Below are 144,179 nucleotides of genomic sequence, written 5' to 3'. Positions count from 1 at the left end.
GAACACGTCTATTTTCAGGAGTTCTCGGAACTGGTGTGTGTAATGCAAGCAGCCTTCTGTGGTTATAGTAATTGCATAAATGCCGCCGAAACGCGACTTGCGCGTAAGCATGCAGTAGTGTCTGGTTAGTGCTGTATATGAACCGTGCGTGTTTCGTTAGCATCGCTGTGTGTGTGTGTGTGTGTGTGTGTGTGTGTGTGTGTGTGTGGTTGTCATGTGTAATGAAATACGAAATGAAAGGGACAGGCGCAGAATTCGGATCCAAACACATTAAGAAAGAATTCAGGACAAAGAATTGAGAGTGAATCAATTGCTGTAGCAGCTTGACAACGGCGAACTGTTCGGGCGTACGGTGAGCGCTCTGGTAGGAGGATACCAACTATAGCGCATGAAATGACAACAATCAAGTAATTTTAATTGGTACATAGGGCAATATATCATATTTTTGCTCTCTATTTGACTTCAAGAAGTGATGAACCACCCCTGAAGTAGACATTGCTTACTGCACCAGGCGGTACAACGTCCACTCTGCGCAAAGTGGAAGATTCCTTTGGACAGGTCTGAGACAAAAAGGAGCAGGTAACGACCACCTGAGGAAAAATAGTGCCTCTGCTCGCAGCAATAAAGGAGAGACGGCGGCAGCAACAACTGTTCTGGGGCAGGGCTGGCTTTGCTGCGCCTTGTCTACAAGAGCATCAGCTGCTGTTAACAGGCGCGCCTTGCGATGCAAATGTGCTCCGAGGAACAGGTGTGCGTAACGCGGCGCGCGCTCCGCCGTGCTAAGCTGCCTCGCAGCCTTCCTGGCCGCTCTAGAACTCGCCGCTGCATTCCAGCGACGATCAGTCCAGAGCTTGAGCACACAAGGAACGGCACCTTAGGACTGTCAATGGAACGTGGATTTTCCTACCTTTTCGTATCTCTACGAAAATCAAGGAGGCTCTCTGTCTCATTGTTTCCATGTTTACTGTTTGCTATATTTGTGCATTCAAAGCAACTTTCTGTAGATTGATTGATGTTGTCTTCTTAACAGCCTCGATAAATTACGAGCCTTGTTTTGGAAACAGTGTGTCGCGCGAGGTCGCGCAATTGTTAAAAACGCCCATCCAGTCGTATGGACGGACCATGGTTAAAATCCTAGTACACCCACCCAAAATCAGATTTTTCTAGCTATCATACCTTGCATAAAGTAGATTTAATTGAAAATCTACAAGACCGATATTTTTCCCAATCACTGCCTAACCTAGAATATACCATACCTGCTACGATCTTGTTATCGACGGGACATTATATCTTAAACTTAGTAAATCTGAGCGACAAATGCCATTTAGGACAAGCACATGTACCGATGATGCCGAATAAATTTCTCTACCATGTTCTTGTTGTTGACTTCGGTCTGAGGCCGGATTTCGTCCAGCTATTTCATTTCTGCGTAACTATTGAAACCTACGTCCATTTCAGCCTGCTTGCTGTAGTGAACCTTTGATCTCCTTCCACAATTTTTGCTCAGATTACTTCCCTCCATTACGAAACTCGAATCCTCAGAATGTGTCCTGTCAAGGATTCTTTTCTTTTAGTCAATTTATGCAATAAATTTCTTTTCTTCCGAATTATATTCAGTACCTTTTCATTAGTTATTGGATGTGTTTATCCAATCATTAGCAATCCTCTGTCGCACTATGTTTCAAAAGATTCTATTCTCTTCTTGTTTGAAAACATGTCATTCTACTCTCACTTTCGTAGAGGAGTACACTCCATACAGGTACCTTCTGAAAATACTTCAATTTATACTCTATAATCACTTTTATTCTGCTTCAGCCATCGTCATATAATCTACTACTCCCAAAGAGAAAAACCCATCTGCTACTATTGAAGTCTGATTTCCTAATGTAATACCGAGCCAGTGCGGTTCTGGGCGCTACAGTCTGGAGCCGAGCGACCGCTACGGTAGCAGGTTCGAATCCTGCCTAGAGCATGGATATGTGTGATGTCCTTAGGTTAGTTAGGTTTAATAAGTTCTAAGTTATAGGCGACTGATGATCTCAGAAGTTAAGTCGCATAGTGTGAAACGTCCCTTTAGAAAAATTATGCAATACTGTGCTTAACTGACATACAACATTTTTTAGCGCAACGCAATCTGACTTTCAATAATCAATACAAAACAATGGCCCTGACTAACATTAACCTATACCTTTCACAAATCACTTACCTCACAAAAATCTTCATTACTCAAGATACTGCAATACAGCGAGCGCCACTACTGCCAGCTAAATAAAAGATTCGAACTACTGAAGCCGCTAACTACTGATAGGCATAGTTAGCAAATGAAAGATTTTGATGGAGAACGAACAATGTATTTACCTTACTAGTGTTCAAAAGTCGTAATGTACACTCCTGGAAATTGAAATAAGAACACCGTGAATTCATTGTCCCAGGAAGGGGAAACTTTATTGACACATTCCTGGGGTCAGATACATCACATGATCACACTGACAGAACCACAGGCACATAGAAACAGGCAACAGAGCATGCACAATGTCGGCACTAGTACAGTGTATATCCACCTTTCGTAGCAATGCAGGCTGCTATTCTCCCATGGAGACGATCGTAGAGATGCTGGATGTAGTCCTGTGGAACGGATTCCCATGCCATTTCCACCTGGCGCCTCAGTTGGACCAGCGTTCGTGCTGGACGTGCAGACCGCGTGAGACGACGCTTCATCCAGTCCCAAACATGCTCAATGGGGGACAGATCCGAAGATCTAGCTGGCCAGGGTAGTTGACTTACACCTTCTAGAGCTCGTTGGGTGGCACGGGATACATGCGGACGTACATTGTCCTGTTGGAACAGCAAGTTCCCTTGCCGGTCTAGGAATGGTAGAACGATGGGTTCGATGACGGTTTGGATGTACCGTGCACTATTCAGTGTCCCCTCGACAATCACCAGAGGTGTACGGCCAGTGTAAGAGATGGCTCCCCACACCATGATGCCGGGTGTTGGCCATGTGTGCGTCAGTCGTAAGCAGTCCTGATTGTGGCGCTCACCTGCACGGCGCCAAACACGCATACGACCCTCATTGGCACCAAGGCAGAAGCGACTCTCATCGCTGAAGACGACACGTCTCCATTCGTCCCTCCATTCACGCCGGTCGCGACACCACTGGAGGAGGGCTGCACGATGTTGGGGCGTGAGCGGAAGACGGCCTGACGGTGTGCGGGACCGTAGCCCAGCTTCATGGAGACGGTTGCGAATGGTCCTCGCCGATACCCCAGGAGCAACAGTGTCCCTAATTTGTTGGGAAGTGGCGGTGCGGTCCCCTACGGCACTGTGTAGGATCCTACGGTCTTGGCGTGCATCCGTGCGTCGCTGCGGTCCGGTCCCAGGTCGACGGGCACGTGCACCTTCCGCCGACCACTGGCGACAACATCGATGTATTGTGGAGACCTCACGCCCCACGTGTTGAGCAATTCGGCGGTACGTCCACCTGGCCTCCCGCATGCCCACTATACGCCGTCGCTCAAAGTCCGTGAACTGCACATACCGTTCACGTCCACGCTGTCGCGGCATGCTACCACTGTTAAAGACTGCGATGGAGCTCCGTATGCCACGGCAAACTGGCTGACACTGACGGCGGCGGTGCACAAATGCTGCGCAGCTAGCGCCATTCGACAGCCAACACCGCGGTTCCTGGTGTGTCCGCTGTGCCGTGCATGTGATCATTGCTTGTACAGCCCTCTCGCAGTGTCCGGAGCAAGTATGGTGGGTCTGACACACCGGTGTCAATGTGTTCTTTTTTCCATTTCCAGGAGTGTATATAGCAGTTCATGACATCCAGTCTTACAAATTTCCAAACTCCGCCTTCTGTCTCCCCACATCCACCACTGCTGGCGACTCACCTCCAACTGCGCAATGCTATGCGCTGTTAACATCCAGCTGCCCAACACTACAATGGCGAGTAGTACAACAATGCCAACCAGCCACTGACTGCACACAGCACAGCCAGTGATTTTCATACAGAGCACTACTTGGCGTTAGCAATATAAAAAACCTAAACAGCCTACTTACATAGCCCCCATACTCCCCACAAAAAATTTTACAAATTGTTTTGGGCACTGGCCAATACACATTTGAAAAAAATTTTCATAATTATAATTACAATAACAAAGAAATCAAATGCACGCACTTATTGATACAATGTTGGTCAAGAGCTAAAATTTTCTCACAGTCCATAAAGACAGTCCTGATCATTCATCACAGTAAAATAGCAATGTTTTCTCAAAGTCTGAGCAGTAAAAGAAAATGCAGATGGAAGTAGTGGATTTCCATGCAGTCTTGAAGCAGTGTTGTCCTTCCAATGGAAAGACAGTGCTGACTCTTGACATGCAGACAGGTAGTGGGTCCCAACAGAGCAAACCCACAGCAGAGTCAGTCAAAGTCTTGAAGATTATTGGTAGGTGGTCATCACAGAGCAGACCCACTGCGGTCCTGGTAGAGATTCTGCTATTGGTGGGCCACCAGAGGTGCAGACCCACTGCAGTCCTTGTAGAAATAATGGAATTGGTAGGTCATCAAAGGTGCTCACCAACTTTAGTTCTTGTAGAGATGGCTAGCAGCCATCCGTTGGGACTGTGCAGGTGCACAATCACCATCGAAGAGTCATGCAGACAATATCGCAAGTCCATGAACCACCGCTTGTGCACTCACAAAGTTTTTTTCTAATTGTCCTTAGAACCAGCAATGCTGTTAACCAGTCCCTTGCTGAATTAGTAACACACGTGTAAATACAATCAGTCCCTACTCCTCACATATTCTCCATATACTATGACCAACAGAAACGTGTGCAGTGAAATGTAACTTACAGGTTACTTAATTTGATGTACTGGTTTCAATTACAATTTTATAACATAAGAATACAATAACAAAGGTACAAAATACATCATTATAAACATAATAATACAGATAACATTTGTAGTAATAGTGGCTTTACAAAAGAATAGAAATAAACATATATATCAGAGTTACAGGAATTATGACAAGTACATACATAAAGATGAGAATAACTTTTGAAACATCACCTTCACACATGAGCATTAAAACAAAACAGAATCAATAACGTCTAACATCTTTACAAAGTAATTAACATATTATTAATGGAAATTATATCTGAGGATAACAGTATTCCTCATCATAGTTCATGCAACTGAGTTTTAGAAAAATTCTACAACATATGTTTTATCAGATAAACATATAAAGACAGGAAGAACATAAATACACAAGGATTTCTAAACACATAGTGGGATAACACAAGGAAAGGACAGGGTTTGTTTTACTGTAGTATTTTGCAAACAAATCTTTCTTTACTTCTCGGAGATCTCCCTTCATTCTGTATTATTTCCAAAAGGTCCTATCTATACCTGCTTTCTATACTTTTTTCGTACTTCTCAATGCATTTATTCCTCATCAACTCAATCTCTTATATAGTCTATCCCCTCTTAAGCTAATTAAATCTACTGAGCTCAGATGCTAAACTAATGGACGAGGCAATGCAGCAGCACAAAACAATTAACACAAACAGTAATGACAAAAAATGGAAATTGTCAAAGCAAGCAGCAGCAAATGCAATAACTTATATCTAGACATGACAAAGCTCAAGCAGAAAACGTATTACAGTAAAAATGGCCATGTTTAATAGCTGTATCACTTCTTAACACTAAAGTGATGCATCAGAAGAACTTACTCTGCAAGAAAGTTACCATGTCGTTAAAAAAATTAACTATACAATTCCTGTGAGAGGAAATGTCTATTTGTGTTCCTCCTTTTTTACGAAAGTACATCATAAAATTATTCCTTACTGGGTCTGTAGACAGAAAATAGTTATATTAGTACATGTATTAAAATTTATTTTAACCAAATAGCATCTACAAAGGCAAAAAAATTCTCTCATCTAGAAATACAATGGATGTAAAATGTTTCTCATCCTTTCGTTAGACATTTTAGTAAATATCATAAAATAAGAGCTCCACAGAATAATCATACGTTCTCAAGTTTGAGCGTGTCATATTTGTGATGCTTTCGATAAAGGAATGACAATAGCGAGGATAATGGCCTCTTTTTCTTTTTTCACCTGTGCCTCTGAAAGGCACACACTAATGGCTTGTTTCCAAGTGGCTGTCGCACAGCTGGGTGCCCACGACTCATTACGTGCAGGTGGTCACTTAACTTTCTTACCGAAATATTTACGACACCGGTTTCCGCTACAGTGGCAGTTTCATGTAAAAAATTTCACAGGTCAAAAATTTGCGTTACAAATCTGTAGAAACAAAATCCTATTGATATAACAGTGTCCAAAAAATTGTCGTCGGCATTGTAATACATTCACGCATTTACATACATTTCATAACTATTAAAGTAAGATTCATGGTTTCTGACAACCGTTTTCGCAAGCCAGAGTCCCTAACCACTACTCATTATTCCTTACCTTAGTCGTCGACACTTCTTCAATATTTCATCATAACAGATACGTTGTTGTTGTTGCAGTCTTCAGTCCTGAGACTGGTTTAATGCAGCTCTCCATGCTACTCTATCCCGTGCAAGGTTCTTCATCTCTCAGTACCTACTGCAACCTACATCCTTCTGAATCTGCTTAGTGTATTCATTTCTTGGTCTCCCTCTACGATTTTTACCCTCCACGCTGCCCTCCAATACTAAATTGGTGATCCCTTGATGCCTCAGAACATGTCCTACCAACCGATCCCTTCTTCTGGTCAAGTTGTGCACAATCTTCTCTTCTCCCCGATCCTATTCAATACGTCCTCATTAGTTATGTGATCTACCCATCTAATCTTCAGCATTATTCTGTAGCACCACATTTCGAAAGCTTCTATTCTCTTCTTGTCCAAACTAGTTATTGTCCATGTTTCACTTCCATACATGGCTACACTCCATACAAATACTTTCAGAAATGACTTCCTGACACTTAAATCTATACTCGACGTTAACAAATTTCTCTTCTTCAGAAACGCTTTCCTTGCCATTGCCAGTCTCCATTTTACATCCTCTCTACTTCGACCATCGTCAGTTATTCTGCTACCCAAATAGGAAAATTCCTTCACTACTCTAAGTGTCTCATTTCCTAATCTAATTCCCTCAGCAATACCTGACTTAATTCGACTACATTCCATTATCCTCGTTTTGCTTTTGTTGATGTTCATCTTATATCCTCCTTTCAAGACACTATCCATTCCGTTCAACTGCTCTTCCAAGTCCTTTGCTGTCTCTGACAGAATTACGATGTCATCGGCGAACCTCAAAGTTTTTATTTCTTCTCCATGGATTTTAATACCTACTCCGAATCTTTCTTTTTTTTCCTTCACTGCTTGCTCAATATAAAGATTGAATAACATCGGGGAGAGACTACAACCCTGTCTCACTCCCTTCCCAACCACTGCTTCCCTTTCATATCCCTCGACTCTTATAACTGCCATCTAGTTTCTGTACAAATTATAAATAGCCTTTCTCTCCCTGTATTTTATCCCTGCCACCTTCAGAATTTGAAAGAAGGTATTCCAGTCAACATTGTAATAAGCTTTCTCTAAGTCTACAAAAAGACGTAGCATAATCAAATAACTGATATAGCATCAGCTTATTGACTATAAACATACCGCAACAGCATAATACACATAGTCATCGTAATAATAACATCATAACACCTCAGTCAAATTCTCAAAATCGTCGTAGCTTCCTCCAATAATTTCAAAACCTAAAAAAATTCTCTGCTCATGTCAAAAGTGTCATCTACCTCAAACGTACTTTAAAAATCATGATGTCATACCAAATACGTCATTCCAAACTCTCATAGTATCTCAATGGTTCCGAAAAAGTATGAACAGTTCACAAAGTACAGACAAAATACTATTTCATAAGTGTGAAGTTATCCACCTGCATAATTGCGTAAACATGTGTCACTGACGTAGTAAAAATATGTTTGTTTCTCTGTCCAATAATCAGATAGCTGTGTAATTCTATGTTAGAGAAATATGGTACCGATGTGTAAAATTGTATGAGCAAATACCATATTAGCCACAGCTCCTTGTGCTTGCCAAACACATGATACACAAAGTAAGCGTGTACCCCCCTGAGGATTAATGTAATTATACCCTCAGGTGTTACAGATTACAGCAATGGAATGAAATGTATTATGGAAAACTTTCATTGTAATTGAAAAATCTTGAAAAGTAAATGTTTCAAGTACAAAATTAATCACTCAAATGTGTGTGCTGTGGCGCTAAATGTGCGTCTTTCTGTAAGATAATTCTGTGAACATAAGTGAAATGCTTAGCGTATAAATATCTTATTTATTACACTTATTGCCGGGATGAAGAAAGTACTGTTCTGTAACGTATTGTTGTGCTACGGAAAAGGCTATCTCATTGTCTCATTGCAGCTATACCACAAACGTTACTACTAAAACATGTTTTCCTTTCCAGATGAATTCAGAAAAACTGTGCAGATATAAAACAGAAACACCGCAAAAGCAACATTGTAAATTGTCGCTCATTAGTAGCGTCGTGATAAAATCGTGTAACTGTCAAAGAAACCAAATACTAAGTCATCTTTATTGTCACAAAAACTACTTGAAATAAGGAATGTCTTTTCAAGTAAATTAAAATGTTGCATTAAAATCTCATTAGCAATAGATGTTCTAAGTATGTAAGCCTTATAGTGGTTAGTAATCGTGCAACTATCAAGCAAGAATGTACACACACAGTAACACTGTGTCCTCTGTTCACTATCACAATACAGTGGTAATTACTGTCTAAATATGTTCTGTGGGTTCTAGACAGGATAGTCAACTTCAAAACATTGTTGCATGATAACAGTTTCAAAGTGTAACAAAGCATACTAGTAGGGTGAAGTGATACGTCGTATGGCAAAGACAAAGTGAAAAAGCAGATTATCTCTCAATAAACGGTTTTACATGTGAAATGTGGTGCAATCATTTACCCTTTCTAGAGCGCAGAGTTTCAACTTCCAAGTAATTATCATGTTGTATACGTCGGCACGGAATGCTAAAATTTTTTTCTCAAGGTTAGCGTCTATGTTATTTTTCGCTGAGCCAGCCGGCGCACGTGGCTGTCTGCGGTGCAAGTCATTGTCTGTATCTTTGTTGGCGCACGCCCTTATTGGGATTACGATACCTAACTTCTACAAATTCACCTTGACGAGAAGTCCCTGCCTTGTTTGAAGCTCGCAAGTTCTGATGGAATTCAGGTCTGTCGTTTTGGCGGTAGTTTACATAGTTTCTTGTTTGTCGGTCATGTGGTGGAGAATTCCTCCAGGAAATGTAACTGCGTGGGGGACCGTTGCGTCTCAAGTTATTCTGTCTCCCTTGATAATAATTATTTTGGTTCCCATATAGTGCACTTACCTCACAAAAATCTTAGTTACTCAAGCTACTGCAATACAGCGAGCGCCACTACTGCCAGCTAAATAAAAGATTCGAATTACTGAAGGCACTAACTACTGATAGGCATAGTTAGCAAATGAAAGATTTTGATAGAGAACAAACAATGTATTTACCTCAATAGTGTTCAAAAGTCATAATGTATGTAGCAGTTCATGACATCCAGTCTTACAAATTTCAAAACTCCGCCATTTCTCTCCCAACATCCACCACTGCTGGCGGCTCACCTCCAACTGCGCAACGCTATGCGCAGTTAACAGCCAACTGCGCAACACTAAAATGGAGAGTATTACAACAATGCCAATCAGCCACTGACCGCACACAGTACAGCCAGTGGTTTTCATACACAGCGCTACGTGGCGTTACCAATATGAAAAACCTAAACAACCTACTTACAAGTGCTCAGTGCCATTTGAGCCATTTTGTAATACCAACAGTACCAATTTGTTTAATTCGAGTTAACTGAGTTAAATGTACTTTAAATGTCTTGCTGTTTATTTCATAACCTCTTTCAAGGAGTTATCAACTCTGTTCAACTGCTCTTCCTAGTCGGTAGATGTTTCCTACAGAAAAAGTAGTTTTGTCCCTGAACTTTAATTCCTTATAGAAATTTCTCGTTCGCTTCTGGCTTTCGCAGTGCACAAATTGAATATCATCGGAGACAGTTTACATCCTGTCTCATTCCCTTCTCGACAGATGTTTCCCTTTCATGTCTTTCGACTCATGGTTACAGTCTGATCTATGTACAAGTTGCATATAGTTTTTCGTATACTGTTCTTTATCCCTGATAGCTTGACAATTTCAAACAGTTTATCCAGTCAACAGTGTCACAAGCTTTCTCTAAATCTACAGATGCTATAAACGTAGGTTTCCCTTTCTACAGTCTAAACAGCCTACTTACATATCCCCCATGCTCCCCACAAAAAATTTTACAAATTGTTTTGGGTAGTGGCCAATACAGATTTGAAAAAACTTTTCATACTTACAATAACAAAGATATCATGCACATACTTATTTATGCACTGTTGGTCAAAAGCAAAAATTGTTCTCAGAAATACAGTCCTGAACAGTCATCACAATAGTAATTACATTGCACAAAGCCTGATCAGTAAAAGAAAATGCACACGGAAGCAGTGGATTTCCACGCACTCTTGAAGAAGCAGTGTTGTCCTTCCAACGGAAATACAGTGCTGACTCTTCACATGCAGACAGGTAATGGGCCACAACAAAGCAAACCTATAGCAGAGTCAGTCGAAGTTTTGAAGAATACTGGTAGGTAGGTCATCACAGCGCTGACCCACTGTAGTCCTGGTATAGTATTGGTGGGCCACCAGAGGTGCAGACCCACTGCAGTCCTTGCAGAAATAATGGTGCAGCTCATTGTCGTGCAGTAGCGTTCTCGCTTCCCGCGCCCGGGTTCCCGGGTTCGATTCCCGGCGGGGTCAGGGATTTTCTCTGCCTTTTGATGACCAGGTGTTGTGTGCTGTCCTTAGGTTAGTTATTTTTAAGTAGTTGTAAGTTCTAGGGTACTGATGACCACAGATGTTAAGTCCCATAGTGCTCAGAGCAATTTGAACCAAATAATGGTATTGGTGGGCCATCAAAGGTGTAGACCCACTGTATTTCTTGTAGAAATAATGGTATTGGTGGGCCGTCAAAGGTGTAGACCAACGGTAGTCTTTGTAGAGATGGCCAGCAGCCATCTGTTGTGACTGTGCAGGTGCACAATCACCATGGAAGATTCTTGCAGATAATATAACAAGTCCATCAACCGCCACTTGTGAAATCACAAAACTTTTTTGAATGTCCTTAGAACGAGCAATGCTCATAACCAATTCCTTGCTGAATTATCAACACACGTGCGAGCACTAACAGTCCCTTTTTTTACATATTGTGCATATGCTATGACCAAAAGAAATGTGTGCAGTGAAATGAAAATACTTAATCTGAAGAACAGTGGTCTGTACAATTACAAATTTACGACATGAGAATGCAATTACAAAAGTACAAAATACATCATTAAAGAACATAACAATACAGATAACATTTGTAGGAATACAGGATTTACAAAAGAACAGAAATAAACAACTACATCGGTGTTACAGGAAGTATGACGTAAGTAAATAAATAAAACAATAATAATAGTTTTCGAAACATTAATTTCACACATGAGCATTAAAACAGAACAGAATAAGTAATGTCTAAACATCTTTACAAAGTAAATAACACATGTATATTTATAATATGTATAAATGAAAATTATATTTGAGGGTAGCAGTATACCTCATCACAGTGAATGTAGCTTAGAAAATTTCTACAACATAACTCTTATCAGACGCTCTGTTCACATCCAAATGCTCAACGCTACAATAGCAAATACTCCAACAACACAAATCAGCCACAGACTGCACACAGCACAGTCAGTGATTTTCATACAGAGCGCTACGTGGCGTTACCAACATAAAAACCTAAACAGTCTACTACAACACGAAACATCATTGGTATGGCTTTCGGAGCCGAAGGCTGACTCTTGCGTCCTTGATGAGTGCAATACACAAAGCTGGACGTCTTGCCTGGGCGCCTCGATACCGATACTGGACTGCTGATGACTGGAAATACACTCCTGGAAATTGAAATAAGAACACCATGAATTCATTGTCCCAGGAAGGGGAAACTTTATTGACACATTCCTGGGGTCAGATACATCACATGATCACACTGACAGAACCACAGGCACATAGACAAAGGCAACAGAGCATGCACAATGTCGGCACTAGTACAGTGTATATCCACCTTTCGTAGCAATGCAGGCTGCTATTCTCCCATGGAGACGATCGTAGAGATGCTGGATGTAGTCCTGTGGAACGGCTTGCCATGCCATTTCCACCTGGCGCCTCAGTTGGACCAGCGTTCGTGCTGAACGTGCAGACCGCGTGAGATGACGCTTCATCCAGTCCCAAACATGCTCAATGGGGGACAGATCCGGAGATCTTGCTGGCCAGGGTAGTTGACTTACACCTTCTAGAGCACGTTGGGTGGCACGGGATACATGCGGACGTGCATTGTCCTGTTGGAACAGCAAGTTCCCTTGCCGGTCTAGGAATGGTAGAACGATGGGTTCGATGACGGTTTGGATGTACCGTGCACTATTCAGTGTCCCCTCGACGATCACCAGAGGTGTACGGCCAGTGTAGGAGATCGCTCCCCACACCATGATGCCGGGTGTCGGCCCTATGTGCCTCGGTCGTATGCAGTCCTGATTGTGGCGCTCACCTGCACGGCGCCAAACACGCATACGACCATCATTGGCACCAAGGCAGAAGCGACTCTCATCGCTGAAGACGACACGTGTCCATTCGTCCCTCCATTCTCGCCTGTCGCGACATCACTGGAGGCGGGCTGCAGGATGTTGGGGCGTGAGCGGAAGACGGCCTAACAGTATGCGGGACCGTAGCCCAGCTTCATGGAGACGGTTGCGAATGGTCCCGCCGATACCCCAGGAGCAAGTGTCCCTAATTTGCTGGGAAGTGGCGGTGCGGTCCCCTACGGCACTGCGTAGGATCCTACGGTCTTGGCGTGCATCCGTGCGTCGCTGCGGTCCGGTCCCAGGTCGACGGGCACGTGCACCTTCCGCCGACCACTGGCGACAACATCGATGTACTGTGGAGACCTCACGCCCCACGTGTTGAGCAATTTGGCGGTACGTCCACCCGGCCTCCCGCATGCCCACTATACGCCCTCGCTCATAGTCCGTGAACTGCACATACGGTTCACGTCCACGCTGTCGCGGCATGCTACCAGTGTTAAAGACTGCGATGGAGCTCCGTATGCCACGGCAAACTGGCTGACACTGACGGCGGCGGTGCACAAATGCTGCGCAGCTAGCGCCATTCGACAGCCAACACCGCGGTTCCTGGTGTGTCCGCTGTTCCGTGCGTGTGATCAATGCTTGTACAGCACTCTCGCAGTTTCCGGAGCAAGTATGGTGGGTCTGACACACCGGTGTCAATGTGTTCTTTTTTCCGTTTCCAGGAGTGTATGTTGCCTGGTCGGACGAGTCTCGTTTCAAATTATATCGAGCGAATGGACGTGTACGGGTATGGAGACATCATCATGAATCCATGGATCCTGCATATCAGCAGGGGACTATTGAAGTTTTTGGAGGCTCCGTAATGGTGTGAGGCGTGCGCAGCTGGAGTGATATGGGATCCCTGATACGTCTAGATACGACTCTGACAGGTGAGATGTACGAAAGCATTGTACCTTATCACGTGCATCGATTCATGTCCATTGTGAATTCTGGTGGAATTCGGCAATTCCAGCAGGAGAATGAGACTGTCCATTCATGTCCGTTGTGCATTTCGACGTACTTTGGCAATTCTAGCAGGAAAATAAGACACCTCACACGTCCCGAAATGCTACAGAGTGGCTCCAGGAGCACGCTTCTGAGTTTAAACACTTCCGCTGGTCATCTAATTCCTCAGACATGAATATTATTGAGCATATCTGGGATGCCTTGCAACGTGCTACTCAAAAGAGATCACCATCCCCTCGAAATCTTAAGGATTTATGGACAGCCCTGCAGCATTCATGGTGTCAATCCCTCTAGCTCTACTCCAGACTAAGTCGAGTCCACGCCACTTCGTGTTCCGGAACTTCTGCGTCCGCGCGACGGCCCTGCACAATATTAGGCAGGTGTACCAGTTTCTTTGGCTTTTCAATATTATATATACGACTGCAATGTAGCTTAGGGTGCTGAATAACCAGAGAAGACAGCCTGTGGCCTGTTCTCTGAGATTGGCTGTTTTTTAGAGTTATTCTATGATTTTCACTGCTTTGTGAAGGGTGTTACGCATGCTACGTTGCCTTACACGATCATAGTGGTGAATCCTAGTGTGAGGAAACGTTCAAGCTTCCACAAGGACTTACTTGTAATGGAAAACGCCATCTTGCAGAAAATTACTACTATCTTCTTGATGAAATGGATAACGATCGGCAAAAAAGTGGGTAAGAAATCTTCTAATGACACCTACAATCACTATGAGCGGCGGTAACAAAAACAGGCATTTCAAAGTCATCCCATCGTCCTACAGCACTTCCAGTTATTGATAATTTCAAACGTCAAATGTTAGTAAAAATTCCGAGAAAAATATAAGACATTCTTGATTTTAGTCTTGAATATGATAGAGGGCTTTCCAAAAGCAAATTCTTACCAGCTGCTGCAATAAGAAATAAAAACTTACGTTACAAGAAATTTTTAAGAAATTATTTTTCTTTAACCCACAGGAAAAACAGAACCACTGACATATTTGGACTGAAAATAATATGTGAACCTTCTCAATGTTTATAGATCAGTGTGATATATATTTTATAGCGGAAACATACTAGTATCCCGAGAAAAAGAATAAAATATCGTATATGGTGTGAAACTGACCCAGCTCTGTAACGACAGATGTCGTCGCTGATGACTTTGTGCTCTGTTGGAGCTTGTAGAAAGTTCCAGCGAGAAACTATGAAATTAATATTGGTAATACCTGAGACATAATTAGTGTACCGTGTCACATATGAACACATTTTATTTACGAGAGAGTCCGTGTGCGAGAGCACGCGAGCGATTGTACGTCACCTCCAGGATTTTAGTTCTAACGGTTGCCAAGAATTTTTAACTTCCAGCTCTTACTAACTCTTCCTCACTGCACAGATCACCCAAACCGCCGCTACACGCTGTACAAAAGTAAGTGCAGGTATTTCAGGCCAATATTTCCGTTGAAGTCGAGCAAAATAACATTTTTGTGTGCGGTTTTGTGAAAACAAATGTTTTATCGAAGTATACCACAAGACTATTGTCCTCAGAATCCAGTTCGTCCGTTTTGCACAAAACTTCATTCTTGCTGTCTCTATGTCTCTGAATTCCATTAAAAATTTCCCAATCAGAAACCAAATGAATGGGGAAGATAAAGAACGGAGGTTTCTGAGCCAGAGTAATTAAATTTTTACGGAGATCGCTCCGTACTTTTCCCGCCGTTGTGTACTGCTCTTTCTCGCAGTATCGAAGTACAGTTCCAAAATAGTCAGATTCCGTTTACTTCTGTTTTCATTTAGATCCTTTTCTTGAAGAATCGAAACACTTCCTCACAACTAGAGAGTCCACAAATGTTACTGCACTAGTAGCAGGGTATACAGCCGATTCGGAAATACCACAAGGCTTTGTTATGAACTTCAGTGATTTTTATATTATTTCTTGCTTCTTCACTTTTGAAGCCTCTTCTCTACAGCTCCAGTTGGCTGGAAGCCTTAGCATTGAACGGTGTAAAGTATGGAACACTGCGCAGACGGTCGGTCAATGCGATTTAAGCAACGTGCAGTCATTGACTTCATGACAGGTGTCACTCCAAAGGAGATTCATCAGATAATGAAAGCAGATTATGGTGATTGTATTGATGAGAGTGCTGTGCGTCGTTGGGCGAGTAAGTGTAACGATGTTGAGGTGGGTACATCTCACTTGCGTGACAGAGAAAGATTTTGGAGTCCTGTGACAACAACCAGAAAGTTTCACAAGCAAAATGCTGACAGATTGATTCAGGACGATCGTCATATCACTCGTAGAGAAATTACAAGTACAATGGGCATTTCACAAGAACGTGTGCGTCAAATTATTGCTTTGTTTGGCTATTGGAAGATCTGTGCACGACGGATACCCAGGATGCTGACTCCTGAAATGAAAGCTCACAGGCTTGAAATTTGCCAGGAACTCCTCTCGCGTTACGAGAATGAAGGTGACGCCTTTCTCCATTCAATTGTGACAGGCGACGAAACGTGGGTACACCATTTCGACCTGGAGACGAAACGTCATCCTATGGAATATCGACACGAAGATTCGCCCCAGACAAAGGAATTCAAGACGCAGCCCTCAGCTGGAAAAATCATGGCCACAGTGTTATGGGACGCAGATGGTGTTATCCATGTTGATTTCCTTGATCGTGGAACAACAATAAATTCAGAGCGTTTCATCACAATGCTGCGAACTCTGAAACGACGGCTAACAAGGGTCCCAAACGAAAAGGGAAACGTTTTCCTGCTGCATGACAATGCCAAACCACACATTTCACGTGCCACCACAGCAGACACTGAATCTCACCACCGTACGGCATCTTCCATATAGTCCAGATTTAGCACAGTCTGACTTCCATCTGTTCCCGGTAGTGAAAGACGATCTGCTGGGACATCATTATGCTTCTGATCAAGACGTTGACAGAACTGTGAAACTGTGGTTCCGGAAACAGAGTGTCGACTTCTTCCGCGACGGCTTCAGAAAACTTGTTTATCGTTGGCAGTAATGTATCCAATTGGCTGGTGATTATGTGGAAAAGTGAATATTGGTAACTGAAGATCACGTTCTAAGGATTATTTTTGTATTTGATTTATTAAAATACTCCCATCCAAACCCAATTAACGAAGGTGAAGGCATTACTTTTCATTCAACCTTCATGGATCGTTTTCTAATGTTCTTTCGTCCTTTAAGCACACCAACCGCAACAGCACTAGACGCAGACCCTTGTTCTTACGTCTCATTCACTGCTAAACGCACGTCAGGGCATCGTTCCTCTGAAGACTGAAACCACACGTGAACATACGATTTCGCACGGAAACGTAGAACCTTGGGCTGTCGCTGACATACTGCACCGTGAAGTGTACATGCGGCAAAATGATTCGAGTTGGGCGAATCAAAGCGTTAGAGTCGGCAGACAACTTCAGTTGTCTAGCTTCGTGACGGACCCTTTAGACAATTAGTGTCTCACTTCAGTCCCTAAACACAGAAAAATGGTAATAAAATATAATCACCCATTAAGGAATAATATTGCCTTAATTACCCTGATCATTCCTTTATTGATTAAATTCAGTCACTCATAAAGAGTGTAGCATCAGAATGTAACTTCACCAGAGCCGCACGAAAGTGCGTTAGGATTCTTGCTTCTCATGTTGTATGTGAATGACCTAGCAGGCAGTACTGATAATGAACTCAATTTTTTTTGCTGACGGTTTAGTTGTCTATAACTGCCATAAAAGCTGGACAAATACTAAGTGCAAGATTGATAAGATATAAAAGTTGGTCTAGATGTTGGCAACTTATTTTAGATGTTCATAAATAAGTATTTCGTAAGGAAACATAAACAGTATCCCTGTCATTAAATTGTCAATAAATCACAATTGGAATCACTGAACGCTTACAAAAACCTCGGTACAACGAAAAACCAGTCCAAGTTGCAAATTTTTACTTTTTATTCATTCGATCACTATTTTCGGGCTGTATGCACCGGAGATGCCCATTGCACATTTTTGACTTATTCGAAAATGTCATTCTTGACTTTATGATGATGATTTGAAAATGGATCTCGACACTAAACTAGTCATTGAATGAATAAAAAGCAATAAATTTGCAACTTGGACTGGTTTTTCGTTCTAATTACTAACATAAGTTTATAATCGAAGTTACGCAACATGCTGGAAGTTTGTAAATACCTAGGTCTAACAAAATAATAAGCAGCCAGTTGCACAAAATAAATTTAGTGGCCTTCTTATGAAGTCCGTCCAGAAAAATACACCAAAAGTAAGTAGAAGTGAGATAAGCATATTAATACAAGTACGGTTGCTGAGGATGGATAAAAACCTAAATACCTAGGCAACTATTTTAGCTAAAGGACGCATCGCCTGCAGAGGACACAGTGACCATTGTACTTAGTGTACAAATAAACCGCCATCAGACGAATATTATTTAATGTATTTCACTTACTTCACTCATTAGATGAAAACATAATGAGGTATTCACTAACCTAGTGTCGACACATTGACCCGCTCCACATAGTGAACCAGTATAATTCGTTGAATATACTGCTACACGTCTCTCATAGCAGTGGTTGGAAGAAAGTACTTTTCATTTTAATGCATGTCTTTAGCTGTAATAACCTCTTTATAAACTTATTTCTTTTAGCTTGATGATACTTTGGATTTTATGCTAATTTGTAATTTCCTCTTTCTCAGTATTACGACAACTTCAAAGGTCTGCAGTAGGTTTCTAGTGCAGAATGTATGGCTCTCTGGAGTCCACACAAAGAATCATACGTCTTTTAATTTTCGTTCAAACCTAGCGAGGTGGGGAGTAGCCAGCACCCTCAACTCGTATTCGGGAGAACGGCCTTTCAAATCACCGAGCAGCCAGCCAAATTTAGGGTGTTCCGAGATTTCCCTAAATCGCTTCATACAAATTCCGGGACGTTTGTCTTCCTTAACCGCCTTTCCGAAATCCCAGTTTGTGCTCCGTCTCTATTGAACTCAGGAAATGTATTCGTAATTTCGAATATGAACCACCATCACCTGTATATTGAAAACTTGTGCTGGACTGGGCCTCGAACCCGGACTTCACGCTCTACGCGAGCTGTCACCTTGACCACTTCGGCTATTCGTGTACGAATCACAGCCAGACCCAAATAACGATAAGTCGTTGTTCATGTGTCACAACTTGAATTCGTACGTTATGTATATTTCCGTCCGGGAAGAACGTATCTGTTGCGAGACATGCAATCATGTCGAAAGGGAAGTTGCACTGTACTTCTTCATATCGCAGGCACTGCTATATCGTTGTTGACATTAAACTCTTATCTTCTTTCCTCCTTGCATTCAAAGCACTACAGTTGCAAGATATTGTAAACAATTGTGTAACTTGGTGAAACGTGGGTATGCAAATACTCATCCACAAACTACAAAGTTTGTTCTCCAATACGACTATCACATCCGACAAATAGATGGTTTGTGAAAACTAATTCTTAACAAGCAGTCCTAGACCACAGAACACCTAACCCATAGAAGAGGTCACGAGACACGTCAGTTTCCCGATCACCTGAATTTCTATAGCTCTCATTTTCTTGTTGAAAGTTTTTGTTCTGTTTTACTAAGCTTATTTTTCGGTACCCTATGGCTACTATGGCTACTATCGCCATACTATGATGAGAAGCTTCTCTTCCACTAGCAGCTGATTTTCGTCATTGATAGCAGTTGATGATGTCTCGATCGCTGCTTGTTTTTAAAGCTGTTTCCCATTCTGGCGACTTCTCCATCCAACAGTGGTGACTGTTGTTGTCAGTGATGTACCTTGTGTCCTTTTACAGAAGTCATTGCCCGAGTTCTAAATAAAAGAAAAATTGTTTTGCTCGAAACTTACAGCCGGCCGATGTGGCCGAGCGGTTCTAGGCGCTTCAGTCTGGAGCAGCGCGACCACTACGCTCGCAGGTTCGAATCCTGCCTCGGCCATCGATGTGTGTGATGTCCTTAGGTTAGTTAGGTTTAAGTAGTCCTAAGTCCTAGAGGACTGATAAACTCAGATGTTGAGTCCCATAGTGCTCAGAGCCATTTGAAGCATTTTTTTTCGAAACTCACAGCTTAGTTGCAAGGAATAAGACAAATTGTGAAACACTTGTCCGCGGAAATATCAGTCGAATGGAATGTGTGATGTGCGATAAAAATCTGTTTATAAAGAAGTTGTGACTACTTTTCTTCAGTTAAAATTTCAGGGTTTATGGTCACGAACGGAATATAAAACTTTTCACTAAGTAACGTCTCATCTGCAGGAGACAGTTCCTGAGAGAAATCAGCAAACTCTGAAGATGTCTCCCGCAGAAGCGGACGAAACGTCAGTGAGTAGTTTTGTTATTAGTCCATGACCTTTCAGACAGGAAGTATAACAGAAATAAACGCCAGCCGTAAAAGCCAATATTGTCTCGTGACTGCACTTTCATTGATAAGAGTGCTGTCCTATTAGAAAGTGACTGCTTTCCTGCTTTGTTCTACCTAATAAACATTCTTAAGTGTGACATCCTTCATCGGTGTCGGATGATTACACCTAAGAGCTTTACCCTTCAACAGTTCCAAAAGTTTTTAATTCTTTTAAAGTAAAATTGAGATCCAGTACGGCTTACAGCACGCAGTGTAGGCGCCTGTTGGTGACGTGGTTGAGGGTATGTGAATCCGAGGCCAGAGTGAGTGTTGCCCACGCCACCTGCCACGCCCCCCTGCTCTCCCCCCCCCCCTCCCACCTCACTGCACCCTCCGCCCTCCTGGAAACCCACCCCAGCTGGCTAATGGACTCGTCCGGCTCTGCATGGCCCTGCGAGCGTCCGCTCAAACGCAGCCACCCCCGAGGCCTCCATTAACTCTCTTAATGGCGACACATTAAAACTTCTCAAGTGCTTCCGTCTGCGTCGCTTCGCAGAGCTGTGCGAGCGGATGGAAATTGGAGGTAACGCTGGAGAGCTCTATCGTTGAAACTGCATCAGTCCCTGCAGGACAAGTTTTTTTCTTCTTTTCTATATTTTCTACGGGAATGGACAACCTATGTTCACATGCCCATAGCAGAATTTTAATAAACTACCGCTTCTCCGTTTTAGGCAGTCCTGTAATTTATATTCAGTACAGCGTCTGCATAATCTCAGTTACCAGTCTCTGACAACTAACCTCGTCCTCGCTGATAAGGACTGAAGACTCTGGGTGCTAGGTTGCAGTTTCATGAAGAAGCACATAAGGAAAGCAGACTTCGCCTGGGCACAATACAAAAAATTTCATCGCATATCGTTTCCCCACGCATTCATAGAATTAATTCCGCATAAAAATCGGTCCTTAAGTTGGAAGTATATAGCAGTTCAAATGCACACTATTGTCTACGAAATAATACACAAAATGAATAAATTTACAAAACTAAACAACGAGCCAATCTCATTGTCATTTCACCATTCTGTTGGATAATGTGTTTGTTCTGCTTTACACATAATACCCTGTAGCTAGAGCATACTTTACAAAGCAGTCGCCAAGTAGATCAAGTTTCACTTTGTTGATTGGTTGATTTTGGGGAGGGAGATCAAACAGTGATGTCATCAGTCCCATCGGATTAGTGAACGATGGGAAGGAAGTCTTCTTTCACTTTGTCATAGCGCGTGTAGTGAAAAGTGTTTCATGATTGCCAAATATATTTTCACTCTGTTTCTTAACTGCTGATCTAATGGGAAGAGAAATTTGCAAATAGCAGGAAACTACGGCACATACATGAAAGTCATTAAAGATTTAGTTAATTACAAAAATATCTTTAGGCCATGACAAACGCTTAATGCTGTGTATATTTGTTTACCTACGGCTTACGGTTTTTCATGAAGGTGTCGCGGTTATTGAGTCTCCTTCCGCTAGCGGCAGTTACCTAACAGCAGCGATAGTTGCAAGATCAAGTGAATGATTGTTATGTCTCTCGTGATCATAAAAGGAAGGAGTTACAAGAACCCATCACCTCTCAAACACTCAAAAGCAAAGAAAGCTACTTTACTACATTATGTGTGTTAATAAATTAAAAAGTGAGTAGATATTCAGATTACAAATTTAACAGATTTCATTTGCCGTGCAGCATGAAGTATTTTCCGCATTCTGGAAGAAAAGAGAGTCACTTCCAGAAGTATACATCGGTGTGCCCCTAGATTTGAATTTAGTGCATTTTCGTTAAATCTAAATGCATTAATATCACCTTAAATATTTCTTTAGAGACGTAATTTAAGTTAGCATAATTCCACTATGAAGACAATGTTGACAGTACACAGTGGTAATCCAAAGTGACCTTAGTTTTCTACCATCGGGTGCACTTTTGTCTCAATGTCACTTTTTTACAAACCAGAAAATTATCTAAATACGGAAACATATCCTTATCAGATAGGAGGTGTGTGTCTTTTGTCTTAATTTCCATCTCTCTTCTCCCTAATTCATCTCATATACCTTTAATTCCCATGACTTACTTATAGCACGATTCGATGAAATCACGAACATCTTTAACTTTTGTGCTCCTGTCGTCTTCAGTTGAGTATAGTGTTACGATATGTTGATAATTTTAGCTTTGGATCTTGTGGATCAAGATGCACGAAATCTGCCACTTAAGATACATTGCAAAGAATAAAGACGAAACGCGTATGGCACAAAAAAATGTTTCATTCAGCTGTAATTTGATGATCCCAAAGCTAAAGTTACGAACCTACCGTAGTATTGGTCCTAACCTACTGGTATTCCAAAGGCCCTGACACGGTCTTTCCATCTCTTTGATGTCTTCTCTCTCACTGAAATTACAGAAATTTCCACAATTAAGAAGAAGAAGAAGAAGAAGAAGAAGAAGATGTGTGTGTGTGTGTGTGTGTGTGTGTGTGTGAGAGAGAGAGAGAGAGAGAGAGAGAGAGAGAGAGAGAGAGAGAGAATGGCAAATAGAGTAATAAAAAAGTGGATCTTGGACCTCATCTAATGAACACTTACATAAGAAACTTCCTGGCAGATTAAAACTGTGTGCCCGACCGAGACTCGAACTCGGGACTTTTGCCCGCGAAAGGCAAAGGTCCCGAGTTCGAGTCTCGGTCGGGCACACAGTTTTAATCTGCCAGGAAGTTTCATATCAGCGCACACTCCGCTGCAGAGTGAAAATCTCATTCTGAACACTTACATATTTTCCTTCATGTTAAGTGTAGTATAGATATATTATGGCTACTTCTTGTTACCTACCGAGCGATGTGGCGCAGTGGTTAGCACACTGGACTCGCGTTCGGGAGGACGATGGTTCAATCCCGTCTCCGGCCATCCTGATTTAGGTTTTCCGTGATTTCCCTAAATCGCTTCAAGCAAATGACGGGATGGTTCCTTTGAAAGGGTACGGCCGATTTCCTTCCCCATCCTTCCCTCACCCGAGCTTGCGCTCCGTCTCTAATGACCTCGTTGTCGACGGGACGTTAAACACTAAGATCCTCCTCCTCCTATTGTTACTTAAGAACATAGTAACTTTCTCCTTGAATGGTACTCAATCCTTGCTGTAACTGGCAGTCATTTCTAATACGACGGTCTAATCGATCACCCTTTTTCCTCATATCAGGTCCAACATGCTCACTTTCTTCAGTGTCCGTGACGATAAAGATGGAAAAATCTCGTAGAGGTACTTTAACCTCTCTTCATTTTTGGGGAAAGTAATTTAAGAGGAATCTTCTCAGAGCTATGGTTTTCTTGGGCAGACGTTCTTCGTTCCATGCCTTAAAGATTTTTATTGCTGTCCATATTAGTCTGAACCGATGCTGATACCTTTCACTCCTACTCCATTCAATGTTTACACGACTAATTAAAACAGTGTTTGAAATATGCATAACTAAAGTCGCTAAATGGGTTTCTGAAACACAGAATATTAAATATAAGTAAATGGGTCTGACATTGGTTTTTCGTTATACTATTAGAATGCAGCACGCTAAAAGACACAATAAAAATACACGTTCATTAAAAACGCTTCTTCGCAGTTACTTAAATCCTGTGTCGAAAATTGGATACTTTTAATAATCAGCTATAGGTCAGTAAACAAGATGACGTTTGGACCTCAAGACAAAATAAATTAGTCGAAACCTACAATGACTCAGTTAAATCCTGAAATGATGGAACTTATAATGTAGGGAAGAACTTCTAGATTTAGAATGCTATTCAACGATATCTAATGTCAGAGATTATTTTCAAAAGAAGGAGTACTTAAGAACCTATTGCCCCGTAAATATACTAAATCACTGCAGTAGTATCATTTCACGTCAGTTTGAAAGGGTGTAGGTAACAGGTATCCAGCATACACCACTCCACGCGCCACATTTTTCAACCTTTACATTGTTCCCGGACTTATTGAGACTGCTATGGGATATCGTAGCCTCATACTATAGAAAAAGTGGAGGTAGTGGCGAGATTAAATGCCTGATCATCAGACAGAGCATCCTTCTGAATAGTCGGTTTGAGATTTACTCATTCTTTTACGGTTTTTAAAACAATTGCTTTGGATTTGTCGCATGTCCAGTTGATCTTTGTTAATGTTCAGCATTCCCTTCCCTTTCGCCATAAGCATCTTCCACACCTTTCACGGCTATTGTGCAGCTAACACCACAGAAATCCTTTTTTTCTTTTTAAACATGTGCCAACCACAGATTTTATTCACACTATTATCGGTTTCAACTCTACAATTATCATCATACCCAGTGCTGCAGCTAACAGGATCTCCTATCACAGGCTCCAGCTCCGCCACACAGGTCATTGCGAGCTTTATAGATTGATTTTTGAAGTACAGCACCTGGTCAATTTATTACCTGTAGGGGGAGTTATTACACTCGTGGAGTATGCGGAAGGATTCCTTCGAGATTGTATAGAGCCTATAAAGAATGGAAATAGTCAGCGACACACTTTCATTTTTTGTGTACAGCATGAAACATACAATAAAGCGATCTCCCAATCGAATACATTTTCCACACGACACAAACTTTTTAATTTACGTTCAGACAGGTTTCTATTCAAATGTGAAAAATATGTAATGAAGAGTGATTTCAGATAGAAGATTTTAGCAATAAAAATTGATCACATATTTTCCAATTTTTTACAACATCCGTAATTATTATTACTATTACCATCAGTAATTTTAGTTAACAGTTATCATATTTATAACGTCCGTTATCGGAATGGTCAATTAAACATAAAATTGTCTTTGCTACTGTTGGTCAATTTCAAACAATATCTTCGAATAGCTAAAAATGGCATTTTCAGTTGTTTATAGAAGATTTTTGTAGATGTCTTTATATTTGTGTAACTAAAAAACAGCACTGGTTTCTTCGCCTTTTTGGCGTGATTTCAGTACTTCATGGATGAGTTTTGTAAGCGTTCTTGAGAAGATAAGATGCTAACCGATGTGATGTAGAGGTGGATATGTTTACTGGAAAGCATTTTGTATTACAAGATTATGACGGGTTCTTCGAAACGAATCATTAAAACTTGGAAATAATGAGGATTAAAAATTTCGCTACGGTTAACTAATAATGGCAATGCACATCCGGAATTACGATCCTGCATTTATTTATTTATTGTTCAGGTAATACAGTTTATAAAAGATGTAACGTCTTTAAGTTATGAAATATAATTTTAAGAGGTGTTTACATGCATCTCTGGCTTCTGCTGTCTTTTGCCAGTTGAAGCCCGCAACGTTCCTGGCTTCCTTATCCCAGCGATCCCGTGGTCTCCCTAGAAGTCTTCGTTTTTCTCCGCGACTCCACTGGATTTATCCTCTGTTTCTGCTTTCTAAACATTAACTTCGAGAAAACTATAAGAAAGAGAAGAAAAAGTATAAACATTTTTTAAATCTTTTGTGAGTGAATATGTCACAGGACTTTAATTCACTAATCTTTCAGTTATTAAGATGTTGAAAATTATTGACGCAGACCACATCGCTATACACCTGTGAGGTTTGCTGAATATTTTGTAGATATATGTTGTACCAATTTTCAACAAGGAAGGTCAGCAAACTTAGTTGTAAGAAGAGGAAATATTGGCATAAGAATGCAACATTTGTTAATGGTACATGTTTGAACAAAGCTGATGAAATCCACACACACAGATATGTACCTGGAAGCAGGAATTGGTGTCAATGTCCGTAGATGGGTGCTGTTCTTAGGATATTTGTACATAGCTAGCACATCATCGCTGGTAAGGACCGTCTACATTACGAACTCGCACATCTACACAGAATATTTGAAGATAGTGACTATCCACCAAATGAAACGTAAAAGAACAAACTGAAGGCCAGGTTGGCCGAGCGCTTCTAGGCGCTACAGTCTGGAACCGCGCAACCGCTACGGTCTAGGTTCAAATCCTGCCTCGGGCATGGATGTGTGTGATGTCCTTAGGTTAGTTAGTTTTAAATAGTTCGACGTTCTAGGGGACTGATGACGTCAGAAGTTAAGTCCCATAGTGCTCAGAGCCATTTGAACCATTTGAACAAACTAATATTTAATGCCGCAGTTTAAAAGGCTATAGACAAATGGTTTCAGTTCGGGTTCTTACTATTGAATAACGTGAGTTTGTCTTCCAAAATCGGTCGGATCCTAATCACATATAAAATGAAAGTGAGATTTCCCTTGTCACTTAAGGTGCCCATTCTAATTACTTCCATGAAAGATGACCTGTTGCTTTGTTGTCCCGTATGTATGAGATCCTAAGTGATCGAACAAACGACATGAAATATTCAAGAAAGGTACGTCTAACATGTAAGCAAGACCTTCCTACTTCGGCCTGTCAAATCACCGGCGTACAAATACCTCACTAACAGTGGCACGAGTCACTCCGTGGTTACACCGTCGTCCTAGGATTCGGTTACCAGGAAAATCCGTCTGGCGGAACATTCAATCTCGATGGTAGCTTCAGTTTGGAAATCTGGCGCTTGCAGGAGTCAGCACTGGAATACAGTCCCCGTTGATGTGTTCTAATTGTTATAACCATAAAGTATCAACAATGGTGTCCGTAATGCGGTAAGTGCGCACAGCACGAAACCGTGAAACTGAAGCAGCATTTCCTCAGCTCTTGGTTTCTGTTGCTGCAGGCGTCACGTAGTGGTCCACGAGTTTACGCGAAGCTATACCATCAGTCTTACGGTAGCTCAGAAGATGTCTGAAAGTCTTGCTGCCGAAGAGTCGGAAGAAGATGAGGCATGGTGACGGCTTCATCTATCAAGTTATTTTTATACTTTCGTCTATAGATTTATTCGTATATCTCGGGACTGCGCTACACAATATTGACAGTCTGACTGCCGTCAGTGGACAGCTAATGATCGAGAGGAAAAAGAACTTTCACGTTGGGCAGTCACAAAGAACTTAAAAAATTAATCTTCCTGAGAAGACTAGCTGATCGTCTTTGCTCAAATCGTAGATCTGAAACAACAAATTCTCTGTTACAAATTCTGATAAAATCGACTTATCGTTCTACAGACGAATAACATCCTTCTCTTCAGTGAAGAAATGAAAAAGATAATTTTTTCAGGAGAAGGTGGAAATCTTGGAATGCATATCCAAGGTGTCACATTGTGCTTACTTAAAGATTGTAAATCTCTCTAATTTTACATTCGTGATCTCCGCGGGAGGTATAAGTAGGGGGAAGCAGTATATTCGATACCTCATCCAGAAACGCACCCTCTCGAAACCTGGCGAGCAAGCTACACCGCGATGCAGAACGCCTCTCTTGCAGAGTCTGCCACTTGAGTTTGCTAAACATCTCCGTAACGCTATCACGGTTACCAAATAACCCTGTGACGAAACGCGCCGCTCGTCTCTGGATCTTCTCTATGTCCTCCGGCAACCCGATGTGGTACGGATCCCACACTGATGAGCAATACTCAAGTATAGTTCGAACGAGTGTATTGTAAGCCACCTCCTTTGTTGATGGACTACATTTTCTAAGGAGTCTCCCAATGAATCTCAACCTGGTACCCGCCTTACCAACAATTAATTTTATATGATCATTCCACTTCAGATCGTTCCGCACGCATACTCCCAGATATTTAACAGAAGTAACTGCTACCAGTGTTTTTTCCGCTATCATACTATCATATAATAAAGGATCCATCTTTCTATGTATTCGCAATACATTACATTTGTCTATGTTAAGGGTCAGTTGCCACTCCCTACACCAAGTGCCTATCCGCTGCAGATCTTCCTGCATTTCGCTACAATTTTCTAACGCTGCAACTTCTCTGTATACTATAGCATCATCCTCGAAAAGCCGCATGAGACTTCCGACACTATCTACTATGACATTTATATATATCGTAAGAAGCAATGGTCCCATAACACTCCCCTGTGGCACGCCAGAGGTTACTTTAACGTCTGTAGACGTCTCTACATTGATAACAACATGCTGTGTTCTGTTTGCTAAAAACTCTTCAATCCAGCCACACAGCTGGCCTGATATTCCGTAGGCTCTTACTTTGTTTATCAGGTGACAGGGCGGAATGTATCGAACGCCTTCCGGAAGTCTAGGAAAATAGCATCTACCTGGGAGCCTGTATCTAATAATTTCTGGGTCTCATGAACAAATAAAGCGAGTTGGGTCTCACACGATCACTGTTTCCGGAATCCATGTTGATTCCTACAGAGTAGATTCTCGGTTTCCAAAAACGACATGATACTCGAGCAAAAAAATGTTCCAAAATTCTACAACAGATCGACGTCAGAGATATAGGTCTATAGTTTTGCGCATGTGCTCGACGACCCTTTTTGAAGACTGGGTCTACCTGTGCTCTTTTCCAATCATTTGGAATCTTCCGTTCCTCTAGAGACTTGCGGTACACGGCTGTTAGAAGGGGGGCAAGTTCTTTCGCGTACTCTGTGTAGAATCAAATTAGTATCTCGTCAGGTCCAGTGGACTTTCCTCTGTTGAGTGATTTCAGTTGCTTTTCTATTCCTTGGACACTTATTTCGATGTAAGCCATTTTTTTCGTTTGTGCGAGGATTTAGAGAAGGAACTGCAGTGCGATCCTCCTCTGTGAAACAGCTTTGGAAAAAGGTGTTTAGTATTTCAGCTTTATGCGTGTCATCCTCTGTTTCAATGCCATCATCATCCCGGAGTGTCTGGATATGCTGTTTCGAGCCACTTACTGATTTAACGTAAGACCAGAACTTCCTAGGATTTTCTGCCAAGTCGGTACATAGAATTTTACTTTCGAATTCACTGAATGCTTCACGCATAGCCCTCCTTACGCTAACTTTGACATCGTTTAGGTTCTGTTTGTCTGAGAGGTTTTGGCTGCGTTTAAACTTGGAGTGAAGCTCTCTTTGCTTCCGCAGTAGCCGGCCGCGGTGGTCTCGCGGTTCTAGGCGCGCAGTCCGGAACCGTGCGACTGCTGCGGTCGGAGGTTCGAATCCTGCCTCCGGCATGGATGGGTGTGATGTCCTTAGGTTAGTTAGGTTTAAGTAGTTCCAAATTCTAGGGGACTGATAACTACAGCAGTTGAGTCCCATAGTGCCCAGAGCCATTTGTACCATTTGTACCTTCCGCAGTAGTTTCCTAACTTTGTTGTTGAACCAGGGTGGGTTTTTCCCGTCCCTCACAGTTTTACTCGGCACGTAACTTTCTATAACACATTTTACAATTGTGTGTTGGTGACTGGTTGTATAAACTGCTGCGTCTAGTTCATGTAAGGTACGTGTTGCTGATAGGCATATGTCACTGTTTGCTATCTCATTGGCCAATGCTTGTCTGACTTCCAAGCTAGTAGTACAGTTATGTACAAGTTTAGGTTACTGTGTTGTAGTGTGAACAGATATATGGAAAGAGTTTAGTTTGTGTGTCAATGAAGGTTAGGATAGTCTTAGCACTGCCTTCTGCTTTATTATGTTGCATGACACAAGAATGCCTAACTAGGTTGGCGACCGATATTAATTCGTAATATTACAACTAGCTTTTGTGCTTGGAGAACTTCTGTCCCTGACCCATTTGTTTCCTGTTGGGTATAGTCAACTGGAGTGTTTCGGAAACGAATCCCAGTCTGATTGTTCTGGTCCCATTGGGTTATTCACGGTCACAACTTCCTCGAAAGTTCCTCGCAGAGGTTTAACGTTACTATCGATTGCCGTTTGAGGTGGTCTGTGTTACCGTTACAAATCCCCAGTGTCTCTGGAGTTTAACGAACTATGAAACACCTATACTAATGCAGACTATGTCCTGCAAGATGTACCGTACCATTGACGACCTGCTGTCCGCAAGCTGTGATGCCGTAGTGGCTGCCAAATTCTCCACAGCCTATGCAGACCAAGTTCACGACCAGTCTTCAAAACCTTACTCTAGCCAGGAGATATCTCCGACCTTCCAAAGTTCACTTTTCACAATTATACACTGCGGTTCTCTTACTCGTGGAAGAATGAGTATTGTGGAGAAATGACTTAGACATACACTACGAAGTTGTTTCCACAATGAATCTTTCTCTCTGCAACGGAGTCTACGTTGATTTGAAACTGAGAAGGCGGGTCTTCATTCTCGAGTGGGTAGCACAGTCTCTGCAACGTTTCATCATGAGAGACAAGGCTTACGATTTCGTTTCTCGATTCGTCACAGCGTTAATTTGTCAGGAAGTTTAAAAACAAATCCAAGCTCCGATGCAGACCGAAAATTCATTTTGTAAACCGAAAATGAATTCTTCTGATGTCTACATCTACATCTACATCCATGCTCCGCAAGCCACCTGACGGTGTGTGGCGGAGGGTACTTAGAGTACCTCTAATGGTTCCCCCTCCTATTCCAGTCTCGTATTGCTCGTGCAAAGAAAGATTGTCAGTATGCCTCTGTGTGGGCTCTATTCTCTCAGATTTTATTCTCATGGTCTCTTCGCGAGATATACGTAGGGGGGAGCAATATACTGCTCGACTCCCCGGCGAAGGTATGTTCTTGAAACTTCAACAAAAGCCCGTACCGAGCTTCTGAGCGTCTCTCTTGCCGAGTCTTCCACTGGAGTTTATCTATCATCTCCGTAACGCTTTCGAAATTACTAAATGATCTTGTAACGAAGAGAGCTGCTCTGCGTTGGATCTTCTCTATCTCTTCTATCACCCATATCTGGTACAGATCCCACATCGGTGAGCAGTATTCAAGCAATGGGTGGACAAGTGTATTTTAACCTACTTCCTTTGTTTTCGGATTGCATTTACTTATGATTGTTCCAATGAATCTCAGTCTGGCATCTGCTTTACCGACGATTAATTTTATACAGTCATTCCATTTTAAATCACTGCTAATGCCTACTTCTAGATAATTTATGGAATGAACTACTGCCAATTGCTGACCTGCTATATTGTAGCTAAATGATAAAGGATCTTTCTTTCTGTGTATTCGCAGCACATTACACTTGTCCATTTGAGATTCAATTGCCATTCCCTTCACCATGCGTCAATTCGTTACAGATCCTCCTGCATTTCGGTACAATTTTCCATTATTACAACCTCTCGACATACTACAGCATCATCCGCAAAAAGCCTCAGTGAACTTCCGATGTCAGCCACAAGGTCATTTATATATATTCTGAGTAGCACCGGTCCTACGACACTCCCCTGCGGCACACCTGAAATCACTCTTACTTCGGAAGATTTCTCTCCATTGAGAATGACATGCTGCGTTATGTTACCTAGGAACTCTTCAATCCAATCACACAATTGGTCTGATAATCCATATTCTCTAACATTGTTCATTAAACGCCTTGCGGAAGCCAAGAAACACGGCGTCTACCTGGGAACCCGTGTTTGTGGCCCTCTGAATCTTGTATACGAATAGCGCGAGCTGGGTTTCACACGACCGTCTTTTTCGAAACCCATTCTGATTCCTACAGAGTAGATTTCTAGTCTCCAGAAGAGTCATTACACTCGAACGTAATACTTGTTCCAATATTCTACAAGTGATCGACGTTAGAGATATAGGTCTATAGTTCTGCACATCTGTTCCACGTCGCTTCTTGAAAACGGGGATAACCTGTGCCCTTTTTCAATCCTTGTGAACGCCACGCTCTTCTAGAGACCTACGTTACACCGCTGCAAGCAGTGGGGCAAGTTCCTCCGCGTACTCTGTGTAAAATGGAACTGGTGTCCTATGAGGTCCAGTTGCCTTTCCTCTTTTGAACGATTTTAATTGTTTTTCTATCCAGTTGTCATTTATTTCGATAGCTACCATTTTTAATCTGTGTGACAATCTAGAGAAGCAACTACAGAGCAGTCTTCCTCTGTGAAACAGCTTTGGAGAAAGACATTTTGTATTTCGGCCTTTAGTCTGTCATCCTGTGTTTCAGTACCATTTTGGTCGCAGAGTGTCTGGACATTTTGTTTTGATCCACCTACCACTTTGACATAAGACCAAAATTTGTTAGGATTTTCTGCCAAGTCAGTACACAGAACTTAACTTTCGAATTCATTGAACGCCTCTCGCATAGCCCTCCTCTCACTTCATTTCACTTCGCGTAATTTTTGTTTGTCTGCAAGGCTTTGGCTATGTTTATGTTTATGTTTGCTGCGAAGTTCCCTTTGCTTCCGCCGCAGTTTTCTAACTCGGTTGTTGTACCACGGTGGCTCTTTTCCATCTCTTACGATCTTGGAACTTCCTGGCAGATTAAAACTGTGTCCCCGACCGAGACTCGAGCTCGGGACCCTTGCCTTTCACGGGCAAGTGCTCTACCATCTGAGCTACCGCAGCACGACTCGCGCCCGGTCCTCGCAGCTTTACTTATGCCAGTATCTCGTCTCCTACCTTCCAAACTTTACAGAAGCTCTCCTGCGAACCTTGCAGAAATAGCAGTCCTGAAAGAAAGGATACTGCGGAGACATGGCTTAGCCAGAGCCTGGGGGATGTTTCCAGAATGAGATTCTCACTCTGCAGCGGAGTGTGCGCTGATATGAAAAGAGTCTTGGTCGGGCACAAAGTTTTAATCTGCAAGGAAGTTTCATATCTGCGCACACTCCGCTGCAGAGTGAGAATCTCATTCTCGTACGATCTTGCTTGGCACATATCTAAATGATGACTAACTGAAACCCTCAGCTGCCGACAGGTGTTGTTGATATACCTCGATGTGGACAGCTGAAAAGTGTGCTCCGACCGGGACTCGAACCCGGGATCTCCTGGTTCGAGACCCGGTCGGGGCACACATTTTCAGCTGTCCACATCGAGGTAATATCAACAACACCTGTCGGCAGCTGAGGGTTTCAGTTAGTCATTATTTATTCCAGGGGAAAGCTGCATGGTCATCACCAGTATTCTGTTCTTTCGAGAACGGTTACTGTCTTCATATATACATACTCATCTAATGAATATTGTACGATGGATTTGAACTTTGTCCACTGATGCTTAACGCTATCTGTATTTGAGACAAAACTTTTGTGTTGAGCCGTCAAGTACACTGCTTTTTGTCAGTTTTGCTAAACAGAAAAATCTTCCTACCCTTTTTAATATTTCGATTTACGGCTGAAGTCATCGATGCGGTAACCGCTTTATGATCGCTGATTCCCTGTTCTGCGTTAACTGTTTCAAATAGTTCTGGCCTGTTTGTCACTAGTAGCTCTAATATGTTATCGCCACGTGTCAGTTCTCTGTTTAACTGCTCAAGGTGGTTTTCAGATAATGCACTTAAAGAATTTCACTGGATTCTTTGTCCCTGCCACCCGTTATAAACGTTTGAGTCTCCCAGACTATATATGGCAAATTAAAATCTCCACCCAGAACCATAACATGGTCGTAGGATGTGAGAATCGTAGCAGAGCAGTAGCGCTCAGTGCAGCCTCGAAGTCTGTCTTACATTTGCCCTAATTCCGAGCCTGAGGCAGCCAGTGCCGAGTGGAACAGAGGCGCGCCATCGAAGCGGGCTTGCGAACGCCTCTGGCGCCGATACAAGGCAGCCTGAACACACGGCGACGCTGTCAGCCGGCAGCCTCGATCCGCCGCTGATAAATTGCTTCGCCGCCGCTATTGGCGCTCCGGTAGCCCTGTTTGTGCGCTACTAATGAGGTTCGACAGCCGCAAAGGCGGCACGGGACTGCGCTGACGGAATGAGCAAGTTCCGGATTCTGCGGCTCGGATGCGGGAACTTCCCACACTAAGACAGCAGCTGCTACGTGTGCTGCAGCTGGCACAGAGACGTCGCGCAGCTCGGGGTTGACAACACTTAACCCCTCAAACGTGCCCCACAGCAGTTGACTTCTCTGCATTACTCGTATTTGTAATGAGTACATTCACCGCAATTTATCAGTCACAGTAGGATTATTTGTTGAAACACAGCGTTTGGCTGAGGTAACATTATGGCACTTGTGGGAAATAGGAAAGTGTGGAGGTTATAACATTTGCTCACATCAGTTAATAAGATTTTCCGGCGTCGAAAATTTATTTATTTAAGGATCCGCAAACGTCTGTCATGTCTGTAGGCTTCGTTGTTACAAGCGTGACCGTCGGACGGTAGTAGCGCTAACAGTGGAAAAATTACTCATTTTTGAAAACTTTGTTTTGTCTCGTATTTTCTAGGCATTAGATGATATTCGAGATATCTCTTGTTTCATGTGTTTTCTGAGCATTTGTGTTGATTTTGTCTTCAGAATATCCAGTGAGAAGGACCAACGTTTGGAGAAAATAATTTATGCAATCCCTGATGAGTCTGCAGATGATGAAAACGAAATAGATTACGAATCATCTGAAAGTAGTAATAATTCTAGAGTTTAAGTGGAGAGGATTTGCTGTATAAATTTATCATATTATTTTCCCAGATTGAGTCGTTATGAAGCACTCTCCTGCAGATGAATTAAGACATCAATTAGAGCATGTGACTACAATGAGTGTAATGTTAGACTACGTATCTCCCCCGTTTCCATTATATGACACTGCATTCCATTATGACCGCTATATTTTTGATTGATCTTGTGTTTTGTGTTTTTCTTTGTGTTTACACTGAAGACGTATGCGGGAAAACAGCCTATCCCTCAACTGTAAACATTTAGGTATAAATGATGCCATCTGTCGGTGGGTACAGGAACTATCAAAATTGACATTGGTTTCACCCTTAAGTGATACTTATGGGTGAGACAAATGTCAGTTTTGATATTTCCCGTAGCCAGCGACAATAACAATAGTTATCAGTTTTTACATTTCAGGGTTAGCCCGTATTTAAAAACATATCTTCAATTGGCGGTGAAAGAAATTCAAGCTGAATGTTTCCGTGTTTACTTACACATCTAAATTCATGAACTCTTTTTCAGTGTTTTCTGCGATGATTGCATTCAATTGACGCTTCATCAGTGTACACAGATTAAACACTAGTAACATCTAAGTATGTGTATGTTCTATAGAAAGTTCAATAAACCTGAAAACGCTCTGCAGTTCCAACAACACATTTCTGCACATGAGTTATAGCTTATAGAACACCACGTATCTTAGCCAGTCCACAGATAATCGCAGGTAACTACGAGAACAACGTCGGAAGTCCTAAAATTGCGACTGACAGTGCATGACAAGTAGCCCTTTGGCTATTTGGTGTTTATTGTGTGGGACGATGTCTTCAGGCTGATGATGGGATAGATGTTGTGGGGAAAAAGTCGTAAGGCGGTGGCACGAATTGCTGAAACTGATAGTAGAAGGGTTAATAATAAATGTCAGTGAGAGTTTGATATTATGCCCCTTTCATCTTTGTATTTGTACTCCAGTGAAAATATCAGTTACCCGACCACTATAGCATTTCAATCAGCTTCCTGTGCCAAATGTTGGAAAACGCGGTGACGTCACAGTAAACAGGTACGGTGGTCACTAATGGAAACCCATCGCATTGTGAATGATTTCAAGATAGTTGTGCATATACTGTCAAGTGGTGCAATGTGTTCTCGTTAATGATCAAAGTAGAAACTTTCGGTAGTCCCCCCTCATTGCCAGGTGCCATATTATTGTGGTCGATTAATGCACAACACTGCAAATGATAACTATATGCTCTGTGGGTCTTGTGAGGAAATAAACTTATTCCAGTCATTCACTTTACTTGTGTTAAGTACTGCTCAGAGAAGTCTTGGTTTTGATCATTGAAGTATGCCCCAGCCAAAGATGGTGTATTACAGACGTTTTCGCTGTTGTGAAGGCACTTTCCCGGAAACGAAGATAATTAGCGTAACAAGTGGAGTAAGTTGAATATACATTCCATTACTTGATATAGAAATACTTCTGTAATAGAGGCAGGCGACCATTCTAATTTGCCACAACTCTGAGACGTAGAAAGGTCTTCATCAATTCTTTATTAAGTGTTACGCGTTTCAAAATTTCATCATCAGACTGAAGCTGTGGAGGGAAGTGTAGAAGAAATTCTAAGTAGAACAAAAGCAAAACTGGTGATTTTCATATGTTAATTCTTTATTATTAATTTAAATATTCCAATTTATATATATATATATATATATATATATATATATATATATATATATATAGTTTTGCATCACCACGGTTCCCTGAACTCCTGAAGATAGACGTTGACTGTGGATATTATATCATTATATCACGGCCACCTTAATAGTGTTCAAAAGTCATTATATATATATATATATATATATAGCCTTTTGAACATTATTAAGGTAAATACATTGTTTGGTCTCCATCAAAATCTTTCATTTGCTAACTATATGCCTATCAATAGTTATTGCCTTTAGTGGTTAGAATCTTTTATTTAGCGGGCAGTTTTGGCGCTCGCTATATTGCAGTAGTTCGAGTAACGAAGATTTTTTGAGGTAAGTGATTCATGAAGGGTATAGGTTATTGTTAGTCAGGGCTATTCTTTAGTGAGGATTATTAAAAGTCAGATTGCGCTGCGCTAAAATATTGTTTGTCAGTTTAGAAATGACAGTATAAGCAAAGAGAAAACAGCCTCAGTACGTTCAGTTTCACTCTAGAGTTTGAAAATCAAGTAACGCAGAAGTTTTACCAGCACAGTTTTTCTTTACATTCAAAGGCGAAGTTTCAACTACACGCAGGATGTGGCTACTAAGTTCTGCGGCACGAAAAATTTCGAAGTGAGAGTTGTTTTCTGAAGTTTTATGGCAGCCGCTGCCAGGTAACTGAGGCCAGCTTGGACTGACATGATAGACAAAAGCCCACTGGACATCTCTGTCGCCATTTCACTGAACAATCTGGTTGGATGGGTTTGTGACAGAACCCATGGGCAAAGTGGATAGAACAGTGTAACCAAGAGTAAGGTAACACCTTAGAACTCTGAGCACTTGTCTGCTTTTTAAAACTCACATACTGCAAATAGGATTGTTCTAGCATCGATACAGAACCTCGCAGTGAGCCATAAGGAGCAGATGGAATGAGAAATTTGGAACAAATACACTTGTCTCACCCTTTATGATACTACATTAGAAGTGTAGCAGTAAGTGTTTAAACAATTGAGCCAAGAATACCAGGGTATACAATCATGAAATCATTCCGCCTGCAGCCTGAAGCAGAGACAATGGTGAACTGTTAAGGGGACATTGTATATCCTATGCCGCCAATGTTAAATTATCGAATTTTGTGAGCCATTATCACGGAAACTTTTAAAACACCTATTTACAATTTTCCATAATTATTGCATGCACCTTTCTAGATACATAGAACCAGAATTATTACTAAAATTGTATTATGGGGCATGGTATGTTTTATTGGTTCAAACACTCAATTTTTTGACTGAACAGCTCAGGATATTTTAATTATTCTCATTCGATAAGTGTTGAATCTCACACCTGGTATGGTGTGAAAATTTCATGTCTCTACCATCAGTACGTTTTCAGAAAATGGGTCATTTATTGCAAGAAATGTAGTCCAGAGATATTCTTCTACAGACTTACATTTCTGCGTCTTTTATGCACTAGAATTGCCCTGGCGGATAGTCTGTGTCTTCTTCATTGTCACAACATCCTAGTTCTTGCCTCCTCCCTTTCTTTCTTGCTTCTTTTGTGATTTGCTGAGCAGCTAACTCTGCTTCACGTACACCAAGCTCATCCAGTCCTCACAGTCGTTTAGCTTAGTTCTGTCCAAATCTTACCCCTAACTCCTGCAGAACCTTAAGTCTTTCATAGGTCCCACCATTAAAAGTTACTGAAGCATCAGACAGTGCTAACGTTAGAGTCATACGACAAACAAATACATTTTTAAGCATGCGGCACCTCACAACATTATTGAATGACTCATTTACAGTCTAGGTCTTCCCATGTAAACACTTCTTTAAGTAGCTCAGGATTTGCCAAATCTCTGTAAATAGGTTAGATTGCCTCCATTACTGCCAAAGGAAGAGAACGTTTATGTCTAAATTCATGCAGGGTGCCATAAAATTCACCTTGTCTATATTTACACCAAGTATTTGGTGGAGGTAGACACAAAGCATGACATGGCTTTTCATCGGTTGATATCCGATGAAAGAAAGTGCTCCACACAGCTCTTTTCATCTTCTTTAAATTGTCACAGTTATCTCTAACGGCCTTCTCATAATACTCCTGTAATTCATCAATTACTTTGTCTGTTACTCTTCCAGCACATTTTATCGTCGTGACATCAGACAGTTTTGTGTTACCCAGCTTGTTTTTTAGGTTACTGAGACGGGTATTCCAATCTTTTTCTTGACATATCCTACACACTCAAGTTTTTGTATAGGAACATCATATGGCTTACTGTTTTGTACTGAAATGAAAGCCTTTCTGTTCTCATCACCTAAGTACTTCACATATCTAACACATCTCTCCTCACGCGAACGCTGGAAAATGTTAGCTGCTCCTTTTGCCTCCATTCCTCCACTTGTGCAATCGTAATTTTTATACACTGCTGCTTATCAAGTAGTCTGTTCTTCTGTTCATTTTATTTGCGTATAAAAAGCGTTAGAAGTTATCTTACTGCAGAAATAGCTGATAGTCACACTACTTTCAACGAAAACTAGTATCAGAAACGAAGGTCTGATTTGTTTATTCGTAATGCCAACTTCTGAGACGTAGCAGTAGGCATAAAACAAAGCAATTTTCAGTGTCCTAGACTGTGTTTTTCCCACGATATGACTGCTCAACTGTGGCAGTATATGCGTAGCTGCGAAATTTGACAGTCACACGTCAACATTCAAAACATTATTTGAAGGTCTGACAACTGTCTGATTTTAATGTATTATGTGCCAAAATGTTCAGGAAAGTCCAAAGTACATCATGGAGTAGAAAACAGAAAATTTCAAATTTCACAGAGAAACCGTGACTAACAGTTATACGACGGCGATCTGCTGCCTGCCTGTCCACTGATCAACTTGCTAAGTTCCAACATGAGCTTCCTGACAACAGTGGTGTAGCAGCTGCTGAACTTGGAAAATTCATCGACGTGAGAAGTCTCTAACTTGTAGAGGACCTCTGCCAATGGAGTTAAAGCTGTCTACAATCCAGTCGAAGGAGGTGTGTCCTCACGACCTACTAGCCATCGGGCACTTTCCTGGTCGACTCCCGTTGGGTGATGAGTTCCGTCGCTTCTTGGTACCGAACGTCTAGTACCACGTACCTCACACAAGTGTAAGACTTGGGGAGCACAAGTAAGCGCACGGATGTGTAGCTGGCAAAACTTTGGAGGCTCTGCACTGCCCACGACCATTCTTTGGCAGGCTTGTAAGCCATGGCAGAAGCCGTCCGCCACCAACGGCAAAGGCGACATGGATGTCATTGGGGTATCTGTGCATTTCACAGCCAAATGGTCCAAATGGCTTTGAGCACTATGGGACTTAACTTCAGAGGTCATCAGCCCCTAGAACTTAGAACTACTGAAATCTAACTAACCCAAGGACATCACATACATCCATACCCGAGGCAGGATTCGAAACACCGACCGTAACGGTCACGCGGTACCAGCCTGAAGCGCCTAGAACCGCATATTTCACAGCCGGCTGCACTGGCACGTGTGCTACTGGGTGCCCTAGAGGTCGGCAATCACGCTGGACATTACTGCTGGAAATAAATGCAGTGAGCAACAGAACTGAAGAATCGTTATTTCGAATCCCTATAATTGTCTCCCATTGTGACGCAAGATCGAAGTTTGGTCAAATATGCCTACAGACTACCTCTGTAATGGACCAAAAGCGAGGTGCTCTGCAACATCAACTTCGCGTTCGACGACGCTTCGGACAGCAAAGCGTTGACATATGCGAAAAAAAGGGCAGAGGTTAGAAGTTGATGTGGCGTTTAAAGTGAGCTAATGACGCCCTATTGGCACTAAATTTCACCACAATTTTTCTCAACGCTGCCGTGGACCAGTTACGCCATCGGGAGGTCGCCAGAGCCCCTCTTACCCATATTTCACCCTACATTTGACGGCTCTCCGCTGGAGATCAGAACCGCTACGACCAGTGTTGAAATAAAAAATGATTGAAATGGCTCTGAGCACTATGAGACTCTACTGCTGTGGTTATCAATCCCCTAGAACTTAGAACTACTGAAACCTAACTAACCTAAGGACGTCACATACACCCATGCCTGAGGCAGGATTCGAACCTGCGACTGTAGCAACAGAGCGGCGACGGACTGGAGCGCCTAGAACCGCATGGCCACAGTGGCCGCCCTTGTTGAAATCACACTGTTTCCGTATGAGTCTCCTAATAAGATTGTAAGTAGGTTGTTTAGGTTTTTATATTGGTAACGATACGTAGCGCTCTGTATGAAAATCACTGGCTGTGCTGTGTGCAGTCTGTGGCTAGTTTACATTTTTGTCTGCCATTGTAGTATTGGGCAGTTTGATGTTAATAGCGCGTGGCGTTGCGCAGTTGGAGGTGAGCCGCCAGCAGTGGTGGATGTGGGGAGAGAAATGGCGGATTTTTGAAATTTTGTAAGACTGGATGCCATGAACTGCTATATACACTCCTGGAAATGTAAAAAAGAACACATTGACACCGGTGTGTCAGACCCACCATACTTGCTCCGGACACTGCGAGAGGGCTGTACAAGCAGTGATCACACGCATGGCACAGCGGACACACCAGGAACCGCGGTGTTGGCCGTCGAATGGCGCTAGCTGCGCAGCATTTGTGCACCGCCGCTGTCAGTGTCAGCCAGTTTACCGTGGCATACGGAGCTCCATCGCAGTCTTTAACACTGGTAGCTTGCCGCGTCAGCGTGGACGTGAACCGTATGTGCAGTTGACGGACTTTGAGCGAGGGCGTATAGTGGGCATGAGGGAGGGCGGATGGACGTACCGCCGAATTGCTCAACACGTGGGGCGTGAGGTCTCCACAGTACATCGATGTTGTCGCCAGTGGTCGGCGGAAGGTGCACGTGCCCGTCGACCTGGGACCGGACCGCAGCGACGCACGGATGCACGCCAAGACCGTAGGATCCTACGCAGTGCCGTAGGGGACCGCACCGCCACTTCCCAGCAAATTAGGGACACTGTTGCTCCTGGGGTATCGGCGAGGACCATTCGCAACCATCTCCATGAAGCTGGGCTACGGTCCCGCACACCGTTTGGCCGTCTTCCGCTCACGCCCCAACATCGTGCAGCCCGCCTCCAGTGGTGTCGCGACAGGCGTGAATGGAGGGACGAATGGAGACGTGTCGTCTTCAGCGATGAGAGTCGCTTCTGCCTTGGTGCCAATGATGGTCGTATGCGTGTTTGGCGCCGTGCAGGTGAGCGCCACAATCAGGACTGCATACGACCGAGGCACACAGGGCCAACACCCGGCATCATGGTGTGGGGAGCGATCTCCTACACTGGCCGTACACCTCTGGTGATTGTCGAGGGGACACTGAATAGTGCACGGTACATCCAAACCGTCATCGAACCCATCTTTCTACCATTCCTAGACCGGCAAGGGAACTTGCTGTTCCAACAGGACAGTGTACATCCGCATGTATCCCGTGCCACCCAACGTGCTCTAGAAGGTGTAAGTCAACTACCCTGGCCAGCAAGATCTCCGGATCTGTCCCCCATTGAGCATGTTTGTGACTGGATGAAGCGTCGTCTCACGCGGTCTGCACGTCCAGCACGAACGCTGGTCCAACTGAGGCGCCAGGTGGAAATGGCATGGCAAGCCGTTCCACAGGACTACATCCAGCATCTCTACGATCGTCTCCACGGGAGAATAGCAGCCTGCATTGCTGCGAAAGGTGGATATACACTGTACTAGTGCCGACATTGTGCATGCTCTGTTGCCTGTGTCTATGTGCCTGTGGTTCTGTCAGTGTGATCATGTGATGTATCTGACCCCAGGAATGTGTCAATAAAGTTTCCCCTACCTGGGACAATGAATTCACGGTGTTCTTATTTCAATTTCCAGGAGTGTATATTATGACTTTTGAACGCTAGTAAGGTAAATACGTTGTTTGTTCTCTATCAAAATCTTTCATTTGCTAACTAAACCTATGAGTAGTTAGTGTCTTCCGTAGTTTAAATATTTTATTTAGCTGGCGCTCGCTGTATCGCAGTAGATTTTTGGTGAGATAAGTGATTTGTGAAACGTATAGGTTACTGTTAGTCAGGGCCATTCTATTGTATGGAATTATTAAAGTCAGATTGCGTTGCGCTACAAATACTGTGTGTCAGTTTAAGCACAGTCATGTATAATTTTTCTAAGCGGACGTTTCATATGTCGACCCTTAGCCGAGGACACCTCACTGGAATCTTCTGATTTTTTCTTGTAGTTTGTGTAGTTAGTGCAGTCTTTGTTTATTGCTAGCGCGTAATTGTAGAGAGAATTTCCTTTGTAGTTGTAGTTTTTATTCCTGTACAGTAAAACAGTTGTGGCATGGAAGTAGATTTGCACCAAGTATTTCGCAGCTGCGCTTGCAATTAACTAGATATTATTTTCAATGCTATGTTAATGTGTTTTCTTATCTTTGCTCTTCAAATTGTGCTTTTCTGTGTATGGTGTGAAATATTGTGACAATAATGGCGTGTCAAAAACGTAATACTAGGCTCCAAAGTAAACTGATAAATGACAGTGAAGACGAAAGCAGTGTCTTAGCGCCACCGTGTAATGAATTAACTAATGTTCAAAGTAGTAATTTGGTAATTGTGTATAGGGAAATGGAGCGGGCTGCAAATACTGGTGTAGGCAGTGAAACAATTAGCGAACATGGAAGCGTTATCGATCAATCGGTCGACAACAGCTCTCCTCAGGATTCCGAAATGACAGGACACAATCTTGCAAATACTGTAGATGCAGGTTTTGCGTCCTCGCCGTTTTTTCAAATAAGTCAAGAAACATTTTCTGGTTTTCAGAATGCAAATATTGCCTATTGAAATGCATTGCCGAATAGCACTGAGCAACATGTTTCAGATACCAGTGCATTTTTATTACAATTAATGCAACAAATGGGACAAAAGTTTCAAAAGTTAGACACAATGGAACAAAATCAGAGACAAACACAACAAAAGCTACAAAAGTTAGACACAATGGAACACAATATTCAACGTTAGACACAATGGAACAAAATCTTCGGAAGTTAGACGCAATGGAACATCACCAGAGACAAACACAGCAACAGTTAGACGCAATGGAACAAAATCAAAAACAGTCACAGCAACAGCTTCAAAAGTTAGATGCCACGCTTGAACAAACAAATGAAGATTTAACTACTGAGTTACATAAAATCGAATCGAAATGTCAAAAAGTCTGTAATGACGTAAAAACACAAATTTGTGAGCATTTCCAACCTATTTTTTCGTGGCATGAAAATGCATTTCATAATCACGAAGCAGCCATAAAAGAACTGCAAACCATTGTTCATGAAAATCATGAGACCTTGTGGGCTAAAATTGACTTAGTTGCATCTACCGATTCGGTTACGCTACTTGCAAAAACTCAGGAAAACTTAAAGAATACAGTAGATACGATTTCAACGCAAATGGACACTCTGAAACTTGGTTCAGGAAAACACACTGAGGAAATAAGTACACTATCGGAGAAAGTAGCCGAACTCTCGAATCAGTTCTCTAACTTATCTGCAAAGGTAGATGATGATCTGAATGACACAAGACCTATAGCCATCACTGACACAGAAGAGTATGAACAAATTAAGAAATTCTAACAGAATTAGAATCAAATTAATAAGCAATACAAAAGAAAAATCCGTGAAGTACAAGATCAGTTGGCACAAGTAATAAAAAAATTTAATATTTCAGAGTACACGGGAAGAGGAACTTAGAAATACGGAAGACCCACAAAATAATAACAGAGGGCATTTCGGAAATTATGAAATAAATTGGCAAGGTGCACCTAATTTTGAGATGGAACCGCCGAAACGACGTAACAATGACCGATTTGCAACTCGCCGACACGATGATTTTGACTATAAACTGTTCATTACTACACGTACATTCAAAACATTTAAGAATTCTGGCGACGACATTCATCCATAAGCGTGGCTCCATCAATTCTCTCATTGTTTTCCTCCCAACTGGTCATTAGAGCACAGACTAGAATTTATGTGTGGCTACTTAAGAGATGAACCAGCTGAAAGAATGCGATCGGACATTCACGATTGCCACAGTGAAGGAGAATTTTATCATGCCTTCCTCTCAGCATATTGGTCTCAAGCTACACAAGACTGAGTAAAACATAGCATCATAATGATGAAACGTTTCGAAGAATCTGAATTTTCCAGTCTTGCCAAATATTTCGAAGACATGTTACATAAGAATCAATATCTTTCAAACCCATACAGCCCCTCAGAACTCATTCGCATTTGCTTAATCAAATTACCTGAACATTTACCACATATTATTTTGGCAGGACGTTACAAAGACGACATTGAAACTTTTCAGGGACTCTTACAAGAATTAGAAATTGACACTGACAATCGCGGAACGCGAAAACAGGAACACAACAATTACAGGTCACATCCGTCGCAATTCCGCTATGAAAGAAATAATAACTGGACACGTCAAGGCTATTCTCACAACACAAATCGTGACCAAAACAGACACCACCCGTATGATAACCGTTGGCAGAGTAGTAATAATTACAGGGAAAGATCACATCTCCGCAGTAGTGACTATCACAGAGACAATCAGAGAAACAGACAATATGGGAACCAAAATATTTATTATCAAGGGAGACAGAATAACTTTAGACGTAACTGTCCAGCGCCCAGGTACGATTCCGAGAGAAATTCTCCACCACGTGACCGACATGAAAGAAACTACGGAATCTACCGACATGATGACAGACGATATGATCGTAACGACAGACCTGAATTCCATCAGAACTGGCGAGCTTCAAATAGATCAGGGCCTTCTCGTCAAAGTGAATTTGTAGAAGTTAGGTCTCCTAATCCCAATAACGACACGCGCCAACAAAGAGACAGACAATCACTCGCACCGTAGGCAGCCGCGTGCTCCGGCTGGCTCAGAGAAAAATAACATAGACGCTAACCTTGAGAAAAATTTTAGCATTCTTTCCCGATGTACCATTTACCACATGATAATTCCGTTGAAGCTGGAGCTCTGCATAGTAGGAAGAGTAAAGGATTGCACCACATTTCACATGTAAAACCGTTTATTGAAAGATAATCTGCTTTCTCACTTTGTCTTTGCCATAAAACTTTTCGCTTCACGTTACTAGTATGCTTTGTCAGACTTAGAAACTGTTAACATGCAACAATGTTTTTATGTTCACTATCCAGTCTAGAACCTAGGGAACATATTTAGACAGTATTTACGAGTGCATTGTTATAGTGAACAGATCACACAGTGTTATTGTGAGTGTACATTCTTGCTTGTTAGTTGCACGATTACGTTACGACTATAAAATTTACATACTTAGAACATATACTGGTACTGTAATGAGATTCTAATGCAAACATTTTGGTTTACTTGAAAAAAAACATTCTGGATTTAAAGTACTTCCTGAGAGATACCAGATGACACAGTGGTTAATTTATGTGACAGCTACACGATTTTATCACGACGCTACTAATGAGTGATGTAATTTATATTATTGCTTTTTCACTGCATCTGTTTTAGATCTGCACAGTTTTTCTGAATTATTCTGGAAAGTAAAACATATTTTAGTAGTTACTTTTGTGGTATAGCTACAATGGGACAGCCTTTTCCGTAGCACAACAATACGTTACAGCACAGTACTTTCTTCATCACGGCAATAAGCGTAATAACTAAGATATCTATACACAAAGCTTCGGTAGCTCAGTTGGTAGAGCACTTGCCCGCGAAAGGCAAAGGTCCCGAGTTCGAGTCTCGGTCGGGCACACAGTTTTAATCTGCCAGTAAGTTTCATATCAGCGCACACTCCGCTGCAGAGTGAAAATCTCATTCTGGAACCATCTCTCAGGCTGTGGCTAAGCCATGTCTCCGCAATATCCTTTCTTTCAGGAGTGCTAGTTCTGCATGGTTCGCAGGAGAGCTTCTGTAAAGTTTGGAAGGTAGGAGACGGATACTGACAGAAGTAAAGCTGTGAATACCGGGCGTGAATCGTGCTTCGGTAGCTCAGTTGGTAGAGCACTTGCCCGCGAAAGGCAAAGGTTCCGAGTTCGAGTCTCGGTCGGGCACACAGTTTTAATCTGCCAGTAAGTTTCATATCAGCGCACACTCCGCTGCAGAGTGAAAATCTCATTCTGGAAACATCCCCCAGGCTGTGGCTAAGCCATGTCTCCGCAATATCCTTTCTTTCAGGAGTGCTAGTTCTGCATGGTTCGCAGGAGAGCTTCTGTAAAGTTTGGAAGGTAGGAGACGGATACTGGCAGAAGTAAAGCTGTGGGTACCGATTGTGAATCGTGCTTCGGTAGCTCAGTTGGTAGAGCACTTGCCCGCGAAAGGCAAAGGTCCCGAGTTCGACTCTCGGTCGGGCACACGGTTTTAATCTGCCAGTAAGTTTCATATCAGTGCACACTCCGCTGCAGAGTGAAAATCTCATTCTGGCATTTCACTTTTGTTTATCATGAGGGAAGTGCATTGACTTCTGCACAACTTAGCTTTCGGAGGACGATAACTACGACACTTTCACAGAGATTATCTTACAACAAGACGCATAGTTTAGCGCTACAGTACACGTATTTGAGTGATTAATTTTGTACTTAAAACATTTATTTTTAAAGATTTTTGAATTTCAATGATACAAAAGTTTTCCTTGATACATTTCATTCCATTGCTGTAATCTGTAACACCTGAGGGTATAATTGCATTAATCCTCAGGGGCGTACACACTTACTTTGTGTACCATGTGTTCAGCAAACACAAGGAGCCCTAGCTAATATGGTATTTGCTTAGACAACTTTACACATCGGTACCATATTTCTCTGCCACATAAATTACACAGCTATCTGATTATTCAACTGAGAGAGACAAAATTTTTTTTACTACTTCAGTGACACATTTTTACATTATTACTCAGTTGGATAACTTCACACTTATGAAATTGTATTTTGTCTTTACTTTGTGAACTCTTCATATTTTTTTCAGAAGCTGATGCTATATGAGGAATTTGATTATGTTACGTATTTATTATGATGAAATATTGAAGAAGTGTCTACGAATATGTATATGTGTAATAAGGTAAGGAATACTGAGTAGTGGTTAGGGACTCAGATTTGTGAAAACGGATGTTGGAGACCTAGAATCGTACTTTAAGAGTTATGAAATGTGTGTAAATGCGTGAATGTATCACAATGGTGGCGAAAATTTTTTGGGCTCTGTTATATTTACAGGATTTTGTTTCTACACATTTGTAACGCAAAGTCTCGACCTGTGAAATTTTTATGAGACTGTCACTGTAGTGCATACTGGTGTCGTAAATATTTCGGTAAGAAAGTTAAGTGACCACCTTCACATAAAGCGTCGTGGGCACCCAGCTGCACAACAGTCGCCTGGAAAAAAGCCTTAAGTGTGTGCCTTTAAAAGGCACAGGTGGAGCAAAACGGAGGCCATTATCCTCGCTGTTGACATTTCTTTGTAGAAAGCATCGCAAAAATGACACGCTCAAACTTGAAAACATATGATTACATTGGTGAGCTCGTAATTTATGATATTTACGAAAATGCCTAAAGAAATGATGAGAAACATTTTATATCTATTGTCTTTCTAGTTGACAGATTGCTCATTTTGTTTAATATCTACTTTCTAACTGCACTGCAGCACTGGTTAAAATAAAATTTAATATATGTACTAATATAGATATTTTATGCCTACAGATCCAGTAAAAAAAATTATTTTATGATCTACTTCTAAGAAAATGAGGGAACATAAATAGACATTTCCTTTCACAGGAATGGCATAAATAAGTAAGAGTAAGTTCTCGTGATGCATCACCCTAGTGTAAGATGTGTCATAGGTAGTAAACATGGCCATTTTTACTGTAACTTTTTTTCTCCTTGAGCTTTGTCATGTTTAGGTATAAGTTACTACATTTTCTGCTGCTGTTTGCCAGGCATAATGTTACTGAATTCCACTTTGTATTACTCTGTTAAGCCAGGCAGGTTTATTTTCTTGTTTGCTGTGCATTGCCTTTATTAGTTGTAATATTGCAATTGCTTTGCTAATTTATGCTGCTTGCTTTGGCAATTTGCATTTTTGTCATTGCTGTTTGTATTAATTGTTTTGTGCTGCTGCATTGCCTTGTCCTTTAATTTAGATTAGAGATTAGGTTAGATTAGAATAATACTTGTTCCATAGATCATGAATACGACACTTCATAATGATGTGGAACATGTCAGGTTAATAAAAGATGTTTGTAAAAGATATTGCATTACACGAAATATTGCATGGCACAAATGTTTAAGCTAGTATTTTTCCTTCTCCACCCTTAATTTATATCTAAAAGTTCAGCCAGTGAGTAGAAGGAGATGTCATCTAGAAAATCTTTTAATTTATTTTTAAATGTTGGTTGACGATCTGTCAGGCTTTTGATGCTGTTTGGTAGGTCACCAAACACTTTTGTCGCAGAATAATTTACCACTTTCTGTGCCAAAGCCAGATTTAACCCTACATAGTGAAGATCATCCTTACTCCTGGTGTTATAGCTATGCACACTGCTATTACTTTTGAACTGGGTAGTATTATTAACAACAAATTTCATAAGTGAATATATATATATATATATATATATATATATATATATATATATATATTGTGAGGTTACTGTGAGGATCCCTACATCCTTAAATAGATGTCTGCAGGATGACCATCGGTGGGCTCCATCAATTATTCTGATTACACCTTTTTTGAGCAATGAATTATTTTCTACTCAACGATGAATTACTCCAGAATATGATGCCATACGAAAGCAGTGAATGAAAGAAGGCATAGTAAGCTAATTTACTGAGATTCTTGTCACCAAAATTTGCAATAACCCTAATAGCATACATAGCTGAACTCAGACGTTTCAGCAGACCATCAATGTGTTGGTTCCAGTTTAACCTCTCATCAATGGCCACACCAAAAATTTTGGAAAATTCTACCTTAGCCACAAACTTCTGTTCAAAGTCCATATTTATTACTGGAGTTGTGCTATTTACTGCATGGAACTGTATATACTGTGTTTTATCAAAATTTAAAGAGAGTCCGTTTGCTGAGAACCACTTAATAATTTTTTGAAAAACATCATTTACAATTACATCACTTAGTTCTTGGTTTTTGGATGTTATTACTATACTTGTATCGTCAGCAAAAAGAACTAACTTTGCATCTTCATCAATGTGGAATGGTAAGTCATTAATGTATATCAAGAACAGTAAATGACCTAAGACCGAACCCTGTGGGACCCCGTACTTGATAGCCCCCCAGTTTGAGGAATCAGCTGTTGTTTTAACATTACATGAATCACTTATTTCAACTTTCTGCATTCTTCCAGTTAAGTATGAATTAAACCATTTGTGCACTGCCCCCCTCAAACCATAATGATTTAGCTTATCTAAAAGAATTCCATGATTTACACAATCAAAGGCCTTTGAGAGATCACAAAAAATACCAATGGGTGATGTCCGGTTATTCAGAGCATTTAATATTTGATCAGTGATATCGTATATAGCATTTTCTGTTGAAAAGCCTTTCTGAAAACCAAACTGACATTTTGTTGGTACTTTATTTTTTCAAATAATGGAGGCTACTCTAGAATACATTACTTTCTCAAAATTTTTTGATAGAGCTGTCAGAAGAGAGATTGGGCGATAGTTGTTGCCATCCGTCATATCCCCCTTTTTATGCAATGGTTTTACAATGGCCTATTTCAGTCTGTCGGGGAAAACACCCTGCTCCAAAGAGCTATTACATATAATGCTGAGAATCCTACTTATCTGTGGGGAACAAGCTTTAAGTATCTTGCTGGAAATGGCATCAATTCTGTAAGAGCTTTTACATTTCAGTGAGTTTATTATTTTACTGATTTCAGAGGGAGAGGTTGGTGGAAATACAGTTGTTTCAAACTGCACAGGTATGGCCTCTTCTATTAGAAGCCTTGCTTCTTCTAGTGAAGATCTGGATCCTATTTTCTCCACAACCTTTAAAAACGATTATTGAAAATATTTTCAATTTCTGATTGTTTGTTAGTACACTTGTCATTCAGTTTTATAGCACCAAAGTCTTCCTGTGCTCTTGGTTGCCCTGTTTCCCTTTCAATAATATTCCAAATTGCTTTAATTTTGTTATCAGAGTTACTGATCTCAGAAATGATACACATGCTTCTGGACTTTTTAATAACTTTTCTTAGTACCGCACAATAGTTTTTATAATATTGAACAATTTTGGGGTCAGTACTCCCTCTTGCTGTGAGATACAGTTCTCTTTTACAATTGCAAGATATTCTTATTCCTTTAGTTAGCCAAGGTTTTTTATATGTTTCCTTGGAATATGTTTAACTATTTTCTTGGGAAAACAAATTTCAAATACCCTTAAAAATGTATCGTGAAATAAGTTATATTTCAAGTTTGCATCAGGTTCCTTATACACTTTATCCCAATCTAGCTGCTTTAGGCTTTCCCTAAAGTTTGCATTTTTATATTGTTAATTGAATGCACTACTTTGAAATTCTGATTTGATATACTGCATGGAGCTATGTCATGTACTGTAACTAACTGTGCACCATGATCTGAAAGACCATTCTCAACAAGATAAGCATTTATGTTCTTAAATTTATCTTGGTCTATAAAAAAGTTATCTATCAGTGTCCTGCTGTTCTTTGTTATTCGAGTGGGAAAATCAATGACAGAGCTCAAATTGAAAGAAATGACTAATACTACAAGGTCATTCTTCCTATTACACTCTTTCAGGGAATCAACATTGAAATCCCCACAAATGATACTATGCTTCCCCCTGTCTGACAGATAGCACAACAAAGCATCCAAGTTTTCTAGAAATAGCTGGAAATTCCCCGAGGGGGACCTATACACTATTACAATTATGAAAGTGCCATCATTTAGTTTTAGTTCAGTAGCACATGCTTCCGTATGTTGCTCTACACAAAATTTTTTAGTTTATAAATTTTTTACACCATGGAAGCTTCTGACATATATGGCAATTCCTCCTCTCATCATATTATCTCTACCTACATGTGCAGCTAATTTGTACCCATTGATGCTAACCTTTTGCATATCAGTGACAATGTGATGCTCAGACAGGCATAGTACATCTATTACATTCTCAGTTTCTATATCTTCTAAACAAAGCAGAAGCTCATCAATGTTATTCTTCAATCCCCCAATATTTTGATGAAATATACTAACATTATTTTTCACTTTACTTTTGTGAGTATCTTGAACTTTTTTAACATCTTTAGTACTTGCCTGGCTGAGTTTCCCACTGGACACTGATCTTACACTAAAAAAGAGTTTCCATCATGAGATGTAGTTCCTCCCCCCTTTAAATTTCCTGCTATCAGCCCAGCCAGTTTACCCTTCCCCTTCTTCTTGAGGTGTACGCCATGTCTTGTATAGTCCCACTTACTGAGTGAATCAACAGGAATCACACCAATGGTGGACCCTGCACCAGATCCAAGTAGCCGTTCCAACTTCAAATTAACTCTCCTGACAGAAGAGCTCAAATGAGGCTGGTCGTGGCGCTCCAGAACCAATACAACACAACACTGGTATGACTCGATGCTGATGAAATATTTGCCAGGTCACACTCTATGCTGTACCCCGGATCTCTGTCAATACTGTTGCCCGGCCCACCCACAATAACCACAGTATCTTCCTTAGTAAAGCCTCTACATGGTGAACCTAACTCCTCTGTAAGCTGCCTCAGTCCAGGACTAGGTTTGAAAAAACTTTTGACCTGATAATCTGACCCTAATTCCTCCTGCAGAAGTTGGCCCACACCCCTAGCATGCGAACTACCTAGCAACAAGACTTTCTTTCTCTTTGAAGACTTCCCTACCATCTTATTCAATTTGCTGCTGAAAGCTTGTTGAGTCCTGTCTACATCTACTTCTGTGAGAGGCTCATCAGTTTCTGGCTGAGGCAACAGGTCAAACCTATTTTATACATTAAAAACAAAGCTGTCAGAAGAATTTCTTGGCCTGTTCCTTATGCCTGTTGACACTTCCCAACCCTGTTTATCCTTCTCCCCCCTTAACCTTCCCAGTTCTCGCCTAGCCTCATCTAACTCAGCCTGAAGGGCATAAATTTTCCCCTCCTGTTCCACAATCTTTCTATCTCTACTGCATAGCCTACAGAACCACTGATGAGTCTCGCTCACTTTCCCAATTGCCACGCCACTACAATCGGCCCAATGTAAAATAGTTACTACATCCATCACACCGAACCCCGGAGCCAACGATTCTACGGCACGTCAGGCACTTTACACTGATGGTACAAATCGATTTTAGTGACAGAAAGACGATTAAGTTACCGGAAAACAGTGAAAATACGTGTATTGAAAATTAGTCCTACTCGCGACAATGTAAACAATGGTTCAATAGTTTGTTACTGGAAATTACTTAAGAGATGACAATACTCTACAGATATAAAGGGGGAGCAAACGTATTTAGCACACTAAACTATCAGTAAATGCACAGTAAATGCACTTAAAATTGCGGTATGAAGTTTAATCTGAAAGTTCAAAAGTTCGGCCTGGCCGCGAAATGTAAACAAAAAGGAACTTACCGTGATTACTGTAAAAATACGTGAGTAAGACAAATACTTTTAATGGTACGCTTGAAGAGCACTATAATTAACGTAATAAATTAGTTTAAAGTGTTAGAGACAGTTTATTACTACTTAAATTACTTATCTTGTACGGAAGCTGTGACTGAAACGTCCGTATAGCAGGCGTAGGGGTATATATCTGAGCTCAGTAGATTTAAGTTTTCTTAAGAGGGGGTAGACTATATAATAGAATGTGTTCTGATGAACTGGAAGAAATACATTGAAAAGTTATACAAAAAAAGTATAGAAAGCAGGTATAGATAGGACTTTTTGGAAATAATGAAGATCTCCAAGAAGTAAAGAAAGTTTTGTTAGCAAAATGCTGCAGTAAAACAAACCCTCTTCTTTCCTTGTGTTGTCCCACTATGTGTTTGTGTACCCTTGGGTATTTGTGTTCTTCCTGTCTTTATTTGTTTATCTGATGAGAGTTACATTATAGAATTTTTCAAATACTATGTTATTCTCTTTGTAAAGATATTTATACATTGATTATTCTGTTTTGTTTTAATGCTCATGTGTGAAGTTGATGTTTCAAAAGTTATTCTGATCTTTTATGTAAGTACTTATGCCATAATTCTTGTAACACTGATGCACATGTTTATTTCTATTCTTTTGTAAAGCTCCTATTACTACAAATGTTATCTGTATTGTTATGTCCTTTAATAATGTATTTTTTACCTATGTTATTGTATTCTTATGTTATAAAATTGTAATTGACATCAGTTCATCAAATTAAGCAACTTGTAATTTCCATTTCACTGCACACGTTTCTGTTGGTCAAAGTATATGGACAATATGTGAGAAGTAGGGATGGAAAGTGTTTGCACGTGTGTTAACAATTCAGCAAGGGACTGGATAACAGCATTGCTGGTTCAAAAGACAATAAAAAAAATATTGTGTGTGCACAAGTGGTGGTTTATGTACTTGCTGTATTCTCTGCAAGACTCTTCGTTGGTGATTGTGCACCTGCACAGTCGCAACAGATGGCTGCTGGCCATCTCTATAAGGACTACAGTGGGTCTGCATGTTTGATATCCCACCAACACCATTATTTCGACAAGGACTACAGTGGGTCTGCACCTCTGGTGGCCCACCAATACCGTAATCTCTACCAGCACTACATTTGGTCTGCTCTGTGATGGCCTACCTACCAATATTCTTCAAAACTTCGACTGACTCTGCTGTGGGCTAGCTCTGTTGTGGCCCATTACCTGTGTGCATGTCAGGAGTCAGCAATGTCTTTCTGTTGGAAGGACAACACTACTTCTTCAAGATGGCATGGAAATCCACTACTTCCATGTGCATGCACTTTTACTAAGACTTTGAGGAAAAAGAAACACTGTAATTTTACTGTGATTGAATGATCAGGTCTGTCTTCATGGACTGTGAGAAAATTTTATCTTTTGACCAACATTGTATCAAAAAGTATGTTCATTTGATTTCTTTGTTATTGTAATTATGATTATGAAAAAAGTTTTCAAATCTATATTTGCCACTGCCCAAAACAATTTGTAAATTTTTTTTTGGGGAGCACGGGGGCTATGTAAGTAGGCTTTAGGTTTTTATATTGGTAACACCATGTAGTGCTCTGTATGAAAATAATTGGTTGGGCTGTGGGCAGCTTGCATTGTTGTCCGCCATTGTAGTGTTGGGTAGTTGGCTGTTAACAGCGCGTATCGTTGCGCAGTTGGAGGTGAGCCGCTAGCAATGGTAGATGTTGGGAGAGAAATGGCGGAATTTTGAAATTTATAAAACTGAATGTCATGAACTGCTGTATATGTTATGACTTCTGAACACTAGTAAGGTAAATACATTGTTTGTTCTCTATCAATATCTTTCATTTACTAACTACACCTATCAGTAGTTAGTGCCTTTTGTAGTTTGAATTTTTTGTTTAGCTGGCAGTAGTGGCGCTCGCTGTATTGCAGTAGTTCGAGTAGCGAAGGTTTTTGGTGAGGTAAGTGATGTGTGAAACGTATAGGTTAATGTTAGTCAGGGTCATTCTATTGTATGGAATTTCGAAAGTCAGTTTGCATTGCGCTAAAAATACTGTGTGTCAGTTTAAGCACAGTCATGTATAATTTTTCTAAGGGGACATTTCAAGACGTTTCATATTTCTGCTAAGAATCGACATGAAAAGGCCTCAGGGTGGGATGGGGGAGTGACATAAATGAAACTACCTCTTCTCTTGGGACACTGATTCCAACGCGGTGGGAAACCGTTTACAGTGCGATGGGCGAGAGAAACACGCTCTTGCCAACCTTCGTTGTTGCTGACGTCTCTATGACACTTTATCCCTTCTCTATGGATATCGAGGGCTACCAACCCCACTGAACCTGATCTTATCCTTTTGGAAAACAGTTCGACCACAATTTTTGCTCTGGTGCACCGGGTGGGACTACTAGGGACCGTTCAAAACGATTCAAAGAAATCTGAAAGTGATTCGAAACAGCACAGAGTTAATTGCTTCTTTTAATGTTCATGTTTATTCCCTACTGTGGAGTGATCAGGGAAGGGTGCGACACTGACAAATGCATTAGTTAAACGGCAAAAGGTACACCAGTTTGGAAGTAAGCTCGGTAGCGCCCCCTGCACCAGACACACACACACATCTATTGAGAATTTTGTAAATGAGTCTTTACTTAGAAAAACTTCTTTGTAGTAGCTGTAGGCCCCTAAGGGAACTCAACTTGCACTGTAGATGTATCAAGAGGTTCCTTACCTGCAGGTACCTATCACTATATCTAAGGTTTTCTCTGTAAAGGCACATTTATAAACTTATCAGTAAATGAGTGTGGGTGTCACTGGGGTTACTGCCGAATTTGGGGTTGCTGCAGGGACCTTTTACTATTTTATTCATGAATAGAAAATCCGCGAAATCGTGCAATGTGGAACTCGTATGGGGGGGGGGGGGGGGGGACAGCTTGTAGTACCAGAAGCACTCTACACGACACACAATCACATGGCTTGCGGAGACATAGCAGCAGATTTATTTTCCAGGGAGTACAGTATCGAAATAAATTTTTTTACATATTAGCATAATTTTTTCTAGCCTGTAACTGATGTACTGAAAGTAACTGAATGAAAATCAGTTTAAATTAAATTTCTATCGACATCACTTAGAGATTTACAAATGTTAAAAGTTTCAGGAGTGGATGCAATATGCTGTACGTAATTGTCTGTGTTCAGATGGATACTCTGGTGACAGAATGTCCATTTAAGTGAGGTGTTCAAACGAGTGCCCATTTTTCTGAATGCACAACTCACTGTGAGCTAAAACGACCTGTGAGCCTACTAAGTAACGAAATTCTGTCTAAGAAGTAAATGTACCGGTATTTATATGTGTGGATAGGAGCTCGCATAGGAATTTCGTATTATGAAACAGTAAACCTGGCGATCAAGGAAGCTGCTACGTGCGTAACGTACCTCGATATCCAAATATGTTTCAATGACTTGTTACAGCAAGTGATATTGGGAGTCAAATCCCAATCATAAGTAAATAAAGGAAAATACTGTCCTTAAATTCTGCATACTTCGCACACCTCGGTTTCATAACATAGCAGTACACTACAGTGCTGATTCTACATCACTCGGCTGGGATTCAACCATTTCCGCCTACATTATCATTTTTGTCACTTACAACAAAGGAACTGAGACACTAGTCTTTGCAACAATTCAAACGACGGAGATAGTAATTATTACGGCGAAAAGTCAGCCCTGGCACGCTGGTCGGAAATGACAGGGGAGAGAAGGCTATGAGAAGAGGACAGCCAATCGCACGCAGACCGATGTCCCTCCAGGACGACAACGCGACTGCAACGCCCCCTCTGTGAAGAGGACATAAGCGCCGCGCCTGACTGGTGCAGCCCACTTCGACAGCAGCTTCAATGTCAGCCAGTTCGTTAGTCATCTCTATGTCACACAGACTTGTTGTTGTCTATTCTGAAGAAGATTGATTCATTTGTATGTCGCCCTTTGCTTGCGACACATCTATCAAAGTAATTGTATCCTGTCTTATTGTAATAAAACTCATTAATACGAGTTGTTTGATTGTTTGTGTAGTGAACAGAGTATGTAGGATTCCTAGAAACAACATCAATCGTTTGGTATTTGCTTCTTCTAAGTGCCAGCATCGTAGAGAACAATTTCTCGCAGAACTGATGACTATTTGCAATCAGCATTACTCGTCAATTACTGCAGAGTAATAAAGAGTTCTTATGCAAGATTTATTTTCAATAGCAGTTTAGTCTAGTCTAGTCACCAGTATGCGAATTTACGTCCGAGTAATTCTGAGGTAGATGCCTATACATGAGGATAGTATGCGGTTAGGGTTTAAGGTTCGTCTTAATGATTCCAGGTAACTCCCATGTTGTCTTCCGCGATTCGTATTCCATAGAGCAGAGATTTTTTTCACGTCTTGTGGTGTGAATGTTATATGCTGCAGCAACCCCTTTCACCCCACACTCTTCTCCACGCTGCAGAGTTAATTGTGGTACAGCATTGCATTTCTGTGTCTCTAGAGCTGGTCTTCAGTCTTCGCAACTCACTGCTAATTATCAACATGTAATCAAATATATACAGAAATTTCGTCACATCATACATATTTACAGGCAACAGCACTTTGTCGTACAAGTCTGGCCCTGTGACTACTGCTCTTTACTAATAGGCTATCCGCTACTGAAGCTTAGAGTTACATGTTCGACCATAACAGGCAGTCACAAAACGATAGAAAAACGTGCTAAAATTGACCTATTTAACTGCCTTTGTTGGTCTTTCAGTGTAAGTAGACAGAACTTAGATATTATTAATTCCTTTACAGTCTGATTTGATATGCAGATAACTTGTATAGTCTGGCACTTATTCTTCAAATGGCACAGATATATTTTTTTTAATTACGTGAGCTGTTTACAGCTTCGTCATTACTTTCAGTCTTCAGTCACATGCCGCTTTCATACGTACGCTAGACCGCCACCTGCGCAGTTTGTTAGCTTCCTCTGCTGGTTCCATTTCTCTTGAAGAGGTCTTTACCAGCGGTAACATAGTTGCTGGAGGGACTATTCGAGCACGAGAGCCTTCACTGTTTGAGTCTTATCGTAAATGAATTTCAAGCCCAAATTCAAAACTACCTATAAATTTCGTCACTAGACAGTAACAGAACGCCGACGTCAGCAAAACGAAGGAGGTTAAGAAATGTGTTATTAACATGTAGTAATTCTAATTTTCTATGGTTTAAGATCTTGAAAACTTACTTTGAGGTCGCTGAGAAAGGTTTGGATGGTATATAGTCTTTCTTCTCGCTTAACATTTGTAATTATCTCAAGTACAACTAAATAAAAGAAAGGCAGTGAAATTAAGAGCGTCTGCATACTCTTCAAAACGTTACTAAAATACTCGTCTGCCGTTACAGTCGTACTCACCGCTAATGTAAAAGTACAATTAGGTATTCTGTATCATCTGAATATTTTAGGAAGCAGTTTGTAGAGTTGTTTCTCAAGAGTCTAGCACTCCATGATCCCCCAGAGCGTTCCTGATTTTCCTTATCTCGGTAGTGTAGACAGGCACCGACACGCGATGTCTCTACTCACTCTTACGCCTTACCTGTCTTCACATAACCTCCAGTTGTCCATTGCCCACATTTATATAGTGATTACTCTCTGAAAATATGTACCTGGGTTACACTAGTTACCTTCTGGAAGAAGTGAAGTAATAACACTAATAAGGGGTGTAGCTGCATTTTGACATCATATACACTATATTTATCATTGTAACACACAGTTAGCTTAGCTCAGGTACTTGTTGTCGGCAAGCGGTGTTCCAGTGGACACCGTTTTGTGCCAAGTATTACTGAACGAAATGTTCGTACGTGCTCTACTCCTCAAGATATATGAAAGGGCATGTACACGTACCCTGTAAACTTACTCGTTCCACATCATTTCGTTAAAAGAATGTTTCAAATTGTCTGTGGAAAATGTAACGAACGATTACCGTAATGAACTGTAAACTTTATAATTTGCGGTGTCATTTAACTTCTTGTTACAGTAGAAAGTGAATTCCTTAATGGGTTCAGATTCCGATCGTGTAATTCAGAGTGACAGGTAGTATCAACTGTCCCACTCCGTTCGAATTCAATGTGACAGGTAGTATCAACTGTCCCACTCCGTTCGAACAGGCCTTGGAAGGCCCAACGATACCGACCGGCCGCCGTGTCATCCTCAGCCCACAGGCGTCACTGGATGCGGATATGGAGGGGCATGTGGTCAGCACACCGCTCTCCCGCCCGTACGTCAGTTTACGAGACCTGAACCGCTACTTCTGTAAGAAGTAGCTCCTTAGTTTGCCTCACAAGGGCTGAGTGCACCCCGCTTGCCAACAGCGCTCGGCAGACCGGATGGTCACCCATCCAGTGCTAGCCAAGCCCGAGACCGCTTAAAGTCGGTGATCTGACGGGAAATGGTGTTACCACTGCGGCATGACCGTTGTCAGTATCAACTGTAATAATTAAGTATTTGTAAAGTATTACCTGATATTAAATATTATTAGAAAGAACGATTAATTACGTAAAGGATACTGCTAATGAATGCTAATACAAAACAACTGTTCTTTGCTATAATGTTAGAGTACACTTAGTAACTATTAGTTCCATTTACTGTGTTTTTTATATGCTATTGCATGTGTACTTCCAATATGCGGTATTGCATATGAGAATACTGAAACATCACCATGAGATTTTCAGTCTTGAACTGTGTAATTCGCCTTAGGTGAAAATTGATATTTGGTCAAAAGGAGAATAATACGTCTCCACTGTCTCTTCACAACTGCAATTTCTTCTTTCCACCAGCGAAGAAGGAGCTGTCAGTTAGTTACTTCAGTTGTCTCTTCTTGCTTAAAGTTTTTGGGACGAAATTTCAGTGTAAGTGTTCTGCAAAGAATAAGGGATATTTTAAAAGACGGGGGTACTGTACCTCTCTAAGTCAATATCATAACATGGTAACGAAATCAATTTTTTACTATATTTAGTACGGCATCTAGTGGACCAGTCGGTGAGTTTTTGTGAGAAGAATTAGTGGGCTTGGTCGCGATTTGAATAGCCGCTATTTTCGTTATCTCATTAATATAAGTATCGTTTGTATTCATTACATAGCACATGTCTAGTAGATCTTAACTAAGTCCGATCTGTCAGCGCTAACAGATACTGATGCTCTTATAATTTTGGAAATTTACTGTCGTAAAATTTTCAACCTAATCAGTTAATTCTAAAAGAAATATTTTGTATTCTCTTTTTTTATGACGTTGATAGACAGATATTCAAAACAGTGGTATCATTGTGGAAAGCTCAGTACAGTTTTCTCTCTCACCGATGTAATCTCAAACCACGATTCACTATTGAACCGGTCCGATATTAGACACTGTGTAAGGTAAGGGACTTTTCATAATTCCTTCTTTGCTCAGATCACATACATGCAACTTTACAATGTGTACTGTAATGTGAGCTCAGGTAGTCACCACAATGAAGAAATTGTTATTATTACGATCGGGTTTCCAAGCGGAAAGTGAAATCATTACGTATCTCGATATGTCACTCATATTCTCCAGCAAAATTGTATATTTTAGTGGGTATTCGATTATTAAACATTTCATGCCATGACATGTATTTAGCAGCGCGGAATGGCCGCACGGTTAGAGGCGCAATGTCACTGACTGCACGGCCACTCCAGTCGGAGGTTCGAGTCCTCCGTCTGGTGTGTTGTTCTTAGCATAGGTTAGTTTAAGTAGTGTGTAGGTCTAGGGACAGATATTCTCAGCAGTTTGCTCCCTTAGAAATTCACTCACTTTTGGCATTTTGAGAGCGGTATTTACAAACTTGTTACAAATTCCATATCAAACGATGTAGCCGAAACATAGCCCACCCGCTTGGCAAGTTGTTCTTTGTGAAATTACGTGACCTATCAATGTTATTGTTATCAAAAAATCTTTATTATGTACAGAATAACAGGTATTTTTTAAATTCCTTTTCAGATAAGAGTTCCGCTTTCGTTATATGTCAGTTGCTAAATATGTATATTCAATACTAACATGAAAATCCTTAGTAACTGACAGCAATGTACGAGTTTAAACACTATGGTAAAATTTACAATCCACCGGCTTCTCTAGAAACATCGTAACTTGTTTAGGTAGATTGTCAACAATTTAGCTACTGTGCAAGACTATAAAGAGAAGGGTAAAATTTACAAGCCACCGGCCACTCTAGAAACGTCCTAACTTGGTTAGGTAGATTGTCAACAATTTAGCTACTGTGCAAGACTATAAAGAGAAGGCATCTTAAATGTGATGTACACAGACAAAGATGCAGAAAACAGATAAGAAACTCTTTTGTCTGTTACAAACTGTGGTTCGTTCACACTACATTTAAATTTCTCGTTTTCTGTCCTTTCTTTCGCATTAACTAATTTGCCTCTAAAGGCATCGTGCACCGAGACTTGCCTAATCCCTTAAGCGAGGAATGAGATAGGGAATGTTAGTTGGTTAGTTGGTAACAACACACCTCGAAGTACTGTACATTCACGTTCTCCGCTAGAGAGGACATATGGCAGACAGTGTATGTATGTGTTAGATAAGCAGACACTGGAGTTAATGGGGATTACAGAGGCAAAAGAGAAGATATTTGGTTGCTCCGATTGATAGCAACAATAGTTGATTCATTTGACTTATAGTAAGGAAACATGTTAACACATACATTATCTTACTTAGTCTTAGGATTTTATGTCACATATTAAAAGAAATAATTGCTTTATGATCAGTGTGCTCCTGAAACATACGCCAGTTACGTGACTGAAGTTACACATGCGACTGTTAAACGATGTAAATTACGGCCGAGATGGAGGACATGAAGATTTACGACACGTAAGAGGTGAAGTGGAAGGAGCGAAAGGTCAAAACAAACTGAAACAAATGGGTCGTTGAGAAGGAGGCAGTGAAGACGTGGCGTAAAATTGGCGTAGCGTCCCAGATTTATGGACAGGATAAACGGGACGTATAGAACACTTTTATGATCGCGGGAGTGCATTAAGGATGATAAAGCGGTCTGGAGAAGAAACCGCGATTTCCAGTGTCGTATATGGCCGCCTGGCAGTCGAAACAGTTTTATTTTAATTCAGAAAGGAAAGAAAGACATCCTTGTGGTGGAAATTCCGTATTATTCGATCGCTTTTACTGTATGATTCAGTGATATCGTTGTGACTGAATAATTTTAGAAATTTTGGAGAAATGCTGTTCTGTGTGTCGATAAACCGAGGTTACTCACCAAGTTTCCCGACTTTCACCATTGGAGTGTAGGAAACAAGCCAAGTATCTGAGCATTCCTGAGAAATAAGGCTTTCTTTGATTCTCTAAATAATTTCTCCCCTGTCTCCATTATCAAATTCTGGTGCTGGTTTTCAACAGAACGTTCCAACAGCAAACTGCGGAAATTGCGGTTTTGTGGAGTTACATACACAACTAAGTATATATTCTCCTCAAGCTGTTCATCATCATCATTCGTGACAGTGTCTAGATAAGACTGGGTAAAAAAATTGGACTCAAAATTTGGGACACTACGTGCGCTGATGACTGTGCAGTGGAACGCCCACAAGCCAAACATAATCATCATCATCCAACATACTGTGCGTGGTGGAGGGTACCCTGCGCCAGTACTAATCGTTTCCTTTCGTATTCCACTCTCAGACAGAGCAACGTTAAAACGACTGTCTATCGGCCTCAGTATGAGCCCTAATTTATGTTGGTGGAGGAAGGATCATTCTGCAAAAACTTTAAATATTGATTCCCTAAATTTTATCAATAGTGTTCGTTGAAGAGAACGCCGCCATTTTTAGTCCCCGAAGCACCCCTGTAACACTTGCGTGTTGAAATCCACCGGTAAGAAATCTTGCAGCCCGCCTCTGAAGCTCTTCGAGCCATCTATTAATCCGACCTGATAAGGTCTAACAGCATTCAACAATAGGTCGCACTAACTCCCTACTTGTGACCTTCTCTATAGATGAATCACGCTTTCCTAACATTCTCCCAATAAACCTAAGTCAGCCTCTCGCCTTCCCTACCACATTTCTTTCTGAAAACAAGAACGGCTTTTGATAGTTACAAAAAATCATTATAAAACAAAGCAGACTCCTAAGTGTACGTCTTGAAAAAAAAAGTGAAAATCTTTATCTTATGACGATGATAATCAGATTTTAGTAGTGAGTATGTTCTACCCATACACGGACGATTTCTGCCACCCTGCGAGGCATGCTCTGGATGAGACCATCAAGTTTACCTTGGGAGTATGATATCCCACTATTTTATGGCAGGTTCTCTGAAGTCTTGATGATTGTTGTGTGCAATGGCAACCTTCAATAGGTCCGAAGCATTTTCAATTGCATTCATGGCTGGGAATTGTACTGGCCAATACACTCGGTTATTGTTGCACCTTTGAAGAGACCGGGACAGTGCTAGGGTACGGTTTGACCTTGGATTCTCATCGACTAGGATGAAGTTGTCAACGACTTCACGTCTCTAGGGCCTTACAAACCTTTGTAGGACATTTTGGAGGTATCGAGGACTAGTCAAGTTGCCATAGATGGGAATTAGAGGGGTCCTCTGTCCTATCATTATTACCGCCCAGAACGTTACACTACTTGCGAACGGATAGACTTCCTGAACGTATCGATGATTCTGGTGTCATCTATAGCTTCTCCAGACCCTGAAACGTGTCATGTCCGGTCGGAAACTAATCCTGATCTCCTCAACAAACATGATATTACTCTATTCTGCAATGGTCCAGTGTTGATGAGCAAAAGCCCAGGTCCATCGATAACATCGGTTCCATTAGTTCAGTGCAAAACCTCTCATTGATGTTCTAGAATACCCTGATGCAATCTTCTTCGCACTGTTTGTCTGAGACACGAATCCCTGTTGCTCGGGAGTAGCCATTTTCAATATTTCTGGCGGTTGATGTTGGGCGCCTGTGAGCCAACTCTTGGAGGAAACGATACTGCACTGATGTTGTCAAACGACCATGTGTTGTCATACGAGGATGACCACTGTGAGGTCTGTCGTTCTCGTTGACCTTGTCTCTGTACTTGCTGCACACCTTAGACACATCACTTTGAGATCCACGTCACCGATAGGCAACATCTCTCTGTGTATGAGACGCTGAAAGCAAAGGCACTAGGATGACTCCATGAGTGTGGGATACTTCTACGTGGATTGTAACTGCAGTGCTGCATACAAACTGAATGAAGCTGTTGTTGGTACTAGACTGCTCGCTGTGTACCTCAGTGACTGCGGTATGTTTACATGACTGGAAAACGGCCACAAAGCATGCCAGTAATAAGCACCATCCAGCACTTTGGCTGTAACAGGATAATGCATAAAGTTCCCCGGCGAGTGAGACCTCTTGTATCGTGGTGTTCCAAATTGCTGTTGAACAGAGTATATAGAAAATAATAGAGGTCCTGTCACACTTCACTGGGGCTCTCCTCACTATACCTTTGTTTCTGATGAACACTTGAAACCTTGTCGTCTCCTCTATATCTCTTTTGTGTTATGCAACCTTCCCTTCTACAATAACCTATGAAACCTTCCCTTAGGATTTCTATCTCTTACTTAATAATAACAAATGAAATCTTCCCTTTGAAATTTATTCTCCTTCTCAATCTTCGCATACAAATTTAGTTGCTGCTTATTAAAAGTGATTTTCTGATTATTTCGACGAACCATAGAATGAGTCGTCGTCGTGGCCCTTAGTCGTTACGTGCAATAACGCAAAACTGTTCCTTACCTTTTTTACTGTTACTGGATCGCCATCTGACTGCTACATCGAACTGCGACATGAATACACTTACTCTGTTTTACTATACTCTATCGCTTGTTAGTGGGCTGTCATAACAAATGGCTGTATTTATTACCAATGCTGACGTTATTCTTTAATATCAAAGCTGACGTTATTCTTTAATTAATTTGACTGAACTTACGTAATTCACACTTAAACTTTTCCATGACAACAACAACATTTCGCCAAGTTTTACGTTGATGGTTTTTGGGATGGATTATGATCAGTAATGCAATATTGCTGGAAACAATTAATTTTATTCTGAATAAATCATTTTACGAATGTTCAATTGGGGCTTACTTTTTGCAATAATCTTACAACTAGCGTTGCGCAAACATAAGTTCAGTAGTCTTGAGTTTCTAAAAAAAAAATTCAATAATATTAGTTCCTCTTATGATAATAGTTATCTGATGTCTCTGTACATCCGTTTAAAATCTCCTGTAGATCATAGCCGGTCGCTGGCAGGCACACCGCTCCTCTCAACCTCTCGCTTCAGGCCTGCTATCGACTAGCGGTCTCTCCCACCAACAATGCTTTCTGGTGCAGACAATCCCTGCTACCATAACAAAGTGTATGAATGCGCCGTCTTTCCCTCTTTTGTCTTAAACTTTATCCATACGCGGTCTCTCCCGCCCGTTTTAAACTTATATCAATATGCGGTCTCTCCTGCCAACAGTACTTTGGTGCAGACATTCCCTGCTACCAATTATTTCCAACATTATTCCTACTTAATCCTATTAATAAAATATAAACATCTTTCATACGAGGGTCAGTCAAAAAGTAATGCCTCCTATTTTTTTTTTCTACGTTTAATTGTCAGGAAATTTAAATGCAATTACATAGGTTGAAAACCACAACATTGAGGATCATTTTGTCATTTTTCAATGTAATCTCCGCCCATCTCTACAGTTTTGGTCCATCTTTGAACAAGGGCACGGTAAAAATCACAGCTCTGCTTCCTAAGCCATTGACGCACGGATGTTTTGACGGCCTCCTCATCTTCAAAATGAATCCCACGATGAGCTTCTTTTAGTGGCCCGAACAGATGGAAGTCTGATGGTGCCAGGTCAGGGCTGTATGGGGGATGAGGCAAAACTTCCCATCCAATTTTGACAATCTCGTCAGAGGTGTGACGACTGGTGTGTGGTCTTGCATTGTCATGCAAAAGAAGAACATCTGCCATTGATTTTGTTGGGCGAAGTCGCTGAAGACGTGCTTCAAGTTTTTTGAGGGTTGTGACGTATTGAACAGAATTTATTGTGCATCCCTGCTCCAAAAAATCAACCAGAATCACACCCTCTGTATCCCAGAAAACTGTTGCCATAACTTTCCCTGCCGATCGCACAGTTTTGAATTTTTGCTTCCTCGGCGAGCTTCTGTGACGCCACTCCATTGACTGCCTCTTTGATTCGGGTTCAAAAAAATGCACCCATGTTTCGTCCCCGGTCACAATTTTTTTCAGAAACTCATCTCCCTCCAAACGGAAGCGCTGCAAGTGTTGGGAGGCTATTGTTTTCCTTGCCTCTTTATTCTGATCGGTTAACATTCTTGGAACCCACCGTGCACAAACTTTTGAGTACCCCAATTGTTTAATAATCGTGATCACACTGCCTTTACTAAGAGAAATAATGCGACACACTTCATCTGCAGTCACCCGACGGTCACCACGAATGATGTCATCAACTTGCTGAATGTTGTGTGGAGTCACTGCACTCACCGGCCTGCCGCTCCGCTTTTCGTCAGTCAACGGTGTTTGCCCTTCAGCTTCCTTACAACGACGAACCCATCGTCTAACAGTGCTGACATCCACTGTCACAACACCATACACCTTCTTCAGTCTTTCATGAATGTGTATGGGCGTTTCACCTTCTGCATTCAAGAATTCAATCACACAACGCTGTCTCAAACGAACATCGATGTCGGCCATCTTACAAACTTCTGCTGTGCTGCCACCTGTTGACACAGAAAGTTACTACTGCAGTGGATTGCAGAAGAAGGTTTGAGGAATGGCGCCAAATTCAAATTTTTCACTTAACTTAATTTTTTTAAGTAGAAAAAAAATGGGAGGCATTACTTTTTGACCGACCCTCGTACATTGTGGTTTGACAACAGACAATAGAAATATACAAGTCTTACACACTCGCCGTCGAGGGTAACATACCGGCTTCTGTTACATAAGAAGTATTCGAGCCACTCATATACCTGGGAACCTCCTCCGTATGCTCGTACCTTCGTTAACATTCTGCCATAGGGTACCGTTGTGGCGATACCTGTAAGACACCGCTAGCCCACGCCTCTCGCGGTGTGCGTTTAACCCCATTTAAATGACGCGCCAAGCGCGCGCCCAGCGGCTGTACGATTAATTAAATAATCGGCGTGCTAATCAGAGTTGAAATCTCTGGTCCAGAGGGACGTGAATAGGCTGAGGTCCAGAGAGAGAGAGAGTAGAGTCAGTCGAGTCTAGTTCAGTCTTAAGAGTCAGTCGAGCTAGAAAGTGTCTTGTGAAACGATCATTCTGTGGATAATATTAGTGTGATGATTTCTTTTATATGTGTTGTGTTGTCTTCTTCGATGAGTAAAAAAAAAATATAGGTAAAATAAATTTTTGTGATGTCCATCAATAAGTTCATTCCAGTAAAAATAGAACCACTTCCCTTCACCTTTATTCACCCTTTTTTCTTTCTTTCCTTTCAACAAAACAAAAACAAAAAATTACCAGCCTCCCCTTTTTTTTTTTTTTTTTTTTTTTTTTTTAATTCCGGACATCACACCGGCGACCGTTTACAGGACGCCAATCTTCGGATTTTACTGGAATGAACTTAACAAGGGCAAATTAAAGTAAAATCATATGTGTAGTAATATTTATTGTTTGTACATTAGCTAAAAAACTGTAATTTTCTCTTTCATGCCCAATATGAAAACGAGAGCTAACGTTGTTTCAAGATTAACAAGATTTCTGCAAGCTTCAACGCAGCGCGGTGAGTAGTGCAAAAGCATTTGTTCTGCTATGCCATTGTCCAGCGTTCGCCTCCCGCCTATGCTAACTTTCATTCCCATTTCCCATGCCTTTCCCTAAACAAGAATCATACCCTTTGTCAATGGAATTTCTATTATTGTAACATTGAAATTCAAGAGTAAGATATGCAGAAGTCATTGTTATGAGTCAATCCTGTTTGTTACGTCATGTCACCACTTTCAGATTAGCTACGCGAATACGGTTACAACCACAATAATAATTCAGACATTTTTGGAAATTCTATCAAGTAATAGTTATTACCGTCTAACTATTTAAATTTTATTTATCTTTTGTACTTTGCAAGCCATCGCCATTCTGGGTGTACTATTTGTATATTTCACGTTTGTTAATTATTGGCAAAAATGGAACAACAGCAACAGCAAACTGATAACGGTGATGCTACTGTATCATCAGCATCCCCTTTCCTAGGCTTTTCCAGCCCAGAATCTATGGAATTTACTGCAGGTGTATCACATCAAATAATACTAAGTAACGAAAGTAATTCATCAGGTGACACACCCAATAATCCTGACCCTATGGAAAACGATAGTAGACGTGTCCAACTAGGGATTTCCCACTCCGATCATAATTTTCACAACTCTAGTGAAAGGAACAATGATCCAAACATTGATCCGAATCAGTACGGAATTTTAATACAACTTCTTACGCGAAGTATGGATAGCATCCTTAATGAAAGGTTTGATAAACTAGATACTAGAGTTGATAAACAGGAGCAGAGTACAAAATCGATCAATTGTCTTCTGAGGTAACATCTACTCTGGAAAAACAGGCTAACCAAATCTCAGAACTTAATTCAAAAACGACACAATTGACCGAAAGTTCCTTTGTTAAATATCAAACAGTGACAAATTCCGAAATGCAGTCATGTAAAACCAAGTTGGATCAGGTCACGAAAGCTCAGGCTCAGGTCAATGATCTTGTTCAGAATTTCGTGCAAAATCAAACCACCTCACAAAATAAAATTTCGATGGATATCGAAGGTATTACTCAACAAGTTAGCGTAGTATGCTTACAACAATTAGAAATGAAAGAAAATATTTCCCATTTGGAGGAAAAAACAGACTCGCTTTCTTTAGAGTGTAATGCAAACATTGCAGAAAAATTAGTGCACGAATGTGGTATTTGCAACAAGCTCATTGAGCAAAGGGTAGAAACCGCTACAAAAGAGATTTTACACCAGGCCATGTCGCAGGTGCAAACCGAGACCAACACTTTAAAAAACCAAATTTCTCAGTTATTAACTCCCGATTCTAACGTAGTTACTGTTCCGCCTACAACCCCACTCACAACGAGTTCACCGCCTAATTTCACTGTGCAGTTTGTTCCACAGTCTAACAGCGAATCACTTGCGAGCCAAAAACATCAAACAGAGCCGCTCTCAGCGATCGCACAAAACAGTAATTCTCAACCACCCTTGTGCCATGAAGTTTCACCAGGGAACAATAGTTCAGGCCCTATAGTGCCTGCCGGTATTATGGACGGTAACATGATTAAACATGCCTATTTTCCAACGTTCAGTTCCGATGATACCCAAGCGGTGCACCCGATTGTTTTTATTAGGTCTTTTGACGGAATGTTTCCGCACAACTGGTCAGATGCGGAAAAGATTTTTTTTGTAAGTAATCTGTTGAGGGGGCGAGCATCCAGATGGGGAGCTGAAATAAAAAGGCAAAATTTAACTTTCAAGCAATTTGAAGAGGCTTTTCTGCAGGAATTCTGGTCAGAACATGAGCAAAAACAACTTCGACGTGAAATTCACAATCCCGAACCATACAACCCTCGTAAAGAAACTTTGCGTCAATATTTTGAAAGATACCTGGACAAAACACTTTATTGGTCAAAACCGGCCGATCTTGCCGATGTGATTAACACCTTAAAAAGTCATTTACCCCTGCATTACCGGACACAATTAATTGGTGTTCCGGAAACTAACATCAAGAAATTTCTAGATTATTTGAATGAAGTAGACCTTGTGTTTAGAGGAGATTCAGGGAACACTCCACATATTTATAATGCTAATTCCAACTCTCGCCAAAACAATTGCCATAATTTCAATCAAAATAACAACAGCGGTAACATGTGGAATGCAAACCCGCTTCCTCAAAATCAGGGGCAAAAATCACAACAGCCCAACTTCATACAATATTCGCAGCAATCTTGCGATCCCCGATTCCAAAATTCCAACAATTACAACAGTTTTGGTAATGGTCAATTTTACCGAAAAAGTAATAGTAATGGCAACAGACGCAATGGTAGTTTCAACAACAATCAGTACTCCAGAGGCAACAACAACCGTAACCGAAACAACAACAATCAAAACAGACGTCAGGATGGAAGATACAACCCTGGTTATTTTGAGAGAAATTCGCCATATCAACAGAATAATTCAAATTGTCAAAATTCTAGAGTCAGTTATCCACCCCTGCAGTGGGGAAACCCGAACTATACACCACACAACTACAATTATATGTTTCCGAATGCACGACACTTTGTACCAACCAACAATGCTAATAATCAGGACTGCGGTATTCAAACTCCACCGAATACCAAACATGTCCATGAACAAAGGATAAATATTATTCAGGTAAGTGATGACCAAAATGCGTCGCCTAATAACGCGGCGGAAAACATGAGCAGACCGGCGTAAGCGCCCAACCCCCGGTCGAGAACGTGAGCACGGGCGCAAATAATCTTGCAAATTGTTTTTTGAGATTCCAAGACGGACACACTATGGAACATGACCTTCTTGCCGAGAATAATAAGTCTAGTAATAACGACAAAGTAAAGGTAACGGTTCAGGCAACTGCTGTTTTATCGTTAGAGAAATCCATTGTAGAAGTGTTATTCGACACTGGAGCGTTAGCAAGCGTGATTTCTAGTTCCCTGTACTTGGATCTAGATAAAGGTTCTAAACTTCCGACGTTTCCACTGCAGAACTGCCGAATAAAAGGTGCCACTGGAAACAAATCTTAAAATGTCAAATTACAAGCTCTTCTGACTTTTGTTGTTTCCAACGTGCATGTTCGTTATCATTTCCTTGTTGTGGATAATTTAACAGTTCCATGTCTTTTCGGCATCGATTTCTTAAATCAGTATCGAGCAGTGATTGACTTAGGGAATGGTATCTGTCAATTGACGGTTGAAAAGCAAAGAATTTTGATACCTTTATCTAAAACAATTAATAACAACAATTCTTATCGGGACGTACGTCACTTGAAAGTACAATCTGTGCCCATCACTAATTTTTCTATGACAAACAATTGCAATTCTTCTTACAATGCTGATAGTAAAACTCTGTGGGAAAAGTGTGCCGAAGCCTACCATCTAACTGATTTGCAAAAACAGAATCTGTTTCACCTTCTTCAACAATTTTCAGTAGTCTTTCAAGATAAACCTGGTATCATACGTGGGTATGTGTACAAGATGGATGTCAAACCCCACTTAACATTTTGTCGTACACAATACAATATACCGTGGTCTAAAAAACCAGCGGTTATGCAGGAAATTAACAGAATGCTACGTTGGAAAATCATAGAAAATTCGCACTCGCCGTATTGCAACCCTTTGTTGTCAGTTTCGAAACCCGATGGAAGCGTGCGTCTTGTTCTCGATGCACGCGAAATCAACAAAATTATTATACCGGTAAATACTCGCCCTGTAAATCTGGACGAACAACTCCTGAAATTTCACAACGCCAAATTTCTGACTAATATCGACCTACGATCGTCCTACTAGCAGGTTCTTCTACATCCTGAATCACGTAAATATACCGCATTTTTGTGCGAAGGACGATCATACCAATTCCGTGTTTTGCCATTCGGGTTACGAATAAGTGCAGGAATCTTTATCGAGGCGCTTGACGACGTCCTCGGGCCAGATTTACTTTCACAAATCACTCCCTATGTGGATGATTTAGTTGTGGCGACTGCCACCTGGGAAGAACATGTCGATCTTCTAAGACAAATTTTGATTAAATTCGCCGATGCAGGCGTGACAATCAATTTGGAAAAATCAAGGTTCGCCCGACAACAGATTAAGTTCCTTGGCCACATCATCACGCCGGAAGGCATCAGGCCGGACTCTAAAAAGACTGAAGCAATTCGCAACTTTCCTGCACCCCGAACCAAAAAACAACTTGAAGCATTTTTGGGTCTTTCGTCATTTTTCAGAAAGTTCGTGACACAGCAAGCTCTTAACAGCCCACATCTTCTAAATCTTCTAAAGAAAAATTCCCTTTGGCGATGGACTACAGAATGTCAAGCCGATTTTGAAAAAATTAAACAATCATTAATCCACGCACCACTCCTCTGTCATCCGGACATGTCAAAAGACTTCTGCCTATCGACCGATGCGTCATCTTATGGACTTGGGGCCTTTTTGTTTCAACTGTCTGTTGAACATGATCGAACAGTAGTAAAACCTATCAGTTTTGCCAGTCGCACCTTAACTGAATGCGAGAGATCGTATTCAGTTACGGAACGCGAGACCCTTGCAATTATTTGGTCTATGCGAAAATTTCAATATTTTCTCTGGGGAAAACATGCACGCATCTATACAGACCACCAAGCTTTATCATTTTTACTGTCTTGCAAATTACTTCATTCCCGGCTCACTCGTTGGTGTTTGTCGTTACAAGAATACGATTTCGAAATTATTTACATCTCCGGCGAAACCAATATTGTTGCGGACGCTCTTTCTCGTCTTCCGCACGATGCGAAAAATCTTTCAGATTTGCATGAGCAAACTTCCGACTTTCAGGTCATGTTAATGTATGACGAATCCTACAACCGCTACTATCACCGAGTCTGCAGGGATTTTGCACAGTTACAAGATGCCGATCCTAGGTCTACAGTAAAAACAAAATTATGTCAGAATTCAAATTCTAATCTTCAAAATTACTACAAGATCAACAGTGGTGTACTGTTTCATCGTTCCCATCTCGTGTCAGAGCGTTGGTTGGTATGTTTACCGGAAGCTTATGTTGACGACTTCATTTTGTTCACCCACAAAACCTGGGGACATTATGGCATTAATAAATGTGCCGCCAAGATCCTACGCTTCTGCTATTTTCCTAACATGCGACGTAGAGTCCTGCAGGTCATTCGCAAATGTATCATTTGCCAGAAGGCAAAATATTTGAACAAACATGCATCAATTGAATTGCATCCCATTCTTCAAAAGCAACCGCTTGATTTGATTTCCGTAGACATTGGCGGACCCTATCCACTATCCCGCGGTGGTGCTAAATACATTTTGGCTATATTGGACGTTTTTACTAAGTATGTGAAATTGTACGCCTTGCGCACAGCTACTGTTGCGGCTATCATTCGACGCTTTTCGGCCTACTACCTAGCCCGCGTCGGAAAACCTGTCGCTGTCCTAACGGACAATGCATCGTACTTTACGAGTGCAAAGTGGAAATCATTTCTGCAAGATTCCGATATTAAACATGTTTTTACTTCCCGATTTCACCCACAGGGTAACCCCGTTGAGCGAATTTTTAAAGAATTTAATCAATTTATGCGCATCCATTCTTCTACAAAACATTCCAAATGGATAGAATACCTCGCTCCGTTCGAGTACATTGTGAACAATTTGCCACATAGTTCAACCGGATTCTCACCTGCCGAGTTATTATCAGACGAACCAGAAAAAAAACTCATGGTCAAGTCCCCTGCCTAAGTTGTCTTAGAACGATATTTTTTTTTGCAGGAAAAGGTAAGGCAAGCTGCCATTACCCTGGCACACACTGCGGAGCTCCGGAAGAAAAAATCTGATAAACGGGTCAGACCGACACGTGTGTTCGAAATTGATGATTTGGTAGTGCTCACAACCCATCCCAAATCTACGAGGCTAAAACGTTTGCTTAAGAAATGGCAATTAGTTTACTCAGGTCCATACCGGATCGTCGATATTCCTCACCCTGGATGTTATTCATTAGCATACCCTACAACACAGAAAGTTAAAGGACTTTACGCCCACCACCACTTAAAGCAGTATGTAAAGTAAGAGAAAGAGAAAGGATGTGCTAGTTACAGCTAAAATGTTAGTGTTAATTGTTAGTCAATGCAAAGAATCATAACGCATTAAACTATAGCAAATCTACGTTAAACATTACATGCAATCCAAGAACTATTTAATCTACGTTATATTTACTATGCTACGAATAATTTGACTACTAGCCAAGGACAACGAAGTTAGCTACCAAACTTACTCCTTAAACAGGCATTTTCTAGAACAGGAAACTATGTACAAGGAAAAAGATTTTATTATGTTAATAACTGTGATGAATTTGAGAGCCACCAGAATGCTATACTATACGCCAGCATGAGTGATTGATTGTGCTGAAATGAGTGTGAAAGAATGAATGTGAATTTTAGTTTATAAGGTAGTTTTTATGATGATGATAAGGATTTCGTTGTGTGTGAGCCAATGATGCCACCACGTAGTATTATTTGATGATTTGCGATTTATATTGAAGCTGTTCTATGAGAAGAGAGGTGAATATTAATTATATGAAGCTGTATGAATGAAAACGATACGTGTGTATGAATACTGATAGATGTTAATGAGAAATGATTCGCCGTGTAGGCAATAAAAAAGGAGAAAGAAAAACTTATTTGGTATGTGCCCTATTTAAAAAACCATTATCTCACGCTTGGCATAAAGAGTTTGTGTGCTCTCCATCGTAACAAACGTAAATTTTGTACATAGGTCATTGTGGAGGAAAAATGTTTATCAGCCACAGCGAAATAAATAATCTGCTTACGTAGCGAATAAAAATTGCTGTCGTTATAGAATCTCATTCTTTACACAGGCTAATTGTGTAGTACCATGCATGCAGGCTGCCTTCGTAAGATTCGTATTCTACATTTACGAAGGTCGTGTTTAATGGTTACGAACTTATGAACTCACTAACATTAACACTATTTAAAAAAATATTTTTATCCTGTGAAGTAATTTAGGTGAAATCTAGCACTCATTACTTGATACTGTGAGGACATGGACATATGTATTTGTGTAAGTGGGATAGTATATAAGTTATGCAATTTTATGTCGTTCTGTCTGGACCAGAGTTAAGAAAATGCGACTCTCATAAAACAATTGCTAGGATACGAAGTCTCCCGCTCTCTGCTCATGTTCTCGACCAGGAAACAAAAACTACACGACTACCGGTACGACGTACAATTCACGATTACAAGAAAACATACTTTAGTGTATGAGATTTTTCTTTCTCTTTCAGGAAAGTGGATAAGTTTTTGAAGATTTGTGTGTGAAGCAGTACGACGCAACTGTCTTCGTGGACACAGCGATTTTCTTGTCTTTATGGAAACTAAAGCGCATTCATTTTCCTTTACCTACAGGAAATTCATATATTTATTTTACTACGTGATACTCACTAAAGTACACCTCTTATGGAAGGATCCTATAGTCATTTATTAGTACCTTTACTGACCGAATTTTTTTCAGGAATATAAACTACCGTGTCATTAAGCGCGTATTTACCTAAACATGACTGATTCAACGAGTGAATTACACCATATACGGTACTCACATTGATTCTTGCAAAAATCTTTGACTGATTTACAGGAAGTGATTGACAATGATCATTGAATATCTTTTTGCTTAAACAGCAATTCGGATCAACTTTAAAGGATGAAACTGAATACAACATGAATTGGCTTAAAGTCAGTGACACTTGCGCAATGGCAAAGTTTATGATGCATACGTTACGCAAACAGCTACACTATTCGTCGCACACATGTGTGAAAACACTACTGTATTGATGAAGATTTTGTAAATATGAATATAACCCAATCCTTCTATCTTGATTCTACTCCCACCTCCTTGCCCACTGCTGGGCGATGGATAGTGGGGTAGTGAGGTTTTTGCACTATTCTTTTGTATATTTTGTCCATTCATAATTTGCAGCACTTAGGGTCTCTCGTCGAGTTTTGCAGAATTCTTGATGGCAGATGCCATAGATTTCAATATTCTGTAAAGAAGGAGATAGTACTCCGTTAGTGCACATGCACAGCAAGAAATAGATGGCACAACCTGAATTTCGTGTACATAAATATGTCATGTCATGTCTAATTGTAAAATTTTGTAAATGTAAACAACTAGCAATCTCAATATAAATCTGAATTTTGTAAAGTTTCACAGGACACGACTAGCAAAACATGTCTAATTGTAAGTTTTTGAAGATGTAAACAACTAGTATTCTCTATATAAATATGAATTTTGGGAGAGTTTCACAGGTCACGACTAGCAAAGTATTTCAATGGCTATGTAGCAACTTAGCTACGAAGAAGTTCATTTGTATTATGTATATTGAATTTCATGTCTATAGTAGGTAATCATTTTATGTATATGTACATGTCCATTTTTTCTATGTAATTTTGAACTTGCCTATTCAAAACTTAAATGTCCTTTTGTGAAGGCTACACACAAAACAGTCTTACTATGTGCACCTAATATAAAAGGAGAAAAGATGCAAAGTGTAATTTTGCTCAAAAGTGAAGTGTCTGTGAAAATGTGTTCTCAGAAGGAACAGGACGTCGAACCTCCCTTCTGAACAGTGTAAAAAAAAATCAAATAGTGTTGATAAAGAGAAATCAACCAGTCAAGAGTAAAAATATGATAAGAAAAGTGTTTTCCATACAAAGTGATAAGTTTAATCTCAAATTCTACGATAAAGTGCAATGATGCGTATCACAGTGATCCCTACCTTGGAAAGTGCTTGGAAGTCTGCGTTGTACGGTCTTCGGATGCGGCTACCAGTACTGTCGCGTCCGTCGTAAGGGGTGGCGCCGCCAGACGTGTCACCGCCTATTATACCTCAACAGCGGACCCGAGCGCGAGGCTGTACGCAGTGCCGCGGTGCGCGGTGGATGGACCACTTTATCAAAATTACTGCACTCGTGCACGCACAGCCACTCTTAAACACTGACATGAACTTTGTTGTCATCGACAACTTAAAACCAAATTGTATGACCTTTTGTGTTCTTTTGTCGTAAGCAGATTCATTACCTATTGTCCTGATGTGCAAACTGTAAAGTAAACAAAGTTGTGGTGCTGTGACTTTTACTGTGCTTCGCACGACGCACCACACTGAACTGAGGCAAAGCATAGTGCTCACTGGTCGACACAATAAGAACTGTGAATACAGGGTAGCAGCTATTGTTTTAATAACAGGACTGCCAACGGTGCAGGCATCTCTCTAAAAAAAAATGAATCATCCATTGATCAATTTCAAAGTGTCTATTTTGTAATGTGCAACAATTTCTGTATATTTACTTAAACTTTGTACTTTAGGCTATAATTCTTTATATATGTATGTACTTGTCATATGTTTGAAAATGTTGTATAATGCTGGTGCAAACACTGCACAACCTTGTTCGTCAACTCAAATCTGGTACTGCCGCGAAGTTTGAAAAACTTACGCACCAGTAGAGGGGGCCGTGTGGCGATACCTGTAAGACACCGCTAGCCCACGCCTCTCGCGGTGTGCGTTTAACCCCATTTAAATGACGCGCCAAGCGCGCGCCCAGCGGCTGTACGATTAATTAAATAATCGGCGTGCTAATCAGATTTGAAATCTCTGGTCCAGAGGGACGTGAAGAGGCTGAGGTCCAGAGAGAGAGAGTAGAGTCAGTCGAGTCTAGTTCAGTCTTAAGAGTCAGTCGAGCTAGAAAGTGTCTTGTGAAACGATCATTCTGTGGATAATATTAGTGTGATGATTTCTTTTATATGTGTTGTGTTGTCTTCTTCGATGAGTAAAAAAAAAAGAAATACAGGTAAAATAAATTTTTGTGATGTCCATCAATAAGTTCATTCCAGTAAAAATAGAACCACTTCCCTTCACCTTTATTCACCCTTTTTTCTTTCTTTCCTTTCAACAAAACAAAAACAAAAAATTACCACCCTCCCTTTTTTTTAATTCCGGACATCACACCGTGTCAAATGTTTTTCGGGAATCTTGGATTATAGATTGTGCCTGTTGCCGTTCATCCATAGCACGCAGTATACCATATGAGAAAAGGGAAGCTAAGTTACACACGAAGGATCCTCTCTGAAACCGTACTTTTCGATCTCCAGAAAATTTATTCTGTAGGAACTGAGAATATATTCAAGAATTCTGCCGCAAAGCGATGTTAAGGATACTGGTCTGTAATTTTGCCTGTCCGTTCTTTTACCCTTCTTATATACAGGAGTCACCTGCGCTTTTCTTCAATCGCTTTTAGCTTTGAGCAGGGTGAAAGACTCCAGATAAATGCAAGGTACGTAAAGAGTCCAGTCCCATAGAGTACTCTCTGTAAAATCGAATCTAGATTCCATCCGGACCTGGCGACTTATCTATTTTCAATTTTTTCAGTTTGAAACTTCTTAATTAAATGATTATTACTTAAACAGAAATAACTGGTTCAGAGAAACTTCTTTATTTTGTTCTGAAAGTGTTGAGTGAAATTGACTGTACTGTCTCTTTGCTAGTCTTTATCATTTCAACATTGACCTACAGAATTTGCCCTGACAAACAGAACGTAAACTTTTCCTATTCATTAATTACTCACAATATTCAACAGTAACGTGATATGGCTGCTTTAAAATTAACTCAAATGCATGGCCATGAATTAGATGAAATACTAACAGTAACCCATACATATCATAAGTCACTTACGTCACAGAAAATCTTCAGGACACGACCTACAGCGACTCAAGCGCCAATACTGCCCGCTAAATAAGAGATTGCATGTGGTTAGCAAAGGAAAGGTTTTGTTGCAGAGCAAACCATGTCTTTAGCTGATTTTACCTTAATCAAGTCACAAAGAGTTCAAAAAAATCGTATTATCATCAGTAATAAATCTCCATGACGGATATACATTCAGACCCTCCAATCGCGCTAATATTCCAAACCTCCAACACTGCTAATCAATAAACTCTAACCTCCATCACTGCTGATTACTCACTCCCAACTTCCATCATTGCTACTGTTCAACCACCATCATTGGTGACTGTTAACTTCTAAGTGGAGTCCGACTAGCCACAGAGTCTCTTACAACGTGCACACAGCGCTGTCAGAGTTATTAATGCAGAGCGCTACATAGGGCTGACAACATACAAACACATATACAGCCTACTTACAAGTTATTTCTCTATTCCAAGGGATGCTTATTGCTGTGGTATCCATGCGGGCTATGTGTAATGGTCAAACAAAGATATGTCTGAACGATTATCCTGCGTAAACAATTTCTTAAACGCTGAATTTAAAAATTCGACTTCCGTTTTGCTATATACAACTGTCTCACCAGACTTACCAGTGAATGAGTCGATGGAAGCCTTAGACCTCATTAGCGATTTAAAATGGGATCAGAATTTTCTCGGTTTTTTGGGCATATATTTTGCTAAACTTTGGTGGAGGTAGTTGTTCTACGCTTCGCGCATAGATCTTTTCACAGACCCACGAATCTCTATTAACCTTTGCCAGTCATTTGCGTGTTGTCTATTGAACCGAAACTGTAACAGCCTTTGCTTCCTCAGCATTTTCCGAATTTCATTGTTAAAATGCGGTGGATCTTTTGCGTCATTAATCCACTTACTAGGCACATGCTGGTCTAGACCACAATTTACAACCTCAATTTAAATTTGGCTGTAATTTCTCTACGTCCATCATGCTGGAACTGAATGATAGCAATTCATTGTCGAAGTGACTCGCTAACAACTGCTCAGCTAGTCTCTCTAGAGGAAAGATTGCCTGATATATAAACTTTCCTTACATAGTTGCTGTTATGACATCATCGTCCCTAGTCCCCTTTTCTATACTGACAATGTCAGTTAGGTCCGGCCTATTTGTACCTAAAAGGTCTAATATCTTTTCAATGCGTGAGGATTGTCTAGCTAGATGCTCAAGACAGTTTTCAGAAAACGTCTTCAAAAGTATTTCGCACGATTGTTTATCTGTACACCTCGCAATGAAGCAGTAGACATCCTAGTATGCACTCGGTAGGTTCAAGCCACCTGCAATTAGTATTGAAAGATCTGGGTATCCGCGAGCTACCGACAGTAGACTTTCTTTGAATGACTCTAAAACTTTCACAGCGGCATCGGGTGGACGATAAAAAGCTGCAGAAATTAACTCGGTTGCATCTAGATCTTTATACACGACAACATAATTTCACAGTCACACTCATTTTCAGCGTTAATAGAGAAAATATTTGTGTCAAGTGCCTTGGTGTGTAACCTGTTCCTCCGATTAACGTTTCAAAACTGCTAAATATCACACAGGTTTTTACTTCGGATTTTAGCCAGCTCTCGATCCCAGGGGTTAAGGTGAGCGTGATAATTTTCGGCAGTTAATTCTTGAACTTTGTTACAAATACTTTATTAATTTATTGATAAAGTTTTGACTGTCGAAATGTCTGTGCTCTGAACGCAGTCCATCATAGAGATGTGGTTTTGGGACTGCGGCTGATCAGTAATTCATAGACGAAGAATACCAACAGCTTTAATTCTTCCTAATATTTTTTATTATTTAAGCCACCTGTTTCGACGCCTCATTAATGTCATTTTCGTTCGTCGCATAGGAGCCTGAAGATGACGCTAATGAAACGTCAAAAAAGGGTTGCTTAAGAAACAAAAAACGGAAGAACTGCTGCTATTGATGTCCTTTTTCTACCTGTGAGGAAACTGACGTTAGGCCACGATGAAATGGCTTGAGCAAAATAGTGAGTCAATGCACAGCGTCTGTCTCTGAAGGGCTAATGACAATATGAGTCGAACACTTGCATAATCAACGTACTTTGATAATGTCTCGGCAGTAGCACAGAAACAATCGGCCTTAGAAGAAAAACTGCGAGTGCAATCTTGGTTTTCGCAGTTTGCTCATCGCCATCGCTTGTAAGCTGGCTTTAACATAATGTTTTGAAATAGTGGAGCATTTATTGACGCTTTTTCAAATGATATTCCATTTACAAAGACGGTTTGGAAGAAAAACAATACCTGGTAAATCGGCATTACTGATGGTCGTCTTTTCATAGCAGCCATTTTTACTGTATTAAAAGTTTCTTAGTTCAGAAAAATTCAGTACCACAGCTGTACTCTTTACAATACGAATAGAATTATTTTTGTCGAATATGAAGGGCACGAGAAATTCTGTTGCTCCTTGAGAACCTAAATATGATTTGCCTGAACCTGCAGATGAGATGCCAATTGTTATCACGAAGAAACGATATTCTCGAAAATTGTAATTACCAAATGAGTTTACCATTGATATATTAGAGCGATTTTAGGTGTTATCAGGCGTAATGACGAAATCAGAAATAGAATACTAGGTCACATTTTGCTATAGAATGTAGTTTACAACATCGAACAAGGTGTACTATCGACGGAAGCAGAAACTTCTCATCACGAATTCTTCCAAATGCTCTGAATGATAAGGGAAAAGAATTCGAGGACGAGTGGGTTAACAGAGAGAATGACATTAGTGTAGATTTCTTAGCAGCTAATGATAGTTCCTTGGTTACAATTAAATATTTTACTAATTAAACAGTCGCTCTAATATACGAGTAATTCAAATTACTACATACAATAGTTTATTTATTAATATGTACTTGTATTTTACCAATAAAAAGTAATGTTCTTAGATTCTTGTTCAATCAACTCTGTTCACCCTTAATCTTCTAGCAAATGTTACTGAAATTTATGTGACTTAACCTTCCTGTTACGGCAGATATCCTGAACGTTTTTGTAAAGTTGTAAGCACTTTCAATGAATTTCTCGCTAACGATCTGCAAAACTCTCCCATTTTTTAATTCCGGTTACAAATTTTGATCCAGAATCAGCGTAGCTGCCTACTTAAGAACACCAATTTATTTACGCAAATTACATACTAGGAATGTGAGTTTTATTAATCTGAATTGCATCTGCCTGTAAATTACGTTGCACAAAACAATGATTCAGAAGAATGCTCAAATTGAATAACTCCTACGTAATTTAAATGTGCCGCATTACAAAAACGCATCTGCAGAATGTACATGAAATTTCACTAATTGAAAACTGTTTTTAAATATTTTGTTAATAATGTTCATTTGGGCCCTACAAGAAATTCCTACTAGAAACTGATAACCTGATTCTGCTCTTACTCCACGGACAGAATGATGAACTGCAATAAATTATTGCTCAGCAGCTTGCCTTCTTGTTCTTATTTCTTTGATGTTGCTGTTTTAGAAAAATTTTTTCTGATTCGCTTTTCTAAATTCTTGATTATTGTCCACGCAAAAGTGTAAGACGTGAGAATCCAAATTTTACAAAACATTTTTCTTCGAACAGTGCGGGTATGCTTCATGAATCCTTTATAAATGGCAAAAGTAAGTTCGTTGAAATTTTATTTTGTTTTTCAGTGACACAAAAATAAACTAAAACCAAGGTGAACAATCAGCACTGTTCTTCTACGCATTGTCATACACCATAAATTCTGCATCGACAAAATAGTTCTATTACACAAATCGTTTTGTTGGTTTCCTGACGCAATACTGTTTAACTAATCTGAATGGGGAAAGAGTAATTAGAATACTGAACACATCATTGATAGTTCTCCCTGATTACCAACACATAGATATTATTGGGCAGAATAAAATTTTTGCCCAGCAATAATTCTTGAACCCGTCCTTACTGCTAACAAACTTGAAATAAGTTACCTTTCTCTGAAGTGCTATCTCCTTTTACTATCATCTTAGAAACCATGATTCGTTTATGTGTTAGACATCATGGAACATCTCAAACAGAAATCTCTGTGCTACACATCTGCTATCCAAGCTGTTCATTCCGCTATGACGCAACACCCTCTCTACAACTGAACAAGGCTGCTACTCGACTGTTACCTATTTGATATCCCGTGTTCTGCTCAATAATGCGACCCCTGGAGACCAGAGACTCTTCATCGCTCATATGTTCTGCGTACAAAGATGTTTGAAGTGAAAATACTCCGAATAAACAGTCAAAGATGTACCAAAGTGGTACCATGAAAAACAAACTGTGATTTACTACCATTCAATTTAATGAATAAACCTTTCAAATCCAGTACTTTTGATTGGAAAGGCACGCATTCCTTTTGAAATCACATTTGCATACGTACTGCGTAAGCAATTGTAAGGTATGTGGTGGAGAGTACAAAGGTTGTGGGTATCATTTCTCCGTTTCTAGCCATTCGTTGACTGAATGTGGGCAGACAGACGTTACGTAGCCTCTGTGTAAGATAATTAATTTTTATTTTAGCGGCTTCATCATATCGCTAGTGTACGTTGAAGCAACAGTATGTTTCTTAGTCAGGAACGTGGGCACCCTCCATTTTGTGAATAAAATTATCCCAAGTGCATGGCGGCTGTTTTGGAATGACTACCATACAGCTTGTCCAGTGTCTCTGTAACAATCTGACAGCGATTGTAAAACTCATGGCAAATCGTGCCAGTCTTGTGTGACTCTCTTATTTCGTCTGATAAACTAGGTACATATCCCATATCCCGACTAACAATACTTAGGAATAGGTCGAATTTAAGCGATATCTTTCGTGTGTCAATTGCATTTTTTTACGTTTCTTACGATAAATCTGTGCCCAGAATCTGGATTTACCACCGTAGTTAAACGATATCAGATTCGTTGGTGTATTTTACGCACAGTTCACTATATTTATTTCTACTGAGAATCATTGCCAATATTTGCGCTAGATGCTGCCTATTGACGACTATCGGTGCAGTTTCTAAGAAGGTACTAACGATATCAACCCACTGCAACCGACTAAAATTTCTGTGAACGTACTCGTAGGACTAAAATGTTTTGATCCATTCATTTATGTATACTGTGAATTGGCTTTGCTGACATAATCTACTTGTGATAAGCAAAGACTGAAATCCTCAAACTGATGGATAGATTTTGTGTCCCACTGGCCAAACGGCACAGAGTATTTTCAAAGTTAACAGCGTTGCAGACAGTACTAAGACAGAATTTACTGATCCGTTGGTCAGTGATAACAATAACTATGCGCCAGTTAGCAAGAAAAAAATTTAATTGATTTATCACACGCTATGTTCACAAGAAAGCATAAAGATTTCGACACTGATTAATCTCTAGAATGAGCTGCCAGTGATTGCCGAGAAGCAATTAGGTCAACTGCAACTGTTTTCTTTATTTTGGAGATTTCATCACTAGTGATTAAATTTGTACTTTTACTAGTGAATGTAAAGATTTGGTCGAAACAGAGCATCTGGCTAAAAGTCTCTGGAAAATCGGCTTTCGTATTCCAGAAAGAAAAGTTTAGTTGGAAAGTATAGTGGTTTGTTCAATGCTAGAAATAGGCTCTTGATTCTTTGCTGCATCCAGTTTCACAAGTATACTAATAAAAATTCTGAGAGTCCGTGCCGTACGTGGAAGACTGAAAGACGTGCTGTGATGAATTGTTGAAACCTGGGAAGAGAGGAGTCCGAATTCTACTCGAGCCTCCGTATAGCACACATTTTTATTTATGTACTTTTCGTTAGAGCGATTGCAGTGGTGTCAACTTCCCTGTCTTCTCAGACCGGTTCAAATCAGGTAAAGAAATTGCTTGGCCAATCTGTCATTCATTTGCTTCGCTACATTTCTTTTGTATTTCCATTTGATTTCATTGCGATAGTAAAGCATTTCCATTCCATCTCCAGTACGTTCAGGGTGGACAAAATAGGCGACAGGTAACGAAGCTTCACCCGAGGAGCGAACGATGTAAGAGCGGTTGCTTTTCTTATGGTGCATGAAATATTTTTCGGGACAATTTTGATTTCATCTCAATGTATTTGTCTCAGGTCAGCACAAGTAACTGTAACCATTAAAATTTACCGATTTTTCCGCTACAGGTTTCGGAGGATTGTTTTATCCTTAGCAAATGAATTTACTACATACGCCCACACGATTTTTCTGAGCAACCTTCTTCGCATGGTAGCAGAGGAAAATAAAACCAAAAGATAATTAGTACCTGTCTGCAAAGATATATATGTTCTTTAATTGAACAGTTAAATAATAATGCAAATATTAATACCCTTCAACAGTCACAGGCAGTTTACAAAAATCATACTTTCATTGCATGCACTTTCTGCTGTTTGCGGGAACAGTATTATGTTCTTAGTACTCGTTAGCTGGCGTTTCATGGTGAGCTCATGTTGCGAATGTGTCGTCTGCTTGATAACCAGCCCCAGATAAGGGGTGGATGGCAGAGACTGTGGTAGCACGGTGGAGAGTCAAATGAAAGATGAGCACAGAGAGATGGCGTTGCAGCTGTCGAGAAGGAGAAAGGTTGTGATGTGGTTGTGAAAAGGGTGTTGATGGAAGACATCTAGGTTGGTGTAGGGGAGGGTGGCGGGGGAGGGGCGGCCGCTCAAGTGTGGGATGGAATGCCTCAAGGTTGGGATGGAATGAATTAACCCAGAGTGTGTAGTCGGGAAAAGAGGAAGTGGGAGTCGTTTTGAAAATATTAGGCAGTCACATTTAAATTAAATACAGAACGGGCTTCCACAGTGACCTGATGGAGGATATTTGAACGCTAGAATGGGTGATATTCTTAGCATTAGAAGTGGGGCATAGGAAGTTGTTTGGGTGATGTGGTGTGTAAACAGGCCAGATTAAGACGATCAGTTCAGGTTTGTTGGGAGGGGGCTTGGCTGAACACTTACTGGAGTAAGTGGGATGGGACTGGCTGCAAGTATTGCAGGTGGATAGGGACTGGAGGTTGGGACAGTGATGGAACAGGTGTTTGGCTTTGAAATGGAGGTAGGTAGAGGGATTTTTGCAGTCAGAAGTGAAATGGTCATTGAAGATAAGGCATTTGTGGCAACAGTAAGCTTTGGCTTTGGGATCAGGGATACATGATGGATCCAGTCTGAAAGAGGTGATCTGCGGTTGAGGGATCTTGCCACTGAGGAATGTAGGATTAGAATGGTAATGAATTCGGAGGTATTTTTGAAGTCTGAGCGTTTAGTTATATAGATTCTTAGGTCAAATTACATCTTTCTGTTTTAAGGAAGTCCATTCCTTATCGGGCCTAACCTGCAGATACAAACAGATCATTTTAACGAGGGAAGGGAGGTAGCTCATACGTATCTGCATAGAGTGTGCGTGAAGCAGCAGAGATCTCCGAGAGTGCAGCCCAAGTGCAGCAGCTGGTGACTACGGAGCCCCAGCTGAGCTCCAGCTGCCCTGCTGCAGGGCAGCGAGGGCCGTAATCGGCCAAGTTGCAACGTGTTCGATGGCCTGGGAGCCGCGCCGGCGGCCGGCGACCCGACGTCGGCCTGACCACACCGCGCTGTCTGCTGGCTTACGGCGAACCTGCGGGTGTCGCTGCCCCTCTTACTCGCGTGGCTGCCTCGCTAGGCTTCACCTCTGAGCTGGGGTTGGCTGGGGATTGGCTCGAGACTGGGACACTGCCAGAGCGGTTGGCCGCTATGTAAACTGATCTCTGTCCCTGATAGATGGCTCACTAGCGCCGTAGTATTCGCCTACCCTCGCTGGCAAGGCTCCAACAGGGTACAGGGATAGGTTCTGGCGGATGCGCATTGAAAGTCTGTTACCCTCCATTAGCCCCTTCATTTATCGCTTCGGTCATCCCAATCTTAACGTCGTAAAACGACTAGGATTTTAATTAGTAAAGCAATAATTTTTTCATATAATAATAATAACAATTTAGTGAATTTAGTTATATGAGCAGTAAGCCGTGATGTAAGGCATGCTCCTGGGCATAATTTTTTCCTAGTGCTGAAGAAACACACAGTGATCTTAAAAACTTCCTTCTGAAGCTCAAATAACAGCCATGTTTGCAGCTTCAACAATGGATTTTCAGCTCCGCCTATTATACAATTAACTGTAATTTTTAATGACCAAACATGCTTCAGCGTCTTCTTGAGCATTAGTACAGGGAACTTTATTCAGCCCTTATATTCCTAAATGCTGGTTTCTCTAAGACATTCTTTACATTATTGTAAAATTTACCAGTATCTACCTCATCTTCATGAGTATTAGTTGTGGAAATACGTGCACAAACAAGAGACATCTTTTTGAAGATATGCACTCGCTAGATACGCTATTTTGTTCACGGAATACTATGCTTATATAATAAACGTATATGTTGTTTGTGCGTTTATTTGCACAACACATAGGGATGAGGATGATAAGAGAGTCACCATCAAAGCTACGTAAAACTACACAATAACGTCAAAAACCCTGCAAATCCTAAGATTCTCGAAAATAAGTATTGGATTAAAGTTACGAATGACGATGAGACAGAGATGCTAATACATATTCGGACAATAAAATAAACTGTGACTTTCTTAATAGGCAGACCTTAATTCCCTTACTTTCATTACTTTATTTTCAGATTATTCGTTTTCTTGAATGCCGCTCTATATCTGCTAGCGCAGTAATGATTTGACGCTGATATTACTACAGTAGCAGAGAGTCTAATTTGTTGGTTCCCTAGAGAAACTGCATGATCTGCTATTGTAAATTTATCCGTATTCCCGAGAGACAAATGAAACCACAAATACAACTTTATCTGAAAGTAGACACATTGAGATTAGACAGGTTGTAGGCCTCGGTGCAAAATACATTAAGCCTGTAAATTGGTAATGTTTCTTATTTGAGTCAACATTCTATAATACTAGACTTCGTTAATTTTTTCTCAGTGCAGGCTCCTTCTCCTACTGTCCTGGCCTCTGTAGCACCCTGCCGGCTGCACTATCAGTCAGCGTGGGCCACCATGTGATAACAAAATTCTATTTAAGATAGGTTGCAATTTTCTGAAATTCTTTGCCATTTTCGTAACGCTTAGTTTTTATGTTACTTTATTCTCCGTAAGTGAGCTGAGAAATCTCTAAATCAATACAGGAGAAAAAATAAATGCTTTTGTTACATTATTCTTTGTGTCCTTCCATCTATCGGTGGGACATTAAACTCTAATATTCTATATGCGGAAAGTTCCTAGTATTTTTCGTCCTAATTCTCATGAAATTCTTCTGAGTAATAGTATCCTGTAAAATACACAAGTGAAGAAAAATTTTTCACCACCTCGGTTCCGATAGTTCCGGAACCTATATAGAAAATTGGAATAGAGATCAACATAAACATCATTTCCACACGTTTGATTGGTCATAATACAACCATACAGCGAGATCTTCAGAGGTGGTGGTCCAGATTGCTGTACACACCGGTACCTCTAATACCCAGTAACACGTAATCTTGCACTGATGCATTCCTGTATTCGTCGTGGCATACTATTCAGTAGTTCACCAAGGCACTGTTAGTACAGATTGTCCCACTCCTCAACGGCGATTCGGCGTACATCCATAAGAGTGGTTGGTAGGTCACGTCGTCTATAGACAGCCCATTCAAATCTGTCCTAGGCATGTTCGATATGGTTCGTGCCTGGAGGACATGCTGGCCACTCTAGTCGAGCGATGTCGATATCCTGAAGGAAGACGTTCACAAGATGAGCACGATGGGGGCGCGAACTGTCGTCCATGAAGACGAATGCCTCGCCACCATGGCACCGATATGTTTGCCCTGTCGGTCGCAGGATGGGATTCACGTATCGTACAGCCATTACGGCGCCTTCCATGACCACCTTCGTCGTACGTCGGCCTCACATAATGCCACCCCAAAACAGCAGAGAACCTCCACCTTGCTGTACTTGCTGTACAATGTGTCTAAGGCGTTCAACCTGACCGGGTTGCCTCCAAACACGTCTCCGACGATTGTCTGGTTGAAGGCATATGCTAAATTCATCGGTGAAGAGAACTTGATGCCTATCCTGAGCAGTTCATTCGGCATCGCTGCCTGGTGTGGCCGAGCGGTTCTAGGCGCTTCAGTCTGGAAACACCGTACCGCTACTGTCGAATGCTGCCTCGGGCATGGATGTGTGTGGTGTCCTTAGGTTATTTAGGTTTAAGTAGTTCCAAGTTCTAGGGGACTGATGACCCCAAATGTTAAGTCACATAGTGCACAGAGCCATTTGAAGTACCTGAAAAATTCGGCATGTTGTTGGGCCCATCTGTACCGCGCTGCATGGTATCGTGGTTGCAAAGATGGACCTCACTTGGATGCTAACAGCGCGTAGCGTTGCGCAGTTGGAGGTGAGCCGCCGGCATTGGTGGACGTGGGGAGAGAGATGGCGGAGTTTTGTAATTTGTAAGACTGGATGTCATGAACTATCATATATATTATGACTATTAGGGTAAATACATTGTCTGTTCTGTATTAAAATCTTTCATTGGCTAACTATACCTATCAGTAGTTAGTGCCGTCAGTAGTTTGAATCTTTTATTTAGCTGGCAGTAATGGCGCTCGCTGTATTGCAGTAGCTTGAGTAACGAAGATTTTTGTGAGGTAAGTGATTTGTGAAACGTATAGGTTAATGTTAATCAGGGCTATTCTTTCGTAGGGATTTTTGGAAGTCAGATTGCGTTGCGCTAAAAAATATTGTGTGTCAGTTTAAGCACATTCGTGTATAATTGTTCAAAGAGGACGTTTCACATTGACCAGTCGTGTATAATTTTTCTAAGGGGACGTTTCATATGTCGACCCTTAGCCAAGGATACCTCACTGGAATCTTCTGATTTTTTCCTTGTAGTTTGTGTAATTAGTGTAGCTTTTGTTTATTGCTAGCGCGTAATCATAGAGAGAATTTCCTTTGAAGTTGCAGTCTTTCATTGTTGTACAGTAAAATAGTTGTGGCATGCATGTAGTTTTGCACGAAGTATTTCGCAGCTGCGCTTGCAATTAACTAGATATTATTTTCAGTGCTATGTTAATGTGTTCTCTTATCTTTGTTCTTCAAATTGTGTTTTTCTGTGTTGTCGTGTGAAAAATTGTGACAATAATGTCGTGTGAAAAACGTAATACTAGGCTCCAAAGTAAACTGAGAAATGACAGTGAGGACGAAAGCAGTGTGTTAGCGCCACCATGTAATGAATTCACTAATGTTCAAAGTAGTAATTTGGTAATAGCGCATAGGGAAATGGAGCGAGTTGCAAATAACGGTGTAGGCAGTGAAACAATTAGTGAACAGGGAAGCAGTATCGATCGATCGGTCGGCATCAGCTCGCCTCAGGATTCCGAAATGACAGGACACAATCTTGCAAATACTGTAGATTCAGATTTTGCGTCCTCACCGTTTTCTCAAATAAATCAAGACACATTTTCTGCTTTTCAAAATGCGAATATTGCCGGTTCAAATGCACTGCCGAAAAGCACTGAGGAACATGTTTCAGACACCAGTGCACTGTTATTACAGTTAATGCAACAAATGGGACAAAGGCTACAAAAGTTAGACACAACGCTTGAACAAAATCAGAGACAAACAGAGAAAAGTTAGACACAATGGAACAAAATCTTCAAAAGTTAGACACAATGGAACAAAATCTTCAAACGTTAGACACAATGGAACAAAATCAGAGACAAACAGAGCAAAAGTTAGACGCAATGGAGCAAAAGCTTCAGAAGTTAGACTCAGTGGAACATACGCTTGAACAAACACGTGAAGATTTAACTACTGAATTACATAAAATCGAATCGAAATGTCAAAAAGTCTGTAATGACGTAAAAACACAAATTTGTGAGCATTTCCAACCTATTTTTTCGCGGCATGAAAATGCATTACAGAATCACGAAGCAGCCATAAAAGAACTGCAAACAATTGTTCATGAAAATCATGAGACCTTGCAAGCTAAAATTGACTCAGTTGCATCTACCGATTCGGTTACGCAACTTGCAAAAACTCAAGAAAACTTAAAGGACACAGTAGATACTCTGAAAATTGGTTCAGGAGGACATTAGTTCATTATCAGAGAAAGTAGTTGAACTTTCGGATCAGCTGAATAATTTATCTACGAAGGTAGATGATCATTTGAATGACACAAAACCGATAGTCTTTAATGACACAGAAGAGCGCGAACAAATTAGGAAATTCAAACAAAGTCTGAATCAAATTAGTACGCAACACCAAAGAGAGATCCGGGAAGTATAAGATCAGCTGACACAGGTAATACAGGAATTACGTATTTCAGAGGACACTCGCGCTCCAATACGGGAAGAGGGACATAGAAATACGGAACAGCCACAAAGTTATAACACAGGGCACTTCGGAAATTATGAAAGAAATTGGCAAGGTACACCGAATTCTGAGATGGAACCGCCGACACGACGTAATAATGACCGATATGCTAGCCGCCGAGACGATGATTTTGACTATAAGCTGTTCATTACGATATTTAAATTTAAAACATTTAAGAATTCTGGCAACGACATTCATCCACAAGCGTGGCTCCATCAATTCTCTCATTGTTTTCCTCCCAACTGGTCACTAGAGCACAGATTAGAATTTATGTGTGGCTACTTAGAGAATGAACCAGCTGTAAGAATGCGATCGGTCATTCACGATTGCCACAGTGAAGGAGAATTTTACCTTGCCTTCCTCTCAGCATATTGGTCCCAAGCCACACATGACCGAGCAAAACATGGCATCATGATGATGAAAAATTTCGAACAATCTGAATTTTGAAGTCTTGTGAAATATTTTGAAGACATGTTGCATAAGAATCAATATCTTTCAAACCCATACAGCCCTTCAGAACTGATCCGCATTTGCTTAATGAAATTGCCGGAACATTTACGACACATTATTTTGGTAGGACGTTGCAAAGACGACACTGAAGCTTTTCAGGGACTGTTACAACAACTGGAAATTGACACTGAGAATCGCGGAACGCGAAAACAGAAGCACAACAATTACAGGTCACATCCGTCGCAATTCCGCGATGAAAGAAATAATAACAGGACACGACAAGGCTATTCTCACAATACAAATCGTGACCAAAACAGACACAACCCGTATGACAACCATTGGCAGAGTTGTAATAATTTCAGGGAAAGGTCACCTCTCCGCGGTAATGACTATCACAGATACAATCAGAGAAACAGACAATATGGGAACCAAAATAATTATTATCAAGGGAGACGGAATATCTTCAGACGCAACGGTCCAGCGCGCAGTTGCGATTCAGGCAGAAATTCTCCACCACGTGACCGACAAGAAAGAAATTATGGAATCTACCGACATTACGACACACGATATGATCGTAACGACAGACCTGAATTGCAGCAGAACTGGCGGGATTCAAACAGATCAGGGCCCTCTCGGCAAGGTGAATTTGTAGAAGTTAGGTCTCCAAATCCCAATAACGACGCGCGCCAACAAAGAAACAGACAATGACTCGCACCGCAGGCAGCCGCGTACGCCGGCTGGCTGAGAGAAAAATAACATACACGCTAACCTTGAGAAATTCCAGTATTCATTACCGACGTATACCACATGATAATTGCGTTGAAGTTGAAACTCTGCGTACTAGAAAGAGTAAAGGTTTACACGACATTTCACATGTAAAACCGTTTATTGAAATATAATCTGCTTTTTAACTTTGTCTTCGCCATAAAACATTTCACTTCACATTTCTAGTATGCTTTGTCACACTTAGAAACTGTTAACATGCAACAATGTTTTGAAGTTCACTATCCAGTCTAGAACCTACGGAACATATTTAGACAGTATTTACGAGTGCATTGTTATAGTGAACAGACATCACTGTGTTATTTCGTGTGTACATTCTTGCTTGTTAGTTGCACGATTACGTAACGACTATAAGGCTCACATACTTAGAACATTTACCAGTATTGCTAATGAGATTTTAATGCAACATTTTGGTTTACTTGAAAATACATTCTGGATTTAAAGTACTTTCTGTGAGATACCAGATGATACAGTGGTTAGTTTATGTGACAGCTACACGATTTTATCACGACGCTACTAATGAGTGACAATTTACAATGTTGCTTTTGCAGTTTATCTGTTTTATATCTGCACAGTTTTTCTGAATTTTTCTGGAAAGTAAAACATGTTTTAGTAGTAACGTTTGTGGTATAGCTACAATGAGACAGCCTTTTCTGTAGCACAACAATACATACAGTACACTACTTACTTCATCACGGCAATAAGCGTAATAACTAAGATATCTATACGCAAAGCCTTTCAATTTCGTTTATCATGAGGTAAGTACATTGACTTCTGCAGAACTTAGCTTTCGGAGGACAATAACTACGACACTTCCACAGAGATTATCTTACAGCAAGATGCACATTTAGCGCTACAGGACACGCATTAAACTATTTATTTTTCAACATATTTGAATTACAAAGAAAGTTTTCCGTGATACATTTCATTCCATTACTGTAATCTGTAACACCTGAGGATATGATTCCATTAATCCTCAGGGGGGTACACGCCTACTTTGTGTACCATGTGTTTGGCAAGCACAAGGAGCCCTAGCTAATATGGTATTTGCTTATACAATTTTACACATTGGTACCATATTTCTCTAACACAGAATTACACAGCTATCTGATTATTTGACAGAGAAACAAACATCTTTTTACTACGTCAGTGACACATGTTTAAGCAATTACGCAGGTGGATAACTTCACACTTATGAAATTCTATTTTGTCTGTACTGTGTGAACCCTTCATATTTTTCGGAACCATTGTGATACTATGAGAGCTTTGAATGACATATTTGGTATGGGATCATGATTTTTAAAGTACGTTTGAGGTAGATGACACCTTTGACATAAGCAGAGAATTTTTTTTAGGTTTTGAAATTATTGCAGAAAGGTATGACGTTTTTGAGATATGACTGAATTGTTATAATGTTATTATTACGACGACGATGTGAATTATGCTGCTGAGGTATGTTTAAGCTGATGCTATATGAGTTATTTGATTATGCTACGTATCTGTTATGATGAAATATTAAAGAAGCGTCGACGAATAAGGTAAGGACTAATGAGTAGTGCTTAGGGACTCTGGTTTGTGAAAAAGGTAGTTGGAAATCAAGAATCGTACTTTAAGAGTTATGAAATGTATGTAAATGTGTGAATGTATTACAATGCAGACGAAAATTTTTTTGGACACTGTTATATCAACAAGATTTTATTTTCCACACATTTGTAACGCAAATTGTCAACCTGTGAAAATATTTTTATAGGAGACTGCCACTGTAGCGGAAACTGGTGTCCTAAATATTTTCGGTAAGAGAGTTAAGTGACCACCTGCACGTAATGCGTCGTGGGCACCCAGCTGGGTGACAGCCACCTGGAAACCAGCCATTAGTGTGTGCCTTTCAGAGGCACAGGTAAAAAAGGGTCTCATTATCCTCACTATTGACATTTCTTTGTAGAAAGCGTCGCAAATACGACACGCTCAAACTTGAAAACATATGATTATACTATGGAGCTCTTAATTTATGATATTTACTAAAATGCCTAATGAAACGATGAGAAATATTACACGGCTATTGTCTTGCTGGTTGAGAGAAATGCCATATGGATTGCTTTATATATTTATTTACTCATTTTGTTTAATATCTAGTTTCTTGTTGCAATTCAGCATTGTTTAAATTAAAATGTAATACATGTACTAATATAACTACTTTCTGTCTACAGACCCAGTAAAGAATCATTTTATGATGTACTTCCTTAGAAAAGAGAGCGAAAATAGACATTTCCCTTCACAGGACATACAAAAATAATTTTTTTTTATGATTTGGTAACTTATCTTCTAGCGTATGTTCTAGTGATGCAACACTCTAGTGTTAAGATGTGACATAGGTATTACACATTTTTACTGTAATATTTTTTCTGTTTCAGCTTTGTCATGTTTAGATATAAATTATTACATTTATTGCTGCTCGCTATGCTTACTTGCATTTTTTTGTCATTGCTGTTTGTATTAATTGTTTTGTGCCGCTGCTTTGCCTCGTCCCTTAGTTTAGCATCTGAGCTCAGTAGATTTAAGTTAGCTTAAGAGGGGGTAGACTATATAAGAAACTAACTATGATGATTTGGAAGAAATGCATTGAGAAGCTATAAGAAAATGGTTTGGCTATAAGAAATGGTCTGGCCAAAAAAGTAGTGTACAGTGGAGAAAAACTATTTTTGAAAGAGGATGTGAGCAAAATACAGAAAGCATGCTTGGATAGGATATTTTTGGTGGAAACAAATGTTGAGATATGACGAAAGATCTACAGAATGAAGTTTTGGGTTATACTGCAGTCCCAAACGTTACACTGAAAACAAACCCTGTCCTTTCCTTTTGTGTTATCCCACTATGTGTTTGTGTACCCTTGTGTATTTATGTTCTTCCTGTCTTTATATGTTCATCTGATAAGACTTATGTTGTAGAATTTTCTAATATTCAGCTACATTCACTATGATGAGGCATACTGTTATCCTCAAATATAATTTGCATTAATAATATGTCGTTTTCTTTGTAAATATGTTTAGAAATTATTTATTCTGTTCTGTTTTAATGATCATGTGTGAAGTTGATGTTTAAAAACTTATTCTGATCTTTTATGTATGTACTTATGTCGTAATTTTTGTAACACTGATGTATTTACTATTTCGATTCTTTTGTAAAGCCTGTATTACTGCAAATGTTATCTGTACTATTATGTTCTTTAATGATATTTTTTGTACCTTTGTTATTGTATTCTCATGTTATAAAATTGTAATTGACACCTGTTCATCAAATTAAGTAACTTGTAAATTACATTTCACTGCACACGTTTCTGTTGGTCATAGTATATGCACAATATGTGAGAAGTAGGGATTGATAGTGTTTGCAAGTGTATTGATAATTCAGCAAGGGACTGGTTAACAGCATTGCTGGTTCTAAGGACAATTCCAGAAAGTTTGTGAGTGGAGAAGTGGTGGGTTATGGACTTGCTATGTTATCCGCAAGACTCTTCAATGGAGATTGTGCGCCTGCACAGTCAAACAGATGGCTGCTGGCCATCTCTACAAGGACTACAGTGGGTCTACACCTTTGATGACCCACCAATACCATTATTTCTACAAGGACTGCAGTGGGTCTGCACTTCTGGTGGCCCACCAATACCGTAATCTCTACCAGGACTACAATGGGTCTACTCTGTGACGACCTACGTAACAATATTCTTTAAAACTTCGACTGACTCTGCTGTGGGTTTGCTCTGTTGTGGCCCATTGCCTGTCTGCATGTCAAGAGTCAGCACTGTCTTTCCGTTGGAAGGACAACGGTACCTCTTCAAGACTGCATGGAAATCCACTACTTCCGTGTGCATTTTCTTTTACTACTCAGACTTTGAGAAAAACACTGCAATCTTACATTGATGAATGATCAGGACTGTCTTTATGGACTGTGAGAAAATTCTAGCTTCTGACCAATATTGTATCAATAAGTGTGTGCATTTGATATCTTTATTATAGTAATTATGAAAAAATTTATCAAATCATTATTGGCCACTGCCCAAAACAATTTGTAAAAATTTTTTGTGGGGAGCATCGGGGCTATGTAAGTAGGCTGTTTAAGTTCTTTTATTGGTAACGCCGCCGCCACGTAGCGCTCTGTATGAAAATCACTGGCTGTGCCGTGTGCAGTCTGTGGCTGGTTGGCATTGTTGTAATACTCGCCATTCTAGTGTCGGGCAGTGGCAGCTGGATGCTAACAGCGCGTAGCGTTGCGCAGTAGGAGGTGAGCCGCCGGCATTGGTGGACGTGGGGAGAGAGATGGCGGAGTTTTGTAATTTGTAAGACTGGATGTCATGAACTATCATATATATTATGACTACTAGGGTAAATACATTGTCTGTTCTGTATTAAAATCTTTCATTGGCTAACTATACCAATCAGTAGTTAGTGCCTTCAGTAGTTTGAATCTTTTATTTAGCTGGCAGTAATGGCGCTCGCTGTATTGCAGTAGCTTGAGTAACGAAGATTTTTGTGAGGTAAGTGATTTGTGAAACGTATAGATTAATGTTAATCAGGGCCATTCTTTCGTAGGGATTTTTGGAAGTCAGATTGCGTTGCGCTAAAAATATTGTGTGTCAGTTTAAGCACAGTCGTGTATAAATTGTTCTAAGGGGACGTTTCAGAAGTATCTGAACCATTCTGCATGTTGTTGGGCCCATCTGTACCGCGCTGCATGGTGTCGTGGTTGCAAAGAGGGACCTCACTGTGGATGTCGAGAGTGGAGTTGAGCATCATGCAGCCTATTTCGCACATTTTGCGTCGTAACACGTTGTCCCGTGGCTGCACGAAAAGCATTATTCAACATGGTGGCTTTGCTGTTAGGGTTTCTCGGGGCCTTAATCCGTAGGTAGCGGTCATCAAGTACAGTAGTAGCACTTTGGCGGCTTGTGCGGGGCGTGTCATGGACAGTTCCTGTCTCTCTGTATCCGAATAGTCGCCTGGACACTGCCATTGTTGAGAGCCCTTCCTGGCACGAAGTAACAATGCGGACGCGCTCGAACCGCGGTGTTGACCGTCTGGGCATGGTTGAACTACAGACAACGCGAGCCGTGTACCTCCTTGTTGGTGGAATGACTGGAACTGATCGGCTGTCGGGCGTCTTCCGTCTAGTAGGTGCTGCTCATGCATGGTTGTTTACATCTTCTTTGAGCGGGTTTAGTGACATCTCTAAACAGTCAAAGGAAATGTGTCTGTGATACAATATCCACAGTCAACGTCTATCTTCAAGAGTTCTGAGAACTGGCGTGATGCAAAACTTATTTTGATGTGAATATATCATCGTTTTGGGCACTTGAAATAATTGTGTCGCTTCCACAGTGGTGAAAACTGGGGAAGTCAGTTGTTACATTTTATGTTGTCAATAATAAATGCCGTTTATTCTCTATTTTACTACACTTAGTTGTGGTTATTATTATATACGTATTTACTTAATAGACATTTAGAAGGAACTATGGCTTTATAATGTGGCAGGTTACCATTGTGTTCGATGTGATACACTACCAAAAATGCATCCAATTCTTTTCGACTCACAGTAGAACATGGATTTGCACATTTACAGTTACTGCTTAAGATAGTGCTGAAGGACATTAAACGGATATACTTTTGGACTCCATAAGTTCCAAGCACCAAAAACCCCCAAAAGACGTTTCTGCACGTGACCTTTTCCTACAAACACCTTAAGCAAAAAATGTCACGAAGGAGTTATCAGAGTGGGACGGAAACCGGTAGGTGTGATGTAAATGTACAGACAAAAAACTCGTCAGAATTTAATAGAAATTGGATGATTGACTAAAGAGAAAGAGCTTCACATAACTGAAAAGTCAATGACATTTATGTCAACCTATGGCAGTTATTCGGCTTGACATTGTTTGATAGCGGTGTTGGAACTCCTCCTGAGGGACTGCCAGTCAAAATTCTGTAGAACTGGCCCGTTAGGAAGAGTCCGGCTACGTTGTTGGTCAAGTTACAGCTTGGCAAGCATGAAAACAAGGAGCAGAAACTTTCGCTGTGTGCGGGCGTGCAGTATCTTGTTGAAATATGAAATGTAAGTCCAGGAGGGCGGGCCTTGAAGTGCTACAAAACGGGGCGTAGAGTATCGCCGACGTGCTGATGACCTTGAGGGGTGCCACGAGTGACAACCAAAAGGGTCCTGCTATGAAAAGGTACCACAGACCAGCCCACCTTCTTGCCGGGCACTCCATATGGTCTACACAACTTGTTGTCAGGCCGTATGGAGGGCGATGGTCAGATTGGTACCCCAGCGATATTCGGGATGTCTCCAGACACGTCTTCACTCGTCACCGGAGCTCAGTTCGGGAATCATCACTCGAGACATTTCTACTCCAGTAAATGAGATTCCAGGCCGAAGGAGTGTCCCCAACTGAGAACGTTTGGAGCAGTTTGGACAGGACCCTCTAACCAGCTGAGGTTTTTGACGACCTGACGCACCATTCCGACAGATTCAGACACTATACCCTTCAGAGGATAACCGACAAATCTGTCAATCAAAGCAAATCGTTATAACTGCCTGCATAATGGTCAGAGGTGGAACAGCGAGCTAGTGACTTGTTCTAATTCTGAAGCTCTTTCTCTTAAATGAATCATATATTTACTATGAAATTTGTAATCATTTCTTTGTCTGTAGATGCAGTGTATCATTTCTGGGCATATCCGTCTCATTTAAGTCTTTCGTGGTGTGTCACTTCGTCGTTTCTTTCCATCTTCTGTTTTGTATTTGTAGTAAATGTAGGGCTTGTATCTAGTGGTCGCACAATTCATCGCACTATGTTTCGACTAAACATCTGCTTGTCATCTTCAGGCGAGCTACCGAAATCTGACGAAGACATGCTTTGTTCCACCATGTATAGAATGTAGCGAGTATTCCGCGTACGCGTCATAATTCAAGTTGACACAAGGAGAACACACTTCCCGACGGCAGCGCCGTGGTTGGTGGAATGGCGGAACTCAGATGTCCTCTGCGTTTCCGCTCGCTGGGGTCGTTGGTGGATTCTATCGCCTTCGACGAGAGGAAATCGTGGAGACGATGGGGTTACACGTACCATCCAACTGGTTCTATGATGCTTCGTTATCCTCCATACATATTTACTCGGGTTCTTTAATAACGGAGTAAAAAAAAAAAAAAAAAAAAGGCTGTGGTCACATCACACTCCATGAACGTCCAGTGTTCGGCAATAGTGCACTTCCTTCGTTGCAAAAGGCGAGTGCAGCGTTGACGTGCGGTACAGTGTTCTTTCATAGTGTATGCGGTCTCTCCTACATAAGCTATTCCGCATGGACAAGATATTTGGTAAATTCCGGCCATTCGTATTGACAGATTGCCTCCACTGATCTCAAAAGTTGTGTAATCTTAGATGGTGGACGAAAATCACTTTCACTTAAAACTTCAGAGGTTCAAATGGCTCTGAGCACTATGGGACTCAACTTCTGAGGTCATCAGTCCCCTAGAACTTAGAACTACGTAAACCTAACTAACGTAAGGACATCACGCACTTCCATGCCCGAGGCAGGACTCGAACCTGCGACCATAGCGGTCGTGCAGTTCCAGGTTGAAGGGCCTAGAAACGTTCGACCACACCGGCTGGCCAAACTTCAGAGGTTTCCCGCTTTTTAAAAGAAATGTTGCCCCCCTAAAGAAAGAAAAACTATAGATTACCCTTGCACGTATTCCTGTTTAGTCACTTCCTTATTCTTCATTTGAAGTGGCACAGCCCTGTTAATCTGCTGTGTGAAATGTCCATTTTTTCTGAATACTGTCTTTAAATGGCCGAGCTCTTTAGGTAAACTATCTAGATCTGAGACAGAGTGAGCTCTGAGTACGAGTGTTTTAAGCACGTTCATAGTTTACGACGGGTGATGAGAGCTTGACGCTTGCAAATACAATTCATCATGAGTTGGTTTGCAATAAACTGAATGCCCCAGAGCCATCATTCTTTCGTCTAATCAAAATATCCAAGGAAAGCAGACTACCATATCCCTCTGTTTCCATAATGAAACTCCATCAGATGTTCTTCTCCACGGAGCCACACTATGAAACCATCATCAAGAGCCTCCAAAGTACAGTTAGTTTAAGGACAGCTGATTCAAGCACCCGCTCCTCGAAATTCTCCATAAGAAAAATTGGCCACCAAGTTATCCGTAGCATTACTGAATTACTCCTCCTAGCTTCAAGAGATGATGAAGCGGGTAAGACCACATGGTTGTGTTCCATCAAGACCGGATGGTCTTCCAAAAACTCAAAATGAACGTGTTCTATTACGTCGAATAGTGAGCAACATTGGAGCACCTACATATGATTTAGACAAACATTTCGCTTCTGTGCTGAGAACGTTCGTGGGGAAATGCCCACAGTGCATCGGCATCTCATTTGACTTTATCATAAGACTGGTGGCTCTCGATCTAAGCAAGGTTGATCATTTCGTTAACTTTGATATGGCACCACATTTTACAATGGTCCCTCCCGGCCGGCCGATGTGGCCGAGCGGTTCTACGCGCTTCAGTCTGGAACCGCGCGACCGCTACTGTCGCAAGTTCGAATCCTGCCTCGGGTATGGATGTGTGTGAAGTCCTTAGGTTAGTTAGGTTTAAGTAGTTCTAAGTTATAGGGGACTGATGACCTCAGATGTTAAGTCCCATAGGGCTCAGAACCATTTGAACCATTTTAATAGGATACCTCTCGCAGATTATTTGGCAATAATCGGCAGAAAGTTTCATGTGGACATTACTGTTTTGTTTCGGTATGCTCTATCCTCAACCTATTTTGTTTTCAACCAACAATATTTTGAACAGACTGACTTAGCCCTATTTCCCCTTGGTGGACGTACTTTTTATTGAGGATTTAGAGGAGAGAGAACTTGAATGAGGCTCTTAAGCCAACTGTATGTTGAATTGCGTCCGCCACTGGAGAAGTCACGTGATGTAACTGTAGCTGCTGCCGGCTACCGCGTGTTCCAACCATCTCCGATACTGCTGTCCGTTAAACGCGCTAACCGCTACTGTGCCCTGCACTTGACTTGCAGTTGGAAGTATTTGGACAATACTGTCACAGTGCGGCCTAGTGGAGAAGATGAACGTATGGAGTTTCTTCACCACCTCAGCTTCATTCATAGCAACATTCAGTTGTGTGTCTTTCTTGGATGTCTTGGTTACACAAAAGAATGATGGCTCTTGTGGAAATTCAGCTTATCGTAATCCCACTTATTCTGATTTGCATTTTCAAGCGACAAGTTGTCATCGCCCATCGCAAACTAGGAGCTCACACAGTCTAAGATCTAGGTAGTTTGCTAAAGATCTCTCCCAGCTAAGGGCAGCGTTGAGAAAAAATGGATATTCCTCACAGCAGATTAACAGGGCACTGTCGCTTAAGGGAGCAAAAGACTCCGACAAAATCTTTAGATTTTCCTCCCTCTTTGGCAACGTTTCGTATAAAATAGGAATAAACCTCCGTAATATTCAGGTGAAAGTGATTTTCTGTCCACTATCTAAATTTGCAGGTCTTTTGGGATCAGTGCTGAGCGGTTTATTATTGCGGAAGACCAGAATTTACAAAATAGCTTGTCAATGTGTTATGGTCTACATAGGAGAGACCAGACACACTGTGAAAGACGCTGCACTGTACATCAACGTTACACTCTGCTTTTACAACGATGCAAGTACGCTGTCGCCGAACACTGTATTTACATCGGACTTTCGATAAAGTATGTTAGAACTGTGGTGCTGGCCATAGTAACGTCTTTTAGATTCCATTATTTAAGAATCCGTGGAAATACGTCAGACGAAAAATCTGATGAACCGTGATAGTGGCTACCAGATGGACAATGCATACAACCCCATCATCTCCACAATTGTTCTAATCGAAGACGACAGAGTGCGCAAACGTCCGCGGGGAGCGGTTGTCCAGAGGAAAGACGAATCCCGCGGTCCCACCAGCGAAGGCGCTGCCACTGGAAATGTGGTCCGTGTGTTAACTTGAATCTTGATCCATGTGCGGAATACTCGCAGCACGCTGTATGTGGCGGAACAGAGCAAGTTTTCGTCAGATTTAGTTGGCTCACCTGAAGATGACGTGACATGTGCCCAGTGAAATTTCGTGCTATAAATGACGACCGGCTGCAAGCTCGAAATTTTTTTGAAGGAAATGATTACTGATTGTCTTCTTCTTCCCAATTTATATCTGCTGCTGATGACAGCACTTCATACTGGAAAATGTACAGATAACAAACGACGGCACTAACGGATTCTAATTAAAAAAATTAAAACTGTTAAAGAGGTGGTAGCTGAACTTGCATGCCACTGGTGCTCCATGGCTGCGAAACAATTGGCTGAAAGCATGATAAAGTCGGTGCAGATATGAGGCGCTGTTGGCTTTATGGGAAACGAGAGGACCAAGAGGGGGGGGGGGGGGGAGGGGCAAGGATGGAATTCCAGGAATGCTGATGCGGAATTCTTGCCAGAACATACACTGCTGCTCTACTACAGACAGGCTTATATGGGAGCATAGCTTCATAAATCTTGGCTTAGTCTAACTACTCATGACGATTGACCACTTCTGAATACAGTAACCAACATAAAAGATTCTTGAGTTTCTCCCTGCGTATTTGATAATCAAAATATCCACGGGTGTACTGCCGGTCTATAGTGTCCAACGGGCACAATATTTCAGCGATCAAACATGTCGCCATCATCAGGTGAACTGACCGACTGAGCTCCTGTGAATGCGCCGGCACGGAAATCTGTACGCTATGGCTGCTCAGGGGGAACTGGGTTCGGTCGCGGCGGCGGCCGATTTAAATACCCTCCGCCCGCGGCGCTCTCCCTCCGCCGTCCGCGCCCCGCGCCACGGTCTCGCGGTGGAACAGATTGCGACGGCATCTGAGATGACGTCGGTGTGATGGCTCTGTCCGCCGTGGTCGTCACAAGTATGCGTTTGCTCGATTTACTCTTGATTAACCCAATCGCTGGTTCCCAAGCCTTGCTAAGATTATAGCCACAGTCACGGTTTATGAGGTCGTCATTAGTGCGAATTTCGATGGCCTCCCTAACAACGCTGCAGTCATACTCCATAGCGTGATTTTCCGACAAACAATGTTCAGCGACCGCCGACTTGCTCGGATACATCAGTCGAGTGTGCTTCTGGTGTTCAAGGCATCGATCCTCGACGGTACGCATCGTCTGACCAGTATACGACTTGCCACATTGACACGGAATCTGGTACACGCCGGCCTTCCTCAAACCGTGGTCATCTTTGGCGCTCCCCACAGTGCACGAGTTTTATTCGGAGGACAAAACACAGTTCCGACCCGGTGTTTCTTCAGAATGCGGGCGATTTTCCCCGAGAGTGCGCCTGTGTATGGAATAAATGCAGTGCCTACCTCCTCCCTCGTGACTTCATCCATCTCAACAGGTTGTGATGCAGTGGTTGGGCGGAGAGCATGTTGGATCTGCCACTCTGAGTACCCATTTTTTCGAACTACAGTTCTCAGATGTTCCAATTCCTGGGGTAGACTCTCTGTGTCAGAGATAGTGCGCGCCATATGTACTAGTGTTTTAAGTACCCCATTCCTCTGTGAAGGGTGGTGGCAGCTGTCTGCGTGCAAATACAGATCAGTGTGTGTTGTCTTTCGATACACCCCATGACCTAGGGTGCCGTCAGCCCTTCTCCTGACCAAGACGTCAAGGAAAGGTAATTTACCCTCCGTTTTAGTCTCCATAGTGAATTTGATGTTGGGGTGTATGGAGTTTAGATGTGTAAGGAAGTCAAGGAGTTTATCCATACCATGTGGCCAGATGACGAACGTGTCGTCCACGTAACGGAAAAAGCAAGTAGGTTTCTATTCGGATGACGACAGGGCTTCTTTCTCGAAGTTCTCCATGTACAAATTCGCTACCACCGGTGACAGTGGGCTACCCATGGCGACTCCTTCCGTTTGTTCGTAGTATTCTCCATTAAAAAGAAAATACGTGGAAGTCAAGACATGCATAAAAAGTTCAGTGGTATTCTCGTTAAACCTCTGACCAATCAACTCTAGCGACTCTCGCAGTGGTACCCTCGTAAACAAGGAAACGACGTCGAAACTCACCATGATATCTGACTAATCCAACCTGAAGCTATCAAGGCGTTTAACAAAATCCACGGAGTTACGGGTGTGATGAGGGCATTTACCCACATAAGGACTTAATATTCCCGTCAGGTATTTGGCCAACAAATATGTAGGTGCCCTGATGTTGCTGACAATGGGGCGTAATGGTACCCCCTCTTTGTGAACCTTCGGGAGTCCATATAGTCTAGGCGGTACCGGACCTTGGGGTAACAATTTCTTAGCGTCACCCTCCGGTAAATCTGCGTCCTTGAGAAGAACCCTCGTCTTGTTCTCCACCTTCTTTGTAGGGTCAACGCTGATCTTTCGGTAGGAATCGTCATTTAGCAGGCTCTGCATCTTATCAGTGTAGTCCTTATGGGAGACAACAACTGTAGCATTGCCTTTGTCAGCCGGTAAGACAACAATTTCAGAGCGTTCCCTCAGACACGAATGGCCGCCCTCTCTTTACCGCTGATATTTGATTTCATCGACTTGGATTTCGTCAACGCACGACAAGTTTCACGACGTATTTCCTCGGCTGATTCTGGCGGAAGTCGAGCTGCAACCTGTTCAACAGCACTAACAAATTCACACTAATGACGACCTCATAAACCGTGACTGTGGCTATAATCTTAGCAAGGCTTGGGAACCCGCGATTGGGTTAATCAAGAGTAAATCGAGCAAACGCATAGTTGTGATGACCACGGCGGACAGAGCCATCACACCGACGTCATCTCAGACGCCGTCGCAATCTGTTCCACCGCGCTACCGTGGTGCGGGGCGCGGACGGCGGAGGGAGCGCGCCGCGGACGGAGGGAATTTAAATCGTCCGCCGCCGCGACCGAACCCACAAGCACACACTTGCGCTGAGGATGCACGCACACACTTGCGCTGTGGATGCCGAAGCGAGCGGACGCTCTTAGCTGACGCTACCGAGGCTATTCCTTTGTTTGGCGGTTGTGTTGCAATCGGCTGCGCGGGTTCACGCATTTGGCTTCTCGCCTTGCGTGTTCTCGTTCACCGGTGTTTCCTTTTTCCTTCTAGGTTCGGATCAGCCTGCTAGGGACTCAGGTGGCAAAATCCACGTGGCGTGACCCCACAATCTGAAAAGCAAAATCTGTCGTCTTTTCTAAAAAAAAAGCAAAGTTGTCGTCTTTGGGTCGCGACATGGAGGAGGAGCTGCAGCGAGATGATCGCTCCGGCGAGACGCAGGGCGCGGCGGATGGCCGTCCAAGGGAGGTCTCCCTAACGGCAGCAACATCTGACCCGCCATCACCGACGAGGACGACGAGCGAGAGTGCTGCACGTGGCCGCCGTGGTGGCGCGGAAATTTCCGCGAACGCACGGCGCCGCGCCCGCACACTCTCAGGACGGCGACGACGCCCACAGCCGCCGGTTCCCCTAACAAAGGAGGAATTTGCCGCCGCCATCGCGCGCCTGACTGCAGAGGAGAGCTTCAGCTGTATGCAACGGCTGGCCACGGGGACAGAAGAGGTCAGGGTGGAGGTACTATTGAGACTCCGGTCCTTGGTGCCCGTGGACATGCGCGCACATGTAACCGCCACGACAGCTGCCGTGCCAGCAGTCACGCCGGCTACAGAGCCCGCCACGCCATCGCCAGCGTGCAGTCTGGCAGAACCGGACAAGCCTGCAGAGGTCGAGCAAACCTCACGGAAGCGCCCAGCCGCGGCCGTAGAGGACACTCCCTCCCCCCAGGCAAGTTCCGGTCGCGCTAGGCGGAAGAAGAGGGCGCGCCGTAGGACGACCACGTCACCGAGGCAACCCGATGGAGAAGGCTTCATCGCGCCTCCCCGGCGCCATACAGCGAGAGCCAGGGCGTTCGAACTGGTGACGCCAGAAGCGGTCCAGGCTGCAAACCGGTTCGCGGGCCTGCCGGAAGTAGCCGAGACCGACGGGGACGGGACACAGCCGACCACGGCGACGAAACCGCCCCGCCGCCCTCCGCACATCTCTATTCAGTTTCCCGGCAGCTATACCGAGCTGAGGGACAAGCTGTACGCTGTCCCAGAAACGCGAAAGATGATCGCGGGCAACGACACGTACAAGGTTCGACCAGACTGCATGGAGGACCACGCGAAACTCATGCAGCTCTGCGAGTCGGAAAAGTGGCACTGCTTTACGCAGAGCACCGATCAGCTGAAGCAGCTGAAGGCAGTTATTCGCCATCTGCCAATGAAGATGGAACCGGAGTTCCTACAGTGGCAGCTGGAAGAGATCGGCTTCCAGACCCGCCACGTCGGCTTGATGAAGTCACCCAGGACCCACAGGGACATGCCCTTGTTCCTAGTGGTTCTGGTTGACAACGTTGACAACCGGAAAATCTTTCAGGTTGACAGCATTGCCGACTTCGACGTAAATTCGAACCACTCCGTGCAAAAGGCAGGCGAGCCCAGTGCTTCAACTGCCAACGCATGGATCATGTGTCCAAATTTTGCAGGATGCCGGAGCGCTGCTGCAAATGCGGAGAGCAACACCAGTCGCGGGACTGCCCCAAGAGGAAAGAAGACCGGCCGACATGCTGCAATTGCGGCGGGGACCACGTCGCGTGCTACCGAGGGTGCGTCGCCTTCAAGCGAGGGAAGCGGGCCAGCCGCGTAAACCCGGGTCGCAGCTTTGCGGACGTAGCTGAGGGGAAGCCGGCCGCCCCCTCCGAGCGGCCCAAGCCGCACCGGCACCGCAGCCGTCGCAGCTGCCCTCGCCGGCGGTGCCGCCTGCGGTTGGGGGTGTCGGCTTGCCGGCGCCCGCGGCTGCTAGGATGGTTGCCGCCCGCGCAGGGCGTTCTCAGCACGCCGCTCCGCTGCCGACTACGGGAAACGTCGCGATGGAGTCGAACCTTCCCGAAACAGTGAAGGATGACACCACCGAGCTGGCCGCGCTTCTGCAGTCGCTCAACCAGCTGATGACTCAGCTACCGGTGCTCGTGGGAGCAGTGACGGCGGCCCTCCAGGCCACCGCCGGGAGAAGCCAGCCCTAATATGGATAACGACCATATTTATGGGTTAACCATTTGCACGTTCAACGCTCGGGGTCTCCACCCCCAGCAAGGCGAGTTTCGCCAATTCCTACGGGACGAGGCGGTCGACATCTGCCTTGTGCAGGAGACCTTCCTCAAACCCGTAGTCGACGTGCGAGCAGCAAACTTTTGCTGCTACCGAGATGACAGAGCCACCCATGGGGGCGGCACTGCCATCTACGTGAAGAAGTCACTGCGCCACCACCGAGTTCGACTGCCGGTGCTCAACGCGTTGGAAGCCACCGGAGTGGCCGTCAACACCACCGCCGGAAAGATTCTTTTCGTGTCGGTCTATCGGCAGCCTAGCAGACCGCTAGACGAAGCCGACTTCGACGTCCTGCTGTCGCTGGAGGGGCGAGTTTTCATTGCCGGGGATTTCAATGCGAAACACACCGAATGGAACTCGCGAACTGTTAGCCGCAGCGGGCGCCGCCTCTCCCGCGTTGTTCACCGCAACGGCGCGATCACCGTGGGGCCGTTTGACCCCACGATCTTCCCTGCACGGGGACAGCCCGACGTGCTCGACATTGCCCTTCTGAAGGGCATCGGGCACTTCGCGACCGCTGAGACGCGGAACGCTCTCTCCTCCGACCACGTACCGGTCATCTTTGGCCTCGACGTGGCCGGAACTTCTCTTCCAGACAGCCGTCCGTGCTATCGCAGGCTCGACGCCGAGCGCTTTCGGATGAAAGCGCTCGAACTGCTCGAGGACGCGCCAAACCCCACCGTGGTAGGGGCAGACGCCGCCCTGGCATTCTTCACCCGAAGAATACTCCGAGCAGCTGAGGAAGCCACGCCGAGACGTCGTCAAGGAACACGAGACTTCTCGCGACAGCTACCGCGCCCTATATTGGACGCGATCACCGAGAAGAACCGACTGTTTCGTGAATGGCAGCTCACTCGCCTACCAGACACGAAGCGCCGATTAAACCGCATAAGACGGGAAATCAAGGCAGCAGTCGAGCATCACCGGAACCAGGAATGGGAAGACCTTGTGTCTACCCTCGATCCTGAGGATGGCAGTGCATGGAGGGTGGTAAAGTCCTTCCTACGCCGGCGACAGCGAATACCGCCTTTACAGGTCGGGAACGACTTCGCCAGCGACCCCGACGCGAAAGCCAGTGTCCTGGCTGACGCCTTTGCAGCCAACTTCACACCGGTGGCCGACGTCATCGACGACGACCACATGCGGCGAGTCCACTAGCAACTGCCAACCTTCCGTGGCGCAAGGGAGGAAGGCGACGTTATCGAGCCGATAACGGAGGAGGAAGTTGCGGTACAACTTCGCTCGCTGAACCCCAAGAAGGCCGGAGGCAGCGATGGCGTCACAAACCTCCTGCTGAAGAACCTTCCACCGGGCCTACACCGGCAACTTGCCGATGTTTTCAACGAGATTCTCCGTTCGGGTGACTACCCCTCTGCGTGGAAACACGCGGAGGTCGTGGACATCCTGAAATCTGGCAAGGACCCACGCCAGGCATCGAGCTACCGACCCATCAGCCTACTCCCGTCCCTCTCGAAAGTTTTCGAGAGGCTGTACGCGAGAAGACTAATGCGACACGTCACCCAGGAGGGCATCATCCCGGACGAGCAGTTCGGATTCCGAGAAGAGCATGCCACTTCCCACCAGCTGTTGCGGGTGGTAGAACCGGCCATGAGGGCACTGGAGACGAGGGAATTCCTTGGCGCAGTGTTCCTCGACGTCTCCCGAGCGTTTGACTCGGTGTGGCACGACGGTCTCGAGTTCAAACTCTTTGAGCAAGGAATACCGACGTCTCACATGACGTTGCTGCGGTCGTACCTGTCCGAACAAACCTTCCACGTGAGGGCTGACGACGGTACGTCCACAGACCGGCAGATACGTGCAGGGGTGCCGCAGGGGTCGGTTCTCGGCCCCTCGCTGTACTCCCTGTACACTGCAGACGCGCCGAAAGTGGCAGGAGTCGAACTGGCGCTGTATGCTGATGATACAGCCCTGTTCACGCGCAGCATGAATGCCCAGGTGCTGAGAAACCGCCTCCAACGCCGGTGCGACGCCTTGGGCTCATTGGCAACAAAGTGGCGGTTGAAATTCAACGCCACGAAGAGCCAGGCAGTCGTCTTCACTCGAAGACTTCTGCCGCCAGGGCTTACGCCGCTCGAAATCCTGGGAGAATCCATCCCATGGAGTGGGACGGCAAAATACCTAGGGGTTACCCTAGACCGCAGGCTCACCTGGAAGCATCACATCCGTGATGTGAAAGGGAGAGCAGTTGGACGCCTCCGCGCCCTGTATCCACTGCTAAACCCGCAGTCAACTTTGCCACCGCAACACGGCATCACGCTTTACCTAACATTGGTTCGCCCACTGTTAGAGTATGCGGCCGTGGTCTGGGGGAAAGCCGCAGATGCTCACATTTTGACTCTGCAACGGATACAGAACCGCGCCCTGAAGACTGCTATGCATCTTCCAAGGCGCTTTTCGACGCGCCAACTCCACGAGGACACCGGAATCCTGCCTCTTCGAGAAAGGTTCCGCGCCATCGCCAGGAAATTCTACGAGAGGACGGAACACTCCCGTAACCGGCTCATCCGTGGACTGGGCCAACAACAAGATCACAGGCCAACCACGCGCTGGCCTGACCTGCTGAGGGATTAAGTTTTACTAATCCCCCAGCAGAATGTGTCACTTTTTCTCTTACAGGTCACACCAGCATGGAAAAATCGACAAGTGTGTTAATATATTTTTCTTTTCTCTTCCACAGGAACCGCAGGAATGACAAATCTGTCTAGACTGCACCATTCTCGAGCCAAGGATCGGCTCGTCTTTACAGCGTCAGCGTCAGCGACCGAACCCAGTTCCCCCTGAGCAGCCATAGCGTACGGATCTCCGTGCCGGCGCGTTCACAGGAGCTCAGTCCGTCAGTTCACCTGATGATGGCGACATGTATGATCGCAGAAATATTGTGCCCGATGGACACTATAGACCTGCAGTACACCCGTGGATATTTTTATCAACATAAAAGAGTTTGCATCTGCTCTGCAGGTTTTCCCTTTCTGCTTACATGACTCTGTATAAAAGGTATAAATCATACAGAACCAGCAAATCTAACAAAAGACAGTATATTCAAAGACAATAATGGTTTTTAAAGCTCCAGTATGTCACCCTGTAGAGAGGTGTGTGCTGTTCTAAAACTTGCAGACACATCAAAACTGCATGCTGGCGCGGGACTCGCACATGGAAGACCGCCCTTTGTGGGTAATTCTCTAACAACTGTCTTATCCACGTACGAACCGCGACTCACTGTTTAAAATATATATTTGGTAATGTCTGGAAAAAGGAGCTCACGTATCTCACAAATACTATTGGTTCTGTCCCTTGTTTGTCACAAATCTGACGTTTGATACTGATAATCACTCGTAACTTATTATTCCTTAAATATTTGATGTAATGGTAACAGAATAATTTGTATCAAAATGTCTAAATATAATGAAGAGATAAATGAAATAATAAAATAGTGAATTATATGGAAAATGCTCCGTCACGCTGTAATACCTGTCTGCACTTCATTAGCTGGTTTCTCGTCACATGTCGCCTTGCTCAGATTAATATATATCCGTCTCGGATTCACAGGTACATTTACCCTTCATTCATTTTACCCAGAGACCGCAGTTTTTCACTTTTTATATGCGAGGCGTGTTTTTTAAGTAAGTGCCGTTTTGAAATTAAAAAAAGGACGTGTTAAGATATCTCAATAATTTTAATTTTACATGAAAGCCTGTACCTTAATCCACTATTCTACATAATTTAGGTCAATATTGGGGCACTTGTCATAACGTTGTATCAGTTTTTGAATACCCTCCGCATAGAAGTCTGCCGCCTGACTTGTTAACCACTGCATCATCACTTTTTTGACTTCGTCATCGTCTTGAAGACGCTGACAGCGCAGGTGTTTCTTCAAGTGCAGGAACAGATGGTAGTCACTGGGAGCAAGATCGGGGCTGTACGGAGGATGATCTAAGGTTTCCCATCGAAAAGATGTGATGAGATCTTTGGTTTGATTAGCATTGTCTTGCAGCAAAACGAAGCCCTTGCTCAACTTCCATGGACTGTTGTTTTGATTCTGGTGTGACGTAGGCTACCCATGTTTCATCGCCCGTAACAGTTTGGCTTAATTAATTATCACCGTCGTTTTGGTACCGCTCTAGGAAAGTCCTTGCACTGTCTAAACATTTGGTTTTGTGCACATCCCTCAACTTTTTCGGTACCCAACGTGTGCACGATTTTCGGTAATTCAAGTGCTCGGTCACAGTACCATACAAAACACTACGAGAAACATTAGGAAAGTCATCCCCCAAGGAGGAAATCGTAATGTCTCTGTTTTATCTCACCTAATTGTCCACTTCCTGCACCAAACTTTCATTAACGACCGAAGGACGCCCACTCCGTTGTTCATGATGCCCATTTGTGCGGCCATCTTTAAATGCTCTCACCCACATAATTACCATTCCATCACTCATAATGTATTCTCCGTAAACTGAACAAATCTCAATATGAATAGCAATCACTTTTAGGCCTTTAGCACCAAGAAATCTTATAACAGCCCATACTTCACAGTCGGCGGGACTCACGATTATCGGAGGCATCTTAATCCGTCAGTACACAACGTAAACAAGGAAGAATCAGACTCTAATGGCGTCAAAATGGTTCAAATGGCTCTGAGCACTATGGCACTCAACTGCTGTGGTCATTAGTCCCCTAGAACTTAGAACTACTTAAACCTAACTAACCTAAGGACATGACACACATCCATGCCCGAGGCAGGATTCGAACCTGCGACCGTAGCAGTCGCACGGTTCCGGACTACGCGCCTAGAACCGCGAGACCACCGCGGTCTAATGGCGTCAGTGCGTTGATTAAGGTACATGCTTTAATGTAAAAATAAAATTGTTAAGATATCTTAGTATGTATTTTTTTAAATTTCAAAACGATGCTTACTTAAAAAAACACCCTCGTATAACTGATTGTATGGTCTATAGCTGCACACAGAGACACCACTGTACACATGGGATGTCGCTGGATGGTGATTGTTGGCACTGCAATCAGTCGGTGGCTGTCCCAGAGAGGTTCGAAATAACAACCGAAGGCTATCGTTCTTCATCGGACCGCAGGAGTGCAGTCTTTGGAGGAGTTCTGGCGTAAATACCGCTGTGCCGTCAGGCGGGGATAAAGAATGTTGTTCCGACCCCGGTAAAGCATCCCAAGGCGGAACCGAGTAAACTGAATCGCTCTCAGAATCCAATATCAGCTGGTACTCGCTGGAGAATTCTGTAGTCCATTCGCGTTTACGTCTCACCTCTCCTGCCGCCTGTTGCCTGATTTTTCCTTTTCGTGATATAAATGTTTTTACACTGTGCAGAGTTTTGTTACCGCTATGATTCCTGGGAACACAATACTGGCGCCAGACAAGCGCGGCACTATCTCTAATATCATTATGGATGAACTTGAGAAGCGCTTACATTAGATAAACTCAGTCCCGCAGAAATACACGATATTAAAGTACAACCGCGGCACCGCTGTTCTGACAGATATTTTTCCTGTACTTTTTAAATCGCAATCACCTGTCAATAACTTGGACCGATAGAAATACTGGCAGAATTCCTAGCGCCACCTCGACAAAAGAAATTCATTTTTTTTTAAATCATGGGGCTTCTGACTAGTTTCGTTCAGTCCTCCACGAATTTCTCTTTTGCGCCAACCTCTTCATCTCAGGTTAGCACTTGCAACCAACGTCCTCAATTATTTTCTGGAGGTATTCCGACCTGTCTTCCTCTACAACTTTCGCCCTCTACCAATCCCTTTAGTACCACTCAAATCATTTCCTGTTGTCTTAACAAATGTCTTACTATCCTGTCCCTTTTCCTTGTCAGTTTTTTCCACACATTACTTTCCTCTCTGGTTCTTCGCAGAACCGCTTCATTCCTTACGTTATCAGTCCACCTAATTTTCAACATCCGTAGCAGCGTATCTCAAATGCTTCGATTCTCTTCTGTTCCTGCTTTCTCACAGTCCGTGTTTCACTACCATACAATGCTGTACTCCAGACGTACAGTCTCGGAAACTGCTTCCTCAAATGAAGGCCTAATTTTGATACTAACAGACTTCTCTTGGCGATGAACGCCCTTTTTTTCAGTGCATGTCTGCTTTTGATGTCCTCTTTACTCCTCCATCATTGGTTGTGTTGCTGCCTAGGTTGTAGAATCCCTTGACTTCATCTACTTCCTGACCATCAGTCCAAATGTTAAATTTGTCACTTTCTCGTTTCTACTACATCTCATTACTTTCGTCTTTCCTCGACTTACTATCAGTCCATATTCTGTACTCAGTGGACTTCATTCCCATCAGCAGATCATGTAATTTTTCTTCTTTCAATCGGGATAGCAATGTCATCAACGAATCGTATCATTGATGTCCTTTTACCCCGAGTTTTAACTCCACTTCGGAACCTTTCTTTTATTTGCCTCATTGCTTCTTCGATGTACAAACTGGACAGTAGGGGTAAAATTCTACATCCGTCTTACAGCCTTTTTAATCCGAGCACTTCATTCTTGGTTGTCCACTCTTATTATTGCCTCTTGGTTCTCTTACATATTGTGTATTATCCGTCTCTCCCTCTATGTAACGAGGAAATATCAATACTCCACGTCGTTCACAGACCATTGGTGATGCTAGAATTGAGAACGTATGTAAACTGGCCGTGGCGTTAAAAAAATCCTAAAATTATCCTGAAGTAAGTTAGGGAGACCGCATAGATTGATCTGCTGTATGTATGTCCTATGCCTTAAACATGGAGTTACGTCACTCCGTCTCCCACAGAGGAGCCAAAGTTTCACAATAAAAAAGACTGTCTTTGTTGCAAAGTTATTTAATATCAATAAAGCGTTTGCCCTTTTGGAGCACAGTCAAGTTGTGTTTAAAACAAGAAAACAGTCTATTAGAAACACAACTGAAAGTGCTATACTCTCTTGCCTTTGTGAGGTACTGGATGGGTTAAACAGAAGGTATCGAACACTGGGATTTTTTTTTTTTTTTATTTAACTAAGACGTGTAGTTGCGCTGATCCCAAAATATTGCTTTGGAAGTTGGAGCATTACAGAATACTGGGAGGATGGTGTCTTCATTTTTCTTAAGTCTCGCTTCCATTGTCAACCGGAACTTCAGATTTGCCTCTCTGATGCCTTATCTTGGCTAATGATAAACCGATTCTCATCTAACATATCCTTCATTTTCTTTTACATTCTTCTGTAAATATACAGCAACTTGGCTGTATGAGCTGTTAAGCTTATTGTGCGATATTTATCGCACGTGTCAGCTGTTGTAGTCTTCGGTATTGTGTGGATGATTAATATGAAATGTCGCCAGATTCATACATTCTGCCCACCAACGTGTACAGTCTTTTTGGTGGCACCTTACCAGTGATTTTAGAAACTCAGATGCAAATGTTATCTATCCCTTCTGCCTTATTTGATGTTAAGTCTTCCAAAGTTCTTTTAAATTGTGCTGGATCCCTTATCTTTTCTAAATCCTCTCCTATTTCTTCTCCTATTACATCAGACATATTTTCCCTCATAAAGGCCTTCTATGTACTCTTTCCACCTATCCGCTCTCCCCCCTGCATTTGACAGTGGAATTCGTTATTGCCGTAGAGAACTTCAAGCGTTCCCGTTAATGTTACCTCCCTTGCTTTTAATTTCACCTCCGGTTGTTTTGACTTCCCTCTATGCTGAGTCAGTCCTTCCAAAAACATTTTTTTCAACTTCTTCACATTTTTCACTCAGCCATTTCGTCTTAGCTTCCCTGCACTTCCTACTTATTCCATTCCTCGGCGATCTGTATTTCGGTATCCTTGAATCTCCCTAAACATATAACTCACAAGCTGCAAGAACATAACGAGAAAATTCCCAACTAACAATGGGACTGACATTCAGAAAAGAAAAGTATGTTTACTTTCATATACATAGTCATTATTATTATTATTATTATTATTATTATTATTCTTGATTGTTATAATTATTTTTATTGTTATAATTATCATTGTACTACTGTTATAATATCTATTTTTTTCTTTAACATCAATACTGCATAATAGGCTATATTTCCTTAATGTTATGTAGAAATTATAACTCGTTCAATCTGAGTATGCCTGGTTAGGTGTAAGAGAGGGCCTGAAGGCCCTAATCTTGCCAGATAAAATAAATGCATAAATAAATAAATACTATCTTCTTTCCTTCATCAAATAAAATATATCTTCTGTTACCCATGGCTTCTTTACCGTTACCTTCTTTGTACCTGTGTTTTTCTTTCCAGCTTCTGTGACTGCCCTCTGTAGAAATGTCCATTCCTCTTCATCTGTACTGGCTATTGAGCTCTTCCTTATTGCTGTATCGGTAGCCTTAGAAAAGTATCTCGTCATTCCTTTGTACTTATGTATACCACTTTTTTGCGTATCGATCTTCCTGACTAATTCCTTAAACTTGTGAGTTAACGAGCATTTCACTCTCATTTAAGCACATGGTAGAAAGAGTCATCTTTCAAGAACTGGGGAACGATCGCTGTCGTCGACGGCCGTGTGCCACAAAGAGCTCAGATTCAGTACGAGATGGGGAATTGCACAGGCGTCTATTGCTCTGCAGTGTGCGAGTGAGGCCGATAAGAACCTCCGTCGTAGGGAAAGCACGTAGAAGCCGTTTGTGGCCAGGGAGACGTAGCAGTTTTATATATGGCGGACCTAATATCGGCCATAAATGGAAACATTTATGAAAATTATCTAACTCGGTAGTAATTCAGGGAATGAAGCCACAGTAGTTTAAATCTGCTATCCTTCATAAATTTTCATGGTGATCACAATAAAACTTGAATACTGATCATGTCTGTAATAGTTTATGTTTCACTGTTTGAGTGAAATTAACAAGTTCTGCAAGAAATACCTGAACGGTAAAATCTGAACGCTTTAGTCGACCTTAACGAGTGACATTTCACATGGAAGCAAACCTTAAAATGACAAATGTTGTAAATGTCAACTGTGTAACCGTATTTGTTTAAAAGTTATAGTGAGTTCAAATTATCAGTATTTTGTTAAGCATCAGATCATCAATTCCTCCACACTAAGCACAATGAACGATGAAATCATGACACTATATTGAATCATTAGGTAATAGAACATTTGTTGTAATGTTTAGTGCACGATAGTTAGGTTTTTTCTTTATTTGTTTATGAGAAAGCAAGGCTACTGGGCGTGACCTACTAAGTTAAGAAGGAAATTGTAGTGGTATTATGTAAAAGAATTTACCCTTTATTATGTAATGGATATTATTGTAACTTTATTTAGAATGTGAAAGTGGTCAAGCTATGATTATTTAAGTATATTAAAATGTAAAATAACGTAGAATAAGCTGTTGCCAATCAGAAAAGGAAAAGGAACTCCCCTAGTCATTTGAGCGAGGATGTTCGGCGGGCGTGGGACGCGGCCGTAGACGGGCAGAGGATCAGTTCTGGTGTAGACGCCAAAGAGAGGAACACAGCTAGTGTAGTAGTAATAGCGGACGGTCGGTTTTTAGGTAGCTAGGAAGTGAAGCCACTTAGAAAATTTCGCATTATGTGCTATCGTGGGACTTAATCACTGATCGATGAGCAGCCGCGCGCCTGCTGCGAACTAACTTTTCTCACAGTTAACGAGGTGGAGTATTGGCTATGAGATTGTGAATGATAGAATTGCGTCAAATGGATATACACTCGATTGTAACAGTAATTCTAAACACTACCACTTTCGCTATTAGTTTTCTTTCTTAATAAACACTACTCTAACCAAATCTTAACTGTGTGGCCTACAAAAATTTGGGTCGTTAATTTAGTTACCGATACTATTATTACTTTTACTATATGTCACTTTAACTTCATACAATTTTGCAAACTTGCCATCAGCCAGACAATTTCACCAAAGTGTCTAATTTAGGATGTGTATTGCGACACATGCGGTTCAACCCATAGACGAGTTTGAGCCAAGACATTTCGATGAAGAGGAGCCCCATGTGATCCCGAACATCTTTGGGGATGTTATCTGGCAAACTTCAGCCTACTCTTCATCACTACCGAATTGTGATCTGCGTCTATATCTGCTACTAGGTCCGCCTTACGATCCATTATCTGATTTCGGAATCTCTGTCTGACCATGATGTAATCCAACTGACATCTTCCCGCACCACCCAGCGTTTTCCAAGTATATCTCCATCCCTTGAACAGAGTATTCTCTGTTACTAGCTGAAATTTATTACATAACTAAATTAGTCTCTCCTCTCTCATAGTTCGCGTTTGACAATATATGAACTGCAGATTCTGAAGAGTCCCACTGTGTACTTCTAACCGATTACTTTTTGGTCACATAGGATTTTGCCTGACTTTAAAAAAAGTGTAGAATTATGTGATACCGAACGTTAGCAAATACAGGATATTTGGTTATTGCAGGTAGAAAAGAGGAGGGCTAATATTGTACAGCTAAATATGTAATAATGCTAATTAACATAGGTCCAGGATATATGCTCAGATGTCATCACGCCAATATTACAACATTGTTAATGTGTATGGTTTACATTTGAGCATCCCTGGACAACAGTAATACTGAGTTTGAAATTTCCAAGCATTTTCTGATACACAAACGAACACTGTTAATCTCTAAGGCTACGTTTATTCCGAAATATCGTAAGTGAGGCGTACAAAGGATAAACTGCTCTAATTTGATTTAGTCATAATTTCTATATCTAAGAGCATGTTTGCCAATACCACGGCCTCCCAATCTCCACCGACATAAAGCCACAGAATATTTTTCTGTGGGCATATTTAAAAGCTTTGATATATTCCAGCCCCGTTGATAGTATCGCTGAACTCCAGGAATGCACTTTCGAGAACTGTCAGTGCTTTCGGTACATGTCTGACATTTTTGAATTTGTAGTAGACATCAGAGTGTAGACATGCTGAAGTTTACCTTAACAATGTGGGACATTTCTGATAATGTTGTAACCTCCCAACAGTTTATTTACTTTAACCTTGCAATAAAAATTTGACTAACCTCGCAATAAAAATGTGACTCGTATATAACCTTTAAATAATTAAGTGAGTGTGCAATTAAACTGGTAAATTTTGGACGTCAGCAGTGCTGCGTCATGGCCCTGGAAGATCTTTCAGAACAAATTGAAAATTCTTACCGCAATGAAGTCACCGGATAACGCGTATATATCTGGCACAGCCTAGTGCAATGCTGGCCACTAAATTTGTTATATATAAAAAAAAACAACAGAGTTTTCTTTACGATAATCTGGATGACCATGGATAGGAGAATTTAGTAAAATCTTTAAATTCAAATGAATGATTGACAAAAGTTATTTTTGTAAAAAAAATTAGTATTAAAAGATTTATTAAAAAACGTTTTCAGGAGACTTGATATAAAAATAGTACAAAATCAGTGGTTACAAATTACATATGTGCGCGGCTATGAATTGTAATTTTTGAATTCACCTTATACTACATCGCTCAGGCACCGCCATCGCCCTCCACGACCGGACCCTGCAACTTCATACAAGACAAAAGTGCTGTCTGTGAGCTATGCAACTAGACAACTGCTCTCTAAGAGCGACCTGACCCAACCGCCCGACTGCGAGCTACTACTACTACTGAAGCCAACACTGTTCTCTGGTCTGCGATTCTATTGTAGCGTACATATTGCAAGCAGCACGTGAGCAATCCATCGAGGTTACGTCTGCTCGAGTGCACTAGCAATACATTCCTTAGTCATGGACCTCTTACATAACCCTCCACCGGAGGGGTAAAAATTTGGCAGCGATAGTGAGTCAATTGGAATTGCCATGAACAAGAAAACTTTTCTATAACCTATTTAGTTTACTAAGTCTACAGTCACAGAGTATATATATATATATATATACATATATATATATATATATATATATATATATATATATATATATATATATAACACTATTGATGAATAATATAAGTAAAGAGTATATTAAGAAATGACATAAAGTGCATAGGCACTGTAAAAGTCTTTTAGCATTTTACAAGAATTTGCACACATTGAGGTATGAAATAAAGTGCACAGGCACTGTGAAGTCTTTAGCACTTTACAAGAATTTTAACACATTGAAAAATGAAATAAATTGCACAGGCACTGTAGAAGTCTTTAGCATCTTTAAATGAACTTATCACATTAAGATATGGAATAAAGTGCATACTCACTGTATAAGTCTTTAGCATTTTACAAGAATTTCAACACATTGAGAAATGAAATAAAGTGCACATGCACTGCAGAAGTCTTTAGCATTTTACAAGAATTTTAACACATTGAAAAATGAAATAAATTGCACAGGCACTGTAGAAGTCTTTAGCATCTTGAAATGAACTTATCGTATTAAGATATGAAATAGAGTGCATACTCTCTGTATAAGTCTTTAGCATTTTACAAGAATTTCAACACATTCAGAAATGAAATAAAGTGCACAGGCACTGTAGAAGTATTAGGCATTTTTACATGAACTTATCACATTAAGATGTGAAATAAAGTGCATACACACTGTATAAGTCTTAAACATTTTACAATAATTCCTACACATTGAGAAATGAAATAAAGTGCTCATGCACTGTAGAAGTCTTTAGCATTTTACAACAGTTTAAACACATTGAGAAATGAAATAAAGTTCACACCCGCTGTAAATGTCTTAAGCATTTTTATGAGAATTGATCATATTAACAAGTGAAATGAAGTGCACACGCAGTGGTAGCATTCTTAAGAGAACTAGGAAAGAAATGGGAAGGATAGCATCATGGTTGTAGCACCGTGGGTAGCAGATAGCTGCACTAAAAGTCCATATCTTTCTACAGAACCACAACACCAAGTGAGACCATCTGAAGTTCTCTTCCCTGAAGTATTTATCAGTGTAGCCAAGACAATGAAATGTTGTAATAATATTGTATGTTATCATTTTGGTAGTACAGTAGGTACGCCAAACAGTAGCACCATAATGACACCTCTTTCGGTCAGAGTGGTGGACTGCTTGATGTGAACACCACATTCTTGTAGAATCCATACTGTCACATCAATGTGGAATTAGTGCAAAAACCAAATAAAGTGCTCCATGATCATGAGGATGGACAGGACATACAGATATCACAGTAATTGGTGGTAATTCGGTCAGAAGGCGAAGGATACATTATGTCATATGCTACTCATCATTCAGAACTACACTAATGTCTCATCCAATTGAATAAGTATTGGTACTCAATGGCCAGTTGGAAAGCATGTATGAAGTATTCTATAACATTATTCACAAGTCATCTCACTGCTGTTATTATTGGCAGTCGTTGGCTAGTTACAAAGCGTTTTTCTAGTATGTATGGAGAATTTCAGAACATTATTCATAAGTCTTCTTTTACAGTAATTATTGGCATATCATTTATGGAGTATTACAAAACATTAATCATAAGTCATCTCATTGCAGTAATTATTGGCACTCATTGGATAGTTACAAAGCATTTATTATGGATTATTCAGGAGTCATCATTCAGAACAGTAGTTATTGCGGGTAGCAACAAGCTGCTATTGACTATATTTGATATCGTGCAAATGGCATAAGACATATTTAAAATCTAAGACATTGGAACTAGTACTAAAGGTGTTTAGGCCAATAATACATAGACATAATGGAATTAATACATTAGAAAAATTTGCGCTATATTTAGGACTGGAAATATATTACTGGTAGCATTATTTAGTTGTTAAAAAAAGCGGATAAAGTGCCACTAGAAGCCTTCCTAAAAGACAATTTCCATTCCTTCCGAACTGACAATGCGAATGTAGACGAGATGTGGCTCAAATTCAAAGATATAGTAGCAACAGCAATTGAGATATTCATACCTCATAAATTGGTAAGAGATGGAACGGATCCCCCGTGATACACAAAAAAGGTCCGAACGCTGTTGCAGAGGCAACGGAAAAAGCATGCGAAGTTCAGAAGAACGCGAAATCCTGAAGATGGGCTAAAATTTACACACGCGCGAAATTTGGCACGTACTTCGATGCGAGATGCCTTTAATAGGTTCCACAACGAAACATTGTCTCGAAATTTGGTAGAAAATCCGAAGAAATTCTGGTCGTATGTAAAGTACACAAGCGGCAAGACGCAGTCAATACCTTCGCTGCGCAGTGCCGATGGTACTGTTATCGACGACTGTGCCGCTAAAGCGGAGTTATTGAACGCAGTTTTCCGAAATTCCTTCACCAGGGAAGACGAATGGAATATTCCAGAATTTGAAACACGAACATCTGCTAGCATGAGTTTCTTAGAAGTAGATACCTTAGGGGTTGCGAAGCAACTCAAATCGCTTGATACGGGCAAGTCTTCAGGTCCAGATTGTATACCGATTAGGTTCCTTTCAGATTACGCTGATACTATAGCTCCCTACTTAGCACTCATATATAACCGCTCGCTCACCGATAGATCTGTACCTACAGATTGGAAAATTGCGCAGGTCGCACCAGTGTTCAAAAAGGGTAGTAGGAGTAATCCATTTAACTACAGACCTATATCATTGACGTCGGTTTGCAGTAGGGTTTTGGAGCATATACTGTATTCAAACATTATGAATCACCTCGAAGGGAACGATCTGTTGATACGAAATCAGCATGGCTTCAGAAAACATCGCTCTTGTGCAACGCAGCTAGCTCTTTATTCGCACGAAGTAATGGCCGCTATCGACAGGGGATCTCAAGTTGATTCCGTATTTCTAGATTTCCGGAAAGCTTTTGACACCGTTCCTCACAAGCGACTTCTAATCAAGCTGCGGAGCTATGGGGTATCGTCTCAGTTGTGCGACTGGATTCGTGATTTCCTGTCAGGAAGGTCGCAGTTCGTAGTAATAGACGGCAAATCATCGAGTAAAACTGAAGTGATATCAGGTGTTCCCCAGGGAAGCGTCCTGGGACCTCTACTGTTCCTGATCTATATAAATGACCTGGGTGACAATCTGAGCAGTTCTCTTAGGTTGTTCGCAGATGATGCTGTAATTTACCGTCTAGTAAGGTCATCCGAAGACCAGTATCAGCTGCAAAGCGATTTAGAAAAGATTGCTGTATGGTGTGTCAGGTGGCAGTTGACGCTAAATAACGAAAAGTGTGAGATGATCCACATGAGTTCCAAAAGAAATCCGTTGGAATTCGATTACTCGATAAATAGTACAATTCTCAAGGATGTCAATTCAACTAAGTACCTGGGTGTTAAAATTACGAACAACTTCAGTTGGAAGGACCACATAGATAATATTGTCGGGAAGGCGAGCCAAAGGTTGCGTTTCATTGGCAGGACACTTAGAAGATGCAACAAGTCCACTAAAGAGACAGCTTACACTACACTCGTTCGTCCTCTGTTAGAATATTGCTGCGCGGTGTGGGATCCTTACCAGGTGGGATTGACGGAGGACGTCGAGAGGGTGCAAAGAAGGGCAGCTCGTTTTGTATTATCGCGTTATAGGGGAGAGAGTGTGGCAGATATGATACACGAGTTGGGATGGAAGTCATTACAGCATAGACGTTTTTCGTCGCGGCGAGAGCTTTTTACGAAATTTCAGTCACCAACTTTCTCTTCCGAATGCGAAAATATTTTGTTGAGCCCAACCTACATAGGTAGGAATGATCATCAGAATAAAATAAGAGAAATCAGAGCTCGAACAGAAAGGTTTAGGTGTTCGTTTTTCCCGCTCGCTGTTCGGGAGTGGAATAGTAGAGAGATAGTATGATTGTGGTTCGATGAACCCTCTGCCAAGCACTTAAATGTGAATTGCAGAGTAGTCATGTAGATGTAGATGTATACTGGTAGTAGTTGGGACTAATAATAAATTATATTTTTTTAATTTTTTTTTGCTAGCAATGAATTTGCTTTGGGATCAATTGTTAATTGTTGGGGCATGAAAAATTTGCTTTTGAATTATTGCTGGAAATAAGGATTATTAACGTCATTTGTCATGATTCAGCTGTAGCAAGGTTGTCAAACAAGTAGAGTATATGTGATCACATTAGTGAATGATAGAGACAACTGGGTAAAAAATAAATGCAAGTACTCGAACAGGTTTAATAACTTAATAACTAAGTACCTGTAGCATATAACATAAGGACATACTTCAGAAATGATGTTAATATCACGAAAAGTTTCCCCTGTAAAAATACAAAGTGGATTATTGACCTGAAAGAAGAAATGTATTTATATTATGCTGAAAAATAGTAAGCAGGTAATGAAATGTGTACTTTACATGTATGCTGTCTTTCCCAAAACATTCTGTCATTATACTATGTGACATATGACATACTGTCAAAAAGAACTGCAGCAAATACTTAAATAACTACATAGCATCTCTTAAGTAATAGAAAATACATAAACTTCATCATTATCATCATCTGCAAAGAAAAACTTCATTATTCATATTATCATATTCATCATATAATTATTCATCTTCATTTATCATCTGAAAAAATATACACTTCATTATTCATTATTCATATTACCATTTTCTCCATACAACTATTCATTATCATTTATTATTTCATATGTTATACAGTATCTTACTTCTAGCATATTTCATCAGTAAAATTAACATGTGCAGTTTTGTCTGACAGCATGCCACAATCACCTCGTATTCTGAAAGAATACTCATGATAATACTTGTCAATTCCGATCCATTTACTTTTCATGACAAAGTATTGCATCTTCTTTCTTTCATTCTGATGGTAGAATTTTCATTTCACAGTAAACCAATGTGGTTGTTTAATTTATTTCTTTTACACAATATTGATTTCTCCAAATGATTAATATCGATTAATATTTTGCATTTAATTCATATAGCCATTAAATGAAAACTTGTTTCTGGTGATATGACTAAGCATACATCATAGCATGACAGAAAACGTATTAGGTCAAAACCATAGACAATTTTCAAGTACAAAAATGTAACCACAATATCATAATGTAGTAGCAAAAAATGTAGAATAGTCAAGATATTGGGATATCATAAGGCAAAATGTGAATGTCAACTGGTGTTTGTTATATCTAAAAGATTTCATGCTGCGTACAGGGAAAATTCGACTTTCGATAAGAAAACCATCATATATACATAAAACATGGAAAATGTGCAGGTGTGATACATAACGACAAGAAAAGCGACCTGCCAACATTACCTTGCCGGGCACTTGCTAAGAAAAAATATGCTCATCGTCAATAAGTGTTGATATAAATATCTGTAAATCGCATCATTACAGTGTGATAAATCATAAAGTATGTTCATTCAATAAAAAGGGTTTAATATTGGAAATATGGTGATTGCCATTGTTTTCTGGAAGTCAGTGAATAATGCTTGATCCATTAAGGCACAGATAAGTGTCGTTTGTTTGTACGCTAATAATTTCAAGGTGGTGATAAATGTAGGTAGACTAATGTAGGATTATAAGACCGAGGAAACATCCACTTTGCACTGCTGGATACCATAAGGAGAAAGCTAACACATGGTCAGTGCAATCCAACGGACCAACACCAGAATTAGCCATGCAGGCTCTTTTATTCCATAGAGCTGAGTTTACGAAAGTGGGCGTGTCTGCGTCTGTATGCTTGTCTCTGTTTGTGTGCTTCTGTCTCTGTGTCTGCCTGTCTTTTTTTTGCTACTTTAATTCAACTTGACAACTCCGAGTTTCCAAATTTGTCTGGGGCATTACAGTTTTATATTTTGAGTATCTTAGAACTGTCAAAGATACTATTGCTTTTGGTGAGAACAGTCTACGAATTTCTGAAAACACAAAACACACACACACACACACACACACACACACACACACACACACACACACACACACACACGTCTTTCATCTAGAATGAGCTATTGTCTTGAAGTAGCGGCATAAAATTTTATCACGCAAGATATAATGTCTCCAACTACTGCAGTCTGGATTCAGAAGGCTTTATTGCGTCTTGGTGCCTGCTCGTTCCAGACTCTGGCATGAAACGGCATCTTGCATGAATTGGCTCGCGCTATATAACACGCCAAGAAGCCCCAAGGAGCTCTGTTCAGTTATTCAGCCTAGGATGTGCTCTGTAATGTAATATCGCTCGTTTTGCAGCCACATCCCATAACGAACCACGTCATGGGTCACGTTCATGTTGTGTTCAGTGACAGCTTGAACTAGCTGCCAGTAGCTGGTTTGCTACTTCGCCACAATAACGCGGGACTACATGACGTCAGAATTCAAAACAATCAGTCTAAAATTTACTATACCGACGAATAAGTTTCTTTTCGTAGTGTCATTATACAGCTATTATTTTCAACATTTCGTTGATTCAGCGAAAGCCAAGAAGACACTGAAGAAGTGCGAGGGGAGTTGTAACAGGATTAAAGCTAGGTGTTGTTACGAGTAGTAGGTTCAAACGCAACGTGTCTAAAGAGGTAATAAATTCCAGAAAGCTATTAGGTATTTTAACAGAATTCACTTACGCAGCTAAGTATGCTGAAAACGAATAGTTCGCAACTGTATCGCATCTGTGTCATTAAGGAAACGTTCACGAATTTTGATTTTTAAACAACTTAGCCATACTTCCTTTCACAAATAAGAGGTCACATTTAAGTCCAAAATATATTATATTCATTTCCTGTTCAAGCTATTGCGCCGATAGTTGTGAATTGACAAATTTATTGTCAGTTGTCTTCTCTCCCGGTACTTCCTCACGTTACTCACAGTGGTTCGGAAATATGATGTTTCATCTACATCGACACTCAGCAAATCAAACTTAAGTGCTTGGAAGCGGGCTCATCGAACCATCTTCACGATAATTCTCCATTGTTCTAAACCCGAACAGCGTGCGGAAACAACGAACACCTATATCTCTCTGTGCGAGCTCTGATTTCTCTTACTTTATTACGATGATCTTTCATCGCTATGTAGGTCGAAATCAATAAAATATTTTCGCAGTCGGAGGAGAAAGTTGGTGACTGAAATTTCCTGAGAAGATTCCGCCGCTATGAAAAACGCTTTTGTTTCAATTCTGTCCTCGCCAAATCCTGTATCAAGTTAGTGACTCTCTCCTGTATTTCGCGATAGTACAAAACGTGTCGATCTTCATTGAACTTTCTCGATGTACTCGGTTAATCCTATCTTTTAAGCACCCCAGACCGCGTAGCAGTACTTCAAAAGAGAGCAGACAAACCTGCTGTACGCAGTCTCCTTAGTAGGTCTGTTGTATTTTCTAAGTGTCCTGACCATAAAATGCAGTATTTGTTTAGCCTTCCCCACAAAATTTTCTGTGTGTTCCTTCTAATTTAAGTTGTACGTAATTGTAATCCCTAGTTTTTAGCTACATTTCCGGCCTTTAGATACAATTGATATATCGTGTAGCCGAAGTTTAACGAATTCCTTTTAGAACTAATGTCGATGGCCTTACACATTATTTAGGGTCAACTGCCAATTTTCACACCACACAGGTATCTTTTCTAAATCATTTTGAAATTCGACATGATATGATGAGTTTACTAGATGATATGCAAAAACCTAAGACGGCCGCTCAGACTGTCTCCCAAATGGTTTATATAGATGAGGAACAGCAAAGGGCCTACAACACTACCTTGGGGAATGCCACATATCACTTCCATTTTACTCGATGAGTTTCCGTCAGTTACTACGAACTGTGACCTCTCTGACAGGAAATCAAAAATCCAGTCACGTACCTGAGACGATATTCCATAAGCAAGCAATTTCTCTAGAAGCCGCGTGTGTGTTACAGTGTCTAAAGCCTTCCGGACATCCAGAAATACGAAATCGATCTGAAATTCCTTGTCAGTAGCACTCAATAAGTCATACGAATAAAGAGTTAGTTATGATTCAAGAGGACGATTTTTCTAAATCCTTGTTGACTGTGTGTCAATAGACTGTTTTCTTCGAGGTAATTCATAATGTTCGAACACAATATATCTTCCAAAATCCTGCTGCATATCGACGTTAATGATATGGGCCTGTAATGAAGTGGATTACTCCTCCTACCTTTCTTGAGTATTGGTGTGACCTGTGCTACTTTCCAGTCTTTGGGTACGGATCTTTCGTTGAGCGAATGTTGGTGTATAATTGTTAAGAAGGGAGCTAATGCATCAGCATACTCTGAAAGGATCCAAATTGGTATACAGTCTGGACCATAAAACGTACTTTTATTAAGTGATTTAAGTTGCTTCACTACTCCGAAGATATTACTTTCACATTACTCATGTTGGCAACTGTTCTTGATTCGAATTCTGGAATATTTACTTCGTCTGCTCTTGTGAAGGCATTTTGGAAGGCTGAGTTTAGTAACTCTGCTTTGGCAGCACTGTCTTCGACAGTATCTCCATTGCTATCGCCTGTAGAAGGCATTGATCCGTTCTTATCGCTAACGTACTTCACTTACTACCAGAATCTCTTTGGATTGTCTTCAGGATGGCACCAAGTGAACTTTTATCTGCTTTTTTGAATAGGTATATTTTTGGAGGATTTCTGGGTTACAATATTCATTCTTGGTACGAGAACGCTGTATTCACTAGTAAACGTTTCCGTTTTGACGCTCGTTATTAACTCAGGGTTATTTGTTGCTAAGAGCCTGGAGATACTGGAAGGTCTCGGATGGATTACATAATGGTAAGACAGAGATTCAGGATCAGGTTTTAAATTGTAAGACATTTCCAGGGGCAGATGTGGACTCTGACCACAATCTATTGGTTATGAACTGTAGATTAAAACTGAAGAAACTGCAAAAAGGTGGAAATTTGAGGAGATGGAACCTGGATGAACTGACTAAACCAGAGGTTGTACAGAATTTCAGGGAGAGCATAAGGGAACAATTGACAGGAATGGAGGAAAGAAATACATTACAAGAAGAATGGGTAGTTTTGAGGGATGAAATAGTGAAGGTAGCAGAGTATCAAGTTGGTAAAGAGCGAGGGCTAATAGAAATCCTTCATTTGATTGACGAAAGGAGAAAATATAAAAATGCAGTAAATGAAGCAGACAAAAAGGAATACAAACGTCTCAAAAATGAGATAGACCAGAAGTGAAAATGGCTAAGCAGAGATGGCCAGAGGAGAAATGTAGAGGTTCATATCACTAGGGGTAAGGTAGATACTGCCTACAGGAAAATTAAAGAGACCTTTAGAGAAAAGAGAACCACTTGCATGAATATCAAGAGCTCAGATGGAGTCCCAGTTCTAAGCAAAGAAGGGAAAGCAGAAGGTCTATACAAGGGCCATATTACAGAAAAGGAAGACAATGTAGATGAAGATGAAATACGGATAGCCTTGGTAGAGCCACGCCTAACAAAACTCTACCATTTGGCGATCAAGATGTATGAGACAGGGGACATACCCTCAAACTTCAAGAAGAGTATAATAACTCCACTACTTAAGAAACCAGGTGTTGATAGGTGAAAATTACCGAATTGTCAGTTTCATAAGCCACGGCTGCGAAATACTAACACGAATTCTTTACAGACGAATGGAAAAACTGGTAGAAGATAAGTTTGGATTCCGTAGAAATGTAGGAACACGTGAGGCAAACTTACGTTTCTAGCATTTGTAGACTTAGAGAAAGCTTTTGACAATGTTGATCGGAATACTCTCTTTGAAATTCTGAAGGTAGCAGGGGTAAAATACAGGCTATTTACAATTTGTACAGAAACCAGATGGCATTTGTAAGAGTTGAGGGACACCAAGGAGAAGCAGTGGTTGGGAAGGGAGTGAGACAGAGTTGCAGTCTCTCCCCGATGTTATTCAATCTGTGTATTGAGCAAGCAGTAAAGGAAAGAAAAGAAAAATTCGGAGTAGGAATTAAAATTCATGGAGAAGAAATAAAAAGTTTGAGGTTCGCCGATTACTTTGTAATTCTGTCAGAGATAGCAATGACTTGGAAGAGCAGTTGAACGGAATGGATAGTTTCTTGAAAGGAGGATATAAGATGAACATCAACAAAAGCAAAACGAGGATAATGGAATCTAGTCGAATTAAGTCGGGTGAGGCTGAGGGAATTGGATTAGGAAAAGGGAAGTAGTAAAGGAGTTTTGCTATTTGGGGAGAAAAATAACTGATGCAAAAATGGTTCAAATGGCTCTGCGCACTATGGAACTTAACATCTATGGTCATCAGTCCCTTATAACTTAGAACTACTTAAACGTAACTAACCTAAGGACATCACACACATCCATGCCCGAGGCAGGATTCGGACCTGCGATCGTTGCGGTCACGCGGTTGCAGACTGAAGCGCCTAGAACCGCTAGACCACCGCGGCCGGCAAAATAACTGATGATGGTAGAAGTGGAGAGGATATAAAATGTAGACTGGCAATGGCAAGGAAAGCGTTTCTGAAGAAGAGTTATTTGTTAACATCGAGCATAGATTTAAGTGGCAGGAAGTCATTTCTGAAAGTATTTGTATGGAGTGTAGTAATGTATGGAAGTGAAACATGGATGATAAATAGTTTAGACAAGAAGAGAATAGAAGCTTTCGAAATGCGGTTCTACAGAAGAATGCTGAACATTAGATGGGTAGATCACCTAACTAATGAGGAGATATTGAATAGAATTGGAGAGAAGAGAAATTTGTGGCGCAACTTGACTAGAAGAAGGGATCGGTTGGTAGGGCATATTCTGAGGCATCAAGGGATCACCAATTTAGTATTGGAGGGCAACGTTGAGGGCAAAAATCGTAGAAGGAGACCAAGAGATAAATACATTAAACAGATTCAGAAGGATGTAGGCTCCAATAAGTACTGGGAGATGAAGAACCTTGTATAGTTTAGAGTAGCATGGAGAGCTGGATCAAACCAGTCTCAGGACTGAAGACCACAACAACAACAAGAGGTCAAGTGCGTTTTCACAACCGTTTACTATGCACGTGGATTCATGAACTAACTGCTCGAAATAATTTCTTTTAAATGGGGAAACTAATACGTGCCACGTGGGTCATTGACGAAACGAGCCATCACTGACAAAACACGATATTTCCATTATCTTTAAGTAATAACTGCAGAATTAACGCCTTGGCTGTACTGTGCCACCTTCTTACCTCGATCGAGTCCCACCAATTACGCCGACTCCCTGCTGCCTGTAGCGTTGGGTATAACAGAGGTGCGACGTAGAAAAGATGCTCTTTCAGTAGGTATCGTCTGAAGTTCATGGCCAGGTAATCTGTGGATAAAATCATATTTCGTCAATTACTGCATGCTGGTGGACACAGTGAACAATACGATTAGCTGATTCGCCGTATTACACGAACACTACCGCATCATCTACGCCTCTAGGTAGTTAACCTTTATGGGTATGTAGATGCCCAATGAAGGCTGTAAATAATCATTTATGCGCAAGGATTTTTTTGTTCACTCTTAATTATAGCATTACAGACTTCAAAATTATCGCGGAATAGTGACACTGTAATTAAATTTCGTGACCAGGAGAGATAGGTATGTAATTAAACTCAAAGTCCCATTCTTTATTACAAATTCTCACGCAGTAACTGCACTGAAGCGTAAAACGAACATGTTTAATAATATCCTATTCACTGACGAATTGTCACAGTAACGTGAAACACTTACAACTAACTAAGGTCGACGGACACTCCGCACAAGGAATCGATAGGTATGTTACTACGTTTTAGCACACTGATCTGTATTTGCAATCTGAGTACAATGACTACCGAAATTTGACTTTATAAAATTGTGATTGCCGAAAGAGCGTCTTCCTACCACTCACTAACGCTAGCGTTTGCTGAGTACTTTGTGACCAATACAGGCCATGCCAGTTACAGATCTTACCATTTTTTAAAGGCGTCACTACGTTGTCCGCCAGTGTTGCTGTCGGCGGGCACTGCCTGTGAATCCCAAAAAGCTGCCTAACGCAGACTTTACATCACGCTCCAGTTTGAACTTCAGAGTGAAACGACTACTTCTCACACCGGATTATGCGAGCAGAATTCGAAGTGATTCATTCACCAGCAGCCACAGAAGTGCTTTTAGTTCCTCCCTTCTTCTGCCATAACATTGACCCCTTCTTCGAGAGCCAGTACGAGCCTCTCACAAGCAGTCATTCAATGACAAGTGTCCATTCTTCTAGAGCGTCCTCCCACTTCTCAGTAATTTTCCAAAACTAATAAATCAGACCAGGCTGACAAATGAAATTCCTACATTTTTGCGCTCATGGTCTACAGCTAGAGAAAGTGGCTCCTACGGTCATCCTAGGATTCCTATCTGCTTTTTATATATACAGGTTGTCCCACATATCTTCACCACTCTAAACAACTGTTTGTCTAGATGAAAATTACAAAATGTCTCAAGATGATGTTGTTTAGCCGTCAGGGGGACATCACTCAGCATGATTGCCTTCGTTGCAGCTTTGTTTTTTTCAAATATATGAACAGCGGTATGGCTTTTTTAAACAGCACCCTGTATTCGGTACTTCATTTCCTCTCCTAAAGACCTATTCAATAATGTATCACAGTGTAGCATTCACTGAAACACAACATTATTAATTACATAACACTACATTGAGTTGGCGCTCCCAGTGCAGGTTCTCAGGGTAATGGAACACATCCAGCAGCTGACGTTGACATAGGACAAGTGTAAATGAAAGCAGAATGTACACCCGTCATTCCGTCAACCACCGTCAGTTGCAGAGTTGTGTGAGTAGAATGTACACCAACGAAGAATAAGTAGAAATGCTACTCATCAATGGGGAATGTAAGTTGTCAGAACAGTAACTGCAATACTGTTTTCTTATGTACTGGTATATTAAGTACAGTAGTGTAGTCCTTTTAAATACTGTTGTGTAGAGTAGGCATACAGTAAACGCTTTCCTTCTTACAAACTGCACCGACATAACGATTCCTTTATTGTTGTTGTTGAAGGTTGGCGAAATGCAACGCAAGCTACAGAACTGTACAGAGCTATATCCTGACGAGACCCCACCTTTCCGGCTGATGTTTCTCATGTTGTTTGCTACGCTTCAGGAAACGGCAGGTTTCAACCCACGACAACGCCATCGTCGTAGCACTCGGCACAGACGAAGCTGCCGAAGTTACTGTTCTTGCTTCCGTTGCTATGAATCCACATGTGAGCACACGACAGCTCATAGGCGAGATTGGCATTTCTAAAACCAGTGAACATCATATTCTTACACGTCACCGGTTCCATCCTTACCATGTACACCTACATCAAGAATTGCATTGGAATGATTTCCAGAGGACGGCTGATGTGACCGAGCGGTTCTGGGCGCTTCAGTCTGGAATCGCGCGACCGCTACGTTCGCAGGTTCGAATCCTGTCTCGGGCATGGATGTGTGTGATGTCCTTAGGTTAGTTAGGTTTAAGTAGTTCTAAGTTGCAGGAGACTAATGACCTCAGATGTTAAGAACCATAGTGCTCAGAGACATTTGAACCATTTGAATTCCAGAATCGTGTACAGTTCTGTCAGTGGGCACAGCAGCAAATCCTTGCCAACCCGAACTTCTTCTCCAATGTTCTATTTACCAATGAATACTCCTTCTCAAACAAAGGACAGGCTAATACAAAGAACATGCATTACTGGTCCAGTGACTACCCACCCTGGCATAGACAGGTGGAACATCAGCGTCAGTGGAGAGTTAACGTCTGGTGTGGGATGCTTGGTACTACAGTTACTGACCCTTTATTTAATCAATGGTAGTCTAAACGGCACAGCGTATGCCAACTTCCTCAGAAGAATTCTTCCTCCTCTTCTGGATGAAGTGTCGCTAAGAACCAGAATGCTTATGTGGCATCAAAACCATGGATTTCCAGCACATAATGTCTTGCGTTCACGTCGTGTTCTGAACCGAAAGTATCCTGCCAGATGGATTTCTCCAGGAGGAACAGTTACTTGGCCTGTTAGGTCTCCTGATTTAAATTCTCTGGACTTTCTTTCGAGATGCATGAAAGACGTTGTCTATGGCGATATTCAAACAACTCCTGAGGGCATGCAGGAACGTATTGTGCTTGCTTGTAATTATTTTCAGCAGGCAGCACTGGAAGCAGTAAATAATTCTTTCATTCAACGAGTGCACCAGTGTACCGGGGTCATCTCTTTGAGTACCTTTGTATGTTCTATTCCTGGGCAATGTTACAGGAGAGTCAGAGAGTCAAAGTCAATTTGGTGTTACGTTTTACATGGTTTTCTCACAACTCCAGCAAGTGCACGAGTTTGTGATCCCTGGCTCAAAGTCAGCGTTGTGCTACGTAATATATAAACGTTGTGTTTCAATGAATGGCACACCGTGATACATTTTTGAATAGGTCTTTAGGAGAGGAAATGAAGTACCGAATAAAAAAATACAGGGTGCCGTTTAGAAAAGTCATCCCACTGTTCATATCTTTGTAAAAAACAAAGCTACAATGAAGGCAGTCATGCTGATTGAAGTGCCCCTGACGGCTAACGAACATTTGCTTGAAATATTTTCTAATTTGCGTCTGGACAAACAGTTATTTAGGGTGGTCAAGATAAATGGGACAGGATCAGTTACTGATATTTTGTTGTTTTTGGGACGAGAAGTCTCACACTTACAGAATCCTCACACTTCATTGCTGTGTTCTGCAGAGAGGATATACCCATTAACACCTGTCGCTTTCACAGAGCCTGCATAGTGTCTACCAGTCTATTGCTCTCCTATCGGTGGACTGGCGCCTTAGTCTCTGCATTCTCCGCTCAAGGCTCATTGTTGCCCGTCTTCCGTGATCTTTACTCTACTTCACAATGCTCTCATAACAGAAAAAGGTTTAGGAACGTAGGAGGGGCGGTCATCTCGTGCAGGTTTCCGACGATTCAGCTGTCGCCTTCCGGATGTCTGTGGTGCTACCAGCTGTCCGCATTGTGTTGACCCGCGACGTGCATCCCTTTATCCTTTATAGCACGCACAACGGCCTTTGGCGAACACACCTGACGTTACTGTCACCTTTTACAACCTGCGTTAAGTTAATCGTAACTTTCGGTCTAATTTGATCTCCTATCTGTGAAATAGACAGGCCAGCCAAACGTGATTCTCAACAAATGAAGCGCCTACCGGTAGTTAGTGTATTGGCAATCACTATCGGATGATCTTCAAGAAAAATATAGCAATACATTATATATCGATAATGTGACCGTCTGCGCAACCGCCGATTGGGCCATCTTCTACTACGTTCCATTACCGTTCGAAATGTTGCGATGTCTGTAACAGACTACAGCGTGTTATATTCTAAAGAAAAATTTGAGTATCCCTACCTGTTGGGTATGTGGAAACAAAACTGAATTATTACTATTGGGAAGCGATGCATTGGCAACCTATAAATGAATCCATAATGTTTACTGTCAGACTCATTCTTAATGGAATCACTACATTCAAACTTATTTGCTGTATAATATGCAGAAGGGACGCATGTACGTATATTGCAGGCCATATATAGATCAGTTTTAGGATGGCGACAACAAGAATTTGAACAAGATCGCCACTGCTCTTTTCTGTGATTAGAGATTAGATTAGATTAATATTTGTTCCATAGATCATGAATACGACACTTCGTAATGATGTGGCAGGTTAATGAAAGATGTCTGTACAAGATATTACATTACACAAAATATTGCATGACACTAATGTTTAAGTTAGTTTTTTTTCCCTCGCTTAATTTATATCTAAAAATTCAGCCAATGGGTAGAAGGAGTTGTTATGTAGAAATTCTTTTAATTTATTTTTAAATGTTGGTTAACTATCTGTCAGGCTTTTAATGCTATTCGGTAGGTGACCAAAGACTTTTGTGGCAGCATAATTTACCCCTTTCTGTGCCAAAGTCAGATTTAACCCAGCATAGTGAAGATCATACTTTCTCCTGGTGTTATAGCTATGCACACTGCTATTACTTTTGAACTGGGTTGGATTATTAACAACAAATTTCATAAGTGAATTTATATACTGTGGGGTTACTGTGGGGATCCCTAGATCTTTAAATAGATGTCTGCAGGATGACCATGGGTGGGCTCCAGCAATTATTCTGATTACACGTTTTTGAGCAATGAATACTTTTCGACTCAACTATGAATTACCCCAGAATATGATACCATACGAATGCAGTGAATGAAAGTAGGCATAGTAAGCTAATTTACTGAGATTCTTATCACCAAAATATGCAATAACCCTAATAGCACACATAGCTGAACTCAGACGTTTCGGCAGACCATCAATGTGTTGCTTCCAGTTTAACCTCTCATCAATGGACACACCTAAATTCTACCTTAGCTACAGACTTCTGTTCAAAATCTATATTTATTACTGGAGTCTTGCCATTTACTGTACGGAACTGTATATACTGTGTTTTATCAAAATTTAAAGAGTCCTTTTGCTGAGAACCACTTAATAATTTTGTGAAAAACATCATTTACAATTACATCACTTAGTTCTTGGTTTTTGGATGTTATTACTATACTTCTATCATCAGCAAAAAGAACTAACTTTGCATCTTCATCAATGTGGAATGGTAAGTCATTAATGTATATCAAGAACAGTAAAGGACCTAAGACCGAACCCTGTGGGACCCCGTACTTGACAGCCCCCCAGTTTGAGGAATCAGCTGTTGTTTTAACATTACATGAATCACTTATTTCAACTTTCTGCATTCTTCCAGTTAAGTATGAATTAAGCCATTTGTGCACTGCCCCTCTCATACCATAATGATTTAGCTTAACTAGAAGGTCTTTGAGAGACCACAAAAAATACCAATGGGTGATGTTCGGTTATTCAGAGCATTTAATATTTGATCAGTGAGAGCGTATATAGCATTTTGTGTTGAAAAGCCTTCCTGAAAACCAAACAGATTTGGTTACTACTTTATTTTTACAAATATGGGAGGTTCCTCTTGAATACATTACTTTCTCAAAATTTTTGTTAGAGCTGTCAGAAGAGAGATTGGGCGATGGTTGTTGACATCTGACGTATCCCCCTTTTTATGCAATGGTCTTACAATGGCATATTTCAGTCTATCGGGGAAACTACCTTGCTCCAAAGATCTATTACATATGTGGCTGAGAATCCCACTTATCTGTGCGGAACAAGCTTTAAGTATCTTGCTGGAAATGCCATCAATTCTGTAAGAGCTTTTACGTTTCAGTCAGTTTATTATTTTACTGATTTCAGAGGGAGGGGTTGGTGGAAATACAGTTGTTTCACACTGCACATGTATGGCCTCTTCTATTAGAAGCCTTGCCTCTTCTAGTGAAGATCTAGTTCCTATTTTCTCCACAACATTTAAAAAATGATTATTGAAAATATTTCCAATTTCTGATTGTTTGTTAGTACACTTGTCATTAAATTTTCTGGCACTAAAGTCTTCCTGTTCGCCATAAAAATGTATCGTGAAATAAGTTATATTTCAAGTTTGCATCGGGTTCCATATACTCTTCATCCCAGTCTAGCTGCTTTAGGCTTTCCCTAAAGTTTGCAGTATTTATATTGTTAATTGAATGCACTGCTTTGAAATTTCTTTAGAGTAAACATCTCAAGTGAATTTACAAATACAACAGCAGTTTACAAAGAGATCCAAAAAGTCGTAAGTTGAGGCGCCCGCTTTTACCACAATCGAAATATATTAATAAATGCAAAATCGCATAATGGTAAATTTGCAAGTAAATGAGAAAGCATGACACTAAGACACAATTGAACTGCTTAATGCTAAAACAAATAAATGACATGGACGTAGAAGAGGAACCTTACAATGGATTCTAGAAAAGTCTTTATGAATAGGAAAGAACCTTCATAAAATGAAATACATATTTCGTTTCTAAAACTCGTTTTTCTACACTGAATTAGAGACGTCACACGACACACAGGACAACACCTTTTCCGTACGTTCAGAGACACAAGTTTAATACATTTATTGTGGTGACAATGAGTTTTTTAGCTCCTCTTTGGGGGGTGAAGGTCAGTTTGATGTACGAAAAGGCATGACATAGTACTTACGTCCTGGTGAGGAGAAACCGTTGCTGTCGTTCTCTGTCGCACCTCAGGCTTATTACTGACTAGGCAGGTTCTCTGTAAGATGTTGTATTAACATGTACATACGTCTTTGTCGACTGTATTGCTGGAACCCACTTTGGATTCTTGTGTTGGCCAGCGTTGCTTTTGGCCAATTTATCAAGAATCTCTATGCCTTGTTGCATGGCCCATGTAGTGGTGCTGAGCGCAGTTATACGAGATATTCATAAGGAAATGGTGCAGGAAAATAGCTATGGCATGTGGTATTAGATTTTTCACGGTATAGCACAAAGAACCAAGTGAATATTGATTTAAGATTACGGATTAATGTAGCTCTATTGTAGGTGAGGCCAGCTCGTGTCATTGCTTGACTTCTACTGCCGTTTGCAGAGTCATTTTTGCTAACGTCCGGACTGTGCTGATCGGCGAATGTTGTACCTCCTACCCCGCCGTCAGCGTTTGCCACGGTGGGTGAGTCGCAGCCCCTGCTGTTGTATGGCCTTGAAGAAGCCCATCTGCAGGGACGATGCGCTCTTCCACGCCAGACAGGGTGGCGTCCCTGCCGCCTTGCGGTGTTTGCTTCCAGCCTCTGTCATCTCACCCTGCAGGCTGTAGTTCGCTTTGGTAGCCGCTATTAATCTTATTGCGGTTTCATTCGTGTCTAACGAGCATAAGTGAGACCAGCACGCCAGTCCTGCGCCGTCTGCTGGGGGATCTGCACATAACATGCAAATGAGCGTTACATTCTTGCCGGCCGCGGTGGTCTCGCGGTTCTAGGTGCGCAGTCCGGAACCGTGCGACTGCTAAAGTCGCAGGTTTGAATCCTGCCTAGGGCTTGGATGTGCGTGATGTCCTTAGGTTAGTTAGTTTTAAGTAGTTCTAAGTTCTAGGGGACTTACGACCACAGCAGTTGAGTCCCATAGTGCTCAGAGCCATTTGAACCATTACATTCTTGCACTATGTACATACATAGTAAATAAACAGTTAGCCTTATAAAACCTTAAACGAAATTATTTCTTAGGAAACATTTTTATGAAATTCTCTTATATACACAATGGCTCTATGTCCTTCAGTATTTCTTCTTTTATAAAAAATTAAATTCCTTCAGGTCAGAGGCCTAAAATCATTCCAAGATATACATGAAATTCTATATTTCTTTACTGCTATTAATAATATGAATAGATTACAAAGTAGAGGTTCAGTCCTTTATGATAACTTATGCATTCACTTTAGTATACTATGCTAGTGTTTTTGATAATTTAACATGCCTCAACCCATCATCACCATCACACTGTTATAAACATACAAGCTTTCATGCACCTTGTAAGGTGGCACAATAAATGAAGGTCAATTTCGCACCCTACATAAGAGTTTTAAAAATTGTAACCGGAAGGTGAATATGACAACTAACTTAGTTCAGCAACAATGAGCAGATCTGCCTGTAAGTATCTAATGCAAAAGTGAAGACACTCAATCGACGGTACTAACACACCACTCCTATATAATGCATGCCAATGAGCAGAGGATGAAACAAGCAGGGAGAGGAAACGTTTTGTGTGGAAGCTAGTGTAGGCAGACGCAGAGACCGCACCCTGGGAAGCACTACAGAAAGCTCTTAAGGGGGCGCATCCTACGGCGGGTCAGTGACTGGACAGGTGACGCATACTGCAGGGCGAATAAAGGGGCTGCCAGAAGTAGGACAGCAAGAAGCTTTAGAAAACTGCATTTCGGAATGCCAAAGGGATATGAACAAAACAGTGATGCATTCGAACACGTGAACTGAAAGTGGTACACACGTGATAGACAAATATAACTTTTTAGGCGTCTGGAGCAGGTACATAACGTCCGATTGGCGGGAACGCAGCAGGAAGGAGTAAAGTGCCAAGATTTCGACGATGTTTAATGGTAGGACCTTTGCGATTGGTAGAGAGAGTTCCACAAAATAAGAGGAACACCCCTATTGGTCGAAAAAATTGTGACATGGAGATTAAAGGAACCCTGGTGGGGAGAGAGCCTGGCTACGAGAAAGACGAGAGCGAAGTGTATGAGGACTCTTCTCTGAACTGGCATCAAGTGAAGAATGGACCACATAATGCTCTGTATGACGGAGAGGAGAAATTTCTGTGAACACTGCGTTCACAGCGGCTGACATCCAGCTAGAAATTAGGTGTAGCATCGTTGAGCTCCAAGTATGGATAAACGAAATAGCCAGTTAGTTAATTGTTCTTGCGAGAGCTGAGAGGGCATTATAATATGCACGCTGCTCCAGTCAAGCGCGTGTTTATTACCATAGTCTGAGACTAGGGATGAGTACATATTTTCTTGCATATCGAGAAAGATAGGGGGAGTTTCTGCTGGAAAATTCAGAGAAGGCTTAGTTAGACTTCACAGGAATTTCAGTGAGTGAGAGCAGCCATGCAGACGACAACTCATCGCAGCTAAGCTAAATACTGCATGCAGACGTGTAAACTTGTTGCTTCACCAGCTTGCATCCATTGTAAACTCGAGCGACCTTGGGTAATCTTTTGCTCAACTGGACTCAGATGGTTTATCGTAGTACTGGCCAACATCATAATGTAACTGTAAGAATAATGTTGTAAAGAAACTTCTAGTTCAAATTTAATATAGTTGAGGTTAGGATTATTTAACTCTCTGAGAGTTACAATTTGATACTGTTGTGCTTCTATTCTCTTCTTGTCCAAACTATATATCGTCTATGTTTCACTTCCATAGAAATACTTTCAGAAACGACTTCCTGACACTTAATTGTATACTCGATGTTTACAAATTTCTCTTCTTCAGAAACACTTTTCTTGCCATTGCCAATCTATATTTTATATCCTCTCTACTTGGACCATCATCAGTTATTTTGCTCCCCAAATAGCAAAACTCATTTACTACTTTAAGTGTCTCATTTCCTAATCTAATTCCCTCAGCATCACCCGATTTAATTCGACTACATTCCATTATCCTTGTTTTGCTTTTGTTGATGTTCATCTTATACGAATTACAAATAGTTTCCTATGAGTGTGTTGCAAGTGATGAAATTTGAGGAGCTGGAAAAAAGTGGTCATTACTGTGACCGCTTTGTTAACATTAATCACTAACGTTGACTTGGCCCCATTATTTTACTTCATCTGACATAAGGCCTATTATCATTTTTCAGATTATGTAAACTCCTAGAGCTGCTGATACTGGTCGTAGAACAACCCACATATTCTGCATGAAGAATCCCTCCATTGAGAAAAGATATTTGTTTGGTGTGCCTTGTACGGCGATTACAACTTAAACAGTGATGGTTATCTAGAGATCTTTGACTCTTGTTATGAACAATTAAGAGATACAAAGAATCTATGTACAGAATTCCAACAAGGTTGCGCAACCACTCACACACCTTACCAAAGTATGGCCCACATCACGAACGCGTCCCCTGAAGACAGACTTGTCAGTAGAGGCCTCTGGCCACCAAGATCTCCAGATTTTACATTGTTTGGTTTTTATTTATGGGACACACTAAAACGCAAAGAATTGCTGAAAATTCTTGCACAATAGACAATATTAAATAGAACATTACTAGAGAAATTAACAGCATAACACCTGGAGAATTATAGCGTGTCGTTAGTAACGCCATCACGCGAAGTCGTCGATGTCTGGATCCCAATGGCCATCACTTCCAGCATCTCTATAAAAAGGCACCTCCACGTTTTCTAAACCTTCCTATTACCTATTACTTTTTAGGTAATTCACTGTTGGCGGAAACTCGGACGTCAGGCGCTTCAGTTTAATGTAACACACCATGTACTTCTCAAGCACTTCAGTTCTGCAAAGTGTCTGACTTTGGCATTCTCTGCTTCTATCGCCACTTTCATGGTCTTGTTCTCTGTGTTATTCCCGTTTACATGACGAATTCTTGAGATCTGCTATTGGGTCTTCCACCATTTCAGTAAGCAGCTTCATGGATTCGACGAAACCCACCATGTCGTCAGCCAAGTATATACTTGCCTCTTTCGCTTCCTTGACATGCTTTCCTCATTCCATCTACGCCCTCTCCTAAGATTTCTTCCAGGTAGGTGGGGATGAAACCAACACCTTTGCCTAATTCCTCTTCTTACTCCTTGTCGGGGAATGAAGACCTCTACGCCATCTGTTGGTGTCCTGTTGAGTCTGTACATTGTGCTGCCCTCCTTACATTTCGCACAGGACGCCTTTCCCCGTTTGAAACACTGACATCTGTTGTGGCCACGTCTCAGGCATATAAAGCAACGGTTCATTGTCTTGAGGGCGCCTATTCTTGCCTGCAAGCTTGCAATGTTTGGGCAGTCTTGGCCCCAGTGCCCTCTTTCGGCGCAATACACACAGAAGGGCTCTGAATTCTGTTCTTTCTTCTTATACCTCATCATTTTAACCTTTACATGGAAGGCAGATGCTGTTGGTACACAATTTTTGTGTGGTACAGTATCTCCACGAATTTTGCGTATGTTGATGGCTCCTTCCACCTCTTCAATTAAGAACTCCATAGGGTGGGTGAGGTTCCCTTCTTCAATCTTTTGCCTTCGGGCATGCACAAGCAAATTTTTGCAAGTTTCTTCAGGAAAGGCTCGAAGAAGTTTGGGTGCAAGCACTCTCCCATAAGAGTCCACATTTTCTCCTAGTGCTCGTAGTGCTTGGATGCGCTTATGGCACTCAACGTGGGTGGAATTGAGAACCTCGGGACTGCCTGAAGTAGAAGTGTTCAGATTCTCCAAGAAATCCAGGTGACATAGGATAATTCTGTTCTTATAGCCATATTTGGATTTCAAAATTTGCTTAGTCTGCTCATGTGTATCAGCTGTAACAGCAATGCCATCAAGGTAACCACGGAGGAATACATGCTTGTTCATTGTTGACACCATCGGATTCTCGTCTATGGAAGCTGTGAATTGCTCCCAAAATCGAGGCCAAGCTTCTATATCCCCTGAGAATGCGTGCAGTTTGATAGTAGGCAATTTTATGTCCAGACAGGCGTGTTGTTGAGCCGCTGACGTCGGGTTTCTGTCTCCTCAGCGCGCTCCTCCTAGAAAACCTTTCGCCTGTCGGAGGGCGCGTTTCCATTTATCAGTATATTCCTCACAAGCTTCCGTGTCGGGTTCGTATTAGGGGTCATCCAGTACGTCCTGTATTATGTCTTTGAGGAGGGCCAACTCTTCTAACGATTCCTGTAGGCGTTCCTGGAAGTGTTCGACTTCTTCTGCAGCTGTAGAGCCATCGAAGACGTTTATTTGGCTGACGAAACGTGTCGCAATCGATCGCAAAGACGTCGGCTTCCGGCGCAGCCTCCCAAAGTTCGCAGCTACTGCTTCTGTCATGGTGAGTTGGTGGTTTTGCTTTCTGTCGCGAGAGTGCGTTCAAGGTCAGGTGGATGCTATCGCTAAGGGACGGCGCTGTCCTGAAGTGTGAACCGTTAGCAGCCCCGTCAGTTGGATGCTATCGCTAAGGGATGGCGCTGTCCTAAAGTGTGAACCGTTAACAGCCCCATAGTGACGTTTGTAGTGCTCAACAGATGGAGCGGAAGAGCAGTTTTCAACTTCCGGGACGTTTAGTAGTGGTCGCTGTTGCTAACAGGTGGCGCTGCAGTCTACCAATACTTTTGCAAGTCCCATTTGTGCTTTGCAAATAATACGCCAAGTGCCCTCTATTGGTCTGCCACCAACAAACATGCGCCAAGCAACATCACATACAAATCAATCGGCCACAGTGTCCTTTACTACAGTTTCAGAGCAACTTATCTGTGTGTGCTGAACGTGGCATGACGTGACCTTGTCCGCCGGCGTCGAGTCCTCTTTAATGTGTAGTAGCACCAGGGAGGATCCAGGGTCTCGGTCAGGAGGCGGGGGCAAATTTTTTGGTTCCTGCTTTCCAAACAATTAATTCCAAATAAAAGCATTAATACTCTATATAGCGCGCACACACACGAGCGCACACACACACACACACACACACACACACACACACACACACACACACACACACACACACATATATATATATATATATATATATATATATATATATATATATATGCCTCAGTTGGACCAGCGTTCGTGCTGGACGTGCAGACATCGTGAGACGACGCTTCATCCAGTCCAAAACATGCTCAATGGGGGACAGATCCGGAGATCTTGCTGGCCAGGGTAGTTGACTTACACCTTCTAGAGCACGTTAGGTGGCACGGGATACATGCGGACGTACACTGTCCTGTTGTAATAGCAAGTTCCCTTGCCGGTCTAGGAATGGTAGAACGATGGGTTCGATGACGGTTTGGATGTACCGTGCACTATTCAGTGTCCCCTCGACAATCACCAGAGGTGTACGGCCAGTGTAGGAGATAGCTCCCCACACCATGATGCCGGGTGTTGGCCCTGTGTGCCTCGGTCGTATGCAGTCCTGATTGTGGCGCTCACCTGCACTGCGCCAAACACGCATACGACCGTCATTGGCACCAAGGCAGAAGCGACTCTCATCGCTGAAGACGACATGTCTCCATTCGTCCCTCCATTCACGCCTGTCGCGACACCACTGGAGGCGGGCTGCACGATGTTGGGGTGTGAGCGGAAGACGGCCTAACGGTGTGCGGGACCGTAGCCCAGCTTCATGGAGACGGCTGCGAATGGTCCTCGCCGATACCCCTAATTTGCTGGGAAGTGGCGGTGCGGTCCCCTACGGCACTGCGTA

Source organism: Schistocerca gregaria, chromosome 5 (assembly GCF_023897955.1).
Source record: "Schistocerca gregaria isolate iqSchGreg1 chromosome 5, iqSchGreg1.2, whole genome shotgun sequence".
In the NCBI taxonomy this organism is placed as follows: domain Eukaryota; kingdom Metazoa; phylum Arthropoda; class Insecta; order Orthoptera; family Acrididae; genus Schistocerca; species Schistocerca gregaria.
This window is presented reverse-complemented; position numbering follows the sequence as displayed.